At 37.4% G+C, this 144,179-nt stretch overlaps 2 protein-coding genes, 1 non-coding gene and 1 pseudogene across 10 annotated transcripts; 2 read left to right on the top strand and 2 right to left on the bottom strand.

Moving 5' to 3' along the window:
- Positions 1 to 1,960: 1,960 nt before the first annotated feature.
- On the bottom strand, positions 1,961 to 3,034 carry LOC133083013 (E3 ubiquitin-protein ligase rififylin-like; annotated as a pseudogene).
- A 28,874-nt stretch (positions 3,035 to 31,908) lies between these two features.
- LOC133082988 (eukaryotic translation initiation factor 2 subunit 3-like) lies at positions 31,909 to 63,869 on the top strand. Of its 2 annotated transcripts, none has more exons than XM_061179653.1 (12): positions 31,909 to 31,993; positions 32,589 to 32,652; positions 33,598 to 33,725; positions 33,816 to 33,937; positions 42,170 to 42,264; positions 44,368 to 44,526; positions 45,444 to 45,578; positions 47,359 to 47,453; positions 47,709 to 47,853; positions 48,832 to 49,001; positions 50,561 to 50,733; positions 63,583 to 63,869. In XM_061179653.1, the coding sequence occupies exons 1-12, from the start codon at positions 31,925 to 31,927 to the stop codon at positions 63,584 to 63,586; spliced, it is 1,359 nt and encodes a 452-aa protein (XP_061035636.1). In that variant the 5' UTR covers positions 31,909 to 31,924; the 3' UTR covers positions 63,587 to 63,869. The 2 variants fall into 2 exon arrangements, with proteins under 2 accessions (XP_061035636.1, XP_061035635.1); XM_061179652.1 differs by lacking the exon at positions 63,583 to 63,869 and adding an exon at positions 55,254 to 55,662.
- Positions 44,820 to 44,924, bottom strand: LOC133083021 (U6 spliceosomal RNA). The gene has a single exon (XR_009699107.1). It is a non-coding gene; the product is annotated as a U6 spliceosomal RNA (small nuclear RNA).
- A 13,899-nt stretch (positions 63,870 to 77,768) lies between the features above and the next one.
- Positions 77,769 to 138,276, top strand: LOC133083009 (zinc finger X-chromosomal protein-like). Of its 7 annotated transcripts, XM_061179672.1 has the most exons (9): positions 77,838 to 77,894; positions 80,576 to 80,711; positions 120,284 to 120,372; positions 124,856 to 125,425; positions 134,465 to 134,614; positions 134,831 to 134,971; positions 135,344 to 135,499; positions 135,980 to 136,120; positions 137,028 to 138,276. In XM_061179672.1, the coding sequence occupies exons 3-9, from the start codon at positions 120,312 to 120,314 to the stop codon at positions 138,209 to 138,211; spliced, it is 2,403 nt and encodes an 800-aa protein (XP_061035655.1). In that variant the 5' UTR covers positions 77,838 to 77,894; positions 80,576 to 80,711; positions 120,284 to 120,311; the 3' UTR covers positions 138,212 to 138,276. The 7 variants fall into 7 exon arrangements, with proteins under 7 accessions (XP_061035662.1, XP_061035656.1, XP_061035655.1 ...); XM_061179673.1 differs by lacking the exon at positions 80,576 to 80,711 and having other exon boundaries at positions 77,814 to 77,894; XM_061179675.1 differs by lacking the exon at positions 135,980 to 136,120.
- Positions 138,277 to 144,179: the final 5,903 nt, after the last annotated feature.

Here is a 144,179-nt window from a genome sequence, read left to right as displayed (position 1 = left end):
TCAGCCCAGATAAAAGTTTTTGTACTCTTTTAATGGTTTGAAAGAACCAACTTTTGAGTCATGGATTTTTTTTTCCCCCCCTGATTCCTAGTTTCATTCCATTGTAGTCATGGAATATGCTTTCTATGATTTCAAACTTTAAAACATCACTGGGTCTTTTGGGGAGACTTACATATGAGTTCGTCTATGATGTGAATGTTCCATGTGTACTAGAGTAGTATGTGTATTCTGCTGTTGTTACATACTGACGTATTGGTATGTGTGTGTATATATGATATATGTATACATAATTATCTGTTAAGTCTAGTTTGTGTGTTGTGTTGTTCAAGTCCCCTGTCTGCTTTTAGATATCTCTAGTTCTATCCATAATAGAAAATGGAGTATTGAAGCCCTCAACTATGATTATAGAACATCCCCCTTTTTGTCACTATTTGCATCATAGATTCAGGTGCATATATGTTTATCATTGTTAACTCCTGTTAATGGCTTGACTCTTTTATCAATACAAATATTCTTTTCTCTTGTAAGCATCTTTAACCAAATTCTATTTTCTCTGATATCAATAGAACAACCCCAGCTCACTTTTGCTTTCCATTTGCATTGTATCTTTGCATCATAATGGAGAATACCTTTTGCATTTAGAGTGAATTTCTTGATGACAATGCATAACTGAATCATGTTTTCTTTGTCTTTTCTTTTCTCTTTTAAAAATACATTCTGCCATTATCTGCCTTTTGATTGGTGCCAACTATAAATTGTCACTTGCCTTCTGGCACTACAAGGATTAGGTCACTGGCCACTGCAGTTGCTGACCTACAACACCCCCTGAAAGGAGTTCAGGGTAGAGATCAGGAATGAGGCACTCTGTGCTCTGGGAGAAACTGGCAGAACAGGCCTTCAGAGAGTTAAATATTTTCAGGAGAATATTTTTATGAACCCAAGTTCTTGCATCTCCTTATATCTAGAAAAGAACTAAAATTATTTTTATGTTGAAACTTTATTACAAAATTATAAAGCAGAGCTCTGAAACAAAACAAAACAAAAAAAGCAGATTTGAGTTTGCTCTAACACGCAAGAAAGTCTGAGAAATTCTTAATGTAAGTCACTTGAAATAACACATTCACATCCAAAGCCAAGCAGAAAACCACTGCTTCCACCCAAAACTTTCCCTTTGGTCATGAACTAAACTTAACGATGGCACAAAGTCAGGCCTCAAGAGAAGAAGCAGAGATGCTCCATGTACCATCTCTTGTGCAGAGGCTGGAATTTCCCAGCAGTTTGAAGGCCAGATGTTTTCTTGACTCTCAAGGTCAGGTCAGGAGACTGATAGCTTTCAACCCCTTCACTTAAAGAAGCAACTGTTAATGACTTCAGGTTTTTTCAACAGCATTTGTGTTTCATTTCTCACCAAAAATAAGTTTACCTGTTCAAATTCTGCCCTAAGGAGGATCACTATTGGTTTGGTAAGCTAGCAAATTTTTGGTCTGAAGAAACAATGAATTTTAGGTAATGTAGCAAGAGACTTTAGCAAAGGTCAGTTAAAGCACAGAAACGAATCCAGATGTGATGGGGAAGAAGAGAGCCATTTCTACCAGGGTAAAAATGGCTGATGGGTGAAACAGAGGCACACAGGGGGATTGACAGGCTACAGGAGGAAGCGTGAAACTGTCTAAGTTCTCAGAGGAAGGGAGGAAGATATGGTCCAAATTCTGGAAAGTCCTCTCTCCATCAGTTACCATCAGCACCCCAAGATCATTGAAACAGGGACTTGCTTGTGAGATCTGTACCAGTTCCCACGGGCCTCCAGCTCTGCCAGCCACAAAGTGTATCTCTGAAGCAAGACTGGTATGCCCAGAGGTGAAACAGCATCTTTGCTTGCCCTGGTCTTGGGAACACTGCAAATTTTCTTGTTAGTCTGCCCCTCTGCAAGCTGGCCAACTATGGACTCAGACACCTAGAGCTATGTCCCTATAAGGCACTCAAGAAGCTGGTACAAGCCCTCGGGATAGAAGACGTGTGCGGCTCAGATCGCATACTGCCAGCAGATGGGACACTTTTCACGTGCTTGCCACACTTGGTGCAGGTGACCATGTGGCTGCACTCCAGCAGAACACAGTTGATGGGTGAGTCCATGTAGATATGACACAGGTTGTCCTCCAGGCTGGATGGCACTGCTCCCCTGTTTTGGTCTTCAGCATCACACACCAGGTGCTGGAGTCCCTTCTGATCCTTGCCCAGCTGTATCACGCGCTCCATCAGCTCTCACTTCTCACAGCAGCCCTGTATGAGCCAGTACCTCTTTGAGCTGCCACACAGTTAGACCTTCAATGTCCTCCAGGTTAGTCAAGTGATACCGAGAGGTCTTCTGGCCTCGGATGAAGCTGTTCTCTGCATCAACAGTCTGGGTCTCATCCGCAGCAGGCGCTCTGGCTGTGCTCTCCAGGTTCCTCGTGGTCCTGGAGACACATGTCCATTCCCCTGCTGCCGATCCCCAGCCTGGGCTGGCGTGAAGAAGGGAGGCTGGGTAAGGTAGGAGGTACTGTGGTGGTGTGACTCTGGGTCAGGAAGTCCCACTGCTTGGGGAAGTCTGGGGACAAGGTCGGGGTGTGAGTCCAGACCTCCTGGGAGCTTACAGGCTGCTGGCCAAGAACACCAGTTCCTCCTTCTCCTGGCACATTTCAGTAGAGATGTCATGGAAGCTGAGGTAGTCCCTCAGCTCCTTTACCTTCATCTTCATGAGCTCCTCTCACTGAAAGGCTGTGGCTCAGAAGCATTGACAGGAGAAGGCAGGGCCGTTCCCCACTTGGCTGGAACAGGTCAAGCAGAAATTTTTCTTGCAGTCCAAACAGGTCTGCTTCTTGGCCATGCCTATGTAGTGGGCCCCACAGGCCTTGCAGCTTGGTTCTGAGCCCATGGGGGAAGGGAAGGAGCTGTACCCAGGGTTGGAATAGGCCTGTGTCATGGCTCTCTGGGGCGGTGGGTTTTCCTCAGGCTGTCCATTCAGGCAGAACCAGTTGCATCAGGTTTCCCACATGATAAAATCTGCCCCTGGCCGCCTGCCCAGCCCATACCTGGCAGAGGATGGCAGTGTCCTGATCCAGGCCATGGACGACTCAGGTAGGGGCGCTGCAGGCTCCACTGGGTCAGCATCTCCAAGGGTGAGGCGGTGGGGGGGATTGTCACGACATCCTCACAAGTGGGCCCAGGAAGTTGGCCAGCACTAAAATTATTAAGAGTGACGTCTGCTCCTTGGGAGTAGCAGCAAGCTTCTGCCAAAATCTGTACTTACTACACATACCCTCCTTCACTAAAATCAAAGAGAATACTGATCTTCCCCTCTATTTCTTTGAAGCAGTTTCTCAGAGGTTTCTCCTCATTTTGCGCCAAATAAAACTTAACTCACAACTCTCATGTGCATTTTTTTTAGTCAACATTGGAGAGTTCAGTTCATGTAAATTTAAAGTAAATACTGATAAGTAATTTACTGGTATGTCTTATACCTTTTTAGTTTCTCAATTCCTCCAAAACTAGTGTCTTGTCTTATGTGATTAAATGATGTTTTTCCTAGTATGCCTTTTTGATTTCCACTCTTACCTTCCTGCATATCTAATTTTTTCTTTGATAATTACCCGGGTGATTATAATCAACATCCTAAATTTATAACAATTGTACTTGAGTTAATACCATTTAGAAAGAAAAGTATTGCCTCCAGCAGCCAGGCACAGGGAACAATAGATGGGAAAACTAATCACAGCCCTCCAAACCTGGGAAGTAAGAGGTTGGAAAAGGAAAGTCAGGAATCCGGAGTGGGGGGAGGGAGAGGAGATTTTAAAGTTGGGGAATTGGAAGGCCATATGGGACTCATATGCATGAACACATGCTCAGAAAGTAACTAAGAGGACCCTAAGCTCTGACTTCTGGAATAGGAAATGGAATGACATACTTAAGATTATTTAAATATCAAAGTCATCTTGAAAAAATTAACAAACATTGTCAACCCAGAACTCTGTATTCAGGAATATATTTTTAAGAATGAAAGAAATTAAGACAATTAATTTAGACAAGACAAGAAATTAAAACTGAAGAAATCCATCAATAGTAGACCTGACCTACAGGAAATGCTGAGAGGGCGTAGTCCAGGCTGACATGAAAGAACATGAGATAGCAGTTGAAAGCATACAAAGAAATGAAGAGTCATTGTGAAGGTCACTACATAGGTTAAATATAAAAGCCAGTAATACTGCATTTTTTGTTAACACAAAAGATACACGCATAAAACGATTCTTGTAAATCTTTGCTAATTGGTAATGTATAAGCGTGTTATTTGTGCCAATCACAACTTAAGTGGCAGTACAGAACTATAAGGGAGCATAGTGTTGGTATAGTATTAAACTAAGGTTTTCTGTTTCTTCTGGTTCAGTCCTGGAAGGTTGTACCTTTCCAAGAATTTGTCCGTTCTTCCTGGTTATCCATTTTATTGGCATATAGTTCTTGTAGCAGTCCCTTATGATCCTTTGTGTTTCTGGGGTGTGAGTTGTAAATTATCCTTTTCATTTCTAACTTTATTGATTTGAGTCCTCTCCCTTTTTTTCTTGATAGGTCTGGCTGAAGTTTTATCAATTTTGTTTTTCTTGAAGAACCAGCTTTAATTTCATTGATCTTTTCTGTTGTTTTCTTTGTTTCTATTTCATTTATTTCTGCTCTGATATTTATGATTTCTTTCTTCCTACAAACTTTGGGTTTTGTTTGTTCTTTCTGTAGTTGCTTTAGGTGTAAGGTTAGGTTGTTTACTAGAGATTTTTCTTGTTTCTTGAGGTAAGATTTTATTGCTATAAACTTCCCTCTTAGAACTTCTTTTGCTGCATCCCTAGGTTTTGGGTCGTCGTGTTTTTGTTGCCATTTGCTTCTAGGTATTTTTTTATTTCCTCTTTGATTTCTTCAGTTATCTCTTGGTTATATAGTAGCATATTGTTTAGCCTCCATGTGTTTGTGTTTTTTACAGTTATTTTCCCTGTAACTGGTATCAAATCTCATAGCATTGTAGTCAGAAAAGATGCTTGATATGATTTCAATTTTCATACATTTACCAAGGCTTGATTTGTGATCAAAGATGTAACATATCCTGGAAGATGTTCCATGTGCACTTGACAAGAAAGTGTATTCTGCTGTTTTTGGATGGACTGTCCTATAAATATCAATTAAGTCTATCTGGTTTAATGTATCACTTAAGCTGTGTTTCCTTATTAATTTTCTGTCTGGATGATCTGTCCATTGGTGTAAGTGGGGTGTTAAAGTCCCCTGGTATTATTGTGTTACTGTCAATTTCCCTTTTTATGGCTGTTAGCATTTGCCTTATGTATTGAGGAGCTCATATGTCGAGTGCATAAATACTTATAATTGTTATATAGTCTTCTTGGATTGATCCCTTGATCATTATGTAGTGTCCTTCCTTATTTCTTATAACAGTCTTTATTTTAAAGTTTATTTTTTCTGATATGAGTATTGCTACTCCAGCTTTCTTTTGATTTGCATTTTCATGGAATATATTTTTCCATGCCCTCACTTTCAGTCTGTGTGTGTCCCTAGGTCTGAAGTTGGTCTCTTTTAGCCTGCATATCTATGGATCTCGTTTTTTGATCCATTCAGCCAGTCTGTGTCTTTTGGTTGGAGCATTTAATCCATTTACATTTAAGGTAGTTATTGATATATATATGTTCCTATTGCCATTTTCTTAATTGTTTTGGGTTTGTTTTTGAAGGTCTTTTTCTTCCCTTTTGTTTCCCACCTAGAGACATTCCTTTAGCATTGGTTGTAAACCCGGTTTGGTGGTGCTGAATTCTCTTATCTTTTGCTTGTCTGTAATGCTTTTGATTTCTCTGTCAAATCTGAATGAGATTCTTGCTGGGTAGAATAATCTTGGTTGTAGGTTTTTCCCTTTCATCACTTTAAATATATTCGGACACTCTCTTCTGGCCTGCAGAGTTTCTGCTGGAAAATTAGCTAATAAGTTGTGGGGATTCCCTTGTATTTTTTTTGTTGTTTTTCCCTTGCTGCTTTTAATATTTTTTCTTTGAATTTAATTTTTGTTAGTTTGATTATGAGTCTCAGAGTGTTTCTCCTTGGGTTTATCCTGTATGGGACTCTCTGCATTTCCTGGACTTGGGTGGCTATTTACTTTCCATATTAGAGAAATTTTCTACTATAATCTCTTCAAATATATTCTCAGACCCATTCTTTTCTTTTCTTCTGGGATCCCTGTAATTCAAATATGGTGCATTTAATGTTGTCTCTGAGGCCTCTGAGACTGTCCTCATTTCTTTACATTCTTTCTTCTTTATTCTGCTCTGCAGCAGTTATTTCCACCATTCTATCTTCCAGCTCACTTATCCGTTCTTCTGCCTCAGTTATTCTGCTATTGATTCCTTCTAGTGTGTTTTTCAATTCAGTTATTGCATTGTTTATCTCTGTTTGTTTGTTCTTTAGTTCTTCTAGGTCCTTGTTAAACATTTCTTGTACTTTCTCGATCCATGCCTCCATTCTCCTTCTGAGATTTTGCATCATCTTTACTATCATTACTCTGAATTCTTTTCAGGTGGATTGCCTATTTCCTCTTGATTTTTTTGGTCTTGTAGGTTTTTACCTTGCTCCTTTGTTTGTAACATATTTCTCTGTCACCTCATTTTTGTTGTTGTGTGGGGCTGTGTTCCTGTCTTGCTGGTTGTTTGGCCTGAGACATCCAGTACTGGAGTTTGCAGGCAGTTGGGTGCAGTTGGGTCTTAGTGCCAAGATGAGGATCTCTGGGAGAGCTCACACTGATAAATATTCCCTGGGGCCTGAAGTTCTCTGTTAGTCCAGTAGCTTGGACTCAGGGCTCCCACCACAGGAGATCAGGCCCGACCTCTGGCCTGAGGACCAAGACCCTGCAAGCCACATGGCATGGCAACAAAAAAAACAAAACAAAGAAACAAAACCAAAAAACAGACAGCAAACAAAAAGGAGCAGAATGATAGAAAAGAATAAAAAATAATATAAAACTAGAAAAATTAAAATATGACAAGAAAAGAAAACATAACAACAGCAAAAAATTACTTTTAATTAAAAAAAATAGAAATTTCTTGGTGCTTCTGCTATCAGTGTCCTTCTCCCCACAGTGAGTTACATCCAACCCCTGCCTGCCCCGGAGGGCCTCCAAGACCTCTAGGTAGGTCTCTGCACCCACTGTGTCAGCTTGAACTCTGTGCATGTTCCTCTCACCAGCATTTGCTCCTGAATCTGGCCCAGAACACACATGCCTGCACAAGCCCGGCTGGGGTGAACACGTCAGTGGGCATGTCTATCAGAACTGGTGCAACTGGAGGAGGCTTTGGAGGGGAGCAGTGCTCAGCCTGACTGGACCATCGTGGCCAGAGGAGGCCTTCATGGGGGTGGGGCTTAGGCCAGGACCTGTGTGGCTGCAGGAGGCTTTGTCAGGGGTGGCGGGTGGGCCACTGAGACCCTCGTGGCCCTCAGAGACCTTGGCAGGAGGGAGGCCCAGGCCCAGGACCTGCTCAGCTAGTGGAGATCCTGTTGGGGTGGTGTGCAGGTCACCGGGACCTGCGTATCCCATGGACGGGGGCGGTGCTTAGGCCTGCCAGGGCCCATGGGGCCAGAGGAGGCCTTATCAGGGGCAGCAGGTGGGCCACCAGGAGTCATGCAGCCCACGGAGGCCTGGGGGGTGGTACTCAGGTTCACTGAGACCCATGTGGCTGGAGGAGGCCCCGGCGGGGGTGGGACTCAAGTCCGGGACTCTCACAGACAGAGGAGTCTTTAGTGGGGACGGGGCTTAGACCTGGGACCCTAGCAGGCTCATGGGGCTTGAGGGGTGGGTGAGCCTTCTCATTGTGCACCCCCACCACTGCCAAAGGAGGCCTGACTGGTGGGCAGGGACTGGTGTTGCAATGGCAGCCCTGCCCTTTGCACACCACTCAACAATGGCACCCCACTTCCCTGGTGGTCTGGTCCTCATCCACCAAAATTCCTGGCCATGGAGCCCTCCCCGCCCACCGCCCACAGCTCTCCCCTCCCCGGGTCCACCTTCCAAACCCCACTGGCTGGCACCCAGTCCTCCTCCCCACCAAAAGACACACAACCCAGGCTGGGGTGCCCAGGGCTGCCACACGGACCATGTGCACAGGCCCTACTCCATCCTGCTCTGCCACAGAACAAACTAATGGTGACCCGTGGGGAGAGGAGAGGGGCAATTAAGGGTAGGGGCATTAAGAGGTACAAATTATTATGTATAAAATAAGCTACAAGGATATATTGTACAACATGGGGAATATATTTTATGATGACTATAAATGGAGTATAAACTTTAAAAATTATGAATCACTATACTGTACACCTGTAACCTACGTATTATTGCACACCAGCTATACCTCAATTAAAAAATAAAAAAATAAAGATTTCAAAGTAATGGCTTTCTTGAGAAAGATACTCTGGGTTGTAGAAAGTACAAGTACATCCCAAAGGGACAGAGGAATGCTTCAGAATTGTAAATAAACCCTTTCAATAAATACTCTAAGAAACAGAGGCTGAGGGCCAATCTCAGGTGTTGGCTAGAACAAATAGTAAGTTCTTTCGATAGCCTTGAGCTTTTCCAGATAGGAACTTAAAAAGGGGCTAAATTTTCCCAGGGATTAGCCTCAGACTAATAGAAGCCATATTAAAGATTGATCAAGTCTCTTAGTGCAGGGCTTTAAATAGAATGTTCATGAGGACAGATTTTACAGTTCTTATCTCTAAATAAATGTCTCCCCTCCCCTCTGTTCTCCAGACCTGCCTATGGTGTGCCATACTTTGCTTGTCCCAAATTGCAATTCTCTGCTATTCTGTTTATTCTGAATAAACCCATTTTGCTGGTAAAATAACTGGCTTTGTTTTTACGGTCAACATTGTATGATGATCAGAAGTGGGATCCCAAGAAGAAAAACCCTGAGGAATTAGAGGCCTCCAGTCCTTTGTGCTCTCTGCTTCCATGAGTCATCTTTTTCCTTTCAGTTCACTGTCTCCTCTTGGATTTGAGCTCCCTCCTCTTGCTTGAGCTTTCTGACTTTATCCAGGATCTATTTGAAGGCTTTTTCCTTTCTGGAGAGTACCCATTTCTTTCTTTGAAGCGCTTTTTGTATAATGGAATCCCAAACTGCTGAATTGGGTCTCTGTTGGGTCCTCCTTCTGGGAACCTGGTAGCTTTCTTTAAAAGCAAGGGTCTCTCCTCATGTACAATTTTAACTATTTGGATCAACTCAACCAAAAGGAATTTAGAACTCCAGTGACCATTAAGGAAACATTTTGATCTCCCCAAACTTGCTTTTCTTAGAACCAAATTAGAAGACTGCAGCTCTAAAATAAAACAAGCTGAACGGGATGGCTATTTCAATGGGTGTCTTGAGGCTTCCAAGCATATTCAGAAATCTAAAATTGCCTCTTTATAAAATATTATTTCTAAATCAACCAAGTTGAATAAAATACTGAAAGAAGACCAAAAAAAAAAAAAAAAAAAAAAAAAACCCTTCCGAGGCTGCTTTATATTCTCTCCTGTCCTCTTGGGCTCCATAACTTTCCTTTTTTTCCCAAGTCACTCCCTACCCATTATAAAACCTGCTCCTTTAAAATTAGACCCTCTAAGGATCCTAATGCTAAGTTCCTAATTTCCTATGTTCCCTACAGTAAGGGAACAAACTACAAACCATGGACAAAGATTTTCCTAGAGTTACTGAAGGTCCTCATAGATTTGCCAAGAAATTTAATATAGTGATCAAGATACACCAACCAGGTTTCTGGGATTTAGACCAGATAGGTCACATGCTTAGCGGCAAAGGCCAAGCCCAACACTGTTTGAAAACAGCTAATTTGGATAATCCTGAAAAGATCTCTAGAATTGCAAATGAAACTAACCCCCTGCTTTCTTAAATGACTAGCCTTGAGCAATCACTAATTGACTTCACCTCGCAATCCCAGGTCTTTCTCAAAAGCTATTAATTAAAGTAAATTCAAGCTTGTACTCAGGAACCCAGTGAGCTCTTTCGTGATGACTATAATGGCTCCAAATTTTTTTAAGGAAAATCCTGGCCTTCCTATGGATGTTGAATCGACACAGGTAGCATTCAACTCCATGTGGTCTGAACTGGGCTTTTTCTCTTCTAACTAAAAGAACAAGGATGGAATGGGAGACAATGTTCACTCCAGATTTAGCTAATATAGCAAATCAGCTCACCCTCAACCTAGAGGATTCAACCAAAAGGAAGACTACTAAAATCCTCAATTTTCAACTCCAACAAATGGAGGTCCCGAAACAAAATCAAACCCCTCCTTGTCTCTGATATTGCTGCAAAAAGCCAGGACACTGGAAGAAAAACTGTTACAAACTTAAGCGTCCAGGTGCTTTTACCCTTTTACTAGCCATTCCAAATGCCCCCCTAACTCTCAATTCCAGGACTCCAAGAAACTATAGGGACTTTTCAAATTATTATACAGCACCCTGCCTTGGCGTACTAAAATGGTTTAAAGAGTGGGATCTCTAATAAGCCTCAACAGGTTTTGCCTCTGAACCTATTCCCTTTTGTTTAGGCCCTTTGAGAGATACGCACCCTTTTCTCCTTAATTCCTCTACCTCTATCCATTTATTGTGACAAGATTTTTTTTTTAGAGAAATATCATGCTGGAATTTCTGTCTCCCTAAAAGGGCAAACAATTCTAGAATTTGAGAGCAGCAGCCAAAATAGCCAACAAGGTGAATCAAATGATCCTTCATCTTTTATTTGCTCCATCTTTAATGTCAGTACGGTTAATTTTAAGGATACTAACCGTTTGCCCTATTGGATCAGCTGCAAGTCATCAAGCCCATAACAAAAAACTTTAAGACTCAGGGCCTTATAATCCTCTGCATTGGTCCCTGCAAACTCCTATTTTGCCTATAAGTACCCACACTTGCTCAGTCTTGCATTTTAGTCAAGGGCAGACAGTAAGTATGCATTTGGAGTAGATCACCAAAGAGCGAGACTTCTTCACTTCCAACGGGGACACAATTTAAAAGGGTCTTTATGTCCAGGAATTATTTGGTGCCATACTTCTGCCAGCTGCTTTGGCTATTTTCAAGTTCCCTGGGCATTCCAAAATTGATTCCATGGACACTAAAGGAGACCACTTCACTGATATTTCTGAAAATCAATAACCAAAAGGTACAGAAAGATGTTCCCCCAATTGATAATCTAGAAAAACTGACTAGAGATGTCCAAAATTGGCCATAGGGGGAAAAAAAGTGATATTGGAAATCTAATAATTGTTGATTCAATAAAAGAAAGAACTCTGAGTTGGGCCAAAAAATAATCCAATCCTGTCAGAGACTCTAAAATTCCTATTACCAGCTATTGTACACACAATAGAATCACTGATCTACTGATAAAATGATAACATGAATGAACCAATACTAGTGGGGAAATATTAACAAGGCTGCAAAGAATGTCTACTTTGCTTGCCCCAGCTACACAAAATATAATTCAGGAAAACCTATCCACACTGCTCCTGGACATTTTAAATTGCCCAATGGACTACTGAGTTTTGGCAGATGGATTTTATTCAGCTTCCTCTGTCTCATGGATATAAATATACCTTGGTAATAGTTTGTACGTTTTCTCACTGCACTGAAGCCTTCCCTTGTAGACAAGGTACAGCTACTTCTGTGGCTAAAATCCTACTAGAAAAGATCATGCCTATCTGGGACCTCCCTGCCCCCTGCCAAAACTGCATTGTGGCCAAGGAATTTTCATCACCATCAAGGGCATTGATGAGACTGGCCAGTTTTACAACACTTTCACTGTGCTAACCATCCTTAATCCTCTATCTAAATAACTTAGTACCAACATCACTAAGACTCAACTGGCAAAATCTATAACGACCCTTCATGTACCCTGGCCAAAAACACTGCCATTACTCCTTCTCTACCCCTTTTGGAGCCCATAAACTGTCACCCTTTGGTCCACAACTAATAAAAGGAGATATACTTCAACATTGCAAAGGCCTAATTGCTTCCATTGAGAATAACCATGCTTTAGTAGAGCAATCTCTCTACAGCACACTCCTGGGAGATGAAGACCTTAAACACACCTTGCAGCCCATAGATTTCATCTATTAGGAAAGACACCTCCAGAAAAACTCCCTTTAACCCCATTGGAAAGACCCATATCAGGCACTTGTAACCAACCCATGTGCCACCAAACTCCAAAAAAATAGACTCTAGGATCCATGTATCACATGAAAAGAGAGCACCAAACCCTGACTGAACCTGCACACCAACTGATTACCTGAAAAAGATCTCCAGGAATTGAAGCAGATGACAGGCAAAGGAGACAGCTTCCCCAAGATGATTGGACCAGGCCGGTATTCCTTTTTCTTCCAGTTGCTTCTTACCTTATTTCCAAAAGGGAGAAACCTTTTTGACTGTTGCATCTGTTATGAGAAACTCTGATCTGTTCATGATGTTGCAGTTCCCTTGGTCCTACCTATAACCAATTTCTCTTTGACCCCAAATGCCACTGTCGATTATACCCACAAGCTTATTGTTATTACCCAGTGGGTCAGGCTGTTACAGCCAGGTGTCAACTTTTCTTCAACCATAACTGTATGAGTTCATCTAAAACACCTCCACCTTTGCCAGCTGTCACCTGCAATCAATGGTCCTTTGACCTCTTTAGCTGATTGCCTTCAGATTCGGGCTCCTGGCTTAAGACTATTATATAAATTGGGGTCATTATTCTGCTCCTCATATTATTCTGTATAATCATTTTTAAATGACTGCTGTTAACCCAATCCAAAAATGGGCAGAAGACCTAAATAGACATTTCTCCAAAGATGATATACAGATTACCAACAAACACATGAAAGAACGCTCAACATCATTAATCATTAGAGAAATGTAAATCAAAACTACAGTGAGATATCCTCTCACACCAGTCAGAATGGTCATCATCAAAAAATCTACAAACAATAAATGCTAGAGAGGGTGTGGAGAAAAGGGAACCCTCTTGCACTGTTGGTGGGAATATTAATTGATAGAGCCACTATGGAGAACAGTATGGAGGTTCCTTAAAAAACTAAAAATAGAACTACCATATGACCCAGCAATACTACTACTGGGCATATATCCTGAGAAAACCATAATTCAAAAAGAGTCATGTACCAAAATGTTCATTGCAGCTCTATTTACAATAGCCAGGACATGGAAGCAACCTAAGTGTCCATCAACAGATGAATGGATAAAGAAGATGTGGCACATATATACAATGGAATATTACTCAGCCATAAAAAGGAACGAAACTGAGTTATTTGTAGTGAGGTGGATGGACCTAGAGACTGGCATACAGAGTGAAGTAAGCCAGAAAGAGAAAAACAAATACCGTATGCTAACACATATATATGGGATATAAAAAAAAGAAAAGAAAAGAAAAGAAAAAAAAATGGTCAGAAAAACCTAGGGGCAAGACAGGAATAAAGATGCAGACCTACTAGAGAATGGACTTGAGGATACGGGGAGGGGGAAGGGTAAGCTGGGACAAAGTGCGAGAGTGGCATGGACGTATATACACTACCAAACGTAAAATAGATAGCTAGTGGGAAGCAGCCGCATAGCACAGGGAGATCAGCTCGGTGCTTTGTGGCCACCTAGAGGGGTGGGATAGGGAGGGTGGGAGGGAGGGAGATGCAAGAGGGAAGAGATATGGGGATATATGTATATGTATAACTGATACACTTTGTTATAAAGCAGAAACTAACATACCATTGTAAAGCAAATGTACTCTAATAAAGATGTTAAAAAAAAAAAAAGAATAAATGACTGTTGTTAAATCTCAGCAGAAGTGATGCACCTAATGGAGTGATTTTAGCTCAGTGCTTCGAGATGATCTTCAACACTCACAACCTTGATAAGGTATAGACCTAATAAGGGAAAGGCCTGAAACTTTTCCCTTTTTCCCATCCTTGTTACTCAAGTGTGACCTCAACAGTTTCCAACATGTGTGCTTTTCATCCATAGTGGGACATGACATCCTGGAAAAATCCTTCCTGGTGCTTAGGGACAAAACACAATTCCACTAAAATTGTATAACATGACTCTTGATTGGCAATGCTTTCAAGGAAAGATCCTGATCAAAAGGGGAAAATGAATAAAGGAAAATTCATTTTAAAATGGAGTCGGGAAGCCCAGAAGTGGAAGCTCTCATGCATATATTGCTCACTGCAGCTTACATACCCTAACAGGAAGAAGAAGGATTTCCTTCTGACTCATCAACAAGCTGCCCACTGGAGTGACAGCCGTGTCTTGATGGTGTGAGATGTTCCTTTTGTCTCTCCCCTTCAATCTACAACGAGAAAAACATCCACAACTCAACAAAGGTGCCTCTGCTCAACACATCAGGATGCTGGAGGATTCCACACATAGGTATATCTAAAGGAGAGTGGACTATAACACACAGAAGAGACAACACCAGGGGGAGGGTGCCAGAAATCCCAACCCCCCAACCACAGAGGCACCCACAATAATGGCAGAGCCTGAGAACCTGACAACAACAGATGCGGCAGAGGCACCCACAAACTTGGTGGCCCAGAACTACCATCCCCCAGCCCCATGCCCATCCCCCTACCAGTGGCAGAGCCTGTGACTCAGCAGAAGAGCTCACCATCCTGGTGCCTCAGCTGTAATGCCAGTGACACCAGAAGCAGCAAGGCACCAACAACCCTGGAGGTACAAGTGGTGATAATGAGGGTGCTAGGTGACACCTCTGATATTGTATTGGAGGATGGAGGGTGGAAAGTACCAAGGCAGCTCAGGTAAGAGGAACCAAAGACTTGTGCTATAGTGCCACACATTGGGAAACAAAAGAAAGGGCTCTAATATCTAACATATTGAATTGTTAGAATTCTTTTAAAAACTTTACCCAAAAAGAAATGAAGTGTTCACTACTTCAAATGTGCCAGCAGAGAAACAACTCATCAAGCACCCTGAAGAACCACAATAATGCTGTACCAGGAGAAGAAAATAACAATTCTCCAGATACTTAAAGTCATGGGATATTACAATCTAACTGAAGAGAATTCAAAATAGCTGTCATGAACTCCAGGAGCTACAAGAAAACTCAAAAAGGTAGTTCAATGAGCTCAAGAATAAAATTAATGAATAGAAGGAATACTTTATCAAAGAGACTGAAACTATAAAAAAGAACCAAACAGAAATTCTGGAGCTGCAGAACTCAATAAATGAGATAAAGAATGCTTAGAAAACATTGAAAACAGAGCAGACCATATGGAAGAGGGAATCAGCCTCAAAAATATAAGTCTAGAAATTACACAACTAGAAGAAAAAAGAGAAGATATTTTTAAAATGAGGAAACCTGGAGAGAACTATCTGACTCTTAACATTAGGCAACATTAGGGTAATCAGTGTCCCAGGAGAACAGAGGGAGAAGGGAGCAGAGAATTTATGTAATAAAGAAATAATAGCTGAGAACTTCCCAAACCTGCGGAAGGAACTAAATATACAAGTCCATGAAACTAAGAGGACACTGAATTACCTCAGAGCAAAACAGAAACAAACAAACAAAAAAACCTTCCCAAGACATGTTATATTAAAAGTCAAATGTCAAAAGTCAATGATAAAGAAATAGTTTTGAAGGCAGCCAGGGAAAACGATGGCAACCCACAAAGGAAAACCCATTGAAGTATCAGCAGATTTCTCAGCAGAAACTCTAAAGGCCAAGAAGAGAGAGGAATGACATTCTCAAAAGGCAGAAGGATAAAAACTGTCACTCAAGAATACTCTATCCAGCAAAGTTATCATTCAGATACGAAGGGGAAATAATGGCCTTCCCAGAAAAAACACACAAGCTGGAGGACTTCATCAACACTAGACTTGCCTTACAAGAGATGTTGAAATAAGCTCTTCTACCAGAAACAAAAAAGCAAATGTACACAAAATGTTGAGTGAGGTGATAAATACACAGAGTCAGAAAATTGTAATTCTGTGTGAGAAAACATTTTTAAACACTTTATAATATCATGAAAGTTAAAGGGGGGAAAGGCAGCAAAAAATAACTATAGTTACTTCAATTTGGTAACAAACTCGCAACATAAAAAGGGATAATTTGAGACAACAAAAACATGTAGGGATAAGAGGAGAAGGATGCAACCCCTTTAGGTAAATGGAGATAAGAGGCTATCAGCAGGAAAAAACTATCCTATCTCTGAGACATTTGTTTTTATAACAGACATCTTAGTTTACTTTTATTTTATAGTCTTTTCTGTGCACATTTTATTTAATATAATTAGTAAAATGCTGCAAATACAATTTTTATAGCACTTATTTGCTTAGTATTATATTGTAAGCATTTTTCCATGTCATTAAAACATCCTTGAATTTTTAATGGCTGAATAATATTTCACTGTTTTGATGTGTCATAATTTGTTTAACCATTCTAGCAAAGCATTTTATGTAGTTTGCAATTTAAAAAAATACTTTTAGGTAAAATTCACATAACATTATAAAATTAACCATTTTAAAGTGAACATTTCAGTGGCATGTAGTATATTCACAATGTTGTACCACCATCCCTCTATATAGTTCCAAAACATTCCTATCATCCCAAAAGGAAACATTGTACCCACTAAGCAGTTACTCCCATTCCTCCCTCCTCCCAGCCCTTGGCAACCACCAACCTGCTTTTTGCATCTATGGATTAATTTATTCTGGATATTTCATATAAATGGAATCACACACATGTGACCTTATGTGACTGGCTTCTTTCCCTCAATGTAATGTCTTCAAAGTTCATCCGCATTGTAGCATGTGTCAGTATTTAAACCCTTTTTATGGCTGAATAATATTTCATTGTTAACGTACACTACAAGTTGTTTATCCATTCATCTGTAGATGGAAATTCAGGTTTCCACCTTTTGACTATTTGTAAATAGTGCTGCTATGAGCATGTGCAGACATATATTTGAGCACTTGTTTTCTATTCCCTTGGGTATATACTTAGGAGTAAAAGTTCTGGGTCATATAGTAATTCCATGCTTACCTTTGAGGAATCACCAAATTTTGTTCCACTATTTTACATTCCTATCAGCAAGGTACAAGTGTTCCAATTCTTCCACATTGTTGCCAACACTTACTCTTTTCTTTAAAAAAAATAACTATTATTATAGCCATCCTAGTGGATGTAGGAAGCAAGAATTTTTTTTTTAAGGAATATAGTTGGTTTTATGAGACATTTTATACAAACTTCGTGGTAACCGCAAGACATAAACCTAGAACAAAACACAAAACATAAAAAAGAAAGCTGAGAACAACATCATAGAAAACCACCAGACCGAAATGGCAGACAGAAACACAAGGAAAAAGAAACAATGGAGATATACAACAAGTAGAAAACAAAAGATGTAACTGTGGTACTAAAAGTCCTCATCTATCAAAGAGTATTGAAGTCATTAATAAAAGATACAGAGTTGTTGAATGGATTAAAAATCAAGACCCAACTATATGCTGCCTCTAGGAGACTCACTAAGTCTAATGGCAAAGATAGGCTCGAAGTGAAGGAAAGGTAGATGATACTCCAAATATCAGACAAAATACATGTAAAGTCAAAAAAATAATAACAACAGGAGACAAAATGGGTGCTACGTAAAGACAAAGGAGACAATTCATCAAGAAGACATAACAACAACAACAAAAATACATAACAGTTACAAACACATATGCACTTGATATGGGAGCATCAAAATATATAAAGCAATTATTAACAGACCTAAAAGGAGAAACTGACAGCAACACAATAGTAGTAGGGAACTTTAACACCCCACTTACATAAATGGGTAGATCTAGATCATGCAGACAGAAAGTCAACAAAACAACAACAACAAAACCAGTGGTCCTAAATGAAACATTAGACAGGTGGATTTCAAAATTCATGCCAAACATTCTGTCCAAATACAGCAGAATACACATTATTCTCAGGTGAACATGGAACTTTCTCAAGGAGAGACTCCATGTTGGGAGAAAAAACAAGTCTCAGTAAAAAGTGTCGATAAAGACAAATCATATCAAGCATCTATTCCAGTCACAATGATATGAAACTAGAAATCAACCACAAGAACAAAAATGGAAATATATGGATAATAAACAACATGTTACTGAATAACTATTGGGTCAACAAAGTATTCAAGGGAGAAATCAAAAAATACTTAAAGACAAATCAAAATGAAAATATGCCATAGAAAAATGTGTGTGATACAGCAAAAATAGTACTAAGAGGAAAGTTTATAGCAATAGAGACCTACTTCAATAAACAAGAAAAATCTCAAATAAACAATCTAAACTTACATCTCAAGCAATTACTTAAACTCCTGGGAAAAACTGAAGAGGAGGGAACACTTCCTAACTCACTTTATGAGGTCAGCATCACCCTAACAACAAAACAAAGACAACACACACACACACAAAATTACAGGCCAATGTCTCTGATGAACATAGATACAAACCCTCAATAAAATATTTGTGAATCAATTACAAGAATACATTAGAAGGATTATACATCATGATCAAGTGGGATTTATTCCAGAGATGTAAGGATGGTTCAATATCCACAAATCAATCGAGATACACCTCATTTTAAAAAATGATTGATTGGGGCAGAGTCAAGATGGCAGAGTAGGAGGACGTGGAGTTCGTGTCTCCTTACAAGTACAGCAGGGGTGTACTGGAACAGTTTTCTCAGAGTGACATCTGGGTGCCAGTGGGGAACCTCAGATGCGTAATGGGACAGGAGGGGTCCCCACACAACTGGGTGGGGTTTGGTAAGGAAGCAGTGGGGGAAGATGGGTAGAAATGGGATGGGACCCATGCCCCTGGGTGGGGCTTGGGGAGAGAAGAGGTTCCCATTCTCAGGGGGCTCACTCATGGAGGGGGTATAAGTGGGGACAGAGGGGGGCCTTCAGGGGTTTGGGGGTCGGAGGGGAGCACGGTGACTGGTCTGTGGGGGGTGGGAAGGAAGTGGGGCACCATTATTGAGTGGCATGCAAGGGGTGGGGCCGCCATTGCGGCACCATTCCCCACCCTCCAGCCCGGCCTCTTTGGACAGTGATGGGGGTGTACACCTGAGAAGGCTCACCCACCCCTCAAGCCCTAGTGAGCCTGCTGGGGTCCTAGGCCTGAGCCCAGCCCCTGCCATGGCCTCCTCTAGCCACGCAGGTCCCGGCAGACCCGAGTACCGCTCCCCACAAAGCATCCGCAGGCTTCGTGGTCCCAGTGACTCACACGCCACCCCAACAGGGCTTCCTCTGGCAGAGCAGTTCTTAAGCCTGGGCCCCACCCCTGCCAAAGCCTCTGAGGGCCACCTAGGTACCGGGCCTGAGCCCTGCCCCCACTAAGGCTGCATGGATCCCAGGCCTGAGCCCTGCCCCTGCAAATGTGTCCTCTGGCTGCGTGGTCCCAGTGAACCCAAGCACCACCCTCCCAAGCCTCTGTGGGACACACGGGTCCTGGTGTCCTATGTACCACCCCAGACAAATCCTCCTCTGGCTGCATGGGTCCAGGTTGGCCGAGTGTTGAACCCCTTCAAACCCCCTCCAGCTGTGGGAAACACATGAGAAGAAAAAGACCTACAAAAACAAACTTGAAACAAATAAGGAAATGTTAATAGGAACACACTTATCAATAATAACCTGAACTGTAAATGGATTAAATGCTCCAACAAAAAGGCATAGACTGAAAGTGAGGGGATGGAAAAAGTCATTCCATGCAAATGGAAATCAAAACAAAGCTGGAGTAGCAATACTCATATCAGACAAAATAGACTTTAAAGACTGTTACAAGAGACGAGGAAGGACACTACATAATGATCGAGGGATCAATCCAAGAAGATATAACAATTATAAATATTTATGCACCCAACATAGGAGCACCTCAATACATAAGGCAAATGCTAACAGCCATAAAAGGGGAAATCAACAGTAACACAATAATAGTGGGGGACTTTAGCACCCCACTTACACCATTGGACATATCATCCAGACAGAAAATTAATAAAGAAACATAAGCTTTAAATGACACATTAGAGCAGACAGACTTAATTAATAGTTATAGGACATTCCATCTGAAAGCAACAGAATACACTTTCTTCTCAAGTACACATGAAACATTCTCCAGAATAGATCACATCTTGGGTCACAAATCAAGCCTATGTAAAATTAAGAAAATTGAAATCATATCAAGCATCTTTTCTGACCATAATGTTATCAGATTAGAAATCAATTACAGGAAAAATACTGTAAAAAACACAAACACATAGAGGCTAAACAATACACTACTAAAAAGCCAATGGATCACTGAAAAAATCAGAGGAAATCAAAAAATACACAGAAACAAATGACAACGAAAACACGACAAACTGAAACCTATGCGATGCAGCAAAAGAAGTTCTAAAAGGGTAATATATAGCAATACAATCTTACCTCAAGAAATAAGAAAAATCTCAAATAAAAAATCTATCCTTACACCTAGAGCATCTAGAGAAAGAACAAACAAAATCCAATGTTAGTAGAAAGAAAGAAATCATAAAAATCAGAGCAGAGGGCTTCCCTGGTGGCGCAGTGGTTGAGAATCTGCCTGCCAATGCAGGGGACACGGGTTCGAGCCCTGGTCTGGGAAGATCCCACATGCTGCGGAGCAGCTGGGCCCGTAAGCCACAATTACTGAGCCTGCGCGTCTGGAGCCTGTGCTCCGCAACAAGAGAGGCCGCGATAATGAGAGGCCTGTGCACCGCAATGAGGAGTGGCCCCCGCTTGCCACAACTAGAGAAAGCCCTTGCACAGAAACGAAGACCCAACACAGCCATAAATAAATAAATAAATTAATTAATTAATTTAAAAAAATTAGAGCAGAAATAAATGAAATACAAATGAAGAAAACAGTAGCAAAGATTAATGAAACTAAAAGCCGGTTCTTTGAGAAGATAAACAGAATTTATAAGACTTTAGCCAGACTCATTAAGGAAAAAAGGGAGAGCACTCAAATCAATAAATGAAAAGCAGAAATTACAACTGACACCACAGAAATACAAAGCATCATAAGAGACTACTACAAGCAACTGTATGCCAATAAATTGGATAACCTGGAACAAATGGACAAATTCTTGGAAAAGTACAACCTTCAAAGACTGAACCAGGAAGAAATAGAAAATATAAACAGAAAAAATTACAAATAATGAAATTGAAACTGTAATTAAAAAGCTTCCAACAAACAAATGTCAAGGACCAGATGGCTTCACAGGCAAATTCTATCAAACATTTAGAGAATAGTTAACACCTATCCTTCTCAAACTCTTCCAAAATATAGAAGAGGGGGGAACACTCCCAAACTCATTCTACGAAACCACAATCACCCTGATACCAAAACCAGACAAAGTTGTCTCAAAGAAAGAAAACTACAGGCCAATATCACTGATGAACATAGATGCAAAAATCCTCAACAAAATACTAGCAAACACAATCCAACAGTACATTAAAAGGATCATACACCATGATCAAGTGGGGTTTATCCCAGGAATTCAAGGATTCTTCAATATATGCAAATCAATCAATGTGATACACCATATTAACAAATTGAAGGAGAAAAACCATATGATCATCTCAATAGATGCAGAAAAACCTTTGACAAAATTGAACCCCAATTTATGACAAAAACCCTCCAGAAAGTAGGCATAGAGGGAACTTACCTCAACATAATTAAGGCCATATATGACAAACCCACAGTCAACATCGTTCTCAATGGTGAAAAGCTGATACCATTTCCTCTAAGATCAGGAACAAGACAAGGTTGTCCACTCTCACCACTATTATTCACATAGTTTTGGAAGTTTTAGCTAGAGCCATCAGAGAAGAAAAATAAATAAAAGGAATCCAAATCGGAAAAGAAGTAAAGCTATCACTATTTGCAGGTGACATGATACTATACATAGAGTAGAGAATCCTAAAGGTGCTACCAGAAAACTACTAGAGCTAATCAATGGATTTGGTAAAGTAGCAGGATACAAAATTAATGCACAGAAATCTCTTGCATTCCTATACACTAATGATGAAAAATCTGAAACAGAAATTAAGGAAACACTCCCATTTACCATTGCAACAAAAAGAATAAAATACCTAGGAATAAACCTATCTAAGGAGACAAAACCTGTAGGCAGAAAACTATAAGACACTGATGAAAGAAATTAAAGATGATACAAACAGATGGAGAGATATACCACGTTTTTGGACTGGAAGAATCAACATTGTGAAAATGACTATACTACCCAAAGCAATCTACAGATTCAATGCAATCCTTAGAAAACTACCAACGGCATTTTTCACAGAACTAGAACAAAAAAATTGTACAATTTGTATGCAAACACAAAAGACCCCGAATAGCCAAAGCAATCTTTTTTTTTTTTTTTTAATTTTTATTTATTTATTTATTTATTTTGGCTGTGTTGGGTCTTCGTTTCTGTGAGAGGGCTTTCTCTAGTTGCGGCGAGCGGGGGCCACTCTTCATCGCGGTGCGCGGGCCTCTCACTGTCACGGCCTCTCTTGTTGCGGAGCACAGGCTCCAGACGCGCAGGCTCTGTAGTTGTGGCTCACGGGCCTAGTTGCTCCTCGGCATGTGGGATCTTCCCAGACCACGGCTCGAACCCGTGTCTCCTGCATTGGCAGTCAGATTCTCAACCACTGCGCCACCAGGGAAGCCCCCAAAGCAATCTTGAGAAAGAAAAATGGAGCTAGAGGAAACAGGCGCTCAGACTTCAGACTATACTACGAAGCTACAGTCATCAAAACAGTATGGTACTGTCATAAAAACAGAAATATAGATCAATGGAACAGGATAGAAAGCCCAGAGATAAACCCACGCACATATGGTCACCTTATTTGTGATAAAGGAGGCAAGAATATACAATGAAGAAAGGACAGCCTCTTCAATAAGTGGTGCTGGGAAAACTGGACAGCTACATGTAAAAGAATGAAATTAGAACATTCCCTAACACCATATAGAAAAATAAACTCAAAATGGATTAAAGACCTAAACGTAAGGCCAGACACTATAAAAAAAACTCTTAGAGGAAAACAGGCAGAACACTCTATGACATAAATCACAGCAAGGTCCTTTTTGACCCACCTTCTAGAGAAATGGAAATAAAAACAAAAATAAACAAATGGGACTTAGTGAAACTTAAAAGCTTTTGCACAGCAAAGAAAAACATAAACAAGGCGAAAAGACAACCCTCAGAATGGGAGAAAATATTTGCAAATGAAGCAACTGACAAAGGATTAATCTCTCAAATTTACAAGTAGCTCAGTATCAAAAAAACAAACGACCCAATCCAAACATGGGCAGAAGACCTAGATAGACATTTCTCCAAAGAAGATATACAGATTGCCAACAAACACATGAAAGGATGCTCAACATCACTAATCATTAGAGAAATGCAAATCAAAACTACAATGAGATATCATCTCACACCAGTCAGAATGGCCATCATCAAAAAATCTAGAAACAGTAAATGCTGGAGAGGGTGTGGAGAAAAGGGAACCCTCTTGCAACCCTGTTGATGGGAATGTAAATTGATACAGCCACTATGGAGAACAGTATGGAGGTTCCTTAAAAAACTAAAAATAGAACTACCATACGACCCAGCAATCCCACTACTGGGCATATACCCTGAGAAAACTATAATTCAAAAAGAGTCATGCAACACAATGTTCACTGCAGCTCTATTTACAATAGCCACAATATGGAAGCAACCTAAGTGTCCATCGACAGATGAATGGATAAAGAAGATGTGACACATATATACAACGTAATATTACTCAGCCATAAAATGAAACGAAACTGAGTTATTTGTAGTGAGGTGGATGGACCTAGAATCTGTCATACAGAGTGAAGTAAGTTAGAAACAGAAAAACAAATATCATATGTTAACACATATATATGGAATATAAAAAAAAAAAAAATTGGTTCTGAAGAACCTAGGGGCGTGACAGGAATAAAGACGCAGACACAGAGAATGGACTTGAGGCCATGGGGAGGGGGAACAGTAAGCTGAGACGAAGTGAGAGAGTGGCATAGACATATATATACTACCAAATGTAAAACAAATAGCTAGTGGGAAGCAGCCACATAGCACAGGGAGATCAGGTTGGTGCTCTGTGACCACCTAGAGGGGTAGATTAGGGAGTGTGGGAGGGAGATGCAAGAGGGAGGAGATATGGGGATATATGTATATGTATAGCTGATTCACTTTGTTGTAAAGCAGAAACTAACACACCATTGTAAAGCAATTATACTCCAATAAAGATGTTAAGAAAATAAATGAAAAGTTAAATAAAAATTCCAGCACAGGGGGGCTTCCCTAGTGGTGCAGTGGTTAAGAATCTGCCTACCAATGCAGGGGACATGGGTTCGAGCCCTGGTCCAGGAAGATCCCACATGCCGTGGAGCAACTAATCCCATGTACCACAACTACTGAGACTGTGCTCTAGAGAGCCATAACTACTGAGCCCACGTGCCACAGCTACTGAATCTCACACACCTAGAGCCTGTGCTCCACACCAAGAGAAGTCACTGCAATGAGAAGCCTGCACACTGCAATGAAGAGTAGCCCCTGCTCGTCACAACTAGAGAAAGCCCACGTGCAGCAACGAAGACCCAATGCAGCCAAAAATAAATAAATAAATATATTTTTAAAAAGTTCCAGCACAGCCAGTTTAAAAGAGCCTGTATGATCGATTACAATTATAAATCATCAAGCCAAGTTTATTGAAACCAGACTCACTGTGCAAACAAATTAGTCTTAATCTGGCTATATTTGGTAAAAATGAGGATAATTTTAGAAAAAAAGATTATATTTTAAAGGATATTAAATTCTAGTTTTGTTAATTGAGGTCTGCATTTGCTAAGACTCACTTCTCAGCCACTTGCTGTTATATTATATTAATGTAAAGTTTAACTGAATTATTAAAAGGACATTCTAAATTTGTTTCTGAAGCTTATCTCAGTAATCTATCTTTGGATGAAGATTGGATGCCCCATGCAACAAGGAGATCATGCATACTGGAAAAGACATAATTTAAAGGACTATCTTCAGCCTAGATGGAAGGAACTTTATCAGGTACTCTTAACTAGCTCACGCACAGGGAAACTGAAGAGAACTGACTCTTGGATTAGTATTTCCACTTAGGGCCCCTGCACTGGACTGGCCTATAGTGAGAACTGCTGGCCTGAAAATCACCTTAAAACAATACTCAAGCAGAAGAGAAACTACCAGACAAGGATGAGAAGAAGACATTTGAAGTAGATATCTAACCCAAGATGCCAGATTAGGGCTATATACCAATTACTTTGATAATTGTTCACCCTTTTTTCTTATGAAACAAATGTATTTCACAATCTTATGCAGAGTTTCGAATTAATCCAGTTGTTGTGTTTACGGTCAATGACCTATATCCAGTACTTCTCTGTTACCTTCGTGGATTTCTCCAGTCCAAGGTTCTAACTGCATGGTCCTTAGAAAATTATTCCAGAAGAAAGAAATCGTAGTTCTTTTCAGGCCACTACTGATATTACTAGGTGGCCAATTAATAGTACCTGATTTGACCTCGACCATAAACATGAATTTTCTATTATGATAACTCAAGCTCAGTCAGAACAAGGAGCTGTATCTCAGTCAAAAACTGAAACTCCTGTTTATTAGAAGGAAACCTCTCACAATTAAGGGATGGATTTATATGGTTAACACCAGGCTATGGTCATTTAAGTTTAAAGGGTCCTTTATGTTGGGAAGAATTAAATCATACTAAGGATAATCAGCCTAGCAGCACTAGGAAATTAGGCTGGGTGCCTTATGAACAATGCCTACATATCATTATCTTAGTGACAGTGATTGGTCTGGAACAGACTGAGTCAGAAGACCAGAGATTCACTGGGTTGCACGTAATGGAACTGAATGGATTTGTGATACTAATTTATGGCCTTGGCTTCCCACAAGATGAATAGGAAGATGTGTCCTAGGATTCCCTTGGATTGAAGATCATTTATGTAATAATTTAGATATGGCCCTAGCAAATTTATAATTCATACAAGCCTAATGGGTCAAGAGATCTGTATTTCGCTGATATGACTATTTAGCAGTCATTTTTGTGCCTTCAGTAGAATTGGAAAATATAACTGATCAGACCAAAGCCTGAGTTCACTCACAGGTCTTAAATAATGGTAATTAGGCTATTAGCCTACTGAATTCTGAGGTCTCTGGTGAGAAAAGTGGTGCTACAAAACCACGTGGCCCTTGATATCCCTACAGCATCTCAGGGAGGCCCCTGTGCCATAATTCAAACAATGCTGTGTTTTCATACATGATTAATCCTCTAATATAACACACTTAATGAACCATATGAAAAATCAGACCGTAGCCTTGGTAACCTATTCAAAAGTTGTTTTGATGTAGCAAGCTCTTGGCTTAAATATTTACCTATAAGTCTATTAATGCTCTTAGCTATATTATTTATATTTTGCCTGTTTTACAAAATTGTTGTTTCTTTCATTACCAGATATGTCACCAAGCCTCTGATAAAATGATGACTAGGCAACTTGAAGCAGTTGACCAGATATGTAGTTCTGTATGTGATCACTGATGGTATCAGTGTAACTCTAAATATGGGAAGAAGCTATAAAAGGGGATCTTTTCCTGGAACATAACAAAATAGTAAAACAGGTGGTCCAGAGATTTTTGGCTACTGTTAATAGGGCCTAGTCCACTAATAGCACATCCAGTGGCCTAACAGTGGAATCCTTGCCGGACTTAGGAATGAGAATTCCTGGCACCCTCGGGACAAAATGGTCATGGAACGCCTCCTAAACCATAGTTGAATCTGTGATCATGAGGGGCCCTGCCAACTAAAAATTTCTGCTTTCCATCTGGTTCTACAAGGATTAGGTCACTGGCCACTGCAGTCTCTGACCTTTGCCACTACCGGAAAGTTCAGGGTACAGATCAGGAATGATGCACTCTGTGCTCTGGGAAAAACTGGCCAAACAAGCCTTCAGATAGTTAGATATTTTCAGGAGAAGATTTTATGAGCCCAATGCTTGCATCTCCTCATATCTAGAAAAGCACTAAAATCATTAACGGTGACATCTGCTCCTCAGGGCTAGCAGCAAGGCTCTGCCAAAATGTGTGCTTGACTCCACATACCTGCCCACTGCTTCACTAAAATCATAGATAATACTGACCTCTCCTCCTGTCTCTTCAGAGCAGGTACGTCACAGCTATCTGAGACTCTTCTCCCAGGCTATAGTCCTCATTTCCCTTCCCCACCCCAGAATAAAACTTAACTCACCACTCTCATCTTGTACTTTTTTTTTTTTTTCTGTCAACAAAGTCATTTGTTCAGATGACTAAGGCTTTACTACTTATAGAAAAGACTTCTAAGATTTCTATTTGTACTTGATTAGCCCTAAGGAAGCTGTGAATTAGATTTTGGGTGAGGGAGCCTTTCCAGTGGTTTGAGCTTCAAAAGGCCTTTTGTTTTTTTTTCCTTTTGGCTTCAAGTTTTACCAGGTTGAGCTAATTAGGCTCAGTCTCAGGTCATTGTGGGCTGTATTTACATTTCTAATTTGCAGAGATTTGCAACACAAGGCAGTTGCTTTTTTTTTTTTTTTAGAAATACTGTCCTAATTCCTTTTTTTTTTTTTAATAAACTTATTTATTTATTTATTTATTTATTTATTTATTTTTGGCTGTGTTGGGTCTTCGTTTCTGTGCAAGGGCTTTCTCTAGTTGTGGCGAGCGGGGGCCACTCTTCATCACGGTGCGCGGGCCTCTCACTGTCGTGGCCTCTCTTGTTGCGGAGAACAGGCTCCAGACGTGCAGGCTCAGTAGTTGTGGCTCATGGGCCTAGTTGCTCCGCGGCATGTGGGATCTTCCCAGACCAGGGCTCGAACCCGTGTCCCCTGCATTGGCAGGCAGATTCTCAACCACTGCGCCACCAGGGAAGCCCAAGGCAGTTGCTTTTAATTCTCCAAAGAACTGGTCTCCCACCTAACGATAATAAAAGATTGATTTGCCCAACTGCTTTTTCTTTAATTTGCTTTCATAAAATATCAGTAAGATTTCCAACTAAATTGAAAATTAAGAGTTGTATGTTCTAGAACTTACAGGGTTTCATTTATCATGCCTTCAAAAGTTTGCACAAACTACAGCGTAAAGCAACTATACGCCAATAAATAAATAAATAAGTAAATAAATAAATAATATATGTGATTCTACGGGGAAAAAAAAAAGTTTCCACAAGGCATTCAACAAAGGCCCTCTTTCTGAGTGCACAGTTTAGACCCAGAGCAAAATCACTTATTTTTATTAGCCCCTGAATGTTAGTTCCCAGTTTTTACTTATTTGTATGCCTCAGGTAATCTTATTGGTTTTCATCAGTATGTTTAATTAATATTGTCTGAGGGGCAGATTTATATGCCCTGTCTTATAATACCAGGCAGGGGAAGCATTCCCCAATGAAACATGTCTACCCCAGAATATAATTAGGCAAAAGAGATGTAACCATCTTACATAAATCCATTTAAACATACAAATTTTATACACCTTCATCTCAATTCTATAAATTTATTTACCTTTAACATTAGTTTCCATCAGGATCCCGTCAAGAAGCCTTGGTTTTACAAGTCCAGGAATCAACACTTTTTTCTTTTTTTAAATCCCCTGATCATTTAATCTATTTTTCTATAAAATGGTTGAGGTCCCTAGTGAGGGGTTCAGCCAAGGGACTCAAGCCCTTTTGTCAATCTTTAACTTGATTAATTGCCCTAACTATTGCCTCAAGCAATTGCTGGTAAGGTATCAGAATGTAATTTTTTCAGCCTTCTAAACATATATTTTTTTAACTGGGGTAAATAGAGCTGACTTATTTGGGGCCCTTTAATGTTGGGGACCAATAAGGGGTCCCCTTGGTCCACTCAACTTTAGATACAAGTCTGAAAAGATGTTTTTTCAAGTCTTTCTCTAACTTAACTGCATAACCCATCTTCATCACTTTCAGGGTGAGGTTTCCTTTAATTCCCAATTAAGCAAGTACAAACCTGGCTGGGCTGTTAGTTGGAGGGTGGCATTTTGTCATTCCTTTTCTTTTGTTTTGAAAGCTTTGTTCCTCAACTGGTTTGTCAAGACAAAAATCACTAGTGACAATCATGTTGAGGCAGAAGATAGATGGGCTCCAGGCTAGGCATTTACAACCAGCCACTTGTTTACATTTCCTCAGAAAGGAGGCAGGTGGGCTCTAGCCTAGATATTAACAACCAGCCTCCTGTTTGCACTGTGAGATGGAAATAACAACAGGGTCAGGAAAAAATAGCTGGACTTTGTTTCCTGTGGTCACTTTAAGATGACAGTTAAGACAGGGACAGAGAGGGGCTAAACCCTGTTTGAGTAATAGATCAAGAAGTCACACATTTCCCATCCTTGGGGCAAGGGAGACACTGAACATGCCCAGAAAGGCTCCTTGGAGGTGAAAAGGAGGGGCTGTATCTCTGCCTTGCTTCAGTCTTAAATAAACACAAACTGCTTCTCCGGGTGCTCTCCCACTTGTTGTGCTGTGCCCCTAATAATAAACTTTTTGCACCTGTCTTTAGAGTTTTTGTCTCCTTAAAACATTCTTGCTTTCAAATGCAGGCAAGAGCCAGGGAAAATTTGCTTCTAGCCTCTGGCCCTTGGTGTTCTAGTGGCTAGGATTCCTGGTTTTCATCAAAGATACACAGGTTCAAAATTTCTGGGCAGGGAACTAAGATCTCGCTTCAAGCCACCACTCTCTGCTGCCTCTCTGAGATCCACGCAGTGGGCCAATGTGTTGTTTTTGAGCTTAACTCCTTTAGGTTTTACCCTAGAGTCCTTTCAGCTCTATTAGGCATCTGGGTTTTTCCCCTCACATAGTATAAGACCACTGTGGGTGCTCAGATCACAGAGTAGGCAGCTCCTGTGTGTGTCTCCAGCAGAGCCAGTTTTTGATTAAAATGAGTGGGTTTCCCTTATAGGACAGCAGCATGGTAAGAAGACTTGCAGCCACCACTCTTGAAAGCTGCCTGAGAAAGCCAGGAGGAGGCATCCCTTCTTCAGAGCTGAAAGCTGTCATGAGATATCTTCACTTTTATTTCAACAAACCTGATTAAATTAGACAATTCAAGGGCAAATGACAGGCCATTCTCTCACCTAATTACCCAGTCCAACCTCTACTCAGTGTTTTTTAACTGAGCAAAGTCTTCCCAGTCTTTCAACTGAGGATAAACCACTCAGTGTCTAAACTGAGCAAAAATCTTCCCAGTTTCTTTCAACTGAGGATAACGCAGGTACCACTTCTAAAAGGTAAGTTTCAAGGGAACCGACTTCTCTAGGGAGTTTAGCACCACTGATAAAACTTAGTATCATTAGCCAAAAATGGCAAATCTGACAACCAGGAGACAATGACCTTAATTCATCTGGACTCTCCAAGGAGGTGGACAGACACAAGAGGACTCTGCTGCTACCAAGGCCCCAGATCCTCAGAGAGTTCAGTGAAGGAGAGAAGTTTGCTCTGTGTGCCTTCGTTGGTGGACAAAACCGTTAGACTGAAAAAAAAAAAAAAAGCACAACCTAAATGTTGACAATTATGATTTATTCAGCCGACTTTCTCAGGACTTACTGAGGACTACAGCCCAAGAGGGACAATTAGCTCTTAAGAGTGTTCCGAAGAAGTAAGGGGGAAGTTCTGCAAAAAAACAAGCACTGGTAGTCAGAACATGAAACAATTACCACTAATTTAAAAAAAGACATCTTGAGTTAAGGAACTTAGTGCTTTTCTCTGAATGGGAAAATGCAAACCTGGGCCCAGTGAAAACATTCCTAGATATGTATCTTAACCATCTTAAGCCAGTATCCTGTTTTTCTCCACCCTAAATCCCCTCACATGGCATATCTGCAGGTGGCTGCAGAGGCTCATGGTTCCATTTCCTCAGCATCCTTCCATTACTAAAACAGAAGATGACATTTTCTGACCACATTTTCTGCAAATAAATGGATTTCCTTATATCTGCTTTTTAAAAACTTTCTTTGCGCACTCTATATCCATCTGAGTGCACTCTAACTCCACCACACAAAAACGTCCCCTGCCATAGCACTCAGAGAACCAAGATACCGGCTTGCTTTCGCCATACCTAGGCAACTGAGCCCTCCGTCAACCTTTCCGCAGAAGGCGCCCTTCCTTCCGCCCCGTCACCCCAAAACGCCCAAAACGGAAGTGGCTTAGCCTTGAGCGTGGCCAGCAGGTTAGTACACGGCCTCCTCTGGGTCAAGTCAGGCTGGGATCCCAAGCGATCTCAGCTTATAAAATTAAATTACGGAAACTGGTAAAGACCATTCCCTTTACGCCACTCTTATACGCAAAATAAGATTCCCAGGCCCTGGGAAACCCTTCGGGCCATCGACACGTTAAACGGAAATGGCTGCTCCCTGGCCAGCAGGAGCCTGCGTTGCATCACCCACCCAACAAAGGTCCTTTTGTGGGGCTGCCCTTATCATTGCCTGCACAAATATCCAAAAGGTCTACTACGAATACATCCTAAACTTTGCCTCGCGTTTTATCGTCAGCCTTCCTGCAGGTAATGCGTAAAGTCAGGGGAAATAAGTTCACGCAGCGACCTCTCTGGAGCACCGGTCATCCTCCTCTCCCCGGCGTGAGACCTAGTCGGCCCTCCAGCCTCCGCAGCTCCGCCCCCGCACAAGAGGGCCTGCGAAAGGTCAGGCAGTCACCCGGACGACATACTTCTTTTCCCGGCAAGATGGCGGGGGGCGAGGCTGGTGTGACTTTGGGACAGCCACATCTTTCTCGCCAGGATCTCGCCACATTGGTAAGGCTTCCCTCTAGGAGGATTGGAGTGAGCGCAGGAGTGGGGATGACCTGGCCTCCGGGAGGCGCTGAGTCATGGCAATACCTGGCTGTCGGCAGCCTGGGTTAGGAAGGAGACGCGAGTCTGGGCTTTCTCAGGAGCGCTCCAGCAGGTCTGCGACTTGGGCATGGGGGTGTAAATGAGGTCGTGGGACTTGGAAACCCCGAAGGTTTCGGCTGGAAAGTCATGATTTTAAGTGCCATTAAGGTATTTTCCTCTGAAGATCTGGAAAAAGAGTGTGTTACCATCTTTAATTCTGGGAAGGAACTGTTTACACTGTCCTTGGTGTTAATTCTCCTCAAGTTTGGGGCTCCGGCCTTCCGAATCTTCTAGAGTTAGTGCAAATAATAGCCTCTTTTTTAAGTATAAAGGCCTTTTAGGACTTATCAGCCCCAAGATTATGACTCTGGAATAAAGAATGCCTTAACAAGAAAGATACTTTTCGGAAAGCAGTGGAGCGCTGAGTAGATGATGGCAAGCTGTAGATACAGAACGTGAAATCTGAGTTCTGGTTTGTCTTTTGTTAGGTAGTTTAAACTAAAATGTTTCATTGCAGGACGTTGCCAGGTTGACTCCACTCTCGCACGAAGTTATCAGCAGACAAGCCACAATTAATATAGGTAAGAATAAATTATTGCATAGAGTGTTACCTTTCTGGAGGACTGACTTGGTTGCTCTTCCATGATGATTTTTAATTTTTTCACTTTACGTTAACTGAATTATAGGAGGATTCGGTTATATAAGGAATAGATTTCGGCCCTTATGAGCAAACACATGCTCGATTTCTTGGGAAACACAGTACTCTCCATTAGGGTGGGAAGGCATAGATAAACGTAGAGGTATATGCATGTGTAGCAGAAAGTTAAAGAAGAGGTGAAAACGCTTTTTGTACAGGATTATTTTAAGAACAGTGTCCTTAACAGGGCTTGAAAAGTCTTATTTGATATCTAATCTATTATTAGAATAATCTTTTATTTATTTTGTTAGTTGACACTTTTGTAATTTAGAAGAGAACTTGATTGAGTATAAACCTCAGATATTTTAGCATCTGTATTGGCACTAAAACCTATTAAGTCTTATATACAGTTATGAAAAAATTGTAAAACGTTGTATCAGTCTTAACATGTATTTAATTCCTGTAATTAAACTGGTGTTGTTTTCTAATTTTCATGGATTCCTTCTTTTTTTTCCCCCCGCTATGGGATTTTCATGTATGTTTACCTCAATCAAAATACTGCCAAGTTTCTAATTGTACAAAATTTTGTGTGTTTTTCAATGAATGTTTATTTCAAGTAAACTACTCTTTTTGAGAGTAATAAGTTGAGTAGCTTATGTTACACTAAGTATGGTTTTTAAATAAAGTTTTCAGGTACATGGAAAGTTATTTTTGGTCATGTTTCAGAAAAAGTTTTGTGTTGAAAAGGATACATAGAGGGGGAAAATGAAATCACTGGTGGTTGTAGGTTGAAATATTTACAGTGAGTTATGCCTTTTGTTTTTCTAACTTTACTGAAATATTTGGTGTAATGGAATGCATGTAAATTAATTGTTTTTGGTCTTTGTAGGTACAATTGGTCATGTTGCCCATGGAAAATCTACTGTTGTAAAAGCTATTTCTGGAGTTCACACTGTCAGATTCAAAAATGAACTAGAAAGAAATATTACAATCAAGCTTGGATATGCTAATGCCAAGGTACATAGTATACTGTGGAAGGACAAATCATTTTACTTGAATTTTCAGATATGCAAGTGACAAATGCAGTTTTTTCATTGAAACTTTTAGATTTACAAACTTGATGATGCAAGTTGTTCTCGACCAGAATGTTATAGATCTTGTGGAAGTAGTACACCTGATGAGTTTCCTACAGACATTCCAGGGACCAAAGGGAACTTCAAACTAGTCAGGTGATCATTTTTGTGTTAAACACACTTTTTTGTCTTGTGCTTATTGAACAAATTAATCGAGAATGTAAACAATGATTTAAACCTAAGCTTGATACAGATGCATTTTTGCCAGAACATTTTCTAGCTAAGAAATTTACAGTTTACAGTAGTCGCTAATTACTTTTTTAAGGGTTTGTTGTTATGCACTTAAAGCTAGAAAAATAAATTGAGAGGCCAGTTATTTAAATCTAAGCTAAAATATGTACATTGTGGGTTCTATAAAGAATTATCAGAATAAAATAATTATATTTAGTGGGTTTTTTTTTTTCCAGGCTTCCTCTGTTTCTTTTTCTTCAGAGGAGACCAAAGACTTTCTTAATTATGTCTTTTTAATACTTTTGCCTGTCTCTATCTGTTTTTGGTATGTTGTTGTGTGTCTTGATTTCTCAGAACCCTGACGTCCACCAACTAACACATGTAAGTATTAGAATTACCCAAAGAAGTTTTAGATCGTAAGGACATGAATATTCAATTTTTGAAGATGGTAACAGTTCTGAAAGCGTAGTTATTTTTGTTCGTTGGACTACCCTGAGTTAGGCTGGCAATTTCACTTAGTTTTTCAAGACACTAGGAACCCTTGAGCAGATTTCTTTTTTGAATGACAGTTTCCATTCTCATAACACAGGTGTGGTTTATTTAATGTTTTATTGTTTGTTTAAACAATTCGTTTTACTTCACATAACTACAGTTTTACGCTTTCTATGAAAACATCAAAAATCTCTTAAGCTTATTTCATACAAGTTTTAAAAACTAAAATTACTCAAAATCTATATTCTTCTATGTTGCTCAATTTTTTTTTATTAAGAGCAGCCTAGACCTAAAATTATTAATCATTGCAAATGTAACACTTGCTTTCATTTTCCAACAGCTCTGCTTCATATGTTTTCATTTTTAATTTTGAAATAATTATAGAATAACAGGAAGTTGGAAAGATAACATAGAGGACCTATATGTCTTTAACTCATTTTGCCCTACTAGTTAACAGTAGTACATCAAACTACAGTATAATATCAAAACAAAGAAATAACTGTTAATATAAAATATGTATATGCATCTACCTTATTTTGTCACATTTGCATTCCTGTAACTACCACTACTTTCTGGATAACAGAGATATTACACAAAGATCGCTCCGTTCTCCCGCACTATTCTTAATGCCTGGGAAATACTAATTGTTATCTTAACTATAATTTTCTTATTTCAGAAATGTTGTATACATTAAATACAATATATTGCTTTTTTGAAACTGACTTTTCCACTTGTTACAATATCTTTGAGAGCCATCCAGGATTTTGAGCATGTCCGTAGTTCATTCTTTTTTTTTTTTTTAATAGACTTTAGTTTTTAGAGAGCTTTAGATTGAAATCAATATTGAGCAGAAGGTACAGAAGATTTCTCATCCTCAGTGTACAAACTTAGCCTCCCTCATTTTCAGCATTCCCTACCAGAGTGGTATATTTTTTACAATTGATTAACCTGTTTTGACAAATCATTATGATCTAGAGTCCATGGTCTACGTTATGGTTCACTCTTAATGTTTTACATGCTGTGCATTTGCAAAAGTTTTTAATGACATGTATTCATTGTTATATGTGATACAGAGTGGTTTTGCTGACCTAAAAATCCTCTGTATCCTGTGTATTCATCTTTTCCTCCTCCTTAACCCCTGGCAACTACTGATTTTTTAATTGTTTGCATAGTTTTGCCTTTTCCAGAATAGTAAATAGTTGGAATCGTGCAGTATTTAGCCTTTTTAGATTGGCTTCTTTTACTTAATAGTATGCCTTTACTTTCCATATCAGTTTGTAACTGGTAACTCATTTCTTCATACCACTGAACAATATTTTGTTCTCTGGGTATATCACAGCATATGTACCCATTCAGCTACAAAAGGACATCTTGGCTGCTTTTAAGTTTTGGCAATTATGAATAAAGCTGCTGTAAATCTGCATGCAGGTTTTTTTTGTATGTGGACATAGGTTTTCAACTGATTTGAGTAAATAAATACTAAGGAGTGTATTTGCTGGTGCAGATGGTAAAAGGATGTTTGATTTTGTGAGAAAGCACCAAACTTTCAAAATGGCTGTCCCATTTTTGCATTCCCTCTACTAATGAATGAGAGTTGCTGTTTTTCCACATTTTTCAGCATTTGGTGGTGTCAGTATTAGGAATTTTAGCCATTCAAACAGTTTTTTATGTGTTTATTTTTTTAATTTGCATTTCCCTGTTGACATGTGATGTGCAGTGTCTTTTCATGTGCTTAATTTCTGTCTGTATATCTTTCGTGGGGTTAGGTCTGTTCAGGTCTTGAACACATTTTTTAACCAGGTTGTTCCTTATTTTGAGTTTTAAGGGTTATTTGTGTATTTTAGGTACTAGTTCGTTGTCAGATATGTCTTTTGCAGATGTTTTCTCCCAGTTTGCTTGTCTTTTCATTCTCTTGACAGTGTCTTCACAGAGCAGAAATTTCCTTTCCTTTTCTTTAAAAAAAATTTTTTTTGGCCACACCTTGTGGCATACGGGATCTTAGTTCCCCTACCAGGAACTGAACCCACACTCTGCGTAGGAAGCGCAGAGTCTTAACCACTGGACTGCAAGGGAATTCCCAGAAATTTCTAATTTTGAGATGTCCAGTTTATCAGTTCTTTTCCTTTGTGGTTTTGGTATTGTGCCTGAAAAGTGATCACCTTATTCACGGCTATCTATGTTTTCTCATATGTTATTTTCTAGGAGTTTTATAGTTTTGTGATCGTTTTGAACTCATTTTTCTACCAAGCACAAGGTCTCTGCCTAGATGCATTTTTTTGCACGTAGATGTCCAGTTGGTAAAGCACCATTTGTTGAAAAGACTGTCTTTTCCCTTGCTCCTTTTTGAGAGATCAGTTAACTCTATTAATGTGGATCTGTTTATTGGGTCTCTGTTCTGTTGCATTAATATGTTTAACTGTTTTTCAAATACTGCAGTTTCTTGATTACTGTACCTTCATACTAAGGCTTGAAGTGGCCTAGTGTCCTCTAGCTTTGTTATTGTCATTCAGTACTGTGTTGGCTCTTCTAAGACTTTCACCTCTGCATATAAACTTTAGCATCAGTTTATTGATATCCACAAAATGACTGGGATTTTAATGGGGATTGATTGCATTGAATCTGTAGATCAGTTTGAAAAGAACTGACATCTTGACAATGTAGAGTCTTCCTACCCATTAACATGTGGTATCTGTCTGTTTATTTAGTTCTTTGGCTTCGTTCATCAGAATTTTGTAGTTTTCCTCATATAGATCTTATACATATTTTCTTAGAATTATACCTAAGTATTTTATTTTTGGGGGTGCTAATGTAAATGATTTGTGTTTTTAATTTCAAATTCCACTTGTTCATTGCTTCTATTTAGGAAAGTGATTAACTTCTCTATATTAATCTCAAATCTATAGTCTTACCATAATTACTTATTAGTTTCAGGAGTTTTTTTGTCGCCTTTAACAATTTTTCTACCTAGGCAGTCATGTCATCTGCAAACAAAGACAGTTGTATTTCTTCATTTCTAATCTGTATACCTTTTATTTTCTTTTGTTTTTATTATACAAGCTGGGACTTCCATTACTGTGTTCAAAAGCATTGGTAAAAAGGGACATTTTTGCTTTTTCCTAATCTTAGTGGAGAGCATTGAGTTTCTCACCATTAAGTATGACATTAGCTATAGAGTTTTTGTAGATACTCATTATCAGCTTGAGGAGGTTACCCTTTGTTCCTAATTTGGTGAGAGTTAATGAATGGGTGTTGGAGTTTGTCAGATGCTTTTTCTGCATTTGTTTATATGATTATGTGATTTTTCTTTAACCCGTTGATGTGATGGGTTACATTAATTGATTTTCAGGTATTGAATTAGCCTTCTATACCTGAGAAAACCCACTTGGTTGTGGCATGTAATTCTTTTATCCATTGTTGGATTAGATTTGCTAATATTTTGTTGAAGATTTTTACATATATGTTCATGAGAGATATTTTCCATTAGTTTTCCTTTCTTGTAATGTCTTTGTCTGGTTTAGGTATTGGGGTAAAGCTTGCCTCATAGAATGAGGAAGTATTTCATCTGCTTCTATCCTCTAAAGAGCAAGTAGGGTATTGGTGTAATAGCTTCCTTAAATGTTTGGTAGAATTCACCCAGTGAACCCATTTAGGCCTGATGTTTTCTGCTTGGGGAGGTTATTAATTGTTGATTGAACTTCTATAATTGATATAAACCTATTCAGATTGCTCAAGTTGATATACAGGTTTAATGCAATCCCTATCAAAATCCTAGCAAGGTTTTTGTTTGCATAGATAAAATTATTTTAAGAAAAGATAATTAAAGGTTACAGATTGGAATCTTGCTTCATAAGCAGGGTTACAGGATACCAGGTCAACACACAAAAGTTGATTGTATTTCTGTGTACCAGCAATGAACGTATACACAGCAAAATTTAAACTACTGTACTTAAGTCTCAAAAAGATGAAATACTTAGATGTAAGACACAATGTCTTTAGAGGATAGAAGCAGAGGAAGTCTATGAGGAAAGCTTTACCCTATACCAAAAGCAGAAAAAGACATTACAAGAAAGTAAAGCTGTGGGAAAATATCTCTCATGAACATATATGCAAAAATGTGTGAAAATTACACAGCTCTGAAAGAAGTCAAAGAAAATCTAAATAGATATACTCTGTTTGTACATTGGAAACTCCAGAGAATAAAATGCTAATTCTGTTTAAACTGATATACAGGTTAATGCAAGTTTTATCAAAGTGCCAGCAAGGGCTGGCTGATTAAAAGAACTGAACTGCATGAATCTTCTAATTCTCATTATTTTTCCTTAATATGTTACTTCTCCACGTTTTATTTCCTTTCACTCACTAAGTCATTTGAGAGTTATGGCTTTGCAGGTAGTTGTAGTGTGTGTGTAAGGGAATATACATGTGTAGAGTTTTGATTAGTTTAACAGTGCACTGATGAAAAGAACATGTTAGAGCAATGTAAAGTAATCTACTTGAAAATAATTGTATATATTACCTAACTCCTAGTGTAGGGCTGGTTCCAACAAGTAACAAGCAAGTTTTACAATTTTAATGTTTTGGCTTTCTTTAATTCATCTTAATTATAGCTTTGTATGTTACTCTTATTTAGTGTAACTTCTATTGTATTGATTTCTTCTGTATTTTTCTTTTGGATTTTGTAAAACAGAAGTTTAAGACCACAAGTTAGAAGGAAGGTCACATATTTCAAACACAAATAGAGGGGGCTTCAAAAGATTTGTATCCTGTGCTTGAACTTGAATGGCCTTAAATCTGTTTCAGCTTTAACAATAGAATTTTACTTGGGCAATAATTGCCCATTCTGGTGTAACTTATGTGACTCTGGTGCTTAACAGCTGCTGTTGAAGCTAGTATCCTTATTCAGTTCTGTAGTGTTAGAATACCTTTTGTTGTTGAAGATGTGAATGAAGTGTGCATGCGCATCGGCTGTTGAATTCACTTTTGTGCCATTTTTGTAAATACAGTGGTTTTGCACAAAAACAAATACAAAAAAAGTTCCAGCAAGTTTTCTTGTTGGTTTATATAAAATTATTTTAAAATTTATTTGGAGAGATGAAATTGAATAGCTACAACAATTTTGGTAAAGTGTAAAATAGAAAGTTAGTCTACCTGATTTCAAAGTGTATGTAACTGTAGTAATCAAGACTGTGTTTTGCTGGTGAAGGGAGACACAGATCAGTGGAACAGAGTTAGAAAACCCAGAAATGGACCAACTCCAATATGTCCCAACTGATTTTTGACAAAGGTGCAGAAGCAGTTCAGCAGAGGAGAATAGGCTTTTCAACAAACAGGTGGTGGAACAATTAAAAATAATTATAGTTTTAAACCTAATGCCTTGCATTCAAAATGTACATTTTCTTTTAATGTTTGTGTGTACTCAATACATTTTGAGTGCATGCTCGAAATATAGACACATTTGAGTATTAAATGGATCAGATAAAACCATAAAAACTTTTAGAAGAAAATGTAGGTAAAAGTTTTTGGACAAGGGACTTGGTCTGATGTTTTTAGATATTATGGCAAGGTACAGTCCATGAAAAAAATTAGTAAGTTGCTGTACATCAAAATTAAAAGTTATTGCTCTGCAAAAGATCTTTTGGAAGGGTCAAAAGGCATACTACTGACCCAGAGATAATATTTGTGAACATGTCCAGAAGGGACTATAACATACGGCTTTCAACTTAACAGATTAAAAAAATGGTCCAACTAGACAATGGTCTAAAGATTTGGATATTGTATTTGGTAGGCAAATAAACACATTTCTTATAATTCATTGTTTGGCTTTCAAATCAAGAATATTCCCAGTTTATTATTGTTATTAGTTTATTATTCCTATTTATACATTCTATAAAGTCAGTGTCTTTTTCACTTTGATTGGATTGGGAGCTATCCCAAGCTTATTACAGCCTTGTCTTTAGGGAAGTTATATCTGCATATAGTTAATTTTATCTGCTTTGGAATGGATCTTCAGTCATTTTAATTTCAAATGGGTAGTGTCATTTCAAAATTCTCGAAGCATCATATTTTGTAGCCACTTTGCAGCAAGGTTAATTTCTTTTAAAGTGATTCAACTTTTAGAAGTCTGCGACTTGGTTTAAATGCTAGTTGATCTTTTTTTTTTTTTAAACATCTTTATTGAAGTATAATTGCTTTACAATGGTGTGTTAGCTTCTGCTTTATAACAAAGTGAATCAGTTATACATATACATATGTTCGCATATCTCTTCCCTCTTGCATCTCCCTCCCTCCCACCCTCCCTATCCCACCCTTCTAGGTGGTCACAAAGCATCGAGCTGATCTCCCTGTGCTATGCGGCTGCTTCCCACTAGCTATCTATTTTACATTTGGTAGTGTATATATGTCCATGACACTTTCTCACCCTGTCACATCTCACCCCTCCCCCTCCCCATATCCTCAAGTCCATTCTCTAGTAGGTCTGTGTCTTTATTCCCATCTTGCCACTAGGTTCTTCATGACCTTTTTTTTTTTCCTTAGATTCCATATATATGTGTTAGCATACTGTATTTCTTTTTCTCTTTCTGACTTACTTCACTCTGTATGACAGACTCTAACTCCATCCACCTCATTACAAACACCTCCATTTCATTTCTTTTTATGGCTGAGTAATATTCCATTGTATATATGTGCCACATCTTCTTTATCCATTCATCCGATGATGGACACCTAGGTTGCTTCCATGTCCTGGCTATTGTAAACAGAGCTGCAATGAATATTTTGGTACATGACTCTTTCTGAATTATGGTTTTCTCAGGGTATATGCCCAGTAGTGGGATTGCTGGGTCGTATGGTAGTTCTATTTGTAGTTTTTTAAGGAACCTCCATACTGTTCTCCATAGTGGCTGTATCAATTTACATTCCCACCAACAGTGCAAGAGTGTTCCCTTTTCTCCACACCCTCTCCAGCATTTATTGTCTCTAGATTTTTTGATGATGGCCATTCTGACTGGTGTGAGATGATACCTCATTGTAGTTTTGATTTGCATTTCTCTAATGATTAATGATGTTGAGCATTCTTTCATGTGTCTGTTGGCAATCTGTATATCTTCTTTGGAGAAATGTCTATTTAGGTCCTCTGCCCACTTTTGGATTGGGTTGTTTGTTTTTTTGTTATTGAGCTGCATGAGCTGCTTGTAAATCTTGGAGATTAATCCTTTGTCAATTGCTTCATTTGCAAATATTTTCTCCCATTCTGAGGGTTGTCTTTTGGTCTTGTTTATGGTTTCCTTTGCTGTGCAAAAGCTTTTAAGTTTCATTATGTCCCATTTGTTTATTTGTGTTTTTATTTCCATTTCTCTAGGACCTGGGTCAAAAAGGATCTTGCTGTGATTTATGTCATAGAGTGTTCTGCCTATGTTTTCCTCTAAGAGTTTGATAGTGTCTGGCCTTACACTTAGGTCTTTAATCCATTTTGAGTTTATTTTTGTGCATGGTGTCAGGGAGTGTTCTAATTTCATACTTTTACATGTACCTATCCAATTTTCCCAGCACCACTTATTGAAGAGGCTGTCTTTTCTCCACTGTATATGCTTGCCTCCTTTATCAAAGATAAGGTGACCATATAATGCTAGTTGATCTTAAAGCTGATTGTTATTTCTTGATTATCAGACATGTTTCCTTTGTTGACTGTCCTGGCCATGACATTTTGATGGCTACTATGCTGAATGGTGCAGCAGTGATGGATGCAGCTCTTCTGTTAATAGGTAAATAACATCAGAATTGGTTTGACAGATAAGTGTGGAGCCGATCCAGCATGGAATATTTAAAGGGGAAGAAGGGTCTCTAGTGACCATAAATGAGAATAAACTGGTCATCCAAATTAGTATCCATGCCTGCTTGCCAGCAATCATGATATACTAAGCAAGTTAAACTGGGGCTTATATCTGGTGAAATTCTTAGAGTAGTGAGGGAAAAAAATATATTTGTAAGACAACAATGCATTTTCTTACTATCTTAGAATTTTTAATATAGTAATATGAGGGGAGTGGGGAGAAGGGTATTTTTCAAATATCTTTGATCTCTCCACTGCAATATTGACATAATGGTGTTTTTTAGATGCACATTCACGTGAAATGCTGAAATCAAGAGGTGTGTGAAGGTTTTCAAAGCTGGGAAGTTTTCTGTGCTTTCTCTGTGAGCTGTCAAGAGATTTTACTACTGGAGGCTACATGAATTTTAAGGCCAAATGTAGAGTTAGAGAGTACTGTCTCCACACAAGACCGCTTTTGTTTCTGACACCCAATTGCAAATTCAGGGAGTTCTGTAAATCATCCTTAAAATTTGGTAATTTATTAGACTTAAAAAACTCACTGAAAGATGTTTTACTCACAGTTACAGTTTATTATACGGAAAGGTGCAAAATTAAGGTCAGCCAAAGGAAGAGACACAAAGTGCAGAGGCCAGGAGGGTTCCAAACATGAAACTTCCATTGTCCTTGTGCAGAGGCAGAGATTACTCTCTTGGTATCATTATGTGACATTACACGTGAAATATTGCCAACAAGGAAGCTCACCTCAGTTTTGGTATTCAGAGTTTTTATTGAGGTTTCATTACATACGTATGAGTGATTGATTGCCCATGTGGTTGATTTTAATCTTCAAATCAGCAGAGACCTCGTCTCCAATCCCCATGGTTGGTGTTTTTGACATGGCCAGCCTGTTTAAGGCTATCAAGTATATACTCTTAAGATTTGATGTAGTCTGCTCCTGCCCTGAATAAGGACACTTCTATCAGGGATGACATGGCTTATCTTCAAGAAGCCCAAAGGCAAGAACTAGACCTCTTTTGGGGCAAGGCCAAATGCTTTATTATATAAGGCTATGCTTTTCAACAAGCATTCAGAATGGGTTTGGAACAAGGAGATGGGAGATGATCACTGGGGTACTAGACAAAACATAGTACTTTATAATACGTTGTTATTTTTTCAGGTAGTGTTTTTCCCTTTTGTTAAAATGAACAGCTGTGTTTATTATCTATTGCTATGTAACAGTGTACCTAAAAATGTAGTAAGTAGAAAAACAAACATTTAATCACTATTTCTGTGGCTCAGGAGTTTTGCTGTCTCGGCTCAAGGTCTCATGAAATTATAGCCATCTGTCAGCAGAATGCAGACTTGTTACCTCAAGACTTGTCTGGTGCTGGAGAGTCCACTTTTTAAAGTTCAGTCATGCCTTGGTTTCTCCTCACGTGGGCCTCCATAAGCTTCGCATCTGTCCTAGTGACGGGATAGTTGTTGTTTTGAGAGAAACAAAGAACTTCCAGGTTGGAAGCCAGGGTCTTTGTAACCTAATTTGAGGAGTGACGTTCCATCTCTTTTGCAGTGTTGTCTTCATTAGATGTAGGTCATTAGATACATCCCACATTTAAAGGGAAGGATTTCACAAGGGTGTGAATGCCAGACATGGAGATCATTGAGCCATCTTTGTGGTTGTCTACATTTGTGGTTGATTAATTATTGTTCATAGTCTACATTAAGCAATTTTTCTACTCTTAACTATTCTGGAGCCAGAATATCCCAAAGACTACATAGAACCGGAGGGGCATGTGTTATGCCTGAGTAAAAGCCTTGAGTGCAGTCTGAAAGAAGCCAAACTAGCTGATTCCAAGTATTGTGCATAGCGCCTCGAATAGGAGCCAAAAGAGTGGGGAATCCAGGGCAGTCTGTCATGGAATTTAAATGTGCACACAAAGACACTTGGCACTGGTGTCCAGGAATTTGCTTTAAGACATCCAGAAGTCTCTATTAGGTGAGAACTAATTCTTATTACTCATGTTTTTTGTGTTTTAATTCTTCATAATCAACTTAGCTGGTAATGAATCCTGTCCTCAACCTCAGACTTCTGAACACCTGGCTGCCATAGAAATTATGAAACTGAAGCATATTTTGATTCTACAAAATAAAATTGATTTGGTAAAAGAAAGTCAGGCTAAAGAACAGTATGAACAGATCCTTGCATTTGTACAAGGTAAGAAGCTGTAATTAATAAATGTTTGAATCAAGTTTTAAGAATTTAGTTATCAAAAACGAAGTGAATCTGTGGGTACTAAGCCCTTTTTCTCTGTACTACTTAACACTTGTGTTGCTTTTAGCCAGTTTATGGAAGCAGTGAAATTTGTTTCTGAGTTTGATGTGCTTAGAGTACATATTAGATAGAAAAGAAGTTATATTCCATGAATGTTACCAGGTGGGTTTTTTTCAAATGGAAACACATTGCTTTTTTTTTTTTTTTTAACTATATAACAAATTCATTATTATAATAAAAATATGGAATGCTTCACATTTCCACGTCATCCTTGCATTGGGGCCATGTTAATATTGTCTGTATTATTCTAGTTTAGGTATATGTGCTGTCAAAGTGAGCACCAGTCTGATGTTTCTAAAATTCTTTCCCAGTGATAGTAAAATGAATGAAAGTGGCTTTTTTATATATGTTGGTGTGTTTTCTAATTATTTAGACTCTCTTCTCATTGAGAATCTGTTTCCCAAACTGCAACTGACAATGATTTCTTTAATCTTTAGTGTCCCTTTCTGTAAAACATATTGTTTTCATTTGGGGCAAGACATGATGCAAATTATTTTTTACATTTGACTTCTCTTTTATTTGTTAGATAGGTTGGCTTTATTAGCCAGATTATGTGGTAAAGAAAAGGAAAAGCTATGTCTATAAAAACTCATTTGGTCCATTCTGTTGACTTCTTGATTGACATTTAATTAGAGAGAAAAACAAAACACTGTCATCTTTCTAAACAGGATGATAGCATTGCATATTTTGCTGACATCTGTATATCTACGTCTGGATATCCATTTAATAATCTTTAGTAATCTATGGGACAAATTCTGTAAAAATGACAAATTTGGATCTTTCTGAATTTTGTCATATAGGTACAGTAGCAGAAGGAGCTCCTATTATTCCAATTTCTGCTCAGCTGAAATATAATATTGAAGTTGTCTGTGAGTATATCGTTAATAAAATTCCAGTACCTCTAAGAGACTTTACTTCAGAGCCCCGACTTATTGGTAAGGACTTAACCTTTTGGCCTTTAACGGTTGACTCAGTTTATGCATTGTTGATTTGCTTTTAAGGGCACAGAGGCAATAGTAAATTAAAGTCTTTATGTGCTTTTTGAATTTTAAAATAGGGATTGAGTTTATGAAAACCAAGGACAACATTCCATTTTGAACTCAGTGGAGTGAATGAAAGTTTAGTATTAAGATAGATTGATTCTAAGATTGTATTGGCAATGCTAGATTGGTTGAGGAACAGACTCCTGAGTAAAATAGGAACATTAATTTTTTTATTATGTAATTGAGATTAGACTAATACAGTGTTCTTTATGTGATAATGTTTTAGGCAGGAACAGGACATTAGAATTTCTGTACAAATGATTTCACCATACTTCTGATGAAGATTTTCATGTTCCTTTTACCTTAAGCTTACAATACCAAAACTAATTACATTAAGTTTGTGGTTCTTGCACACAGTTTGTAGAAAACTTCAGCCTTTCTGGGCACTCTTCTGGACCTCCTGTGTGTTTTCTGGAGAGTGTTCTTTTGAGTGATTCTGAAGCACACTCTTCGTTAAGTGTCACTGTTCTTTTTGTAAGTTACATAGTCCTAGAATTATTTTGTAGTTTTAAAACTAAGTTTTTATTACATAAGTTGTAATGTAAAAGTATATAAAAGAAGAATTCAGTCCCACATCACTGATAACATGTATATTTCCAAACCTCTTTTTGTTCATAAAATCACATAAACATGTGTGTGTGTGTAGTCTTTTTTTTTTTAATATTTATTTATTTGGCTGCGTCGGGTTTTAGCTGTAGCACGTGGGATCTTCATTGCGGCATGCAGGATCTTTAGCTGTAGCATGTGGACTCTTAGTTGTGGCATGTGGGATCTAGTTCCCTGACCAGGGATCAAACCTGGGCCCCCTGCATTGGGAGCACAGAGTCTTAGCCACTGCGCCACCAGGGAAGTCCCTGTATAGTCTTTTTTAATGAGTGCAAGATTGTACTCTGGAGGTTAATTTCATAGCTAATTCTTTTTGTAATTTTATGTGAGGACCAATGTAATAGTTTGCTAGGGCTACCATAACAAAGTATCACATAATGGGTGCTTAAACAATAGAAATTTATTTCCTCACAGTTATGGAGGCCAGTAGTCAGACATTAAGGTGCTGGCAGATTTGGTTTCTCCAGAGGCCTCTCCTTTTTGGCTTGCAGAGGGCCACATGATGGTTTTTAATCACATGATTTTTCCTCTTTGTGTGTGCATCTCTGGTACCTCTTTGTCCAAATTTCCTATTTTTATAAGGACACCAGTCAGATTGGTTAGGGCCCCTCACTGATCTCACTTTACCTGAATTACCTCTTTAAACTCCCTGTCTGCCAATAGAGTCGGATTCTGAGGTACTGAGTCCAAGGGTTAGGGCTTCAGCATGAATTTTGGGGAAGGAGGCCATAATTCAGCCCAGAACAGTCATCCCTTCACTTAACTGTATACATAAAGAGTATTTATTTGTCTTTTGTTTTGTAACAGTCACATCATACTCCAAAAGATAGATAAAGCTTAAACGTGTCACTTAACTGATCAAGTTATTTTCATTTTTCCAATAGTTAAGACCATGGTAAGCATTGGAATAATGATATTTCCCCACAAACTCAACTCTAAAGTGTAGATCTTAATTGGCTACTTTTGTAAAAAAAAAAAAATTATTAAGTTAACTTGATAAACATCTAATTTAAATAACATGATGATCCTTATGGTTTCTTTCCTTTCTTCCTTATCCCCTTCCCAGTTATTAGGTCCTTTGATGTCAACAAACCTGGCTGTGAAGTTGATGACCTTAAAGGTGGTGTGGCTGGTGGTAGTATTTTAAAAGGAGTATTAAAGGTGAACTTGATTTTGAACTCTTGTTAACCAGGGGAAAAAAAAATGGTAAAAACAAAATCTCAAAATTAACTTTAAAAACACTTATTGTTTTGTTTACTGTTTTTATGTTTTAAGTATGTCTTTAAAGCATACATATTTTCTAGGTAATTGCTAGATAATTGAGTGGTTATCGTGTTTGGCAATCTACCAGTGAGGACTCTTAACCATGTAAATGGTAACTGTGTTGCCCCACATATTTTGATTACTCACTTACAGGTGGGCCAGGAGATAGAAGTCAGACCTGGTATTGTTTCCAAAGATAGTGAAGGAAAACTCATGTGCAAACCAATCTTTTCCAAAATTGTATCACTTTTCGCGGAACACAATGATCTTCAGTATGCTGCTCCAGGGGGTCTTATTGGTAAGGATTTCACTTACATTCTTTTGATAGTGGCTATTCATGTCACTTTGTGTGAAATGGATTATCTGAGAGTCTGTATCTCTGATTAGATATTTTAACTGAATATGAAGGAGTGGATGGGAGGTATACATGTAGTTGAATTGTTGATTATACATTATAAAATGATTTCTTATGTTTGTTAAAAAGAATACTTTTAGGGAATTCCCTGGCGGTCCAGTGGTTAGGACGCCGTGCTTTCACTGCTGTGGGCCTGGGTTCAGTCCCCGGTTGGGGAACTAAGTCCCACAAGTCGTGCAGTGCGAGGGGGTGGGGTGGGGAAAAGGGGGTTACTTTTATATATAAAGAATACATTTTAGTTTCATGACTAAGTTCAGTAACGAGGTTTTATGATTTAATATTGAATATATTATTATACTCTTTTATTTACACTGTCCTTGGTTGCTTTTTATGTAAATTTTTACAAATGGAAGGTTGCCTACAAATTGCCTGTTTTCTGTGTATGATGTGGGTGCAGTTTTTTGTTTGGTTGGTGTTTTTGTTTGTTTTAAGAATAAGGACATTCAGAGAACATTTTCTTGTAACTTTTTATTGCATTAATGTACAAACATATAATTTGAAGTAAACATTACAAACTTTGTACTTCTCAATCTTTATTAAAACAATATCTTATTAAATGAAATTTATTTTGAGGTAAGCAGGTATCTCATTTACCTTTATAATTTTTTTCTTTATAATTTAAATCAAGAAGATTTTTTTTAGTCTTGAATTTCTAGCAACACTTTTTCCCATTGTTCTTGTATTTTTAGATAAAGCAGGGATTTTAATTAGGAATTTATGGGATTTTGGTTATGTAGCTGTTACATGGTATGAGTTAACAGGGTTAGAATATGTAGAGACTTGTTGTACCGGTTTGACTAACTTTACAAACATTTTAAGAAAAAACAAGTTGGAATATGTAATGTTTATATCATGTATTAGGAGTTGGAACAAAAATTGACCCCACTCTGTGCCGGGCTGACAGAATGGTGGGGCAAGTGCTTGGTGCGGTTGGTGCTTTACCTGAGATCTTCACAGAATTGGAAATTTCCTATTTCCTACTTAGACGACTTCTTGGTGTACGCACAGAAGGAGACAAAAAAGCAGCAAAGGTAAATGAGACAAAGTATGATGTTTCAACCAGTTTTGTTTCATTGTCTTGCACAGTGGAATTACAAACAAAGAAAAGGTGAATAATCTGGAAGTTTCTTTGTAGCAACCAGCCATAAACCAAGCCAGAGTTTTGTTTTGTTTTTTAATGGAAAAAAGTGTTTGTGGCACATATTACAAAGACTTAATATTTCTAGTATACACTTGACTTTTTTTTAAAAAGTAAGATTTTGTTGGCAAAGATACACAGAAATAAGCACTTAACCTTTTTGAGAAAGTATAAATTTGTAATGTATTTAAGTGTGCAAACAGTGTCCCAGCAGTTTCATTTCAGAGTTATTTTAAACAGCAGTAGGAAAATGACATTTTAAAAGGAATGAGATCCATAATACATGTTTTGACATTAAAAGATCTGATGATATAATAAGCTTAGGGAGAGAAACAGGTGGCAAAAGAGTGATATAGAATTCTTATATTAACTTTTTAACACTGGGCTTTTTCTAGTAACTAAGTCTTCTTTGTATCTCATTCTCACTATCAGATTCTGTTCTCCAGTTTCTCTTTAAGCCTTAGGATTGGTTGATGTGTTGCTTAAAATTTTTACCTTTGTTTCATGAAAGATTGAATATCAATCCATAAAGTACTCAAAATTCTGTATGTATGATTGTAAAGTCCTTTTTATGTTAGGAAAAAACAATGGTCATGTAAAAGCAATAGGAAAGGAATTGTTCTGGATGTGAATTAAGTGCTTATAAAATTTACATGTCAATTTTTTGGAGTTCCTTTAATATTTGTATTTCTTACCCTCTGACTTAATGAAACTTGAAGCCCTTAAAAACACTGGTGTGAATTTTGACATGAGACTGTAAGTGTAGACAACAGCAGTAGGCAGTGTAACAGTTAATAATTATGGTAGTAAGTGTTACCCAGTTTTATAGAGGCCAGGAAGTTTAAGTACCTAGTTAACATTACATGAATGGAATTAGGCCTTCACATAAACTATGTGTTACATGTTATTCTTGTCTTGCTGCACTTTTCAGGAAATATTGAACTTCTTTTTTCTTTTTTTATTTAAATTAATTAATTAATTTGGTTGCACCAGGTCTTAGTTGTAGCAGCTAGGCTCCTTAGTTGCACCACTTGGGCTCCTTAGTTGTGACATGTGAACTCTTAGTTACGGCATGCATGTGAGATCTAGTTTCCTGACCAGGGATGAAACCTGGGCCTCCTGCATTGGGAGCGGGGAGTCTTATCCACTGTGCCACCAGGGAAGTCCCTGTACATTCTTTTTGCTGTAAGTCTCTTCAAAATTTTAAGAGTTTCATTGATCTATGCTACACTAAGTAGCTTAGAATTAGACCTTGTGTATATTCAGTAATTGCTAAATAACTTTTTGTTTTGTTTGGACACTTGTATGTAGTTCAAATCCCATTATAATGTAATTTGTGCAGAATTTTTTTTCCTTCATAGTTTATTTCTAGCAGTATTTGGTAAATTCTCACTTCATTTTGGAAAGCACTTCCTTTATTTAAGGATTTTTTTTCTTAATTTATTTCCCTAGGTGCAAAAGCTGTCTAAGAATGAAGTGCTTATGGTGAACATAGGATCCCTTTCAACAGGAGGAAGAGTTAGTGCAGTAAAGGCTGATTTGGGTAAAATAGTTCTCACTAATCCTGTGTGCACAGAAGTGGGAGAAAAAATAGCCATTAGCCGAAGAGTTGAGAAACACTGGCGGTAAGTTTGTCAACTTGTCCACCTTTCATTCAAGAGCAACGGCACATTTTCTTGTGGTATATTAGTTCTTAATGATGTATATACATGCACAAACACATTTGTCCTTGAATTCAGTGGTTCTCATGGCTTTAATTCTCAGGTGTGTATTTGGATCACTAAAATCTATATTTCCAGCACTGATCTGTAAAGTTGCAGTTCACTTTTTTACTCCAGGTATTGCAACTGGCTTTCCTTTAATCTCAGACAGAATCTATATAAAATCAAACAATTCCAAATCAATATTTCCATTTTCTTTGACTTTTTATATATGTACACCATTCATATTATTACATGTGCACATACATAAGCATACACCTTAGTTTTTTTGAACCGTTGAGTAGGTTACATAACCTGGAGTTCTTAATATTTCAGTGTGTATCTCCTAAGAATAAGGATATTCTCTTATACAGCTAGTTCAAGATTTTTTTTTTTTAAAGGAATTCCTTTATTTTTATTATTTTTATTATTATTTATTTATTTTTCGCTGTGTTGGGTCTTTGTTTCTGTGCAAGGGCTTTCTCTAGTTGTGGCAAGCGGGGGCCACTCTTCATCGCGGTGCACGGGCCTCTCACTATCGCGGCCTCTCTTGTTGTGGAGCACAGGCTCCAGACGCGCAGGCTCAGTAATTGTGGCTCATGGGCCTAGTTGCTCCGTGGCATGTGGGATCTTCCCGGACCAGGGCTTGAACCCGTGTCCCCTGCATTGGCAGGCAGATTCTCAACCACTGCACCACCAGGGAAGCCCCTCAAGATTTTTAATGTTGACAAAATACAAAAACCTGAACTCCTCATTCCAGTTTTGTCACCTGTCTCACCATTGTACTTTATAGAATTTTTCTTGCTTCACCCCAGGATCACATATTTCATTTCCTTTTCATGTTCCTGTAGTCTCTCTAATTTGGAACTTTTTTAAACGTTTTTGTCTGAACATGAATTGACATTTGAACAATACAAGCCAGTTAATTTATAGAATCTTCCTCAATTTGAATTTGATATTTTGTCTTATTAGATTTAGGTTATTTATTATAAGCCAAAATGCTATATAATTTGTGTTGTGTCCTTATCAGGAATCTCAAGGGCACAGAATATCTGGCTGCACCTAGATGTGAGGTTAATTTTGTTCATACAGTCAAGACGTCTGATTTTTCTGTTGTAAAGTTTCTCTTTTATGCTTGCACTAATGAAGTCTATGGCGAGAACCCTTAAGACTACAAATAGCCTGCTGCTCATCAAATTGCCTACCCCTTTGCCACTTGATTATTCTTGCTTGAATTGTGCTTCGTTCTGGGGATAGCATAACTCTGTGCTGCTTCTCTGCAGTTATCATTTGCCATTCCTCTTTTCCTATTTATTTACTTGTTTACAGTGGGTTATGATCCATTGCTGTTTGTTTTTATTTTGATGCTCATAACCCACATTGGCCAGTCGGATTCTGTTCTGCTTCATTCCTGTGTTCGCTTGTGGGATCTTAGTTCCCCAACCAGAGATTGTATCCAGGCCCAGAGCAGTGAAAGTGCTGAGTCTCAGCCACTGGACCATCAGGGATTCCCTGTTCCTATGTTCTTATGAATTCACCCCATCATTTTTCCTTTGTGTATATTCTATATATTTGTTGTTGTTGTTGTCGGATTACATATAAGAACTTGACATTAAAACATTTTGTTCAAAACTGCTAACAGCTTAACTTCAGTTGAATACAGTAGCTTACTCTTTTAAAATATTTATTCATGCACTTAATGCTATTGATGTGACAAATGAATTATATATTTGCATATTTATTTATCATTACTTCTTACATTTGTGTCATTTAGATTCTGTGCACCAGAATTAAATAATACAGGTTTTTATATTTGTGTATTTCCCTTTACCAACTGACCATTATATTTTCATAGGTCTTTGTGTTGCTGTGTATTATCTTTTCAATTCAACTTGAAGGACTTACTTTAGCATTTCTTTAAAAGCAGGTATAGTGATAATGAATCACTCAGCTTTTATCTGTGGAAATCTTCATTTCTTCATTTTGAAAGCAGTTTTTCAAGATAGTATCCTTGGTTGGTAGTTTTTTTCTTTTAACACTTTGAATATATCATCCCACTGTCCTTCGGCCTGCAAGTTATCTGCTAAGAAGTCCACTGATAATCTTAAGGAAGTTCCCTTATATGTACTGACTGTCTTTTCTCTTGCAGTTTTAAAAGTCTCTTGTTGTCTTTGACTTGGACAGTTAGATCACCCTGTGTCTTAATATACTTCTCTTTGGCTTATCCTAGTTGGAGGGTTTTGAGCTTCTTATATATATTCATGAACTATTACAGTCATTCTTTTTTTTAAAAAAAAATTAATTAATTAATTAATTTGTTTGGGCTGTGTTGGGTCTTAGTTTCTGTGCAAGGGCTTTCTCTAGTTGAGGCAAGTGGGGGCCACCCTTCATCGCGGTGCGCGGGCCTCTCACTATCGCAGCCTCTCCTGTTGTGGAGCACAGGCTCCAGACGCGCAGGCTCAGCAGTTGTGGCTCACGGGCCCAGTTGCTCTGCAGCATGTGGGATCCTCCCAGACCAGGGCCCGAACCTGCGTCCCCCGCATTAGCAGGCAGACTCCCAACCACTGCGCCACCAGGGAAGCCCCATTATTCTTCAAATAAACTCTCTGCCCCTCTCTTCTTTTTTTGGTACTCCCATAATGTGTGTGTTGATTCTCTGGATGTCCCATAAGTACTTCAGTTGGTGTTTACTTTTCTTTGTTTTTTCTTTTGCTTCTCAGACTCAATAATTTCAGATGACCTATCTTCAAAATTTGTTGTCTGTTTGCTGATCCTGTTCCAATCTGCTGTTTTATTAATCTATTGAGTTTTTCAATTGTCCTTGCATTTTTCAGTCTCGGAACTTCTGTTTAGTTTTTTTTCTCTTTATTTTTATAAACTCTCTTTGTTTAAATTCTGTTTTTGTTTGTGTATCATTTTCATTATTTTTTTAGGTGTCTGTTTCTCCTTTAGCTCTTTGGAAGTATTTAAGACAGTTGTTTTAAAGTCCTTCTCAAGTGGGTCCAAGGCCTGTGCATCTTTAGGTTTAGTATCTAGGGATTTATTTTGTTCTCTTGCATGGGCTGTGTTCATGTTTCCCTGTATCTCTGTATACCTTGTGATCTTTTATTTAAAATTGGGCATTTGAAAGGAAGAAAAAGAAGCCCTCTGTCATAGTTTTTGAAGACTGAAGGAAAAAACTTCACTAATCAACCGAGTGTGACTGTTTATTGTCTTCTCAGGCCTTTCTGTGTGTGCATCTTCCCTGGAGCTGTGTTCTTTTGTCCAATTTTTTCATGTACACAACTGCTTTATATGTCTTAGTTTCTCCAAGTCTCACCCTTGCTTCTTCTGTGACCTCACTTTACTGTATTTCTCTGCTCATAATCCTTTGTTCCCCAGGCACCCTTAGTCTGCAGTCCTTCTGAAGCTTTTACTCACCTCGTCTCACACTACTGCTTTCTGGAGTCTTCAACCTGATGATGCAACCATACCACAGTTCTCCCGGTACTCAGAGTCAGACAAGACAGAAACTAGTCCCTTGAGCAACCCCCAGACAAACTAGACCTTTGAAAACAAGTTCTATTCTTTCCATTCTGTCCCATGGGAGGAACTGGGAATTGGTTGGCTTCCTCTTGGCTATGCTGCACTGGGTGAGCAAAATTATGCAAAATTTTTTTCTATCTTGAGTGTGGCTTTTTTTTGTTGTTGGGCATATGCTTGGCTGCTGCAGATCCACAAAACTAGTTTTTCAGAGTGTTAATTACTTGGTGGTTCTATAGGAGAACAGGTATCTGGAACCTTCAAGTTCCCCATTTTTGCTAACTTTCTTCTTCCTTTATATTCTTTGGAATTGTATTTTTTACCCATATTTAGGTGGGTTTTGTTCTAGAAAGTAAAGTTGTGGTATCAGTCCAGTCTGGTTGTTGACTAGAGGGGCCTTTGGTCCCTCTGCTATTGAGAGTAATCTGTTTATAGACTACCTATTCTAGTTCTTCACTTCTTTCTCTTTACTTATTTCCCTTTAAAGCCATTATGATCTATTGAGATGCTGTGAAAGAGGCATTTTTCAAGGAAAAAAGAATTGATAATGAGTTGGGTTTCTTTTGTTGTTGTTTTTAATTTAAGTTGATGTGTTTTGTCTATTGGCATTGTTCCTTAGGGGGACGTGACATGCTCTTGTTTGCTGATTCTGAATGAATAGGTATATTTTTTTAGAGAAACATGAGCATATGTGTGACAGCAACTTCTTGTATGCTTTTCTTGTCATTCCTGATGGTGAAAATCCATGTATAAGGTTCTAGGAATCTAAGAAGGTAACATACAGACTTTTTTTAATAGAACATGTTATGGGAACAAGTTTGAATTTAGGGGAGAGTGTAGTAAAATAGGATATATCAACATTTTATAGTAATGCTAATGAAATGGATTTAAAATTCATGATTTCTTTTATTTTCATTTTTCAGTTTAATTGGTTGGGGTCAGATAAGAAGAGGAGTAACCATCAAGCCAACAGTAGATGATGATTGAAGATTATCAGTTAAATAATACATTTGGATGAAGTTAGAATTTCTCTTAGCAACCTAGTGGTATAATTTCAGAGCAATACTGGGGATACAGTTCATTACATTAGTAGAAACCGTAAGGTTGTTTTCATTTTCTTCTGATGAAAATTAGCTTCTACTACTAAAATAAATAATAGGGTCTATAACAGATGTCAGAATTAGCATGTTGATGGATTTAATCCACATTTTAGCAGTAATTGATCATTAAACAGTGTCACATTTGTGCATCAATTCAGGTTTGAAGTGAAAGTGCTGTTACAACCAGCCTTTGCTATTGCATACATACCACTGACCCTGTTTGAAATAAAGTTTTTCTCTTATTTTTTCATGATTTGTCTATGAGTATTTCTGGGCCTGAAGGGCTGTTGTACCAGTCAACACCTGAAGATACAAAGTCTCCTTCAAAACTAGGTTTTCTTTTTATGCCTATTTTATTTTGCCTTCTCTTTAAAATTTAGAACAAAAATTAACAGCTTCAAATTAAATTGTCCTTTTAGAGCATAGGTGCTCATTTACATGCACAGACCTTTCCCTCCCTTTACTGTGTTCCTAGACTGAAACATAAGAAGCTTAAACCAATTTTATGTTTTATCCTAACTGTTCAGTTTATATAATTATAACATGGATTCTAATACTAGTCTTTTTTTTTCTATCAAGTAGCAAGTATTTTTCTTTCTTAAAATACTCACTACAAGTTACTAATTATCAAAATTGGCATATTGATGATTTTAATCTGCATTTGAAAAAAATAAGAGCTTACAGAAGACAAGGTGCTGATACTGTAAGCAGTTTGCCAAAGGAAGTGTTTAACCTGTTTTTCTTAGCCCACATACATTGAATTGACTTGCTCACTAGCCAGTTATGTTTAAAAAGTAATAATTTGAGATATCATAGCCTGGGAGACTTAAATATTTTCCAATATTGAGTAAATTATTTTTAAAAAAGCATAAACACAGTATTAACATTTACGCTCTTGGGGCAGATATGTCATAAATTTAAGAGCAAAAACAGTTTTATCTCCCAGAAAAATGCATTCAAGTCTAAAGTTTTGCGTGTGATTTCAGTAGTCTCACAGAGCCACTGGAGTCCTTTCATAAATTCGTGTTAAGAATTCCTACAATCTAACCTGTGCCTGCAAAAAACCCCACTACTACACATTTATTGCATGCTTTGCTTGTGCTTTGCACTGTTCCATTTTATATATAGTAATTTGTCACAAAGTTCCATTGAGCTGGGTACAGTTATCCCCATTTTACCGTTGAAGAAATAGGCATAAGGAAGATAAGAAATTTGCCCAAGTCTCACAGCTAATAAGTAAAGGATTGGAAGTCAAACATGAATAATCTGGCTCCAGAGTTTATACCCTTAATCACGAAATTACTCACCTCTTTTGGAAGGTGTATTTTCCAGTTGTTGGGTGCCATGGTTTATATTTGCCAGTGAGATAAACCTTTGTAAATTTGTCATTCAAGAGCTTTTCATTTTTTAAGACTTTTTTTTTCCTCTGCTCCTTTTATTGTTCTCTTACTGTTTTTACCTGCTTATTATAATAATGCTTATTCTATTACTGTTAAGATCTCCCTCTATGAAGAAGGACTCAGTTTCCTTTTGTGGTCATCTGTCTTTGCTTTATACATATTGAGAGTAAGTACAGATAAAGTAGACTTAAGTGCATCTTTCAACTTAAGGAAATAAATGTCTGTAATACTGTTTTTGGCTAGTAAAATTTACTGGCTATTAGTATAGCTACACCAGCATAATTTTGTTTATTATCTACCTAGCGTATCATTTAATATTTGACCTTTGGTTTCAACAGTAATTTTAGCCAGAAGTAAAGCGTTTGGGAATTTTATTTTCATAGAAGATCAGAGAATATTTACATTTGTGTGAGTACGGGATACAATGAACAAAAGCACTTTTAAGTTTGGTTTCTACAGCATAACTAGGACATAACCTATGGTGTTTTATTCATTCATTACCAACAAATCACAAACATGCTACAGATCATAAGTATTTAAAGTAGTACTTAGCTCACAGTGAGATCATTAAGAGAATATGTAGAGCTGTTTTTTTAATAATCTTTCCTCAAAATATAATAATTCTTCTGAAGTTGGTATGAATTATTTTTGTGTGAAAAATTCATGTAGTTGAAGCATGGGAAGCAAAAGGTCCACTGCTCATTCTGTAATTATTTGTGGCCATGGAAGACCAGTCTTGAAAAATGAAATGGGTTGGAAGGAGATAGTGATGTCAAAGGATAATCATGAGGGGAGAAAAAAATAGTAGCTTTCCCTACCATTTCTCCTTTAATGTCTCTGAAAAGTCATGAATGGTGAAAAATGTTACTTTGGATGATGATTTCTTCTGTATTTGTTGTTTGCCTGTTTCTGATACAAGTACAGCAAACTTTTAGGGCTCATACAGGTAACAAGTGAGCAAAAGCCCCCAAAACAAAAAATTAAGTAAAAGAAAATAGTAACAGATGAAGGATATTTTTACTGGTGTTGGTAGCAGTGGTGATAATAATTTGAATTCTAAACATGCAAGATAAAATTTCACCAAGATGGGCTTCTTTATTACTTTGCTCTTAAATGATACAAACGTAAGTCTAAAACACTGTAGATTTTAGTACTAGGAGTGAAAAAAGTAGAGGTAAGAAGTTTATATACTCTTATCCACCTACCTCTCACTCTACACTCGAAGTGGCAGTTTTAAAAATGCTTATTCATATGTGTGCCTACTCTATACTTAATATTTCTGTTCTCTTAGAGAAAATGATCATATTAGCTAAAGAACTTTAGCCATCTGTTTATGCAGATGTATTAATTGAATGTCCTTTCATTGTTCAGAGAGCATAGTCTTCAAAATAATCTTCCTGGAAAAATGTGCTTTGTAGAATGGAAAACTGAATGTACTTCATGTAGAATTTTGAAGTATCGAGAGGAGGGAAGAGTTCAGGAGTAATGTTTGTAAATTAAATAATTATTTAGACGATTCAGGTTAAGTTTGCTCTTTTTTCTAGTTGAGAATTTTCATCTGTTAGGATGAATTTTGTTTTTTTTTTTTCAGTTAATTTTTTTTTTTTCAGTTAATTTTTTAAATTAGGTATACTGACTTAGAATGAACTGAAGAAGTATTCCCTCTTCAACATTTTGGATGAATTTGTGAACTGGTATTTTTGCTAAAGTCAGGAAGTCAGTCAAAGCCATAAAAGCCATGTGAGCTCTTTTTTTTTCTTTTTTTTTTTCGTATTTATGGAAATATTTTTACCTGCAATTTAAAATCCTTTCTTTATTGTAAGCTATTCATGAGTGAGTTATGGTAGTTTCTGTCTCAAAAATTTGTTCATTTCATGTAACTTCTGGATTTTTTGGTAGAAGTTATTCATAAGATTCCATTATCTTCTGGCTACATTTGAGTCTGTAGTGTTATAACTAGTTTCATCCCTGATATTGGTAATTTGGGCCTCTTTTTTTTTCCTACTCAGCTAGGCTATAGGTTTATGAATTTATTCATCTTATCAAAGAACCAGCTTTTGTTTTTTTCTTTATTGTTTTCCTTTTTCATGTTCATCTCTGCACGTAAAAAATATTCCATCCATTTCCTTTTTCTAAATCTGATTTACTCTTCTCTCTTCCTCAGTTGGAAGCTTAGTTTTCTCCCTAGCATACCGTTTAGTATTATACATTTCCCTCTATGTACTACTTAAGTTACATCCCACAAATGTGAAAAGTTCTATTTTCATATTTAATTTATATAAAATTTTTCCTTTGTAACTTTCTCTTTGATCCATGAGTATTTAGAAGTATTTGATTCGTTCTCAAATATTTGGGGTTTTTCCAGATATCTTTCTGTTACCAGTATCTAATTTAATTTCTTTGTAGCTCAAGAAAGTACATTTTGTTGTTTTTATTTTTAAACTTTGTTAAGGTTTGTTTTGTGGCCTAGAATATGGTATATTTTGAATATTTTATATGCACTTGAAAAGTACATGTTTAGTGCTGTTAGACAGGAATGCTTTTGATGGAGGGTGGAGGGAACAAAAAGTGCTCACTGAACTGAGAAGCCATCCTGAGAACTAAAAATGAGACAGACAGCTTCGTATAATTAATGGATCAGTTTATTACAGGGAAACCTAACGGGTGGGACCTGGATCAGACAGTGATCCATAAACATTTGCAGCTGCACTCTACACTATCGAGGGGCCATTAGGACAGTTTTATAGTTAATCTAGGGTATCAGAGTATGTGCTTAGAAACAAGATGTGCATCCCTAAGTCAAGGTTTACAGTTGGGTAACTAGTCTGGTGTGTGCTGGGAATATGTCAACAAAGCTGTTCATCATTGTATCAAAGCCATTGTAAACAATATCAATTAACTAAAGCCCCTGACAACAGAAGTGATTTACTGAACCGTACTGGGTAGGTTGAGCGAAAGACAGGGGTAATGGTACGGGCCTAAAACGGTATCACTTCTACTAACAACCTTAATACTGTCAGTTAGGTCAAAATGACAGTGCTTCATATGTCTATATCCTTACAGATATTTTATCCACTTGTTTATTAGTTTTTGAGAGGAATATTGAAGTCTCCACTTCTACTTGTATATTTCTCTCTCCTTTAATACCTATGAAGCTTTTTAAAGATAACTTTATTGAAATACAATTAACATACCATACAGTTCACCCATTTAAATTATACAAAACAGTGGTGTTTTAGTGTATTCACAACCTATGTGAACAGTCACCACCATCAATTTTAGAACATTTCAGTACCTCAAAAACACTGTATTCTTTAGGTATTACCCACCATTCCTCTCTCTGTATATCATGCACCCTTGACAAACCCTAAACACCATTAATTTACTTTCTGTCTCTCTAGATTTCCCTGCTTTGGACATTTCATGTGAATGGAATCATAATCTGGTCTTTTGTGCATCTTCACATAGCAAGTTTCCATCCTTGTTGCTATTATAGCATGGACCTTCATCTATACTATTTCATTCTTTTTATGGGCAAACATTCCATTGTATGACTGTACCACGTTGTGTTATCCATTTGCCAGTTGATAGACACTTGGTTTTCACTTTTTGACTAATAAATAATGATGCTATAAGCATTCATGTACATGTTTTTGAGTGGATATATGTTTTAATTTCTGTTGGGTATACACCTAGAAGTGGAATTGCTTGATCGTATAATTATGTTTAATCATTTGAGGAACTGTGAGACTTTTTTCCAAAGTACCTGTGCCATTTTACATTTCCACCAGTGATATATGAGAATTCTGATTTCCATATCCTCATCACACTTTTTCATACCTCACTGTTTTATTCTACTGATCCTAGTAAGTGTGAAGTGATAGCTTATTGTGGTCCTGACTTGAATCATACGACTATTACTTGCTCTTTTTTTTAATTGATTAATTCGTCTTGCTGAGTTGTAAGAGTTATTTATATACTCTGGATACAAGTGCTTTATCAGATGTCATTTGCAATATTTTCTCTTATGGGTTGATTTCATTGTCTTGATAGTGTCCTTAGAAGCATAAAAGTTTTTTTTCCTTTTTTTCTTCCAGTTTTATTGAGATATAATTGGTATACAGCACTGTGTAAGTTTAACATGTACAGCTTAATGACTTGACTTACACCATGTAATGTTTACCACAAGAAGTTCAGTGACTATTCATCATCTCTTATAGATACAAAATTAAAGAAATAGAAAAAACATTTTTCCTTGTGATGAAAACTCAACAACTTTCTTGTATAACATACAGCAATTTTAATTATTTTTATCATGTTGTGCATTTCATCCCTAGTACTTATTTATCTTAAAAAGGTTTGTTCCTTTTGACCACCTTCAGTGAGTTCTTGCTCCTCCCACCCCGTCTCTGGTAACCACAAATCTGCTGTCTTTTTCTGTGAATTTTTTTTTTGTTTTTGTTGGTTTATTTTTGAAATATAATTGACCTACAATATTGTGTTAGTTCCTGTTAGACAACATAGTGATTCGATACTTGTATACAAGTCTGTTCTTTGTCCATTGTATAGTCCTGGATTTTTTGTTCAGTAGAAATAAAAGAGTTTTATATATTGATCTTCTGCAATCTTGGTGAACTCATATATGAATTCTAATAGATTTTTTAGTGGATTCCTTAGGATTTTCTAACTATAAGATCATGTCATCTTCTAATAAAGTTTTACTTCTTTCCAATATGGATGCCTGTTTCTTGTCTAATTTCTAGAACTTTCTCTTGCCTAGCCACCTAGAAATTCCAGTTTTTGTTGTCTTTTGGTAGGTGTTCTTTATCAAGTTTAGGAAGTTCCTTTTTATTCTTTGCTGAGTGTTTCTATTGTGAAAGGGTTTGCATTTTATGTTTTTTCTGCATCTGTTCAGTTGATCATGTGATTTTTGCTGTTTATTCTGTTGATATTATATATTTTATTGATTGAATTAAGATTGTATAGTTGACCCTTGAACAACATGGGTTTGGACTGTGCAGATTCACTTACATGAAGATTTTTATCAATAAATATGTAGTCAGCCCTCCATATTCACAGGTTTTGAAACCCATGGATGCAGAAGGCTGATTGTATTACATCATTTCTGTAAGGGACTTAAGCACCCAAGATTTGGGGATATGCAGGGACTCCTGGAACCAGTCCCCCTTTGATACTGAGGTATCACTATTCATTTGCTGCAGCTATCATATAAAGTGCCACAGATGGGGTATCTTAACAGAAATTTATTCCCTCATAGGTATGGAGGCCAGAAGTCTGAAATCATGTGTTGGCAGATTTAGTTTCTTCTAAGGCCTCTGCTTGGCTTGCAGAGGGCCACATGATGCTTTGTCCTCAGATCTTTCCTCTGTGTGTGTGCCTCCCCGATATCTATTTTTGTAAATTTCCTCTTATAAGAACACTAGATTGGTTTAAGGCCCACCCAATGACCTCGTTTTGCTTTAATTACCTCCTTAAAGGCCGTGTCTCCAAATTCAGTACTATTCTGCGTTTGGGGCATGGGGACATAATTTACCCCAGAACAATGTGGTATGTTGTATTGATTAAATGTTATATTTTTATTCATATTTTGAGGGATATTGATTTGTCATTTTCTTGTGATATCTTTGGCTTTGTTGTTACAGTAATGCTGGTATTGTGGTATGAATTGTGAACTGTTTCCTACTCATTTTTTGGGAAAAGTTTAAGGAGGGTTTGTGTAATGTCCCCATTTCCATTTCTGTTGTAGTCGTGAGCTTTCTTTTTTTGTCAGTCTGCCTAAAGTTTTGTCAGTTTTATTGATCTTTCCAAGAACCAACTTTTGATTTCATTGCTTTTCTCTGTTGTTTCTGCTCTACTGTTATTTTCTTTGTGCTACCAGCTTTCGGTTTGGTTTCCTCTGCCTTTTTTAATTCCCTAAGGTGTAAAGTTAGATTACTGATTTGAGACTTTTTTTAAAATTTAGGCTTTTACAGCTGTAAATTTCCCTTGATCCCTAGCAACCAGTGATCTTCTCATTGTCTCCATACTTTTGCCTTTTCCAGTGTGTCTTAGAGTTGGAATCACACAGAATGTATCCTTTTCAGATTGACTTCTTTCACTTAGTGCTTCTGTTTAACTTTCCTCCATGTCTTTTCATGGCTTGGTAGTTCATTTCACTGTAGCACTGAATAATATTCCATTGTCTGGGTGTACCACAGTTTATTTACTAAAGTATGCTTATATAAAGATTATCCCTATTCTGTTGTCTGTTGCCTTCTGAAAGTGTACTTTTATAAATAAAAATTCTTTTTTTTTTTGAATAAAAATTCTTTTATGAAAATAAAAAGAAGAAATAAATTAGACAAGAGTCATTGGTTTTTCAAAAGATGTCATACCTTTTCAAGACCTCTTATGGCAAGAACTGATAACTTTTCATCATACAAGGTAAGTCTGTATTATATGATTTATATATTATATAGACCGATGCTACTGGAACTATGATTTTTGGAGGGATGTAATCTACAAACAGTTTTTCGGACCCATCTATGACAAGATAGTACAAAAATTGAGACTAAGAGCTTAGAAACTTTTATAGCCATTGACGAAGTATTTTTCTTCTCTGAATCTAATTCACCTCACTTTTCTATTAATTTATTTTTATAATATTTTACAAAAGCATCAGCGTACAGTAGGTTGGTAATTTAAAAATTAAAGGTTTTTTTTTTTTTTTCTTTTTTCTTTTTCTTTTGAAGGTAATTCTTTACTGCAGAAAACTTGAGCAGCACTGATAAAGAGTACATTCTCTGGCCTCAAGTGGTATCATTTGATACGAATAATTGGTAAAAACACAGCAATGTCCTGACCCTGGTATCAAAATTTAAGAATACACCAAAATACTTAACTAGTTAGAGAAGAAACAAAAATGAAAATAATAAACTAGTTAGAACCAACAGGTTAAAAAAAAAGTGAGATTTGTCAAAGTTTCTGTTTGAAAGCTGGGATTTATCAAAGTTTCTCTTTTAAAGCTGAAGTGCTTGGATAAAGAAGTAATAATTTAGTATGCAAGTGACGTACCTCTATTAAAAACACTGCCAAATATGTTAATAAATACACAGTTTAGATATGTAGAAATGAAGAACTCTGTTTTTCCCTCATAAATCGATTCGTGATTGGGGAATAGTTAAAGGTTGATAAGCAGCCATGCTAAACTTAATATCAGCTTTTTTATTTACATCTCCAGGACAGCTGTAAAAAAAGCTGTTATCACACATCAGCCATCAGAAAGTGTGAAAGAGCCCAAGGGTCTGTGCATGCAATTATTTTAAAGGCAAGACCCTGAAAAGACACGTAATAGCTCGTCCTGCATTCTATTAGAACTTTGTTTTGTGGTGACGAAACAGTAGCTTAGGGGACTGGGAAATGTGACTTTTAGTTGCAAAGCCATGTGTCCAACTACAATTCTGTTAAAGTTATAGATAAAATTGTGGAGAGAAAAGATGTTGGACAATTAGCAGTCTTCTATAAACGACAAAAGATAAACGCATAGAAAAGAGTGAAAAGAAGATATAAAACAAATTTATAAAAGACAGCCAAGAAAAATAATCAAGGAAACTAAACATTAATGTTTTAAAAGAATGTAAAAAATTGACTAATTGATTGCATCACTGACTGGTAAATATAGAATTCATAAAGAATGATAGTCATAAAAGAGAACATGATATATTTGATAAAGATTGAAAAACTTATGTATATTTTGAATCACTTTATAAATATACATTTTAAAATTCACAAATAGGCCATTTAAAAATAAAATGTATAGGGCTTCCCTGGTGACGCAGTGGTTATGAATCCACCTGCCAATGCAGAGGACATGAGTTCGAGCCCTGGTCTGGGAATATCCCACATGCCACGGAGCAACTAGGCCCATGTGCCACAACTACTGAGCCCACGTGCCACAACTACTGAACCCATGCTTCTGTGCTCCACAACAAGAGAAGCCACCGCAATGAGAAGCCAGCGCACCGCAACAGAGAGTAGCCCCTGCTCCCCGCAACTAAAGAAAGCCCGCGCACAGCAACGAAGACCTAATGCAGCCAAAACTAAATAAATTTATTTAAAAAAAAAATATATGGAGTTCCTAATGGAATCAAGAAATGAAAATGAAATAAAAATTGATGAATCCTCTACCACAAACACATGCACACAAAGTAGGCTTTATAGCAGAACTTTGCCCAGCTTATAAGAAAACAGTATCTTATCCTAAATGTTCAGATAGTAATTTAAAAGGGAATTATAACCAACTCATGTAAGGAGTTAACCTTGGAGATAACCTTGTTGTCAAAATGAGATCTTGTACATGAAAAGAAAATTAACCAACCATTACTTAAAAACACGAACATGAAAATAATAGGTGACTTCATTGGAGCAATCAAAGAGTTATGACTGAGTAGAATTCATCATGGCAAAAGGAATAGCTTAACTTTAGTAAAAACTTATAGCAGATCTATGTGAACAGAGTAAAGGAGGGAAAGTATGATAATTCAGCATTCATTCCTAATAAAAAATTCTTAGCAAGATAGGAATAGAGAGACATTTCTTTGTCGTGATGTTTAGCTGCCAAAAACTTGCGGAATGTTAGCTACCAGATACGTTGTGAAACGTTCACAATGGTGAAACTTTAGGAGTTTGCTCATTCTGTACAATTCTAATTTCATTTCTTTCATATAAAGTAATACTTGTTTTAAAATACAGCTTAAAAACCACCTCATTCCTAACAGTAACATAATAAGATAACTGAGCAGTAAGTGTAAATAAACATCTTGGTGATTTTTATGAAAAGAAATTAGAAAGTATCTTTGAAATATATGTAAGAAAGGCAATTTGGAATGATAGATCAAGTTCACTTGTGGAAAGGCTCAATTAAATCTATAAGTGTATTACTACAGTTTAAATTCCATTAGCATATCTTGTGATGTTTGAAATTTTTAATTTTAGATTTATGTTTCCATTTCTAGGACTAAGGAGAACCATTTTGAGAACAGGTTAAAACTGGGGGGGCGGAGGGATTGGGAAATGATTAACCTAACAAAATAAAGACTTATAATAAAGCTACAGTAATTTTTAAAGTATGGCTTTTATGTAGGGACAAATGAATATATCAGTATACCAGAGGAGAAGCATAGCAACATTTTCAGGCAAGTATAAATACACATTACTGTGATAAGCGTTGGCACCACAAATAGTGAAAGGGTATAGTATTCAACAAATGATGCTGAAACAAGTGGCTTTCCATATAGAAAGAAATGAAAAGTCTTCATATACACAAATGGATTAAAGAATTAAGTGACAATTAAATTTACTAGAAGATAAAGGAGTTACTATTTAGAGTCCTGGGAAAACTTTGGATTTCTTAAGCATGACTTAAAAAGAAACAATGTAAGTTGAAAGTGATTTGATTATATGATGGTTAAAGATTGCACAATCCACCAGAAGCCAGTTGGCTTTCAAAAGTTTGACCTCTGCATATAGTAAGAGAAATTTTATGTAGGCATATCTGGGAGATACCATGGGTTTAATTCCTGGCAACTGCAATAATGTATATATCACAATAAAGCAAATCACACAAATTTTTTTAGTTTCCCAGTGCATATAAATAAGTTATGTTTACGCTATACTGTTGTCTGTTAAGTGTGCAATAACATTATGTCTAAAAAACCCCAATATACATACCTTAATTTAAAAATTATAAGTAAAAAAATGCTAGCCATCGCCTGAGCCTTCAGTGAATTATCTTTTTTTGCAGTAGTAATATCAAAGATCAATGATCACAAAGTTTGAGATATTCAAGAATTACCAACATGTGACACAGAGACATGAAGTAAGCAAATGCTGTTGCAAAAATGGCACCAATATAGACTTCGTCAGTACAGAGATGCCACACACCTTCAATTTGTAAACATCTCAATGTGTGAAGAGAGCAAAATAATGAGATACGTATGCCTGTGTATGTTCTAACCTGTTAGATACCTTCAAAAGTATGAAATCAAACAAGAACTTCGTAAAATCACCTGCTACTTGCAATGTACTTTGATGCATTCTGTTACACTTAAAGAATGCAACACCCTAGATCTGTGGTTCTTTACCTTGCTACTCATTAATACAATCTGATGGAGCTTTTGGAAAATAAACATAGTCTGTAGTTCCACCCAGATGAAATTAGACTATCTGGAAATTGAATGTGGACAGGTGATTCTGATTTCAATTTGAAAAACTCTTGTTAGACCAAGTAGAAGACAAGTGGCTGTGGGATCTTCTGTCATGGTTTGCTTTGGGATTATGGGAATTCACAGGGAACAGAACTTTAGTGTTAAAACTGGAAAGTCCTGAAAAAAATGGAGGGACTTGGTTTCCATAAAAGGAAGAAGATATTTGTAACATACATAGCAACAAGGGTTTAACATTCATAATGTATAAAATATTACTACAAATAATAAAAGAGCAACACAAGAGAAAAAGTATAAAGTTTATACTAAAGTAATGCCTAGAAGAGTGAAACTAAGTAGCTAATGAAAATAAAAAGATTACCAAATTAAAACAACAGTGTTAGTATTTCATGCTTATCAGATTGACATTTAAAAATTTTTTTAAATATGAGCACATCAAGAATTGGCCAATAGTGTTTAGGATTCCAGGCTTTCACAAAAGGATTGGCTGAGGGGGGGGGGAATAAATTAGAAATTTGGGATTAATACATACACACTACTAAATATAAAACAGATAAACAACAAGGACCTACTGTATAGCACAGGGAACTCTACTCAATACTCTCTTAATAACCTATAATGGAAGAGAATCTGAAAAAGAATGTATAATGTGTATGTGTACATATGTATATGTATGTATATAAGCATATACATATGTATGTTTATGTATAACTGAACCACTTTGCTGGACACCTGAAACATTGTAAATAAACTGTACTTCAATTTAAAAAATCAAATTAAAAAAAAGAATTTGGGACTTCCCTGGCGGTTAGGACTACACGCTTCCACTGCAGGGGACATGGGTTTGGTCCCTGGTCAGGGAACTAAGATCCCACAAACCGTGCAGCGCAGCCAAAAAAAAAAAAAAAGAATTGGCTATTGGCCAAAGAGGCCACCAGTGAGACCAAGATAGCCATGACTATAACTCTGCTCAACCCCTTCATCTCCTACACCAGATGTACCATTCTGTCCAACCTGGCCACACCCTACAACTACCCACTGCCCCTCCAAGATGATTAGAACATGCCTAGTGTGCCCAGCTACTCCCAAGACCCCCAGGGCTCAAGCTTAGCATTGTTGAAGAAACTGTGAGCACCTTTATTGACAGAGGAGAGTCCCCCTTCTGCGTCCCCCTGTAAAAATGTGAACCCTCACCCCTACAAAAAAGAACTAAAAGAACTGGTGAAGAAGTAAAAAATTAGGAACCATCGATTCTACAAAAGAGAATGAAAATTAGTGTTGTCATTAGTATGGTATGAATGTGCCAAATCCAGCAATTTTACCTCTTTGTACTCCAAGAGAAGGTCTTATAAATGTGGTCAAAGAGGGTTTTAAAATATGTACTAATATTTTTCAGTGTCTTTGGTGTTTGGGCCATTTGTCTGTATTATCTGTGCTTGTTAAACTTGATTCTTGTCCGTAGAAGATAGGGCTCTGGAATATGCATCTTTACCAGCATGTTTCCCTTGACAGTTTGAGAACTATTGCTGTTCTCTTAAATATAAGTGGTCTGCTTTTGCTTATTTAGTTATGCTAGTTGTTTTGAAAATATATGTTGTGATGTGGGTCCACAGAAGAGTGAAGAAGGCAGCAACCAGTATTGGTAATATTTGCCTCTCTGCAAGAATTCTTTCAAATAAGAAGGTAAGAAAAAAATTGGTAAATAAAGCAGGTCATTTGTCCTGTCAAATTTCCTACCATCTGGATTTCGTGAATTAATCCCTATGAATCATCATACCCCCACGGTTTTGGCTTCTTTGAACCCCTGTATTTACTGGTAAATAGTTAAATCTACAGGGTTGGTCATATTGAGGTTTGATTTTAGGGTGAGGTGATGAAGGACATATTACTTCATAGGTGGTATTGTGTATAGTCATAATGAGGCAAATATCTAATTGTCCCTCTTTTTAGCAGCCATTGATAGTCATTGGTTAGATTAAGGTGATATATCTACTTCTATCCTTCTTAATGTATTAGTTGGAATACCTCTGTAAAGACAGAATTTCCTCTTTCATTGTAGGAACGGTTTATAATCATGCATTTTTCAAATAACATGTTCTCTAGCATTTTCCAAATGCGATCTTTTTTTGTTTTTTAACATCTTTATTGGAGTGTAATTGCTTTACCATAGTGTGTTAGTTTCTGCTTTATAACAAAGTGAATCAGGTATACATATACATATGTCCCCATATCTCTTCCCTCTTGCATCTCCCTCCCTCCCACCCTCCCTTCCCCACCCCTCTAGGTGGTCACAAAGCACTGAGCTGATCTCCCTGTGCTATGCGGTTGCTTCCCACTAGTTATCTATTTTACGTTTGGTAGTGTATATATGGCCATGCCACTCTCTCACTTCATCCCAGCTTACCCTTCCCACTCCCCATATCCTCAAGTCCATTCTCTAGTAGGTCTGAGTCTTTATTCCCATCCTGCCCCTAGGTTCTTCATGACCTTATTTGTTTTTTTTTAGATTCCATATATATGTGTTAGCATACTGTATTCGTTTTTCTCTTTCTGACTTACTTCACTCTGTATGACAGACTCTAGGTCCATCCACCTCACTACAAATAACTCAATTTCGTTTCTTTTTATGGCTGAGTAATATTCCATTGTATATATGTGCCACATCTTCTTTATCCATTCATCTGTCGATGGACACTTAGGTTGCTTCCATGTCCTGGCTGTTGTAAGTAGAGCTGCAGTGAACATTGTGGTACATGACTCTTTTTGAATTATGGTTTTCTCAGGGTATATGCCCAGTAGTGGGATTGCTGGGTCACATGGTATTTCTATTTTTAGTATTTTAAAAAGGAACCTCCATACTGTTCTCCATAGTGGCTGTATCAATTTACATTCCCACCAACAATGCAAGAGGGTTCCCTTTTCTCCACACCCTGTCCAGCATTTATTGTTTGTAGATGTTTGATAATGGCCATTCTGAGTGGTGTGAAATGATATCTCATTGTAGTTTTGATTTGCCTTTCTCTAATGATTAATGATGTTGAGCATTCTTTCATATGTTTGTTGGCAATCTGTATATCTTCTTTGGAGAAATGTCTATTTAGGTCTTCTGCCCATTTTTGGATTGGGTTGTTTGTTTTTTTGATACTGAGCTGCGTGAGCTGCTTGTGAATTTGGGAGATTAATCCTTTATCAGTTGCTTCATCTGCAAATATGTTCTCCCATTCTAAGGGTTGTCTTTTCGTCTTGTTTATGGTTTTCCTTTGCTGTGCAAAAGCTTTAAAGTTTCATTAGGTCCCATTTATTTTTGTTTTTATTTCCATTTCTCTAGGAGGTGGGTCAAAAAGGATCTTGCTGTGATTTATGTCATAGAGTGTTCTGCCTATGTTTTCCTCTAAGAGTTTGATAGTGTCTGGCCTTACATTTAGGTCTTTAATCCATTTTGAGCTTATTTTTGTATATAGTGTTAGGGAGTGTTCTAATTTCATTCTTTTACATGTAGCTGTCCAGTTTTCCCAGCACCACTTATTGAAGAGACTGTCTTTTCTCCATTGTATATTCTTGCCTACTTTATCAAAAGTGATCATTTTTTGAAATGTCACTATAAATTCATAAATGTGGACACCGTTGATATATTTGACTCTTTTGCAATTAATATAATTTTGATACAAATATTCTCATCTTTAGCAAATGGAAGCCTCTCTTTATTGGCTTTTGACATGTTTAGAAACACTACTAATTTTTAATACTTTATTTTCTTAATTTATGGTACAAGATGTCCTAGCCAGGGAATTGTCTTTTCTTTAAGGAAAGCTGTTTGCTTTTTGTGGGAAATGATATGTAAAAGCCCCAAACCATGTACGAGGGGTGCTTATTGCTGCTGATTATTTTTTCTAGGCTTCATATATTGATTTTTACCTATTTAGTAGTGCTAGTTTGTCATCCCTTGTGACTTATAACCATAAAGTATAATTCAGCTGGTGGTGATTTTCAGAAATTAAATAATACCTTATTCAACAAGTGTGAAAAATACTGCTTGAAAATCACCTCATTGACAGTCAAAATTTTAAATTAATTTTATTTGCAGAATATGTATGGATTAAATATGCAGGTCAAAATTTATACTTGATATTATTTCATAGATGCAGCAAATTACAACACAACATGCAACTTGCTCATTGTCCAAGGTAAATGATAAAGTTTTATAAGGCATGCTTAGGGTGATAGTTAATTTTATGGGTCAGGTTGGCTAGGACAGGTTACCCAGATACTTGGTCCAACATTATTTGACGTGTTTCTGTGAAGGTGTTTTTTAAAATGAGGTTAACATTTTTAGGAAAACCGATTATCCTCCATAATGTTGATGGGCTTCTATCAATCAGTTAAAGGCTTGAAGAAGAAAAGGCTGCCTTCAGACCATAACATCAACATTTTCCTTGGTCTTCAGCCTGCTGGCCTACACTGCAGATCTTTCTCGCTGTCTCTGTCTCTCTGTTCCTGTCTCTCTCTCTGTGTCTCTGTCTCTCATTCTTTCACTGTTTATCTTCTATTGCTTCTTTTTTTTAATATTTAAAAAATTTAAGAAGCAGAAGCCTCAATTAAATGGAGTCGGGAGGCCAGCAGGCAACTCGCACACTCCGTGAGGGTAGCAAGCCCAACAGGAAGAAGAAAGACTTGTCTTCTTCCCTGGCAAGGACTCAGCCAATGAAAACCCCTGAACTCTCTGTTTACTACAGCCCTCCTTTACTTCTTTCTCCTCTCTATAAAAGTATTCTCCTTCCTGTGCTACGTGGGACTTACACATGGCTTGCTCACAGTTGCAGACCCCAAACTAATTTTCTGCTAATTTTGAACAAACCCAAACTTACTTTTCTTAAAACTGAATTGGACTACAGTGGCTCTAAAATTTCCAGAACTGAACGGAATGCCTCTTCCAGTTTGTATTTGGAAGCTTCCAGAAGTTATCAGAAGTCTAAAATTTCCTCTCTGCAAAATGAGATTTTTAAGATTAACTGAGGCAAGCAAGTGATAAAGACAGATAAAATGGTTTCCAAAGCCTCACTGTCCTCTTCCTTGGCTTCTTTGTCTCAGGCTCTGCCTCCGTGCCATCTTCCTCCTTTTCTTGTACCTATGCCTCCCCTATACCCTCAAATCCTCTATACTAATTCTCTTACCAAACTTCCTTTCTCCCTGAAACTCTCCTCACCCCCTTTTCTTCTGTACCCATCGGAACTTGTCCCTTTAAAATTAAGCCTTCTAAGGATCCAGAAGCTAAACCCTTAATTTCTTGTTCTCCCTGGACGAAAGCTGAACTGCAAGCCATAGCCAAAGATTTTCCTAACGTAACCAAAGACTCTCATAGATTTGTTAATGAAATTAACATATTCATTCAAACTTATCAATCTGGTTTCTCTGACTTACATCAGCTGATCATATGCTGTGAAGGCCAGGCCCAGCATCAGACAAAAACCGCTAATTGGGAAAGTCCTCAAAGGTCTCTACAATTACAACTGGGAGATGAGCCCACTAACTTATTATATGATCAGGTGCAGGCAGTCACCAGGCAACTTCATGGAGAAATTCCTAGGGATTTTCCAAAGCCTGTTGGTTGGAACAAAATTCAGGCTTGCACACAAAATCTGATGAACCTGTTCATGACTATTAAAATTGACTTCAGATTGTTGTTGAATTCTTGTTCTTCCTTTAAATGTTGATTCCACCTGGGTAGCTTTTAACTCTTGTTTACTAATGGACTGAACAAGGATTGTTTTCCCCTTGTGGTAAAAAGGACCAGGATGGAATGGGAAACTACGTCCACGCAGATTTAGTTAATCTGGTAAACCAGCTCTCTCACCTTCTAGGTAAGTCACCTAAAAGCAACACTGCTGAAATTCTTCATCTTCAACTCCATCAAATGAAGTCTCCTAAATGAAAAAAAAAAATCCCTCTAGTTTCTACTATTTTTGCCAAGAGGTAGGAGATTGAAAAAGAGATTGTTACTTCAGGCATTTCAGACACCTTGACCCTGTAACCAGCCTTTCACATCCTCCCAATTCTCAATGATGGAGCTCTGAGGAACTACAGGGGCTCTTCCCACTCATTCCTGTTAAGCTGCTCGGGGAAGCAGTTCTCCGCACTCAGGATGAACCTGCTTCCAGCCCTGACACTGGAGCCACACTCTTGGTGCTCTACCCTTCTACTACCAAGAGCCCCTGCCTTGGAGTACTGAAATGTTTCAGAGTGGGATCTCTAATGAACCTCAAGAGGTTCCTGTCTCTGAACCCTTGCCCTTTTGTTCAGGCCCTTTGAGAAATACATACCTGTTTCTCACTGGTTCTTCTACCCCTTTTCATGACCTAGGCAGAGACTTCTTACAGGAGCATCATGCTGGAATTTCTCTTCCCCAAAATGGAAACTAATTCTAGAATTGACAGTAGTCATCAAAGTAATCAACCAGGTGAATTAAATGACACTTCGACATCTTTTATTTGTTCCATCTCTGTCAGTATGAGAGCACATTCTGGAAAAGCTGATCATTGGTCCCTATTGAATCAGCTACCACCGTCTTATGGGCAAAATCTCCAGCTGGTATTAGCAAAATTCACAGCACCCCTCCCATCAAGATTCTCATAGATCCCTCAAAACCTCTTCCCAGAATTACTCAATATCCTGTAAGGCCAATTGTTTCTATTACAAATAACCATGTTTTCACAGAGTGATATTTTCACAGTGCACTCGCTGAAGATGAAGACCTTAAGCATCACACCTTGCAACTTAGAGATTTTGTGTCTTGGAAAAGACACCTTCAGGAAGATTATTTTCAACTCAATGGAAAGACGTCTATCAGGTACAGCTAACCAACCCTGTGGCATCAATCTCCAGGGAAAGACTCTTGGAGTCACGTGGCACACCTAAAAAGCCACCATAAAAAGCACAGAACGCTGACTGGACCTGCACATTATCTGGTGACCTTAAACTAAAGATTTCCTGGAATAGAAGTAGAAAACACCTGACATCTGATGAGACAGCTTTCCGACGACATCCAGACCAGGACTGATGAAAATTTGTCACCAAACCTCTGATGATGACATAATGCTTTAGATGGTCTGCGATGTCTATGCTCTATGTAACATATGAGCTTTAGATAAAAGGTCCCTGAGAGTTCTCCTTCCTACCCCTGCCTGTTGCTTGAATATGACCTCAATAGGTTTCCAATCTGTACACATTCCAACTGATGTGAGAAACTACACCCAGGAAAGGTCCTTCCTGACACTGAGGGACAAAACTGCTGAAACTAGAAAAGCTGACTTTTGATCAGTGATGCTTTCAGAGAAAAATCTTGATCAAAAGGGGAAAATGAAAAATTTTAATAAACAGAAACCTCAATATAATGAAGTTGAGAGACTGGAATGGGGAGCTCTCATGCTCTGCAAAAATAGTAGACCCCAACAGGAAGAAGAAAGAGTCCTCTTCTTCGCTGTTAAGAACTCAGCCAATGAAAGCCCATGGGCTCTCTGTTTACTACAGCCCTCCCAACTTCCTTTTCCCCTCTATAGAAGTGTTCTCCTTTGCTTATTGTGCTGGAACTTGTGTGTGGCTCACCCATGGTTGCAGACTGTGAATAGCAATTCTCTGCTGATCTCAAAACCCCTCCCCTTTTTTCCTGAAGAAATAACTGGGAGTTTGTTATAGGTCAACACTGGAGAACACTGACTAATACAGATTCTGGGTACTGAGAAGTGGGGTGCTGCAATAACAAATACCTAAAAATGTGGAAGCTTCTTTTGAACTGGGTACTGATTAGAAGCTGAAAAAGGTTTACAGGTCTGTGTTTGAAAAAGCCTAGATTGCTTTGAAGGCACTGTTGGTAGAAATACGGGTATTAAAGTTGCTCTGGTGAGATGTTAGAGGCTGGTAACTGGAAGAAAGGTGATCCTTGTTATAAAGTGGTAAAGAAATTAGCTAAATTGCATTTTAGTGTTTTGTGGAAGATAGAATTTGTGAGTGGTGAACCTGGATATTTTGCTGAAGAGATTTCTAAGTAATAAATTGAAGTATGGCCTTGTTCTTTAGAAGAAGATTGAAAACTTTGTATTGTCTCTTATTCATGCCATTTTTGATACTTTATTAAAGTTCCAAAACCTTGATATTTATAGCTTGTAACCATCTGATACACACATCTCTGAAAAAAAATATATTTTAGTAGTAATAAAAATTCCTTTTCTTTGAAAGCAGGCGTTTTGTATTTACAGCATACACTTAAAATATTTTGCTTACAGTCTAACTTTTCCTTTTGTGTATTTCTATGTGAAAGTGAAAGCATTTCTGAATGTTTTTATTGTCAGGAGCAGTTGCTTATATGGAGTTCCCCAAGGGCAAGAACCAAGCACATCTTCCTTACTCTCTGTGTCTGGAATTCTGTAGGCCCCTCCCCTAATACTAAAACAATGATAAATAATTTTAATACAAGATAGAGTGTAGGAGATCCTTTAAAACTCATGGTGATGTTAGGTGTACTAAAGGTCTTACTGTAACTACTTTCATATTTTATAAGGTTAAACAATTTCACATCTCTTCATACTTCATTTTATCATAAATATCTTGTATTTTTACATGTATTTCTGGTAAAATGATTTGTCATATACTGGTATTTCTTTACTGCTATCCATAAATGTATTTGAAATACAAATGACTTTGCATTTTAAAAAAGCTAATGTAATATAGTTGACTTCCTATGTATAGTCATCTATGGAATGATCTTTCTTGAATTCTAATAATGGTTTATCAACAAATATAATTAGGCCATCACTTGTATCCTATCAAAGGTTAACAATCTTTTAACGTATGAAATGTAATATCAAAAGGCTATTATAAAAATAACACTGTCTAAACTACTTCTTAACTCTGAAATTAGGAAACATCTTTTTCTTTTTACTGTGGCCACTCTTAAGTGCTTTATACTGATGGTCCTACTAGTATTTTTTATAATCATGGGAGATCTAACAAGAATACTGACATTATCTTTTTGTGTTCTGATTATGGTACTACAGTTGAAAGGATGATGTCAGATCCCATTCTTAGCATACCATAACATTAAACAAGGCCTTCGGAAAATAAACACTGGTTGTCATTATTTTGAAATTATGTTAATTACATTTGAAGTTAAGCTAGTTCTTTTTCACCTGAAAAAATATTTTTCTTCACCTTTCTGTGAAAATATATTCTATCACAGCCTTTTGTAGTTTTCTATAAACAATAATGACATGTTGTCTTTTGTGATTTCTGAAACAAAATTTAGTCACTCAGAAAAAACAAAAACAAAACTAAGCTATGGACTTGAATGGAAAACTATCACCCAGAGACTTTCCCAGAGATTTCTAACTGTACCTCTGTTTTTCCTTTTACAAAGCATTTCATGATTTTAATGTGTATGAGGCAAGGACGAGTTGCATTCTGGGAGTTTTGACAATATGGATGATAGAAAACTTAAATATTTGGCCTCTACATTTAAAGAGATTTCTCCACCTTAATTCTATTGGCTCTGTTATTTTTGTATTCCTTGTTATTTAAAATGTCTTTATCATTTAGGTCCATACTGAGGAAATACAGCATGTCGGATTCCAGATTAATATAGAGAAAGACAACATTGTTTCACTTTTTACTAGCATCTTTCAAAGTTTGGACCCCAAGTTCAGTATGGAAAGATAGCATAGAAATTTAAAGTAATAAAAACAGAAAATACATGGTTTCGGAGCTGATAAATGTCTGTTTAATCAAATACATTTTACTCTTTCAGGCCTTTTTAACGTTTAAAGAGCTGTTTATGTAGTTTGCTTTAAAAAAAAAAATCCATAGTCAATTCTGCCACTATATATTTATTAAAGAATACTGAAATACAAAAAAAGCATTACTTATGAAACAAATACACAAAACTTACATTCCAATAGGCTCACAAATCCTCAAACACAAGGTACAAAGAAAATTCACGATACGTTAAAAATTGTTCATTGAAATGTGCAAAATCGCTTTCAAAGTTTAATCCTCTCCCACATTACATTCAAATCAGTTCGGTTCTCTGATTAACTTTTAAAAATGAAAATATTTGGTAGTTCTAGAATAAGCCGCCTGCTCCTCTTGCCCACAACCAGAGTGGCAAGCCTATTTTTATTTCAATTTTTTTTTTTTTTTTTTCTTTTTAAGCGAAGGAAGGGTACGGCGGGGGTTGCTAAATTTTCTAGCTACAAGGATGAAGAAAACACGTTTTCTGCAGGCATGGGTCCGACAGCTTGCGAACAACTCGAGCAGGTACCTGGGCCACGACCCGCGCCGAGACGCGGTACGCCTCTGGGCAGAACTCGGTCCAGCCAGGTGCGGACCTCCTGTCTTTTCCGCAGGGTCAGCGGACCGCGGCCCTGCGTGGGTTTTACGGCCGAGGCGGTGGCAGTGGCGCGTGTGCGGCGGCGGCGGCGGCGGCGGGCGGGAGCGCGGAGGAGGAGAAAGGAACGTTGTCAGTCAGGCCGCCGGAGACCCCGCCGCAGCACGGCAACTATGCTCTCGGGTCGAAGGGCCTGACTGGCTTCGACACGAGACGCCGAGGGACCAACCGGGCAGAAGAGGGGGCTTATCTACCCTTCCGCATTTTCTTGGGTTTCTGTCCCAGGCGGTGACGTGACGTGCTGACGGCGGGCCCGTGCCGGGGAGCTGGGCCGCTTTTTGTCAGCTCCGAGCTCGGCCCCTCCTCCCTCCCTCCGACCGCCCCACCAGCCGGAGCCCGGCCCAGTGCTCCAGAGAAAGGCCGGCCTGCGGCACCCGCCACCGTCGCCGACCGCCCGCACCTGGGTCTGGTGAGTCTGGGGCGCGGCCGCGGGGCCTAGAGCGAGTGGGGCGGCCTGGTCCCGGCCTGGTCGGCGGCCCGCGTGGCGCTCTTCTGCGCTAGGCGGGGCAGTGTGGCGTGCGGCGCCGAGCAGGCCCCAAGGAGGCCGCTGTTAGGCCCGGGAAGGAGCCCGGCTGCCCCATGCGGCGGTGGAGGCGCGGTCTGTTACGGGGCGGGATGTGGGGGAGGGTCTCCCTGTGGCCCGGGAGGCGGCCGAGGGGCGTCGGGTTGGCGCCGCGGCCCGCCCGGGCACCGCGCGGGAGTGAGGCCTGGCAAGGAGGCGAGGGCTGCAGGCGTGAGGTGAAGGCCGCTGGCCTGCCTGCCAGATTTTCGCTACGTAAATATCGGCGGGGAGGGGGTAGCGAGGGGGGACAAGATGGCGGCGGATTTACGCCTGCTGCAGGGAATGGTTGGGAGGGATTGCTGGGAGGGGGAGCCGCCATCTTGAAGGTGGCTTCTGAAGGGGAAATTCCGCTACAGCCCGTGAGGGGGGGTCGGAGAGCGGGCGGGCGGCGGCTCGGCCGGCGGGTACCGGAGGCCCGGCACGGCAGCGTGTACGCGCGGAGGGGGCGTGCTAGCTCCCTACAGCGGCCGTGGTCCTCGCAGTCGTGATGGCCCCTCGGGCTCCAGGTGCTCGGCTGCAGCGCCACTTTCGTGCCGTGCTTACCGCAGCTCGCTGGCTGGCTGCTGCTTCCGCTGCATTTTAGCCGAGCTGCCGGCAATCACGACCTCGCCCCTTACCCCCGCGCTTGAAGCCACCCTAGGGCCGTTAGGGCCGATGACCGCCTAGGCACCTGGGCTCACGACGGCAAATGAGAATTTAGGAAATTTTATTTTTACTTAAGTCATACATGCCCCCCGACGTGCCTTCCTTGGGGTTTTCCAACAGTTGCCTCCCTGAGTATCTCAGTAATAAAAATTGAATTTGATGGGAAAAAAGTGCTCGCAACTCTTTTTTGTGCCGCAGGATACAAATACTTCGAAAGCGATTAAAAGTCTGAAGTCTTCTTTCCTTAGCTGGAAAAATTTTGTTGGAAACTTCCGTTTAAGCGACTAGTGATAATTTTACACTGTATATAGTAAGAGTTGGAAATGGGGTTTTCTTATTGAAGTATGATAAAGTGATGCATTATTTTCGTGTTTTTGTACCGTGCTGCTGTTTAGATTTTGTCTTATTTGAAAACTCTTGAGGTACAGTCCCATTCCTTACAGTACTTTACATTGTATATTATTCAGGTTTACTGGTGAACTCTTAAGCCTGTGTGAGCTTTGCGCTGTACTAGTAAAGATTGAAAAAGTTCCTAAAATCGGATGATGCCTGCTAGAAGTTCACTGCTAAGGTTTCATAGGAATGCGAGGTCTTCATTTGGAGCATTAGGAAAGCGTCCCTGAAGTAGGAGGAATTTTAGGAAAGTACTGACTGAAAATTTGTGGGACTTAATTAGGTGGAGATAGAAGTAGGGAAAGGGCATATTTTAAGTTTGAAGCTTCTTCAGAAGACAGCGCATATTTACAGTTTAACTAGAGTGGATGGTATAGGTAGGGGCATACTGGAAATTGAGACTAGAAAAGGTAGATTCTAAGGTAGACTGATGGAACACCTAAGCTGTGCTTCATATTCATTTAGCAGTTCTGGTTCCAGCCATTGGGGAGAACTTTTATAGTTGAGAAATAATGAAAACTAGTTAGTAAGTTGATCAGTGTTTTCTTTACTAGAAAAATTATCGAGTATTGCTGGTTCTTGAATGACTCGTGTGTTCTTGACAGCTGCTCCTTTTTTCTTTTCTTTTTTAAAATAAATTTATTTAATACAGACTGCGTTGGATCTTTGTTGGTGCGCCCAGGCTTTCTCTAGTTGCAGTGAGCTCCCCACTCCCTTCTCTTCCTTGCGGTGCACGGGCTTCTCACTGTGGAGGCTTCTCTTGTTGCAGAGCACGGGCTCTAGGCACGCGGGTTTCAGTAGTTGAGGCACGTGGGATTCAGTAGCTGTGTGGCTCCTGGGCTCTAGAGCACAGGCTCAGTAGTTGTGGCGCACAGGCTTAGTTGCTCCATGGCATGTGGGATCTTCCCGGACCGGGGCTCAAACCTGTGTCCTCTGCACTGGCAGGCGGATTCTTAACCACTGCGCCACCAGGGTAGCCCGACAGCTGCTCCTTTTTTCTATCCTGAGTTCTAACATCAAGTAACGTTTTGCTCAAAAGTATTATATTTCCTATAGTGAACAAAATTTTAGTTAACCATGGTTCAAAATTACAGGAATAATTTAGGAAGTAGGTTTGAAAAAACAGAAGAGTAATTCCTAAAAACACAATAAGTAACCTTCACATGGCCTTGTGCAAACCTCCTTCCCCCTGGTGAAGGCAACCGCATCGTGAAAATAATTTTATTACTCTTCTCTAAACCAAGCTTTAAACTTCATTTTTTCATTTATGAATGTCCTAGATGCAGGTTTCAGAAAGTAGGTGTTTCCTAATCTTTCAACAGTGATGCTCCATGAGAAAGATTTTTACATTTATCATGAATGGCCATGTTAGAAAACTTAGAAACTGGACTGAAAGAGACAGATGGGAAGCAAGTTGCTAATGCAGCCTAGTTGTTGAGGTGTGAAGGATGAACATAAACTGTAGAAATAGTTGCTTTATATCTTGACAGCTGGGAAACACAAAGAACTCTGAGAAGATAGAATTGTATGCTGCATAGTACAGCAGCAGCAGATGTTCCAGTACAGCAACAAAGGATGTTCAAGATAATGATTATACCAAACTCAAATGTATAATTAAGAAGACAGGTAAGTGTATGACTTTAAAGCATTTCTATCAGAAACGGTTAAATATATGATGTTTTTTGCTTGAAGGGGTAGATTCTGATGACAGGTATTAGCCAGCTGTTTTAATTTATGTGTATTTTTCAAATAGAGGCAGTTTTTCTTTTTTTAAAAAAAGCATACAGCACTTTTTGTAAATGGTTTCTCTGATCCTATTTGTATTGTCACAAAATAATCTTCTTTGTGTTATTTGTATTTTGAGCACATTGGCAATTACAAACTTTTAAAAAAAATTCTCTTCTTAACTCCAGTCTTTCAAATTTTTGAAGTCTTTTTATTCTTTTACTTAACTGAGAAAGGTAGATGGTCATTTGATGTAAATGATTGTTCTCTTTAACTTCATGCTTTTCCTCTATTTCTACCTAGGCTTTCTCCCATTTCTTTTGCTACAGTGCTCTCCTTCCAAGCCCAGGTGCTCTGCTTAAGCTCTTCCCAGACACTCTGCTGGCTCATTTCTCTCTCCTTAAAATTTTTTTAGGTTCTCTAATCTTCTAAAAATCATCAGTCCTTTTATTTCTTTTTATCCCACTTATTTCTAAATTCATTATTTCCCAAATAACGAGACTATTCCACAGTACAATTGGTATGTCACATAAAAGTGTTTTGTGTTTCAGAAACTCTGTGCCTTCTGTCTGTGCTGTGGTTCTTTTTATAACCTCATGTGGACTCTCCCTTGAGGTCAGTCCTCTATCCTTTTTTCTCCAATCTTATCTGGCTTCACTGTCTTCTCTTGTCTAAGATTCTCATCTAGCATTTCTCGTTGCCTACTGAACAACTCATTTGCCTTCCTGACATTCCATACTCAATATGGCTAAAATAAAATGTATCTGATACATATTAGATACATAATATGAGCTGAAAAAACAGTTTCTTCATAGAATCCCTAAAACAACAACTGCTTGTTGATTTCTTTCTGTTTGTGACTTTATTTTCCCAGGCTTTTTTTTCTTTTGTGTCCCATAGAACAATACAGACATCTTTAACTTACCATTGAATCTATTGTATTCTATTAGTTTATATTTTGTTTTCTTGAGGTCCTAACTGTAGAGACAGTTTCTCATCCTGCCTTGTCCCCTTAGCAAAATGATCTGGCGCATGGACATCATTTTCAGTAAATATTATTTGAATGATTGAATGCAGAGATTTATATGGAGTTGACTAATTTTCCAATTGAAATTAGCTTAAACAGATACTGTGTTGTGGACAAAGGTATAAATATTAAGGCATACTGTGTCCACATTATAAAGGCACAAAGTCCAAATGGGAGCTCAGGAATAACCTTCCCTCCCTGCTTTATTCTCCTCCCCCATATTCTTCACCTGATAGGAATATGGACAGTCCATTATTCTTATAACATTATTTTTCAGTACAACATTTTATAAAATTATGCAGGAGTCCTGAGGTGGAAAAGTTTGAGAAATTCCTAGTCTAATTTAATAATAGACTTGTATTTTAGTAAATAAATAAGCCCTGGCTTATTTATTCATTAATAGCTACAGTTAAGTTTTAAGTTGTTTGAATTTTCAAAACAGTGCTGCTCTCTTTGCACATAACTCTTCTCTCTTGGGTTTATGATACACATGGAATTGGTACACTGAAGTGTATATATATGCATTGTCAGCTTTACTGGGAATTGCCAAGTTCTTTCCACAGTGGTTGTATTTAGTTGATACTAAATTGTGAGTCTCTCTTTCTTCATAGCACTGCCAAAGATTTAACAGTTTAATTTCTTCCAGTCTTCAGGGATTAGATGTTTTCTGATTGTCACTTTAACTTTGCGTCAGTCAGAATACTGGTGAGGTGGAGCCTTTTTTTTTTTTTTTATACCATATGTTTATTGGCTGTTTGTCCTCTTCAGTGAATTGCTCATTCCTATTCTTGACCCATTTTTCTTTTTTTTCTCCAGTTTTACTGAGCACTGTATAAGTTTAAGGCATACAGTGTAATGATTTTCATATGCTATGAAAAGATTATCACAGTAAGTTTAGTGAACATCAGTCATAGATATAAAATCAAATAAGTGTAAAAAATATATTTTTCATTGTGATGAGAACTCTTAGAATTTACTCTCAACAAACTTTTATATGTAACATACAGCTGTGTTAATTACACTTATTATTTTGTACATACATCCTTAGTACTTATTTATAACTGGAAGTTTAATACCTTTTGACTACTTTCACCCACTTACCCCTCTCCCCAAGCCCCGCCTCTGGTAACCACAAATCTGATCTCTTTTTCTGTGAGTTTGTTTGTTGTAATTGACCTACAACACTATGTTAGATTCTGTTACACAGCTTAGTGATTCGACTTACCTATACATTTCAACGGGATCATCCCAGTAAGTCTGGTTACGATATGTGGCCATACAAAGATATTGCACAGTTATTGGCTCTGTTCCCCACCATGTATATTCATACCCATGATTCATTTATTTTGCAACCGGAAGTTTGTATATCTTAATCTCCGTTACCTATTTCTTTCCTCTTATCACCTGTCTCTCCTCTGACAACCACCTGTTTGTTCTCTGTATCTGTCCCTCTGTTTCTGTTTTGTTATGTTCATTTGTTTTTTTAGATTCCACATGTAAGTGAAATCATACAGTATTCGTCTTTCTTTGTCTGACTAATTTTACTTAGTCTAATATCCTCTAGGTTCATGCATGTTGTCACAAATGGCAATATTTCATTCTTTTTTATGGCTAACATTCCACATCTTTATTCATCTGCATGGTGCAGTTAGGTTGCTTTCATACCTTGGCGATTGTAAACAGTCCTGCAGTAATGAACATTGGGGTGCATGTATTTTCTCTAATTAGTGTTCTTATTTTGATAAATACCTAGGAGTGTAATTGCTGGATCATATGGTAGTTCTATTTTTAATTTTTTGAGGAATCTTCATACTGTTTTTCATAGTGGCTGCACCAATTTACATTCCCACCGACAGTGCATAAGGGTTCCCTTTTCTCCACACCCTTGCCAATACTTGTGATTTGCTGTCTTTTGGATACTAGTCATTCTGACGGATGTGATGTGATGTGATCCCTCATTGTGGTTTTGATTTGCATTTCCTTAATAATTAGTGATGTTGAACATCTTTTCATGTGTCTCTTGGCCATCTGTATGTGTTTTTTGGAAAAATGTCTTCAGATTCTCTGCCTGTTTTTAATTGGGTAGTTTGTGGGGTTTTGTTTTCTTTTGTTTGTTTGATGTTGTGTGACTTCTTTTTACATTTGTATATTAACGCTCTATTGGATATATCCTTTGCAAATATCTTCTCCCATTCAATTGGGAGCCTTTTCGTTTTGTTGATATTTTCCTTCCCTGTGCAAAAGCTTTTTAGTTTGAAGTAGTCCCACATCTGTTTATTTTTATTTCCCTTGTGAGAAATAAACTTTCCCTTTTTTACGTGTGTAAAAAAAATACTACTAATACTAATGTCAAAGGGTTTGCTGCCTGTGTTTTCTTCTAGAATTTTTATGGTTTCAGGTCTTACATTTAAGTCTTTAATATGTATTGAGTTTATTTTTGTGCATGGTGCAAGAGAGTAGTCCAGTTTGATTCTTTTGCATGTAGCTATCCACTTTTCTCAACAGCTTTTATTAAAGAGGCTCTCTTTTCCACATTGTATTATTTTTGCATCCCTTGTTACAGATTAATTACATGCAAATATGGGCAGTTCCTTTGTACATAACTTGTTTTTAATATTATGTCTTTGTTTTTAACTTTTACCATTTTTTAAATTAATTTATTTATTTGCTTATGGCTGTGTTGGGTCTTCGTTTCTGTGAGAAGGCTTTCTCTAGTTGTGGCAAGCGGGGGGCCACTCCTCATCGCGGTGCGCGGGCCTCTCACTATCGCGGCCTCTCTTGTTGCGGAGCACAGGCTCCAGACGCGCAGGCTCAGCAATTGTGGCTAACGGGCCCAGTTGCTCCGCGGCATGTGGGATCCTCCCAGACCAGGGCTCGAACTGGTGTCCCCTGCATCGGCAGGCAGACTCCCAACCACTGCGCCACCAGGGAAGCCCTAACTTTTACCATTTTAATTACACCGTATCTTGATGTGTTCTTTGGGTTAATCCTGTATGGGACTCTCTGTGCTTCCTGGACTTGGATGTCTGTGTCCCATTTTAGGGAAGTTTTTGGCTATGATGTCTTCAGATATTATCTCTGCCTCTTTTCTTAATATCTTCTCCTTCTGGGACTCCTGTAATGTGAATATCAGTACACTTGAAGTTGTCCCAGAGGTCTCTTAAACGATCCTCATTTCTGTTCATGCTTTTTCTTTTTTCTGTTCAGCCTCAGCAGTTTCCACTAGTCTGTCTAGTCACTGATATGTTCTTCTGTATCATCTGATCTAGTGTTGATTCTTTTTAGTGTGTTTTTCATTTCAGTTATTGTATTATTCCTCTCTATTTGGTTGTTTTTTGTCTTCTAACTCTGTTAAAAACTTCTAACTTCTCACTCTGTGCATCCATTCTCCTCCCAAATTCTTTGATTATCTTTATGATCATTGCCTTTAACTCTTTATTGAGTAGATTGCCTATCTCTACTTCATTTAGTTCCTCTGAGGTTTTATTTCTGTACATAGGGCAGCTGGCTGTGGAGTATTAGTGGGTCTTGGGGCTAGTGCTGGCCCACTAGTGGGCAGAGCTGAGTGCTGGGGTCTCTAACTGCAGGGCTGAAGGTGTCTTGGAGTTGGTGTTAGCCAGCTGGTGGGCAGGGCCTGGTTCCGATGGCCAGATGTGAAGTCCCATGAGGTTCCCAGGCTGGGTGGTCCCGTGCTAGTGCCAGTGCACTTGTGTGTGTGGTTGATTCCCAGGGCAGCTATGGGCTGAAGGGCCTTAAGGTTAGCTGGCCTCCTGGTGGGTGGGGCTGGGTCCCTTCCTGGCTAGTTGCTTGGCCTGGACTTCCTGGTACTGGTGCTGACAGACTGGTGGCTGGACCAGGTCGCAGTGCTAATAAGCTAGAGGGAGGGTTCCAGAGTGGTGCTTGCCAGCACCAGTGTCCACATGGTAGAACAAGGCTCCCCAGAATGGCTGCCTCCAGTGACTGTGTCCCCAGGGTGAGCTCCATTTGCCCCTTCTTTTCCAGGAGACTCTCCAAGATCAGATATCAGCATATGGATCTAACCTGGGTGTCTTTCAAATTACAGCTTCTGTATGTGCCCTTTAAGAATGGAGTCTATTTCCCGCATTCTTCTGGGTCTCCTCAGAGTAAGCCCCACTGGCTTTCAAAGTCAGACATACGGGGAACTTGTCCTCCCAGTGCAAGACCCCTAGGCTGTGGAGCCTACTGTGGTGCTCCAATTCTTTACTCCTTGGGAAGAATCTCTACAATTATGATTATCCTCCCATTTGTGGGTCACCTACCCAGGGATATGCATAGGCCTTGACTGTACTGTATATCCACCCCTTCTATCTGTCTCTTTGTGGTTCCTTCTTTGTATCTTTAGTTGTGGAAGATATTTTCTACTAGTCTTCTGGTTTTTCTCAACAATACTTGCTCTGTAGATACAATTTTGGTGTGTCTGTGAGAGGAGGTGAGCTCAGGGTCTTCCAACTCCTCCATCTTGGCCACTTTCCATTGACACATTTTTCTTATTCATTTTTAGGTGTTACTTTTGTGTTCTGTGTAAAAGTGATTTGCACTGTAAATACCTTCTCAGTCTGTGACTTGTCTTTTATCTTTGTTTCTGCCATATTTTGTTGAGTGGAACTTCATGTGAGATAATTTTTTTTTAATCTTCAAGAATGGCTTGTGTTTTTTGTATCTTCGACAAATTCTTCCCTTACCACAAACTCTTACAGTTTGCTTTTTTATATATAGATGATTAGTCTGTCTGGAATTTTTTTTTCTGTATTTTTTGATGTAGGATTCTAATTCTGTTTTATACATGTAGATTTATTGACAGGTTTAGCCTTTCTCACTGATTTGTAATTCAGTTTATGAGGTATATTGAATTCCTATACAAGGATATTGAAAGTTTTCCTATTTTGGTTCCATTGGTCTGTTGCATATCTGTATACCCTGTTTTTAAAACTGTGATTATAATAAAATCTTAGTAAGTATTCTCTTATTCTTTGTAGAATTGTTTTAGTTATCTTTTTCTTTTAACTTTTTTTAGACTCTTTATTTCAATTGGAAAAATTATTAAATTTTTGTATTTGCATCAAGTTTATACAGTATATGGACATATATATGCCTTTGATGAACATGGTTTGTCTGTTTATTTATATAGGCTTTTTAAAGTCCTTTTATAACATTTTCTCCATCATCGTTATCATCTTTGCCATTGTCATCAAACACTTATAGTGTGCCAGCACTGTTCTTCAGACAGTACTAATATAATAACTTTTTAAATCTCCCTGCGATAATTACACATTTCATTTATTTATTTTTTTTGGCCGTGCTGCATGACTAGTGGGATCTTAGTTTCCCAACCAGGAATTGAACGCTGACCCTTGGCAGTGAGAGCTCTGAGCCCTAACCACTGGACAACCAGGGAATTCCCAATACGCATTTTCTTGTATCCTAAGTTTGCTATGAAACTTCTAAACCCCAGGGATTGAAACCCATAATCTTAGTGGAGGTAGAATTTTAATTTTACCATCTGGCTCGAGTCTACACCTATACCATACTATATATTGCTTTTCATAGATGCGTTGTTAACTGTATCCTGTTACGTTGTGTAACTTTTGTGGCCATAGTGAATAGCAGTTTTTTAAAAGTAACAATTTCAGGTTATAATTTATAACAGACTCTGTTGACATGCAGAAATCGATTATGCAAACTTGCATTATTAAATGCATGACCATATTGCATAGATTCTGAGGTGTACTTTCCCCCTTATAGGTCAATATCTCTGAAACTGGAATGTATTTATCACAGCTTGCAGTATTCAGGAACTACTCATTTTGTATCCCTCCACATGAGTTACAGTAATTATTGGTTACTACATACATTGCTAATACTTGTCAGACAGTATTCCTGAAAGTAAAATAAATTGCTCTTGGAAGAGTTGAAAGAAATTAAACAGAAGTCAGAGCCTGGGTTGTTTGATTCATAGTTCAGTCGTAGGATACGTGGTCATACATTGAGAGCCTTTTTAACGCAAAATTTCCAACTTTGAACAGAAGCTGCTTAACTTACTTTAGCAAAAATGAAATAATGACTTTAGTCAAAAAATAAAGTGCTGGCATCAAAGTTTGAGAAGTAAGTGTCATTGACTTGAAAGAAGATTCTACAGTTGATAATTAAGGGGTACTTCATCAACACGTTGTTGGGAGAAAACTATAGTTAGACATGGACATTGAACAGCTTTGAGCAGAAAAGTGAGCCACAGTAGCACCCTGAATGTGATGTGAAGAAGTTTTAATATTCTAAATGCATTTCTTTTGGTTATTTTTCACACACATGCCAACTCCAATATGTATTTTACAGTTCTAAATGATGACAAATTATATCATTTTACTGAGCAGTAGTTTTTCTTAGTGGTATGTAAAATAATGGTTCATTTAATAATTAAGAGCATCTTCAGAGTCCATGAAATCCAGTAGTGATACTAGTTAGTGGTCTTTTTGCATTTTCTCTGTGATTGTGTTTTCTGTTAATAATGATGTTAGATTCATTTTTTAATGGTCTAGGTACTTGAAAGAGTGTTTCTAGTGTTTTTTTCTTTAAATACTGATACTGCAGTGTTCTCTTGGGTAAATATTCTTTAAATTCTCTTCCTTTAGAGTTTAAAAGTTTTTATCATAAAGAGGAGTTGAATTTGGGGGATGCTTTGGCCTGCATCTGTTGTTTTTTTTTTTCCTTTAATCCATTAATGTGCTGAATTTTATTAATGGATTTTCTAACTTTAAATTATCTTTGAATTTTCTGTATAGTTGGTATTTACATTTCCATATCATTGTGCTATAATTTGTCCCTGATTTCTCAAGATATTTTTAAACACTAGCTTACAAACTAATTCTTTCTACTTCTGTTCTTCCAGTTATTCAACTTAGATGTTAAATATTGCTTAACTTGATTTCAGGTAATGAACGTTAATCATTATGTTTACCTTCTTTTTAAACTTCCATTCGAAGATAGGGTTTGCTGACTAGAAAAAAAAAAAAAAGGAAGTTTAAAATTCACTGTCCCAGGTAATAAAAAGATTAGCTGAGGGATGGATAAGGGGGGAAAAAAAAAGATGGTTAGGACTTTACTTAAGATAGAGAGAATGAAAGTTAACTTTAAAATATTAGAGGAAAACTAGATAGATTTAAAAGGATAACAGTGAGAGGTTTTTTAAAAATGTAATTTAAAAAATATTAATTAAATTTTTTTTTTGAGAATTTTTATATGGAAGAAGGCTAGACTATGGAAAACTAAAATAAGTTTTTTGTTGTTGTTTTTTGGCCACCCTTTGTGGCATGTGGGATCTTAATTCCCCAACCAGGCATCGAACCTGTGCCCCCTGCAGTGGAAGCATGGAGAGTCTTAACCATTGGACCACCAGGATAAGTCCCCAGAATGAAGAATTTTTAATACATAGTGATGAAACAGATTGATATTTTATCTCTGTGAATGAAATTTAAAAATTGAAATTATATTTGTTTCATCTTTTAAAAACTAGATTTAGTTCTAATTTTAACAGTGCACTAATTCTCCAAATGAAGAGAATAAAGAGGTGGATTGTATTTTGGCATGATTTTCTGACATAATTGTGAGCTAGCATTATATGGTATTTTCACTTCATACTGGAATTGCAATATGAGAATTGTATGTCAGTTTTCTAAGTCCTTTGCTAGGCTTACTCTTGTGGATATTTTTCTTTCTCTAGCTGTTAAATTAAAATGTATAGGAAGACTAAGTCAGTGGCCATGACTGTGACTGATCATTTCTTTTTCATTTTCACCAACTTTTTTACATCTTTTGTGCTTTATGTTTTCACTTTAAAATATAATTACTTTGTGTTTACTTTGTATTATCATTATGTTTAAAGATTTGATCAGTCATACTAATTAACAAAGATAATGTGTTTTAAGTGGAAAGCAGAGTTTACAGTTTATGTGGAAGAAATGTTTTGAGTTCATTAGTTGAGCGAACTCCAAGCAGTTTTCTTGTTCACCCGTATTGTTAAACTATTATATATATTTAAACATGTGCAATATAGTCATTTTAATGAACAGCATTTAAAAAAATTATATATAAACAACAGTTCTGTGGGGTGTGCACATATCACTTCAATGACCAGTGGCACATTAAATACATTCATTCTTAAGACTTTTGCTTTCTCCTACAATCATTAGATCTGCTGAGATTCAGGTAATGAACATTCAAACAACTTAAATAGGCTTCAGAAGATACTGTGAAATAATTGAAACTAGAGAATAAGAGTCTTAAAAGGATTAAAAAAGTAAAATAGTTAACATGTTTATGAGAAATGAATAAAGTCCCTTTGTGTCCTTGAGCACATTTCTTAGCTTTCAAAACTTCAATGTCATTAATTGGAAAATGGGGCTGGTAATATCTGCCACTAGTTCAGGTAAAGATAAAATGAGATAATTTATGCAAAGACCTTAGTACAGATTTTGAGATCTAGCAAATTATCTACAAATGACAGCTTTTTTAAGGATGGAAACAGAATAGATTAAAATAAGCATGAATACAAATTAAAAGGTGTGAACACTGGGCTTTCCTGATTTTGTTAGCTAACAAAGTGGAAATAATGGTGGACTAACATCTAGTACTTTAATAAAACAATCTAAGACCTTTTTCACAAACATATTAAATTTAAGGATTGATAAATTAAATAAGAGTAATAGATTAGAAAAAGTTAATATTTTAAGGATGTCAGTTTTTCCCAAATTGATCAGTATAAATTAACAGAATCCCAGTCAATCCCAGTGGTGTTAAAAAAGAGAAGTTTAAATATGTGGCAGTAAGGACGACTATACCACGCACATAGACTGATAGGTCTTTAAAAAGTCAGTGAGATAAAACTCAGCTGAGAGATGTATAAAACTCATAAGCAACATATTAACAAAAAAACCCAAATGCTCGTTTTTCAGTAAAATTACAAATTTTAAAAATATTAATTTCCAGTGTTCATTAGGTTTTAGGGAAGTAGGTATGTTTACATTACTGGTAAAAGCATATAAATTGTTAGGAGCGTTTTGTGGAGAGCATCTTAACAATATCTATCGGGGTTTTTTTGGTTTTGTTTTTTGTTTTTGCTGCGCCATGTGGCTTGTGGGATCTTAGTTCCCTGACAAGAGATCAAACCTGGCCCTGGCAGTGAAAGCTCCAAATCCTAACCACCGGACCGTGAGGATATTCCCTCAAATTTTTACATGTACAAAACAGTCTGACTCACGTGACCTTCTTTGCAGTTTTCCTATAGAATATCCACCAAAATGTAAACGACAACAGCAAAAAACAAAATGTGCTGTCTGTCGCAGTGTTGCATACTAAAGTACTGAGATAGATGCAAGCAGTATTCATGTCTCATTTTGAACTTGGCTAAATTAAGTAAGAGCATACTCATAACCAACTGAATCTGCTTAAAGGGCAAATTATAGAATTTACCATACTTTTAAAAAATTTAGAAGGAAATGGAGCATCTCTTAATAATTCTTACCTGCTGAGGAAAAGTAGCCCTCTTGAGGAACATTAATCATAATGGTGGTAAGATGTAGAGGTAGTTTATTTAAAATGCATTATTACCTTATCTGATATTGATTGTGTTGGCCTCAACTATTAAACACATTCACTCATGTGACTAACCATTACCCTGATTTTTTAAATGACTTTACGAGTAACACAGAAGCCTCACTCCTGTCCCCTTCCCAGTCAATTATTCCTCCCTTTGCAAGAAAGAACCACTATTCTGACTTCTGTTACCATTGATTTGGTTTGTATTTTTGTGTGTCGGGCTTTCCAGAGCAACATTATGCCTGGAAAAGTTATCCATGAAATTGCATATAGCAGTTATTTCATTCTTATTGTGTATAATAATGAGTTGTATAAATATTCCATCATTATCCATTCTGATATTGATTAACATCTGGATTCTTTATGTTGGCAGTTTCAAAGAGTACTGTTGGAGAATGTACATTTATTGGATTGGCCAAAAAGATCATTTGGGTTTTTCTGTAAAATGTTACAGAAAAATCGGCACAAACTTTTTAGCCTACCCAGTACATGCTTTGGTGCTGGTAGTAAACATTCTGGTTAGATAAGTATGTAAGAGTAATTTGCTAGGATTTTAATTGAATACAGAGGTTAATTTAGGGGAAATTGACATTACAGATGCAATGTTTTCAAGAGCAAGAGAATTCTCCATTTGTCTTTTAAGAAGAATCTCACTAGAGTTTTCAATTAATATAGCCAATCATGTATTTAATTAAGTGGTAAAAAATCTGTTGTCTTTAATAGTACTAATTTTGTACTATTTTGCTTTTCTGAACTGGTTATGTTGATAGTATTTCTGTTGGTTTTTTTGGATTTCTTGGATGTATAAGGTATAAATCAGAAATTTGACTATAATCATTCATTTACTTATCTTACCTAACTGCATTGGTTAGCAATTTCCAGTATTATAATACAGTATGTTAAAAGGCTTCTTAACTTTCTGACCTTTGTGAGAATGTAGTGTTTCATCCCTAAGTTCAAGGTATGCAGTTCTACTTTAAAGTAATGCAAATATTATTCTTCTGTATTATGTGAGCTAATTTTATTTGTGTTATAGAAACCCTTTGGTAGCAGATTAGACTGATTTTCAGATTCTGAAGTGCATAATTATACACTTGTGCACACATTTTTATTGTGTTAAGACATACCTTTTTTTCCACTGGAGTGAATATTTTTAAGTAAAGAATCAATATTGAATATCAACTTTTTGACATCTTTAAGAGTATCATAGTTTTTTACTTGCAGCCCATTGATATGGACTAATTGGCTCCATCCTGATTTCTTACTTTGTCAAGGGATGTGTTTGTGTGTTTCTCTTTCAGACTATGTATCATATTTGCAAATACTTGAACTGGTGTCATAAATAATAAGAGTTTGGGAGTGGTTTGAATTATTTTATCAGGTTTTGGTTTTGGAGATTTGTTGACTTTGCCAAAGGAATTGTAAAATGCTCTAAAATAATTCATAAAGCTTTAGAATTATTTGTTCTTGGAACTTGTGAAAAAATTCACCTATGAAAGCATTTGAGTTTCAAGCTGTTTGAAATGTTAACATTAGACAAGTTATTATGTATTTATTTTTATGATTGCTTGAGTTTTCTATCTCCAGTTAATACTGGTAAATTTTTAAAAATTAATCATTTTTGGCTGTATTGGGTCTTTGTTGCTGCACACGGTCTTTCTCTAGTTGCGGTGAGCTGGGGCTACTCTTGCTTGCGGTGCATGGGCTTCTGTTGTGGTGGCTTCTCTTGTTGTGGAACACGGGCTCTAGGTGGGTGGGCTTCAGTAGTTGTGGTGCACGGGCTCAGTAGTTGTGGCTCGCAGGCTTGTGGGATCCAACTTGCAGGCAAGTTGCTCCATGACATGTGGCATCTTCCCAGACCAGGGCTCAAACCTGTGTCCCCTATATTGGCAGGTGAATTCTTAACCACTGAACCTTAACCACAGGGAAGTCCCGAGAGGCTATTTTCATCTCCTAGGATCAGGAAATACGGGGCTGAGAGTGAATGATGATCATGGGAATAAGAGAAAGGAACAGATAATTGAGTAGTTGGGAGGGAAGGAATGGGCAAGATCAGACATCCCAACTGACAGGGAAGGAAGAAAAGGTCATAGTGATCATGTCTGGAGGAAGCTGGGTTTTATCCAAATGAAATATTCAGTAGATAGTCTGGTGGAAGAATTAGGTCCTAGCCTAGTGTGAGTATGTGGATTTGGGAAATTATCTTTCTGCATATGGTAGATGAAACCATAGGAATAAAGAGAAAGTAGAAGAAGACATGGCTGATTGCACAACCTTGGGCAAGACAGTAAAGGCTGAGGAGTGACACAGTAACCAGAACTTGGGAAAGTGGGAAGAAAACTAGGGTGTCACTTAAAGACTGAGAAACAAGAGAATTTCAAAACTGAGGAAATTCTCTCTCAAACGTTAATGGGGTGAATGAGAAAAAGGGTTATTCTTTAACCTACGGTTAACCCTACCATTCATTGAAATATCATTGACATATAACATTACGTAAGTTTAAGGTGTACAGTGCAATGATTTGATGCCAGTATGCATTGTGAATTGGTTGTAAACATCTCTGCCTCATAACGTATTTACATTTTCTGTGTGTGGTGAGAATATTAAGTTTTGACATCTTAGCTACTTTGAAGTATGTAATACAGTATTGATAACTGAAGTTATTATTTGGTATATTAGATCCCCAGAACTTATACCTGAAGTTTGTACTCTTAGACCAACATGTTCTCATTTCCCCAAACTCTCCTGCCCCTGATCCTACTCTTTATTTCATTGAATTTATAGATGGGCCTACCTGCTCTTACTGTATTTTGCTTATTGCACTTCACAGATACTGAGGTTTTTAGAAAATGAAGGTTTCTGGCAACGATGTGTCAAGTCTGTTGGAATCATTTTTTCAACAGCATTTTGTCACTTCATGTCTCTGTGCCACATTTTGGTAGTTCTCTCAATATTTTAAACTTTTTTGTTATTATTATATTTGTTATGGTGACCTGATCTTTGATGTTACTATTGTAATTGTTTGGGGGCACCAGGAACTGTACCCATAGAAGACAGTGAACTTAATAAATGTTGTGTGTGTTTTGACTGCTTCAGCTCTGGGCCATTCCCCATTCTGTACCTTTTCTCAGGTCTCCCTATTTCCTGGGACACAACAATATGTAATAAAAGTAGGCCTGCATGAAAAGATGCTCAACATTGCTAATTACTAGAGAAAGACAAATTAAAACTACAATGAAGTGTTACCTCACACCGGTCAGAATGACTGTTGCCAAAAAGTCTACAAACAATAAATGCTGAAGACAGTGTGGAGAAAAGGGAACCCTACTACATGGTTGGTGGGAATGTAAATTGGTGCAGCCACTGTGAAGAACAGTATGGAGATTCCTTAAAAAACTACAAATAGAGTTACCATATGATCCAGCAGTCCCACTCCTAGGCGTATATCCAAAGGAAACTCTTAATTCCAAAAGATACATGCACCCCACTGTTCATAGGAACACTGTTTACAGTAGTCAACACATGGAGGCAACCTAAATGTCCATCAACACATGAATGGATAAAGAAGATGCGCTGTATATACACCAATGGAATATTATTCAGCCATAAAAAAGAATGAAATAATGCCATTTGCAGCAACATGGAGAGACCTATATACATCATCATACTAAGTGAATTCAGAGAAAAACAAATATTGTATGATACCACTTACGTGTGGAATCTAAAAAATAATACAAATGAGTTTATTTACAAACCAAAACAGACATAGAAAACAAACATGGTTACCAAATCGGGGGTGGGGAGTGGTAAATTAGGAGAATGGGATTAACACATACATACCACTATATGTAAAATAGATAAAAAGGATTTACTGTATAGCACAGGAAATTATACTCAATATCTTATAATAACATAATGGAAAAGAATATGATAAAGAATATGTATACATATTCAGTTATGTATATCGGAAAGTAACACAGAATTGTAAATCAACTATAATTCAATTTAAAAAAAAAAGGAAAGGAAAAAAATTAGGCCGGTTAAAGTGGCCTTTAAGTATTCCAAGTGAGAAGAAGAGTCATTTGATGAAGTGAACTTTATTGTTTTATTTAAAGAAATTGCCACAGCCCTTTTGCAACCACCACACTGATCAGTCAGCAGCTATCCAAGATCAAAGCGCAAGACCCTCCATGAGCAAAGATTAGTACTAGCTGAAACCTCAGATGATGGTTATTGTTTTTCAACAATGAAGTATTTTTAAATTAAGGTATGTATTTTTTTAAAAGATATAATGCTGTTACATACTTAATAGACTACCGTACAGCGTAAATGTAACTTTTGTACGCAGTGGGAAGCCAAAAAATTCATGTGACTTCCTTTATTGTGGGGCTCAGGACCTGAACCCAAAATATCTCCATGGTATGCCTATAACACATTTTCTTTACCCATTCATCACTAAGCTTGTTTCTGTATCTGGGCTATTGCAAATAATATAGCAGTCTCTGCCTTATCTGAAGTTTCACTTTCTAGGGGTTTTAGTTACCCTGGTCAACTGTGGTTGGAAAATACTAAATGGAAAATTCTGGAAATGAACAACTCTTAAGTTTTAAATTGCATGCCATTCTGAATACCGTGTTGAAAACTCTTGCCATCTGGCTCTTTCTCAGCTGGGACGTGAATTATCCCTTTGATGCGTGTATCCTGCCCCTTAGTCATTTAGTAGCTTCCTTGGTTTTCAGATCTACTGTCATGGTTTCACAGTGCTTGTTCTCAAGTAACATTTGTTTTACCTAACAATGACCCCAAAGCACAAGAGTAGTGATGCTGGCAATTCGGAAGTGCCAAAGACAAGCATAAAGTGCTTACTTTAAGGGAAAAGGTAGCAATTTGGGAATGTGGAAAAGAAGCCATAAAATGCTTCAGAGGAGAAGGTGAAAGTTCTGGACATAATGAGGAAAGAAAAAAATTGCTTAGGTTGCTAAGATTTACATTAAGAATGAATATTCTATCCATGTATAAAATATCCTATCCAGGAAAAAAAAGTTCGTCATGGTTTTACTGTCACACCTCAGACTGCAAAAGTTACAGCCACAATGCATAATAAACGCTTAAAAAGGTATTGAATTTGTACAATAAAATGTTTTGAGAGACCACATTCACGTAACTTTGTTTTAAAATACATTGTAATCATTCTACTTTATTAATACTTAACTGTTGTTAACCTCTCACTGTGTCTGAAAGTTACACTTTATCATAGGTATGTACTTACAGGAAAAAACATAGAATGTATAGCTTTTGTACTGTCTACAGTTTCAGGTATCCAATGGGGGCTTGAAACCTGTCCTGGTGGCTAAGGGTAACTACTGTTTTTTAGTGAACATGGCAATGCAGATTTTTTTTGACATAGTTATTTTATTTCCTTTGGATATATACCCAGAACTGGAATTGCTGGATCTTATGGTAGTTCAATTCTATTAAGTTTTTAAAATTTATATTACATTGCAGTATAGTTGATTTACAGTGCTGTCTTAGTTTCAGGTGTACAGCAAAGTGATTCAGTTATACATATATCTATTCTTTTCAGATTCTTTTCCCATTTAGGTTATTAAAGAATATTGAGTAGAGTTCTCTGTGCTATACAGTAGGTCTTGTTCATTATCTGTTTTATATATAACAGTAGTGTGTGTATGTTAATCCCAAGCTCCTAATTTATCCCTCACCCCACTTTTCCCCTTTTGTAATCATAAGTTTGTTTTCTAAGTCTGTGAGTCTGTTTCTCTTTTGTAAATAAGTTCATTTGTATCATTTTTTTTTTAGCATGTAAATCAGCGGTCCCCAACCTTTTTGCTACCAGGGACCGGTTTCGTGGAAGACAGCTTTTCCACAGATGGTGGAAGGGGGGGGGGTGGTTTCGGGATGATTCAACCACATTACATTTGTTGTGCACTTTATTTCTATTATTATTACATCATAATATATAATGAAATAATTATACCACTCACCATAATGCAGAATCACTGGGAGCCCTGAGCTTGTTTTCACTTGCTACTCACTGATAGGGGTTTGATACGAGTCTGAAAGCAATTGATTTATTATGGTCTCTGTGCAGTCAGACCTCTCTGCTAATGATAAACTGTATTTGCAGCCGCTCCTCTGCCTGCGTCACTGCCTCAGCTCCACCTCAGATGATCAGGCATTAGAGTCTCATAAGGAGCATGCAGCCTAGATCCCTCGCATGTGCAGTTCACAGTAGGGTTCACACTCCTATGATAATCTGATGCTGCCGCTGATCTGACAGGAGGTGGAGTTCAGGCGGTAATCTAAGCAGCGGGGGGTGGCTGCAAATACAGATGGAGCTTTGCTCGCTCGCTTGCCACTCACTCACCTGTATGTGGACCGGTAATGGTCTGTTCCCCGGGGGTTGGGGATCCCTGATATAAGTGGTTTCATACGATATTTGTCTTTCTCTGACTTACTTCACTTAGTATGATGATTTCTAGGTCCATCCATGTTGCTGCAGATGGCATTATTTCATTCTTTTTCATGGCTGGTAATACTCCATTGTACATGTGTACCATATCTTTATCCATTCCTCTGTTGATGGACATTGAGGTTGCTTCCTTGTCTTGGTTATTGTAAATAGTGATGTAGTGAACATTGGGGTGCGTCTACCTTTTCGAATTATGGTTTTCTCCGAATACATGCCCAGAAGTGGAATTGCTGGATCATATGGTAGCTCTGTTTTTAATTTTTTAATTAATCTCCATACAGTGGCTGTACCAATTTACATTCCCACCAACAGTGTAGGGGGGTTCCCTTTTCTCCACACACTCTCTAGTGATTTATTGTTGATAAATTTATTGTTGATCCTTTGTGATGATGACCGTTCTTCTCACTGGTGTGAGGGGAAACCTCATTGTAGTTTTTTTTTTTTTTTTTAAGAAACTTTATTATGTTGTTTGGTCCGTTGAATGGAAATTATTTTCTTTTTTTTTAATTAATTAATTTATTTATGGCTGTGTTGGATCTTCGTTTCTGTGCAAGGGCTTTCGCTAGTTGTGGCAAGCGGGGGCCACTCTTCATCGCGGTGCGCGGGCCTCTCACTATCGCGGCCTCTCTTGTTGCGGAGCACAGGCTCCAGACGCGCAGGCTCAGCAATTGTGGTTCACGGGCCCAGTTGCTCTGCGGCATGTGGGATCTTCCCAGACCAGGGCTTGAACCCATGTCCTCTGCATTGGCAGGCAAATTCTCAACCACTGCGCCACCAGGGAAGCCCCCTCATTGTAGTTTTGATTTGCATTTTTCTAATAACTAGTGATGTTGAGTATCTTTTTATGTGCTTTAAGGTCATCTGTGTGTCTTCTTGGGAGAAATGTCTATTTAGATTTTTCTGCCCATTTTTTGATTGGGTTGTTTGTTTTTTTGATATTGAGCTCCATGAGTTGTTTGTATATTTTGGAGATTAATCCCTTGTAGATCACATCATTTATAAATATTTTCTCCCATTTTGTGGGTTGTCTTTTGATTTTGTTTATGGTTTCCTTTAAGTTTATGGTTTCCTTTATGGTTTCCTTTAAGCTGCGCAAAGCTTTTAAGTTTAATTAGGTCCTAGTTTTTTATTTTTGTTATTATTCTTATTACTCTAGGAGGTGAAGCCAAAAAGATTGCTGTGATTTATGTCAGAGTGTTCTGCCTATATTTTCCTCTAAGCGTTTAATAGTATGTAGTCTTACATTTAGGTCTTTAATCCATTTTGAGTTTATTTTTGTGTACGGTGTTAGGGAATGTTCTAGTTTCATTCTTTTATTTATTTTTTTTCATTTCTTTTTTCATTCAGTTTTCCCAACACCACTTATAGAAGAGACTTTTTTCTCCATTGTATATGCTTGCCTCCTCTGTTGTAGATTAATTCACCATAGGTATATGAGTTTATTTCTGGGCTTTCTAGCCTGATCTGTTGATCTATATTTCTGTTTTTGTGCCAGTACCATATTGTTTTGTTGACTGTAGCTCTGTAGCAGTCTGAAGTCAGGGAACCTGACTGTTGGGGTGTTATGTGTTTCCATACAAATTTAAAGTTTTTTTGTTCTAGTTCTGTGAAAAAATGCCATTGCTAATGTGATAGGAATTGCATTGAATCTTTGATTGCCTTGGGTAGTATAGTCATTTAGACAATATTGATTCTTCCAATCTGAGAACATGGTATATCTTTCCATCTGTTCGTGCCATCATTGATTTCTTTCATCAGTGTCATACAGTTTTTGGAGTACAGGTCTTTTGCCTCCTTAGATAGGTTTGTTCCTAGGTATTTTATTCTTTTTCATGTGATGGTAAATGATATTGTTTCCCTCATTTCTTTCTGAACTTCCGTTGTTAATGTATAGAAAGGCAAGAGATTTTTTGCGTATTAATTGTGTACCCTGCAAATTTACCAAAGTCATTGATGAGCTCTAGTAGCATCTTCAGGATTTTTATGTATAGTATCATGTCATCTGCGAACAGTGACAGTTTTACTACCACTTGTCCAGTTTGGATTTCTTTTATTTCTTTTTTTTTCTCTGATTGCTGTGGCTAGAACTTCCAAAACTATGTTGCATCACAGTGGTGAGAGTCGATATTCTTGTCTTGTTCCTGGTCTTAGAGGAAATGCTTTCTGCTTTTCAGTTGAGTATGATGTTAGCTGTGGCTTTGTCATATGTTGTCTTAAGTATTTTGAGGTATGTTCCTTCTGTGCCCACTTTCTGGAGAGTTTTTCTCATAAACAGATGTTGAATTTTGTCAAAAGGTTTTTTCCCATATATGTTAGGATGATCACGTGGTTTTTATTCTTCAATTTGTTAATGTGGTGTGTCACACTGATTGACTTGCAGATATTGAAAAATCCTTGCATACCTGGGATAAATCCACTTGCTCATGATGTATCATCCTTTTAATGTATTGTTGGATTCAGTTTGCTAGTATTTTGTTGACGATTGTTGTGTCTATGTTCATCAGTGATACTGGCCTGTAGTTTTTTTTTTTTTTCTTGGTGTCTTTGTCTAGTTTTGGTATCAAGGTGATGGTGGCCTCATCGAATGAGCTTGGGAGTGTTCCTTCCTCTGCAATTTATGGGAATTTTTTCAGAAGGATAGGTGTTAAGTCTTCTTTAAATGTTTTATAGAATTCACCTCTGAAACTATCTGGTCCTGGACTTTTCTCTGGACTTCTGTTTGTTGGTGGTTTTTTTTTTTTTTTTTTAACATCTTTATTGGAGTATAATTGATTTACAATAATAGTGTGTTAGTTTCTGCTTTATAACAAAGTGAACCAGTTGTACATATGCATATGTTCCCATGTCTCTTCCATCTTGCATCTCCCTCCCTCCCACCCTCCCTATCCCACCCCTCTAGGTGGCCACAAAGCACTGAACTGATCTCCCTGTGCTATGCGGCTGCTTCCCACTAGCTATCTATTTTACATTTGATAGTGTATATATGTCTATGCCACTCTCTCACCCTGTCACATCTTACCCCTCCCCCTCCCCATATCCTCAGGTCCATTGTTTACTAGGTCTGTGTCTTTATTCCCGTCTTGCCACTAGGTTCTTTATGACCTTTTTTTTTTTTTTTCCTTAGATTCCATATATATTTGTTAGCATACTGTATTGGTTTTTCTCTTTCTGGCTTACTTCACTCTGTATGACAGATTCTAGGTCCATCCACCTCACTACAAATACCTCCATTTCGTTTCTTTTTATGGCTGAGTAATATTCCATTGTATGTATGTGCCACATCTTCTTTATCCATTCATCCGATGATGGACACTTAGGTTGCTTCCATGTCCTGGCTATTGTAAATAGACCTGCAATGAACATTTTGGTACATGACTCTTTTTGAATTGTGGTTTTCTCAGGGTATATGCCCAGTAGTGGGATTGCTGGGTCGTATGGTAGTTCTATTTTTAGTTTTTTAAGGAACCTCCATACTGTTCTCCATAGTGGCTGTATCAATTTACATTCCCACCAACGGTGCAAGAGGGTTCCCTTTTCTCCACACCCTCTCCAGCATTTATTGTTTCCTGATTTTTTGATGATGGCCATTCTGAGTGGTGTGAAATGATATCTCATTGTAGTTTTGATTTGCATTTCTCTAATGATTAATGATGTTGAGCATTCTTTCATGTGTCTGTTGGCAATCTGTATATCTTCTTTGGAGAAATGTCTATTTAGGTATTCTGCCCATTTTTGGATTGGGTTGTTTGTTTTTTTGATATTGAGCTGCATGAGCTGCTTGTAAATCTTGGAGATGAATCCTTTGTCAGTTGCTTCATTTGCAAATATTTTCTCCCATTCTGAGGGTTGTCTTTTGGTCTTGTTTATGGTTTCCTTTGCTGTGCAAAAGCTTTTAAGTTTCATTAGGTCCCATTTGTTTATTTGTGTTTTTATTTCCATTTCTCTAGGAGCTGGGTCAAAAAGAATCTTGCTGTGATTTATGTCATAGAGTGTTCTGCCTATGTTTTCCTCTAAGAGTTTGATAGTGTCTGGCCTTACACTTAGGTCTTTAATCCATTTTGAGTTTATTTTTGTGTATGGTGTTAGGGAGTGTTCTAATTTAATACTTTTACATGCACCTGTCCAGTTTTCCCAGCACCACTTATTGAAGAGGCTGTCTTTTCTCCACTGTATATGCTTGCCTCCTTTGTCAAAGATAAGGTGACCATATGTGTGTGGGTTTATCTCTGGGCTTTCTATCCTGTTCCACTGATCTATATTTCTGTTTTTGTGCCAGTACCAAACTGTCTTGATTACTGTAGCTTTGTAATATAGTCTGAAGTCAGGGAGCCTGATTCCTCCAGCTCCATTTTTCGTTCTCAAGATTGCTTTGGCTATTCGGGGTCTTTTGTGTTTCCATACAAATTGTGAATTTTTTGTTCTAGTTCTGTGAAAAATGCCAGTGGTAGTTTGATAGGGATTGCATTGAATCTGTAGATTGCTTTGAGTAGTAGAGTCATTTTCACAATGTTGATTCTTCCAATCCAAGAACATGGTATATTTCTCCATCTATTTGTATCATCTTTAATTTCTTCCATCAGTGTCTTATAATTTTCTGCATACAGGTCTTTTGTCTCCTTAGGTAGGTTTATTCCTAGATATTTTATTCTTTTTGTTGCAGTGGTAAACGGAAGTGTTTTCTTAATTTCACTTTCAGATTTTTCATCATTAGTGTATAGGAATGCAAGAGATTTCTGTGCGTTAATTTTGTATCCTGCTATTTTACCAAATTCATTGATTAGCTCTAGTAGTTTTCTAGTAGCCTCTTTAGGATTCTCTTTGTATAGTATCATGTCATTTGCAAACAGTGACAGCTTTACTTCTTTTCCGATTTGGATTCCTTTTATTTCTTTTTCTTCTCTGATTGCTGTGGCTAACACTTCCAAAACTATGTTGAATAATAGTGGTGAGAGTGGACAACCTTGTCTTGTTCTTGATCTTAGTGGAAATGGTTTCAGTTTTTCACCATTGAGGACTATGTTGGCTGTGGGTTTGTCATATATGGCCTTTATTATGTTGAGGAAAGTTCCCTCTATGCCTATTTTCTGCAGGGCTTTTATCATAAATGGGTGTTGAATTTTGTCAAAAGCTTTCTCTGCATCTATTGAGATGATCATATGGTTTTTCTCCTTCAATTTGTTAATATGATGTATCACGTTGATTGATTTGCATATATTGAAGAATCCCTGCATTCCTGGAATAAACCCCACTTGATCATGGTGTATGATCCTTTTAATGTGCTGTTGGATTCTGTTTGCTAGTATTTTGTTGAGGATTTTTGCATCTATGTTCATCAGTGATATTGGCCTGTAGTTTTCTTTCTTTGTGACATCTTTGTCTGGTTTTGGTGTCAGGGTGATGGTGGCCTCATAGAATGAGTTTGGGAGTGTTTCTCTCTCTGCAATATTTTGGAAGAGTTTGAGAAGGATAGGTGTTAGCTCTTCTCTAAATGTTTGATAGAATTCGCCTGTGAAGCCATCTGGTCCTGGGCTTTTGTGTGTTGGAAGATTTTTAATCACGGTTTCAATTTCAGTGCTTGTGATTGGTCTGTTCATATTTTCTATTTCTTCCTGGTTCAGTCTCGGCAGGTTGTGCATTTCTAAGAATCTGTCCATTTCTTCCAGGTTGTCCATTTTATTGGCATAGAGTTGCTTGTAGTAATCTCTCATGATCGTTTGTATTTCTGCAGTGTCAGTGGTTACTTCTCCTTTTTCATTTCTAATTCTATTGATTTGAGTCTTCTCCCTTTTTCTCTTGATGAGTCTGGCTAATGGTTTATCAATTTTCTTTATTTTCTCAAAGAACCAGCTTTTAGTTTTATTGATCTTTGCTATTGCCTCCTTCATTTCTTTTTCATGTATTTCTGATCTGATCTTTATGATTTCTTTCCTTCTGCTAGCTTTGGGGTTTTTTTGTTCTTCTTTCTCTAATTGCTTTAGGTGCAAGGTTAGGTTGTTTATTTGAGATGTTTTCTGTTTCTTGATGTAGGCTTGTATTGCTATAAACTTCCCTCTTAGTACTGCTTTTGCTGCATCCCATAGTTTTTGGGTCATCGTGTCTCCATTGTCATTTGTTTCTAGGTATTTTTTGATTTCCCCTTTGATTTTTTCAGTGATCACTTCGTTATCAAGTAGTGTATTGTGTAGCCTCCATGTGTTGTATTTTTTACAGATCTTTTCCTGTAATTGATATGTAGTCTCATAGCGTTGTGGTCGGAAAAGATACTTGATACGATTTCAATTTTCTTAAATTTACCAAGGCTTGATTTGTGGCCCAAGATACGATCTATCCTGGAGAATGTTCCATGAGCACTTGAGAAAAATGTGTAGTCTGTTGTTTTTGGGTGGAATGTCCTATAAATATCAATTAAGTCCATCTTGTTTAATGTATCATTTAAAGCTTGTGTTTCCTTACTTATTTTCATTTTGGAGATCTGTCCGTTGGTGAAAGTGGGGTGTTCAAGTCCCCTACTATGATTGTGTTGCTGTCGATTTCCCCTTTTATGGCTCTTAATATTTGCCTTATGTATTGAGATGCTCCTATGTTGGGTGCATAAATATTTACAATTGTTATACCTTCTTCTTGGATCAATCCCTTGATTATTATATAGTGTCCTTCTTTGTCTCTTGTAAATAGTCTTTATTTTAAAGTCTATTTTGTCTGATATGAGAATTGCTACTCCAGCTTTCTTTTGATATCCATTTGCATGGAATATCTGTTTCCATCCCCTCACTTTCAGTCTGTACGTGTCCCTAGGTCTGAAGTGGGTCTCTTGTAGACAGCATATATATGGGTCTTGTTTTTGTATTCATTCAGCCAGTCTGTGTCTTTTGGTGGGCGCGTTTAATCCATTTACATTTAAGGTAATTATCGATATGTATGTTCCTAGTCTCATTTTCTTAAATGTTTTGGGTTCGTTATTGCAGGTTTTTTCCTTCTCTTGTGTTTCTTGCCTAGAGAAGTTCCTTTAGCATTTGTTTTAAAGCTGGTTTGGTTGTGCTGAACTCTCTCAGCTTTTGCTTGTCTGTAAAGGTTTTAATTTCTCCATCAAATCTGAATGAGACCCTTGCTGGGTAGAGTAATCTTGGTTGTAGGTTTTTCTCCTTCATCACTTTAAGTATATCCTGCCACTCCCTTCTGGCTTGCAGAGTTTCTGCTGAAAGATCAGCTGTTAACCTGATGGGGATTCCCTTGTGTGTTATTTGTTGTTTTTCCCTTGCTGCTTTTAATATGTTTTCTTTATATTTAATTTTTGATAGTTTGATTAATATGTGTCTTGGCGTGTTTCTCCTTGGATTTATCCTGTATGGGACTCTCTGTGCTTCCAGAACTTGATTAACTATTTCCTTTCCCATATTAGGGAAGTTTTCAACTATAATCTCTTCAAATATTTTCTCAGTCCCTTTCTTTTTCTCTTCTTCTTCTGGGACCCCTATAATTCGAATGTTGGTGTGTTTAATGTTGTCCCAGAGGTCTCTGAGACTGTCCTCAGTTCTTTTCATTCTTTTTTCTTTATTCTGCTCTGCAGTAGTTATTTCCACCATTTTATCTTCCAGGTCACTTACCCGTTCTTCTGCCTCAGTTATTCTGCTATTGATCCCTTCTAGAGTGTTTTTAATTTCATTTATTGTGTTTTTCATCATTGCTTGGTTCCTGTTTAGTTCTTCTACGTCCTTGTTAAATGTTTCTTGGATTTTGTCTATTCTATTTGCAAGATTTTGGATCATCTTTACTATCATTATTCTGAATTCTTTTTCAGGTAGACTGCCTATTTCCTCTTCATTTGTTAGGTCTGGTGTGTTTTGACCCTGCTCCTTCATCTGCTGTGTGTTTTTCTGTCTTCTCATTTTGCTTATCTTAATGTGTTTGGCGTCTCCTTTTCGCAGGCTGCAGGTTCATATTTCCTGTTGTTTTTTGGTATCTGTCCCCAGTGGCTAAAGTTGGTTTAGTGGGTTGTGTAGGCTTCCTGGTGGAGGGGATTAGTGCCTGTGTTCTGGTGGATGAGGCTGGATGTTGTCTTTCTGGTGGGCACGTCCACGTCTGGTGGTGTGTTTTGGGGTGTCTGTGGCCTTATTATGGTTTTAGGCAGCCTCTCTGGTAATGGATGGGGCTGTGTTCCTGTCTTGCTAGTTGTTTGGCATAGGGTGTCCAGCACTGTAGCTTGCTGGTCGTTGAGTGAAGCTGGGTCTTGATGTTGACATGGAGATCTCTGAGAGATTTTCGCCGTTTGGTATTACATGGAGCTGGGAGGTCTCTTGTGGACTAGTGTCCTGAAGTTGGCTCTCCCACTTCAGAGGCACAGCCCTGATGCCTGGCTGGAGCACCAAGAGCCTTTCATCCACTCGGCTCAGATTAAAAGGGAGAAAAAATAGAAAGAAAACAAGAGGGTAAGATAAAATAAAGTAAATCTTTTATACTAAAAAATAAGAGAATTATTAAGAAAAAATTTAGTAAGAAAATTTTTTTTAAATTTTTTAAAGTAAGTTTATTAACTTTTTATAATAAAAAATAAGAGAAAAAGATTAAGAAAAAAATTTATTAAGAAAAAAATTTTTTAATTTTTTTGAAAGAAAAAAAAATTTTTTTTAATTTTCTAAAGTAAAAAATAAGGAAAAAATTATTAAGAAAAAATTTATTAAAAAAAGGATTTTTTAAGTAAAAAAAAAAAAAAACAGATGGACCAAACCCTAGGACAAATGGTGGAAGCAAAGCTATACAAATTCTCATCCAGAAACATACACATATACACTCACAAAAAAAGAAAAGGGGAAAAATTAATATATCCTGCTCCCGAAGTCCACCTCCTAAATTTGGGATGATTCGTTGTCTATTCTGGTATTCAACAGATGCAGGTACCTCAAGTTGTTTGTGGAGCTTTAATCAGCTGCTTCTGAGGCTGCTGGGAGAAATTTCCCTTTCTCGTCTTTGTTCGTACAGCTCCCGGGGTTCAGCATTGGATTTGGACCCGCCTCTGCATGTAGGTCACCTGAGGACGTCTGTTCTTCGCTCACACAGGATGGGGTTAAAGGAGCAGCTGCTTTGGGGGCTCTGGCTCACTCAGGCCGGGGGGAGGGAGGGTACGGATGCGGGGCAAGCCTGAGGCGGCAGAGGCTGGCGTGACATTGCAGCAGCCTGAGGCGCGCCGTGCATTCTCCCGGGGAAGTTGTCCCTGGATCACGGGACCCTGGCAGTGACGGGCTGCACAGGCTCCCGGGAGGGGCGGTGTGGATAGTGACCTGTGCTCATACACAGGCTTCTTGGTGGCGGCCGCAGCAGCCTTAGAGTCTCATGCCCCTCTCTGGGGTCCGCGCTGATAGCCGCGGCTCGCGCCCGTCTCTGGAGCTCGTTTAGACAGAGCTCTGAATCCCCTCTGCTTGCGCACCGGGAAACAAAGAAGCAAGAAAAAGGCTCTTGCCTTTTCGGCAGCTGCAGACTTTTTCCCGGACTCCCTCCCGGCTAGCTGTGGTGCGCTAACCCCTTCAGGCTGTGTTCATGCCGCCAATCCCAGTCCTCTCCCTGCGATCCGATCGAAGCCGGAGCCTCAGCTCCCAGCCCCCGCCCGCCCCGGCGGGGGAGCAGACAAGCCTCTCGGGCTGGTGAGTGCTGCTCGGCACCGATCCTCCGTGTGGGAATCTCTCCGCTTTGCCCTCCGCACTCATGTGGCTGTGCCCTCCTCCGTGGCTCCGAAGCTTCCCCCCTCTGCCACTCGCAGTCTGCGCCCACGAAGGGGCTTCCTAGTGTGTGGACACCTTTTCTCCTTCACAGCTCCCTCCCACTGGTTTAGGTCCCATCCCTATTCTTTTGTCTCTGTTATTTTTTTTTTTCTTTTGCCCTACCCAAGTACGTGGGGAGTGTCTTGCCTTTTGGGAGGTCTGACGTCTTCTGCCAGCATTCAGTGGGTGTTCTGTAGGAGCAGTTCCACATGTAGATGTATTTCTAATGTATCTGTGGGAAGGAAGGTGATGTCCGCGTCTTACTCTTTAGCCATCTTGCCCAGCACCCCTGTTGGTAGTTTTTTAATCACAATTTCAATTTCAGTACTTGTGATTGGTTTGCTTATATTTTCTATTTCTTCTTTGTTCAGTCTTGGGAGATTGTACCTTTCTGAGAATTTGTTCATTTCTTCTAGGTTGTCTATTTTATCAGCATAGAGTTGCTTATAGTAGTCACTTGAGTCTTTGTATTTCTGTGGTGTCCGTTGTAACTTCTTTTTCATTTCTAATTTTATTGATTTGTGCTTTCTTCTTTTTTTTCTTGAGAAATCTAGCTAATGGTTTATCAGTTTTATCTTTTCAAAGAACCAGCTTTTAGTTTCATTCATCTTTTCTATTGTTTTCTTCATCATTTTTTCATTTATTTCTGCTCTGATATTTATGATTTCTTTCCTTCTAGTAACTTTGGGTTTTGTTTGCATCTTTTTCTAGTTGCTTTAGGTGTAAGGTTAGGTTGTTTATTGGAGATTTTTCTTGTTTCCTGAGGTAGGATTGTATTGGTGTAAAATTCCCCTTTAGAACTGCTTGTGCTTTGTCCCATAGGTTTCCGATCTTCCTGTTTTTGCTGTCATTTGTCTCTAGGTATCTTTTGATTTCCTTTTGACTTCTTCAGTGATCCTTTGGTTGTTTAGTAGCATATTGTTTAACCTCCACGTATTTGTGTTTTTTACAGCCTTTTTCTTGTAGTTGATTTCTAATCTCATAATGTAGTGGTCAAAAAAGATGCTTGATGTGATTTCAGTTCTCTTAAATTTACCAAGGCTTACTTTGTGTGGCCTAGCATGTGCTCTATGCTGGAGAATGTTCCATGTGTGCTTGGGAAGAATGTGTATTCTCCTTATTCATGGAATGTTCTGTAAACATCCATTAAATCCATCTAGTTTAGTATGCCATTTAAGGCTTGTGTTTCCTTATTGATTTTGTGTTTGGATGATCTGTTCATTGATGTAAGTAAGGTGTTAAATTACTGCACCATTATTGTGTTACTGCTGATTTCTTCTTTTTTGACAGCATTTACCTTATATACTGAGGTACTCTTATTTGGGTGCATATGTATTTTCAGTTGTTATATCATTTTCTTGGGTTGATGGGTTTATCATTAAGTAATATCTTTTTTTTTTGTAACAGTATTTAGTTTTAAAGTCTGTTTTGTCTGATATGAATATTGCTATTCCAGCTTTCTTTTGATTTCTGTTCGTGTGGAATACCTGATTCCATCCCTTCACTCTCAGTATGTGTCCCTAAATCTGAAGTGGGTTTCTCATAGACAGCATTTATAGCAGTCTTGTTTTCACATCCATTCAGCCAGTCTGTGTCTTTTGCTTGGAGCATTTAATCCACTTACATTTAAGGTAATTATCGATATGTATGTTCTTATTGCCGTTTTGTTAATGTTTTGGATTTGTTTATGTAGGTCTTTTTTTTCTGTTCCTCTTTTGTGATTTGATTACTAATTTCAGTGTTGTGTTTGGATTCCTTTTTCTGTTTTGTGCTTTGTATGTATTGTAGATTTTTGGTTTGTGGTTACCATGAGGTTTTGCTGTAGCAGTATATATGTATACAAGATTGTTTTAAATTGCTGTCTCTTAATTTCAGATGTATTTCCTATATCTTGCATTTGTACTGTCCTCACAGTTGCTGGTTTTGGTATCGTATTTGTGTGTGGATGATTTCCTATTTTTACTGTATGGTTTCCTTTACCAGAGAGCTTTCCCGTTTGTAATTTTCTTGTTTTTGATTGTGGCCTTTTCTTTTCCACCTAGAGAAGTTCCTTTAGCATTCGTTGTGAAGCTGGTTTGGTGGTGCTGAAGTCTCATAGCTTTTGTTTGTAAAGGTTTTGATTTCTCTGTCAAATCTAAACTAGAGCCTTGCTGGGTTGAGTATCCTTTGTTGTAGGTTTTTTCCTTTTGTCACTTTAAATATATTGTGCCACTCTCATCTGGTTTGCAGAGTTTCTTCTGAAAAATCAGCTGTTGTTTTTGCCTTATTGCTTTTAATATTTTCTCATTGTCTTTAATTTTTCTTAATTTGATTAATATGTGTCTCAGCATATTCATCCTTGGGTTTAACCTGTATGGGACTCTGCACTTCCTGGACTTGGGTGACTGTTTTCTTTCCCATGTTAGGGAAGTTTTCAGCGATTAGCTCCTTAAATATTTTCTCAGGCTCTTTCTCTCTTCTCCTTCTGGGACCCCTGTAATGCGAATGTTGATGCATTTAACGTTGTTACAGAGGTCTCTTAAACCGCCCTCATTTTTTTTCATTCTTTTTTCTTATTTTGTTTTGCAGCAGTGATTTTGACGGTTTTGTCTTCCAGCTCATTTATCCATTCTTCTCATTTATTCTGCTATTGATTTCTTCTAGTGGACTTTTCGTTTAACTTATTGTATTTTTAAAAAATTTATTTATTTTACTTATTTATTTTTGGCCGTGTTGGGTCTTTGTTGCTGTGCGTGGGCTTTCTCTAGTTGCAGCAAGGGGGGGGCTACTCTTCGTTGTGGTGCACGGGCTTCTCATTGTGGTGGCTTCTCTTGTTGCAGAGCATGGGCTCTAGGCGCGCAGGCTTCAGTAGTAGTGGCGCATGGGCTTAGTTGCTCTGCGGCATGTGGGGTCTTCCCGGACCAGGACTCGAACCTGTGTCCCCTGCATTGGCAGGAGGATTCTGAACCACTGCGCCACCAGGGAAGCGCTTATTGTATTGTTTATCTCTGTTTGTTTGTCTTCTATATATTGTAACTGATTGTACAGCATTTTTTGTATCTTCTTGGTCTCTGTCTCCATTCTTTTTCTGAGATCTTGGATCATCTTTATCTCATTACTCTGAATGCTTTTTCAGGTAGCTTGCCTATCTCCACTTCACCTAGGTATTTTTCTGGAGTTTAAACTTTTTCCTTCACCTGGAACATATTCCTCTGCTGTCTCATTTTATAACTTTATGTGTTTGTGGTTTCTGTTCCTCAGGCTGCAGGATTGTAGTTTCTCTTGCTTCCAGTGTCTGCCCCCTGGTGGGTGAAGTTGGTCTAAGAGGCTTTTGCAGGCCTCCTGTTGGGGGTACTGGTGCCTGCTCTCTGGTGTGTGGCATTGGATCTTGTCCCTCTGGTAGGCAAGGCCATGTCAAGGGGTGTGTTTAGAAGTGGCTGTGGACTCAGGAAGATTTTAGGCAGCTTGTCTGCTGATGGGTGGTGCTGTATTCCCACCCTGTTTGTTGTTTGGCCTGCGGCATCCCAACACTGGAGCCTACAGGCTGTTGGGTGGGGCCAGGTCTTGTGTCAAAATGGCAGCTCACACCAATGAGTACTTTCTGGTACCTCCGCCACCAGTGTCCTTGTCTCCACAGTGAGTCACAGTTGCTCTCACCTCCCCAGGAGACTCTCCAAGATCAGCAGCTTAGTCTGACCCAGGCTCCTATGAAGTCACTGTCTTTTTCCTGGGTCCTGGTGCACATGAGACCTTGTGTACATCCTCCCAGAGTGGAGTTTCTGTTTCCCCCAGTCCTGTGGAGCTCCTGCAATCAAGCTCCACTGGCCTTCAAAGCCAAATACTCTGGGGGGGTCCTCCTTCCAATGTCAGACCCCTGGGCTGGGGAGCCTGACGTGGGGGTCATTACTCTCCTGTAGGAGAACCTCTGTGATATAATTTTGCAGTTTGTGGGTTGCCCACCTAGCGGGTATTGGATTTGATTTTATCGTGAATGCACCCCTCTTCCCACGTCATTATGGCTTCTTTTTTATGTCTTTGGATGTAGATTTTTTTTTTGGTAGGTTCCAGCCTTTTTTATTGATGATTGTTCAGCAGTTAGTTCTGATTTTGGTGTTTTTGTGAGAGGGGGTGAGTTCAAGTCTTTCTACTCTGCCATCTTGTCTCCAGCTTTCTGTTTTCTGAAAATGTGGTTCCTTTTTTATCCATATAATTGACATAATGTGGTGCTCAAGTTCGCACTCCCAGTAGAGTAGAGTAGTACATTGGTCCATTAAGGTTACTCCTTGTTTTTGAGTTGTAGGACACTCAATTTCAAGGTAAAATAGTAACTTTGGCTAAGTGAGGCCTCTTTGGTTTAATGTCAGAGTGTTAAAGGCTTCTCTCCCCTCCCCTTCTCCCAGATGGCTATGCGGAGCTCAGCTGGGGTGCACACCCTCTCTAGCCTGCAGACAGAGTTGCACATGCTATCTCCAGGCCTGGGTCTCTGTCCTTGGGCACCCTCTGGGCACATGCTGAGCTCACTGGGCATTTGGACCCCACTGGGGTCCCCATGGGGCTGTCCTGTTAATTTTTTGAGGAACCTCCATACTGTTTTCCTTAGTGGCCACACCGGTTTACATTCCCACCAACAGTGTAGGAGCGTTCCCTTTTCTTCACGTCCTCACCAACACTTAATCATCTCTTTTTCATACTAGTCATTTAACAGCTACTAAGTGATGACTCTAACAGATAGATTGCTTTTTGTGTCATATTCAAAAAATTGTTGCAAAGACCAGTGTCAAGGAACTTTTCTTCTCTATCTTTTCCTAGGAGTTTTATGGTTTCAGGTCTTAAGTCTTAGTCCATTTGAAGTTAATTTTTGTGAATGGTGTATAAGATAGAAGTCTAGTTTCATAATTTGCGTGTGATTATCCAACTTTCTCAACACTGTTGAAGAGATCATTCTTTCCCTATTGACTGTTTCTAACGTCCTTATAAGTTATTGAGTGTATTTACATAGGTTTATTTCTAGACTCTTGATTCTTTTGTGATTTCACACGAATTTTAGGATTGTTTTTCCTATTGCTGTGAAAAATACCATTGGAATTTTAATGCATTGAGACTATGGATAGCTTTGGGTAGTGTTGACATTTTACAATATTAATTTTTCTTATGTGTGAACACAGCATATCATTCCATTTATTTGTGTCTTCAATTTCATTCATCCAACTCTTGTACTTACAGTGTACTGATCAATTTTTCACTTCCTTGGTTAAATTTATTCCTGAGTATTTTGTAGTGTTTGATGTTTTTGTGGATGGGATTGTGTTCTTTATTTTTCAGATAGTACATTGTTAGTGTATAGAAACTCAACAGATTTTTGTATGTTATTTTGTATTCCTGAAACTTTACTGAATTTGTGTTTTGATGGAGTCTTTAGGATATTCTGTATGTAAAATGTGTCATCTGCAGGTAGAGGCAGCTTTACTTTTGCCTTTCTAGTTCCAGTGCCTTTTCTTTTTCCTGCCTGATTGGTCTAGATAGGACTTGCAGTACTGTGTTGATGGGAGTGGTGATTGTGAGCACTCTTGTGTCTGAACATAGAGGAGATGCTTATATTAGTTGTGGACTTGTTACGTAGGATTTTTATTCTTCATTTTGTTAATGTGGTAATCCTTCTAATGTGCTGTTGAATTCAGTTTACTACAATTTTATTGTGAAGTTTTGCGTTTATATTCGTCAGGGACAGTAGTTTTCCTTTTTTGGACTGTTCTTGTATAGCTTTAATATCATAAAATGAGCTTGGTATTGTTTCCTTTTCTTCAGCTTCTTGAAGTGTTTGAAAGGGATTGGCTTAGTGTTAATCCTTCTTTAAATGTTACCAAACCATTTGGTCCTTGGCTTTTCTGTGTTGGGAGGTTTTATTTACTGATTCAGTCTCCTTCCTTATTATTGATCTGTTAGATTTTCTATTTTTTTTCCTGATTCAGTCTTGTTAGGAAATACGTTTCTAGGACTGTATCCATTTTTTGTAGGTTATCCAGTTTGTTGACTTGTCATTTTTCTTAAAGATTGTATTTTTCTAGTGTCAGTGGTAATGTCTCCTTTCATTTCAGATATTATTTATTTGATTTTTTTTTTTTAGTCTAGCTAAAGGTTTGTCAGTTTTGTTTACCTCATTAAAAAAACAGCTCTTCAGTTTATCATTTCTGTTGTTTTCTGGTCTCTATTTCATTTATTTCTGCTCTGTTCTTTGTTTCTTTTTGCCAACTTTGGGCTTAGTTTGTTCTTTTTATAGTTCCTTGAGGGGTAATGTTAGGTTGTTTATTTGAGATCTTTTTTCTTCATGTCGGTGTTTATCATCATTTTGCCGCATCTAAGTTTTGGTATGTTTGCATTTTGTTTCCATTTTTGCTTCAGAATATTTTTTAAATTTTTGTATGATTTCTTCTTGGACAAATTAATTCAGAGTTTTTTGTTCAGTTAGTTTCCAGCTTTCTTCCTGGTACCGATTTCTCATTTCATACCATTGTTGCAGGGAAAGATACTTGATAATTCATTCTTCTTAAGTTTAAGATTTATGGCCTATATAATAATCTATCTTGAAGGATATTCTGAGTGCGTGCGAGAAGAATGGGTATTCTGTCGCTGTTGGATGAAATGTTCTGTATATGTCTTTTAGGTTCATTTGGTCTAATGTGTAGTTCAATTCTAATGTTTCCTTTTAGATTTTCTGTCTGGATGATCTGTCTGTTGTTAAAAGTTGCTCTGTTGAAGCTTCCTCCTATTGTTGTAATATTATTTCTCCCTTCAGATTCGTCAGCATTAGGTTACTATACTTAAGTGGGCCAATGTAGGGTCCAGTGTTGGTTGCATACATGTTTTTGATTTGATATATCTTTTGATGAATTGATCCTTTATCATTATATAACTTTCTGTACCCTTTTTAATGTACAGTTGATTTTGTGTGATACTTGTAGCTACCGCTGCTCTCTTTTCATTTCCACTTGAAAGGATTATCTTTATCCATGCCTTCACTTTGAGCCTGTGTTTGTCCTTACTGCTGCAGTGAGTGTCCTTTAGGCAACATATAGTTGGTAGTTGAGTCTTGTCTTTTTTTTTCTTTTAAATCCATCTAGCCACACTCTGTCTTTTGATTAGAAAATTCTGTGCATTTATGTTTAGGGTGGTTAATGATACTTAGAGACTTACTAATTCTCTCTTACTGTTTCCTGAATGACTAGTAGTTCCTTTTTTCCTTCCTTCTTCTTTTGCTGCTTTCCTTTGGGAACTGACTAGTTTTCATAGTGGTAAGCTTTGCTTCTCTTCTTTTATCTTTTGTGTATCTACTGTAGGTTTTTGCTTTGGTTTCCATAAATTATCTTATGCACATAAGGATCAGTTTTAAGCTGATAACAACTTAAAATGTTGATTTCATACAAAAACGCTATCTTTTTACTCTTCACACTTTGTTTCTGTTGTCACAATTTACCTTTCTCATATTATATATCTAGCAACAAATGGTAGCTAACATTGTTTCTAATACTTTTTGTCTTTTAATTTATAGAACAATTTATTATTGTCCTATATGTCCTTCAGAAATGAAGGAAAGGGGCTTCCCTGGTGGCACAGTGGTTGAGAATCTGCCTGCCAGTTCAGGGGACACTGGTTTGAGCCCTGATCCAGGAAGATCCCATATGCCGCAGAGCAACTAAGCCTGCGTGCCACAATTACTGAGCCTGTGCTCCAGAGCCTGCGAGCCACAACTATTGAGCCCGCATGCTGCAACTACTGAAGCCCGCGTGCCTAGAGTCCCTGCTCCACAACAAGAGAAGCCACTGCAATGAGAAGCCCACACACTGCAGCAAAGAGTAGCCCCTGCTCGCCTCAACTAGAGAAAGCCGGCGTGCAGCAATGAAGACCCAACACAACCAAAAATAAATTATTAAAAAAAAAACTGTCTAAAATGAAAAAGAAATAGAGAATTTTAAAAGCAGCAAGAGAAAAAAGTTCTTTCATAAGGGAACCACCATCAAGCTATAGGTGGATTTCCTATGGGGGAAAATGCCACCTGTTTGGCATGTGGGATCTTCCCAGACAAGGGATTGCACCTGTGTCTGCTGCATTGGCAGGTGGATTCTTAACCACTTCGCCAGTTAAGAAGTCCCTAGACAGTTTAATTATGTGTCTTAGAGAAGATTCTTTTAGGTTGAAATTCAGGGGATATATCCAAATCCTCTACAGTTTGGGGAAGACATTCTTTCCTTAAAGCCATTGTTTCCCCTTGTCTCTGTCCTCATTTTCTGGGACGTCAGTAATATGTAGGTTGTTTTCTTTAATGGTATCCCACAGTTAAGATATGCTCTCTCTCCTTTTTCATTCTTTTTTCTTTTTTTTTAACCTCTAACTGGTTTGTATCAAAGGACTTGTTATCAGATTTTTTTCTTCTGCTTTATCCAGTTTGTTGTTGATGCTCTCTATTTCATTTTTTTTCATTTCATTTCACTGTATGCTTTCAGAGTTTCTGTTTGGTTCTCTTTTATGATCTCTCTCTTGCTTTTAAACTTATTTTGTTTATGTATTTCTTTCATTGTTTTCTTGAATTGTTTCTCTGGGTTTTCTTTTAGTTTTCTGAGCTTTCATATAATAACTTGAATTCTTTATGGCACATTGCACATCTCCCTGTCTTTGGAGTTGGTTACTGGAAAGTTACTGTGTTCCATTGGTGGTGGTGTGTGTCCTTCATTTTTCAAATTCCTTGAAGTCTTGTGTCATTTTCTTTGCATTAAAAGAAGCAGTCACTTCTCCAGTCTTTACTTAACTGTCCTCAGCAAAGAAATACCTTCTTTCATCCCTATGAGGGATTCTGAGGCTTTCTAATACCTTTTCTATGGACATGCCTGTTCCATCCTTTTTGCTCCCTCTTTTGAGGGAATCCTTAGATTGTATGCCTTATTCCCATTCTGCAAAGCCAGCATGGGTGCTGAGAGCCTCGCGTTTCCTTTACCCAGGGTGGTGCTGAATATCCTAATTTGCGTGGTTTCTCACAATCCCATTGAGTCAGGCCTGCTCTTGGTACTGTTGGCAAGACACACAGAGAGCCAGCCATAGGATGAGAGTGTGTATGGGTAAGGCAGGTGTGTGGGTGGAACAAGCAGGGGGTCCCCAGCAGCTCGTGGGTGGGTTTTCTGATAGAGTTGTGAAGCAGGAGGATCATGTTCCTTTGATGCCCCGCAAGAACCCTGGCTACTGTTCTCATAGCTGCTCTCCAGCCCCTAGTCCTATAGCCACACCTCAGTATTCTGGATGTGGCAAACCAAGTGGATCTCTTTGACAATATTCTGCACCATTGGGGTAGCTGGGTCCTCATTCACAGGCCAAGAAGGACTCTCTTGGCACTGAGCTGTGCTGCCTAGTGGGATGTGAGTAAAGTGAAACCATTCTTCTTACCTGCCTCAGTGCATCCAATTTCAGATTTTTTGCTGAAGGGAGTCCTGGAATTTTTCCACTGACTCTTGAACTTCCACAAAAGCTCACTCATCCATGGATGATTGTCTCAGTCAGTGTTCTTTGGAGTAAGGATAGTAGAAAAGTCTTATTGCACCATAATGAATACAAGTTCAACTTTTATTAGAGATAATGAGATTGATTTCTATAAGGAGACTTTAAGATACCTTAAATAAGACATCATTTTATTTTTTATTATTCTTATAAGATATCTTCTCATTTATCCTTTTATAGTCACATATTGAAAAAGGGAAAAGAAGTACAAGCTAGAAAGTTTTGGGAAGAGGAAGCAGTGACAACTTATTTAGAGGAACTATCTTTTCCATTTTTTTATAGTTGAAAAAATATTACTGTACCTATCATAGCCTTCTTATTTGAAGCATTTTGAATAAATGTCATAAAATACAGTATATTTTGAAAATGAATTGGATGTCTTAGGGCTGGCATGTTGGAAATTAATTTTTTTATAGTATAAATTACAACTGAGTTTTTTACTTGCATAGTTCTTTAGAGACTATGTAAATATCAAACAATAATAAGAGATATATAGGGACTTCCCTGGTGTGGCAGTGGTTAAGAATCCACCTGCCAATGCAGGGGACACGGGTTCAAGCCCTGGTCGGGGAAGATCCCACATGCTGCGGAGCAGCTAAGCCCGTGCACCACAACTACTGAGCCTGCGCTCTAGAGCCCGTGAGCCACAACTACTGAGCCCACGCGCTGCAGCTACTGAAGGCTGTGCACCTAGAGCCTGTGCTCCACAACAGAAGCCTGCGCACTGCAACAAAGGGTACCCCCTGCTCACTGCAACTAGAGAAAGCCTGCATGCAGCAACAAAGACCCAATGCAGCCAAAAATTAAATAAATTAATTAATTAATATTTTTTAAAAAAGAGATATAAATTACCATGACGTATGCTTAAAAAAAAAAAGAAGAAAGGGATAAAGTGGTATGGAAATTCAGCAGCAGAGGAAGTAGTTGTTTTTAGTATTTTCTTCGTGAAGAAGGACATGTAGGGGATAAATTAGTGCAGGGATGACACATAAAGGTCATTCACATAGAAGAAATCTGAAACCAAGGATTTGGCTGATGAGAGAGACGGAAACAGAGATTGGGGTCGTGGTAGAAAGGAAGGGAAGATGAATTGAAGGGAAATTATGAGAATAATGGAAAGGTGGTCAGAACCAGATCTTGGAGGCTTGTAGGCCAAGGAGATCAGATTTTATTTGGAGAATCAGTAGGGAGTCATTAACATGTTTTGAATTGAGGTCTAACATCATTTAAAGTATGCTTTAGAAAAGGGAGAAGTTTATACTCACATGTATAAGAGGAGAGAGGCATGCCGTTCCATGACGGACCACATAGGGTAAGAAAGCAGAGGAGAAGAGGAGTTGCCATAGTCCAGAGTCATTGGGATTCTATAGGGAAGGAATGGGCAAGGAAGAATAGGTATACTAAGTTTAGGATTGGATAATTTGAACAATTTTAGTGGTCTCTGGGCTATAAGAACTGTCCCTAGTTGTTTGGAATGTGGCCCTGGGTTATTTTAGAGTAAGGAGAATCTTGGCTTAGTAAATTTGGTGGTTAGGGGTGTGGGCTCTGATTGGTTGGTTTGTATATCAAAGGTGCACTCACGGGGAGACTATTGCTGTCAGTAGGCAGTCCCTCCAGGATCAAGGCCGCAAAAGAGAGAGAAATATAGTCGGTGTACTACATTACTTGCAGTCTTAATAGTAACAATTTATATGTTGTCAGCAAAAATGATAGAGATTAAAGAAACTGTACGTGATAGCACTGTTGAAGGTGAATTAGAAAGTGAGAAAGTGGCGATAGGAAAACCAATTAGGAAGTTTGTGTGGTACTTGCAACATAAGTAAGTCATGGCCCCGAATAAACCTCCCCTTTCTGCTCCCTCTATCTCCTCACTTGCTTTTTAGGCATGTACTAGGTTCTTTGTATTCTTGTATTTTAACTTTTTTTTTTTTTTTAAACTGGCTATTTTTTCTACTCTAGGCCGTATTTCGTCGATGACCTTCAGCTTTCATGTTTGTATGTTATTGTTTTGGTCACCAGGAGAGACAGACACAAACTCTTGCTTGTGGTTTCAGACATCCTATAGATGGGACTTTGATTTTATTGTGTAAAGATGAATTTATTTTTTAACCTTTCAGCTGGTACCAAGTTATTTGTGGCCTGGAGAATATACGTATACTTTGAGAATTATTTCTGCAACCAGAAGGTCAGTTAAGGGAGGTCACTGTAAGTTATATAGAAATCTCAAGAAGGTTTACCATTGTAATGAATTTTGAATTTTTACCATTTTGTAATTTATTGGTAAGAAATTGTAGACTATATTAAATTTAAAGATGTAATAAAAATCTTTCTGGAATTCCCTCAGTATTCCACAAAATGTGTTAAAGTTGAACCTTAAAGAGTCATGACTGTTTATGGAAAGGAGGCTAGAGGGAGTTTTCTGGGGTACAAAAAATGTTTTATGTCTTATTCTGAGTAATGCTAATACAGATTTACACAAATATAAATTTATTAAGCTAAACACTTAAGATTTATGCACTTTAATAAAAGAAACTAATGAAATATAGCAGAAGAGAAACAGACTCACAGATACAGAGAACAAACTAGTGGTTACCAGAGGGGAGAGGGAAGGAGCAAAATAAGGTAGGGAATCAAGAGGTTAAAAAGTAGTTTGTATAAAATAAATAAGCTACAAGGATATATTGTACACAGGAAACATAGCCAGTGTTTTATAATAACTATAAATAGAATGTAACCTTCAAAAATTGTGAATCACTGGAACTTATATAACAATTGCACATCAACTATTTCTCAGTTTAAAAAAGGAAAAAAATTTGTTCACTTTATGTAGAGTATACTCTAAATAAAACAAAGAGAAAAACCCCAAAACACTGTCAACCTGCTTGATTTAACTTCTCTTTTTTATGATACAGCCACCCAAATATAATTGGAAATCATTATGTTCACTTTATTTTACATTGATAGGTTTTGATAAATCAAGAAATGTGACCATTTCAGAAGTGTAAATATCATGATGACGTTTTAAGTATGTGATATGAAAAAATTAATGTTTGATATACTTTATTTCCTGGTTTAGGAGCTGTGACTAATGAGAATCAAAGGCCATGGATGAAGATGAACTTGAATTACAGCCACAAGAGCCAAACTCATTTTTTGATGGAATAGGTATATCTATTTCTTGGGTTGTTCCACTTTCCATCTGCCAAATTTGGAGTTATCAAGAGGATGTATTGCTAGATCTGTACTGATTTATACTTAGGTATCTTGTTTTCCTCTCAAAAATCTCGTTGCCAACTCAGTCTTGTCAGTAATACCATCAGTATCAAAATCTTGTTATCTTTATTCCAATTTTTCTCAGTTTACTAAGTCCTATTAGTTCTGTCTTTGAAAGTGTTTTTTGTTTATTTCTGCTGTTACTGGTTTTCTTTTGTTGCTGTAAGGCAGTTCCACAAATTGAGTGACCTAAAATACATCAGTTTGCTACCTCACAGATTTGTAGGTCAGAAGTTCAGCTACAGTGTGGCTTAACTTGGTCCTTGTGTTGAGTTTCAGAGTGTTGGCAGGGCTTCATTCTTTTCTGGAGGTAGCAATCCAAACTAGTATTGATTCTGATGGTATAAATTTTTAAAGAATTTTGTGAATCTCCTCTCTGTGTCATGGGCATTTACCTTATTAGAAAAGAGATCCATCTACATATCCTTCTAAGATAATCCCAGTTCTTTTTGACTTCTGCTGAGATGGTTGCAGGACAACGCCCTAAGCTCTTTACACGCATCCTACTTTGATTAAGGTATCTGTGAGGCACACTGTTTACAGCCTTAGAAAGACATTATATGACTGAATTCTCAGACTTTTTGCTTTGTCTGAGATTATAGGGAAGAGTTGTAGAGTCACAAACTGCTTTTCCTCTAAAAGGTTCTTTACTGACAGCGAATCACCCCAATTTTAACTACTTTTTTCCCTTTGTCATCTGTTGAAGCTGAGCATTTCCCCAGTTGTTAAGTTCTGTTACCTTTTTATTTATTGGTTCTTCCACAATTTATCTTTCTTTTCTTGAATTTACCATAAGCAGCAAGAACAAACCAGGTGACATCATTAACACTCTGCTAAAATCTCCTGAGCTAAATATCTGAGTTACCTGTTACAAGTTACATTTTCCATATAACCGCAGGATACAATTTTGCTAAGCTACTTGTCGCAATGTAACAGGTTATTCCTTCCTTCAGTTTTGAATAACATGTTTCTCACTATCTTTTGAGCCTTTACTAGCAGTGTCCTTAAAGTCTAGATTTGAATTAACTGTCTGTACATGGTGACGTAGGTATTCTGTAAATCCATGTAAAATTTTTCTGCTTTGGTTGTTTCTTCCTTCTGAGTTCTCACTAGCATGAGTTGTTAACATCCATATTTCCATTACTGGACTATTCAAGGGAGTATCAAAACCATTTCACACTTGTAGGTATTTGTACAGCAGCACTCCACTCTCTGGTACCAAAAATCTGTATTCATTTCTGTTACTATTGCTCTGCCAAACATTAAACAAACGTAGCTGTATAACATAGTAAAATTCTTCGTCTCATGGTTTCCATACGTCAGAAGTCTATCATGGCATAGCTGTGCTATTTGGTTTGGATTTCATGTGGCTGAAATCAAGGTGTCAGCAGGGTGTTGTTCCTTTCTGGAGCTTCTGGGGTGAAACCAATTCCAAGCTAATTCAGGTGGTTGGCTAAATTCACTTCCTTACAGTTGTAGGGCTGAGGTGCCCGTTTCCTTGCTGGCTGGCCTTTGCTGCTCACAGCTACTTGTGTTCCTTCACTTGCTTTTCATGTGCTCCCCACCCTGCCCCACCCAAAGCAATAAGGCATTGAATCTGTCTCATACTTAACGTTCTGCTTCAACTCTCTAATGCCAGCCTAAGAAATTTCTTTGCTTTAAGGGTTTATGTTTATCTAGTAAAATCACCCTATTTAAGGTTCATAACTTTAATTATATCTGAAAAGTATTTATGGCATTAGCCATAATGTGATGTATTCACAATTCCAGCCATTGTGGCATGGACATTTTGCAAGAAGGGTAGGGTGGAGTAAATGGGCTGAGGAGGCTGTATACCACACTGCTCTTCATGCCAGTTCTCCCACTTAGCCCAAGCACAATTATCTCATTCTTAACTTATAATATTAAATTATTTTCCTCAAAGTTAGTTTCTTTCTTTCACTACCTGTACCAGCAGAGTACTCATTCTAAAATAACACATGGATGATGTCATTTCTCTGTTCTTCGATGCCCAGGAGGTAAAGTATAAACCTGAAGTCCTGTGTTTTGATAGTGTCCTACTTATACAGCCCTGTTTCTCAAAAGGCTTTCTGAAAGGAGCCTTCTGCATCAGGCAGATGGAATCTTGCTTCATTCCTCCAACTGCTCAAGGAAAATTATATTCATGAAGTTTTAACAGTGAGAAAAAAAGTATTGACATTTACAGATGGTTCTAAGTACATAATATTGTAAAGTGATTTACACAGCTATTCTTATAAGTTAAAATTTTAAGAATTTTACTCATTGAATTTTATATGATCATATGGCCATATATTAAAGCAACAGTAATTAATTTTACCAAGAAACGTGAGGATTTTTAATATGCTTTCTAAATCCTGTGTGTGTGTGTGTGTGTGTGTGTGTGTGTGTTTCTTAAACAATTTGGGATAGTCTTGACTCGTGGTAATTTCTCTTTGATAATGGTAAATACATCTTTGGACACTTGAACATATTGAAGTATAATTAATGTTCTTGAAAGAGAGACTGTAAGTTCCTTGGAGAAAAACACATAGGATTTACTAGCTTAAAGCCACAAGCAAGGCTGGGCATGGGTCAAGGGGTAGAATGAAGGGCTTTTGCATTTTAGCCCTATTTATTAACACTATGTTGTTCGTCTATGAACAAGTCACTTAATTTACCAGGTCCTCCATTTTTATATGTCCTAATAATAATGAAACCTCTCATTACAGTTTTTCAGAACACTTCCCTTACATTGCCATTTGATCATCACAACAGTCCTGTGAGGTATGCATGACAGATATTACTGTCCTCATTTTACTGATGAGGCAACCAAAATTCAGAGGTTAAATGACTTGCCCAAGGTTACAAAATGAATGTGTCTAAACTGTGCTCTGTGATTTAGACCTTTTAATCAGTGCTGTTGCCACTAAGTGCTTTCACAGGTATGTTCTTAAGATGCAGCTTAAAGTCATGTATTGCTTGATGTCAATTATTAGAGACATTGAAGACAAATTATTACTAAGCCTTTTGTTGAAGTTCTATAGAAATTAAAGGAGGCATTTTCTCGTTATTGTTTCTATATATAAGGAAAGTGGGTATTAACTGGTTTAAAGACTCCCTGCAGCTTTTATTATTCTTTGGCCCTTGTTGATCATTTTTGTTTGTTGAAGAATCTGTTTGTTTCTCGGAGGGCCTGCTCATTGACACATAGTCATTGGGTTAGGCATCTGCTTAAATTCAGCTTCTCTGAGTCACGACCAGGGACACTAATCAGCCAAGTAGCATTGTAGTTAAGACTTCCATGATTGCTTTTTACTGGACCAAGAGCCAAGATACCAGATTTGTTTTATTTTATTTTATCTTACGTTTTTGTTAAGAATATTTTACTTCTTTTCCCATTCATGGCATTCATTCGGTACATGTGCTGTGCAAGCAACTGTGTGATCTTGGTGAAGTCATTTAATCTCAAGGGGCTGCAGCTGATTCACCCCTCTACCTTAATTGCAGAATGGAGTGAGTAGGGTTTCTTATATTCTGAGGAACTGCCTTGGAGATGGAGTGTACGGGCTCGGGAAGAGGCTAGGTGGAGGCAAAATACCCTGGTGAACTTGGTCAGGCTGCACAGCAACTAACCTCAACCTCCACTGCTCCAGGGCAGCTGCACTATTTTTCATCTTCTCTATCCACAGAGATTCTTAACAAGTTGTCTTTCTTTCTCCTTAACTGTGTAGCATTCTATCTCGCTTTTCACTGATGCCCAAATCCTTTTATACGCCAAATTCAGAGGATAAATTTAGAGGATAATTTCTAAATTTCCAGTCATTAGATAAAGAATAATGGTGGAGTATTATACCAGAATAGGGTGAGACAATGAAATTTTTTAAAGGAAGGGAAGAAAAAAAATACATATGAATGATTAAAAGTAGAAAACTGTGTTGATTGAGTTGGGGGGGAAAAGAAAAGAAATGGAACAGACAGGAGGGAAAATGGTTCATTAGTTTTCTGAACTTGTGTTACTTGCTTAATTTCATAATTATGGCTTAAAATTTTATTTTGGTTGCCTGGGAACATTAATGTTTTGTGTGTTTTTTTAATGAATATTTTTCTTTTGTGACTGCCCTGCATTTTTTGTTTTTCTAGTATTTCTTTACATGTTAATTGGTTAGGGTTGAATAAAACCGTACTTGTGTTAAAATCTTTTGTTTCTTATATGAATAAAATAGATTCCCTCTATATTTCTTAAAGCTATTTTAATGTTTGAGAAAGCCAAAGATATAGTCTGTTCTTCTGGTGGAAATTAAAGAACATTTACATCATTTAAGATAGCCATTCATGCCTACCTGAAATTTGTTGTTTTAATTTTTGTTTTTTTAAGGAACTGATGCTACACACATGGATGGTGATCAAATTGTTGTGGAAGTTCAAGAAACGGTTTTTGTTTCAGATGTTGTGGATTCAGATATAACTGTACATAACTTTGTTCCTGATGACCCAGACTCAGTTGTAATCCAAGATGTTATTGAGGATGTTGTTATTGAGGATGTTCAGTGCTCAGATATCTTAGAAGAAGCAGATGTGTCTGAAAATGTCATCATTCCAGAGCAAGTGCTTATTACCTCAGATGTAACCGAAGAAGTTTCTTTAGCACATTGCACAGTCCCAGATGATGTTTTAGCTTCTGATATTACTTCAGCCTCAATGTCTATGCCAGAACACGTCTTGACAAGTGAATCCATACACGTGTCTGACATTGGACACGTTGAACACATTCATGATAGTGTAGTTGAAGCAGAAATCATCACTGATCCTCTGACAACTGATGTAGTTTCAGAAGAAGTATTGGTAGCAGATTGTGCCTCTGAAGCAGTCATAGATGCCAACGGGATCCCTGTGGACCAGCAAGATGATGACAAAGGCAACTGTGAGGACTACCTAATGATTTCCTGTAAGTCTTGGGGTACAGTGATTGTCCAAGGTGTTTTTGAAGGCTGTCTTTCCTAACTTACATTAGGGTGATGTTTTCTTGACTTAAATTTATATAATGTTAAGATAAATCTCATAAGCCTATTTGCAATATTGTTTTAGTGTGGTTCCTATAAGATAAGCTGTAATTAAGGAAAGTGAAATGATACAAAAGTAAAGATTTATTTCTACATAAGGTTGTAATAGAAAGATAAAGGCTGCAAAGAATAGTACTGAACTATATGAAATCGTGAAGGATGTAATTAGGCTGTTACTTCCCTTATTAGAATTACCACCAAAACTTGAAAGGGTTTCAGTTTGGAAAAAAATCTTCTGTCTTTATAATGCAGTCACTTTTGCACTTACTTTTTCCCACACCAATGTCTCTTTTCCCTTTGGAGTAATAATTGTATTTTTAAAAATAAATTCACTTTTGCGTTTGGAATTATATTAGTGTAACACCTTGAAATAAAGTAGTCATGTACAAGAGCGTAAACAACTGATTTATGTAGATTTTAGATTGATTAGAAATTTAATATCATTGTTTTACATTCTGCTCACTACTCCTTATGGAATGCTGGTTTTCTTCATTGAGCTTACTTTTTTTAATCACCCAGGACATAATTAGACATAGTTTTGCTTATAGCACACGTCATAGTCATAATACTTGTTAGTAGAATGCCTGGATAGGTGTCTGATCTTTCTGACTTCAGCTTTTAGATATATTCCTTACATTAATGAGGTTTCACTTTGTTGGCTAGTTCCATTATCTAGCTGCTGATTTAAATAACTTGGTTATCTTAAATCAGCAGGTCATAGAGATAACCAGGGTCTTTGGAATCAAGTTTTAGTGTAAATGTGGAGTTCAGACTGTTTCCATTAACTCTGAATATAAGTCTTTTTCCCTTGTGTCTTTGAGCATAGCACAGTAAAATTTACTGCACACATTTTGGGGGCAGAGATAGTAGGCATTCATATGTCTCCAGTGTGATCAGGTATATCATCATCATGGCCCAGCTTTATGACAATGATAATTTTCTACATTCTACAGCCTCCACTGCTCCAGTGCAACTGCACTTTTTTTCATCTTCTCTATCCACAGAGATTCTTAACAAGTTGTCTTTCTTTCTCCTTAACTGTGTGGCATTCTGTCTCACTTTTCACGGATGTACTGTTTGAATTTTATACCGCGTACATGGATTACTCTTTTAATAAAAGTAAACTAATTGGCAAAAAAAAAAAAGCCACTGTGAAAGCAACAATAAGAATAAAAATAAATAATATATTCAGGAATCTTTTGATCAGGCTTTAGAAAATTGCAAAAATGAAATGGCTAAAAAAAATAGAATTAAACATGATTATGGAGAAAATTGATAGACACAGGAGACAGAAACTAGGAGATAAAACCCAAATACAGAAAAATTCAGTGAACTTTTTAAATAGTTAAAAGACAGTAAACCTTGAAAGCTAGACAGAATTGGCTCATCACATACAAATGATCTTTCCTCAAAAAGAGTAATGGTGGTTTTCTCATTAGGAAACATGGAGGCTAGAAGGCAATGGGATAATATAGTCAATATGTTGAAGGAACAAAGACGGTCACCCAAGAATTCTATATCTAGCTAAAGTTTTAAAAATGAAGGAGAAATTGACCTTCCCATATAAACAAAAAACCTGCAGTAATCAAGACTGAGCAGTATTGGTAAAAGGATAGACATATAAATCAATGGAAGAGAATTGACAGTGCAGACATAAACCCGTACATTTCTGGTCATTGATTGATACTCTGATTTTTCACATAGGTTTCAAGATAGTTCAATGGGGGGACTTCCCTGGGGGTCCATTGGTTAGGACTCTGCACTCTCACTGCCAAGGGCCGGGGTTTGATCCCTAGTCGGGGAACTTAAGATCCCGCAAGCTGCGTGGCGAGGCCGGAAAAAAAATAAAAGATAGTTCAATGGGGAGAAAAAAATAGTCTCTTCAACAAATGATACTGGGATAACTAGATGTCCACATGTTGTAAATAATGAAGTTGGGCCACTATCTCAAAACATACAAAAATTAACTCAAGACTTAAATGTAAGAGCTAAAATTCTGAGAAGAAAACATAGAGAATGGCCCCAAATTTGAAATGTTTTTGTTTCAAAGACAGTGTCAAGAAAGTGAAAAGATAACTCAGAATTGGAGAAAATATTTGTAAAGCCTGTATGTAAGGGCCTAGGAATCAAGGATATTAACATTTAACAACTCAGTAATAAAAAGACAAATAACCTAATTTTAAAAATGGGCAGAGAACTTGAGTAGACATTTCTCCAAAGGAAAAAACGTAAGCATATAAAGGATGTTCAACATTGTTAGTCATTAGGGGAATACAAATCAAAACCAGGGTGAGATACCACTACAGACATTCAGATTGGTATTTTAAGAAATGGGAGGTAAGAAGTGTTGGCGTGAATGGGGAGATTTTGCATCTCATAAATTGCTGGTGGGAAAGAAAATGGTGTAGCCACTTCAGAAAAATTTGGCAATTCCTCAGAAAGTTAAACATGGAATTACCGTATGACCCAGCTATTCTACTGCTAAGCATATACCCAGGAAATGTTAAAACGTGGCCACACAATAGTTTTTATACAGATGATTATAGCAGCATTTTTAATACTAGTAGCCAAAACATGTAAACAACCCTAATGTTCATTAGTATGTGAATTGACTTTAAAAATGTGGTATCACCATACATTGGAATTTTATTTGGCCATAAAAATAAGAGAAGCATTGATACAGTCCACATCATGGATGAACTTAGAAAGTTCAAGAAATAAGTATATGGAGTGTCTAGAATAGGTATATCTATAAGGACAAAAAGTAAATTAGTGATTGCCTAATCTAATTGTGAGATAGTTGAAGATGGGTTGTTAAAAGAGTACAAAGGGGGGCTTCCCTGGTGGCGCAGTGGTTGAGAATCTGCCTGCCAATGCAGGGGACACGGGTTCGAGCCCTGGTCTGGGAAGATCCCACATGCCACGGAGCAACTAGGCCCATGAACCACAACTACTGAGCCTGCATGTCTGGAGCCTGTGCTCCGCAACAAGAGAGGCTGTGATAGAGGCCCGCGCACCGCAATGAAGAGTGGCCCCCGCTTGCCAAAACTAGAGAAAGCCCTCGTACAGAAATGAAGACCCAACACAGCCATAAATAAATAAATAAATTTATTTAAAAAAAAAAAAAGTACAAAGGTATCTTTTAAGGGTGATAGAAATATTCTGGAATTAGATGGTGAAGATAATTGCACGACTGAATTTACTAAAAACCACTGAATTGTGCACTCACTATAAAAGGGTGACTGTCATGGTATATAAATTTTATCTCAATATTAAAAAAGAATCATTGAAATCATGAGGCAATACATTGTAAAAAGAAAAAAACCATCAAGTCATAATGGTAGTTATGTTAGTGAACTTTTAGAGGATAAACCACAAAATGCTCAATGCCATATGATAATGCAACAGCATCTAAAAATTCTGAGGAAACTATAGTTTAAGAATTTTATACCCAACCAACTTGTTCTTCAAAATAAAATAACAGATAAGTCATTCTCAGGTTCCCAAGATTTCACAGACATTAGGACTCATGAGTGGTGGAGGTTTGCTATTCAGTAATTACTAGAACAATTAAATGAAATACATCAGTAGAAATATCTCAGGAATGGAGGGAAAAAGTGGTGTTAATTTAAAGCTAGAGTTAGGGGTTAGCAGATGCAAACCGTTATATACAGAATGGATAAACAACAAGGTCCTACTGTGTATTTAGAACAAGGAACTATATTCAATATCCTATAATAAACCATAAAAGAAAAAAATATAAAAATTATGTATATAACTGAATCACTTTGCTGAACAGCAGAAATTGACACAACATTGTAAAATCAACTGTACTTCAATAAAGTAAAAAGTAAAACTAGACCAAACAAATGTATATTTTAAGATCATACAACAAAGTAATTATGTACAAAGTATTAACTATAAAGTATTTCGGATGGCATGATGTATAAGTGTGTTAATTTCTCTCATTACAGATGACAGTAGATACTTAAAATATGATAACAATCTAACTATGATACTTTTTTCCAAGAGGGGTGTTTTAAAATCTACATTTATTGGGCTAATAGACATTTACTTGAAGACCATCACTTACACGTTTAGCAAATGGATGTTGAATAGTTACTATGTGCCAGACAATGTTGTAGGCTCTTGGGATCAGTGAATAAAATGAATGGAAGTTCCTTCCCCTCACAGGGAATGCCTTCTAGCAGAAGTGTGCAGGCATAAAATTAATAAGTGAATTATGTGTGTATTAGAAAGTGCTTTGAATAAGTTAAAATAGGCCAATAAAGAAGATACTGAGTTGTTATGCTCAGGATGCCTAGAGAAGATGACATTTTATGAAAGACTTCATTTGAGTTTTCTGGTACACATCAAAAAGGAAATGGATGTGCTAAACTGAGTTCAGGAGATAGTTCTGGGTTGATGATATAGATTGAGAATTCTTAGTGTGTAGATGAAATTTAAACCATAAGAGTGAGATCACCAAAAGAGGGATTGGTTATGTATAAAGGAAAGAAGGCCAAGAAAGAAAAGGTGTGAGGTTTTTAAGAGGCAGGGGGAAAGGAGCAGCTATGGTAGAAGAATCAAGAGTTTAGGTCAAAGAAGTCAAGAAGGAAAGTCAGTCACAGAGGAGAGTGAACATCTGTGTCAAATGCTGGTGCAAGTCAAATGAATGCTGAGAATTGGTCATGAGTGACTTTAGTGAAGAGTTTTGGTGAAGTTTGGCAAAAGCCTAAGTGAAGTGAGTTCAGAGAATGTGGAATGAGAGTTGGAGAAATGAAACTTACAGAAGTGGGATCAAGATAAGGTGGTTTTATCATTGTTGCTGTTTTACAAAGAGAGAGAAAGCTTAGTTGTTTGCTGAAAGGAATGTTCCTGTAGAAAATGATGGATAAATTGATGATGTAAAAGATAATTGTTGAACAGTACAGAGAAAGTACAAATTAGTGCTCAGTCAGAGGGATTGCTTTTAAATAGGAGGAGTACAAATAGTTTATGGTAACATACAGTAAAGGTAGAATTTATGGATTTAGTTTTTGGCAAGTGGGTAGAGCCAAATTCAGTGGATTTTTTTTTAATGTTTCACTTGTTCTTAGGGAAATAGGCAGTAAAATCAATTGGTAGGTAGTGTTGGAGTTTTGAGGAAAAAATGTGAAATATAATCCATTCAAAGTTTATGGTCAGGTATTTTAAAATGAGACCATAAGAATTAGGTGATTTTTAAAAATCTCGATGTAGCTGCATAGATAATAGGTGCAAAGACAAAATTACATTTGGAAGGGGTGTGATTCTGCAAATCAAATGGTCAGATGAAGTGAGAGAGGGCCATAGGAATTGGGAGAATATTCAAGGGATTAGATTGGCGAACCGTGAAATTAAACTGGTTTTATTGTTGAATTTGTTGTTTAAAAATAACGTTATAATTTTCATTTAAAACAGTTGTGTTCATTCTTTCATTCTTTTACATGTATACATGCATAGAGAAATATCTGAATAGTATTCTTGTAACTATTGATAGTTTTGGGTGATGGGGTTAGAGCCTAGAATTTTAACCACTAAGTCCCCAGGGAACTCCCTTTATTGCATATTTTTAAAAACGTAGAAGCAACTAGAAGGATCTTTTACAAGCTACAGGTAAATATGTGACATTTTGCAATTCCAAAATTATTAGATTTTACAGTTCTCAAGAGTTTTATGGTTACCTACAAATTAACATTTATAAGAACATCTAGTGTGAATTTGTAAACACAGGACAGTAGGTTTTTCAGTACCTGTTTGTAATGACTTTTTATAAACTTGCCAAAAGAGGCCAACTTCATCTACAGAGTTCTTAGAGGTTAGTTCTCCAAAGAATTATAAATTTATTTTGGATTCTTCTGCCTGGTTTGCTGAGATCTCCACCCCCATCTCAGTTTGACATTCCAAAGTCACCTTTAAGAACATAATTTTAATTAGGTCAGTCAGCTGGATATGTCATTAAAAAAACCGCTATACACATCAGACCAGAATTAAGGATATAATGCCTATTTTTTCCTCACAAACTGTATTTATTAAATATTGTCAAGATATTTTAGTTAGTTAAATTCAGGGTTTAGGGAAGGGGTGTGTGTGTGTTATCTGTTTATAATTGTCAAGAGTTTAACAAGCTGGGATTTTTGAACCTTGATATCATTAAGTTCATCCTGTACCAGCTCATTCTCCCTCACTTCTCAAGTTCTTAACCCAGTCTACCATTCTCTTACTTTCAAACCAGAGTCCTTTGCCTCCTCTTGTGTATATCTGGTTGAAACCACCAGTCAGGACTTTTTTTCTTGTTTTCTGCATTTCTAGCTCCTGTCCAACCCTCTCCCCCAAAACAAGCTAGCTACATTGCTATTGCTGTTTGCTTCTGGGTCTCAAAATGAATAGTGTTTACTCTTCTGTATAAGGAAACTGCCTTCATCTTTGCTCCTAGTTTCGTCTTTTCCCTTTCCTTCTGAGATCTTGATCCAGCAGAGTCACTATGCCCTCTTAATTCCAGCCTCTCACTTTCTTTATTACCTACAGACTTTGAGCAGGCCTAAGTATTTTTATCAGTTAAACAGTGATCTCCTTGATCCTGCAACCCATTCTGATTACTGCTTCTTTATTCTCCTTTCTTAAACTAAACTTAAAGAAATTTACGTCCTATATAGAATTCTCCACCCACTTTAGTCTGACCCCATATAGCATTCACTAAAACACTTTTCATCGAGAATATCAGTGACCTCTGGGTTACTATAAACCAGTGTAGATGTTCCTCCTTGACTTTGTATGTGTGTTGTGTTATTCTATACGCCATAGTAGGGTTTGCACGTTGGTAAAAATATTTCAGGCTGCTGTTTGAAAGCAGTTTTATGTTAAGTAATTTATTGGGGATGGGGATGGTCTTGATTTGTAATAAGTAAGAAACTAAAGTGTTGTATTTTCACTTGGGAGATACTTAATTTATCTGAATAGTCTACGTAAGAATGTTCTATAATTATATGTAAGAATTTGATTAGACAAATGAAATTTTTAGATCTTTTAAAGAACATGATGGGGAATTTGGAGAAGTTGTTTTAAAGATATCAAAAGCTGAATTCTGTCTTTCTAAGCCAGTGTTAAGAATTTAAGACATACAATTACATAATGGTCAAAACTATCACCATGGCCTTATTTTGAGTTGTGCTTGAGTCATGAACTTACTCATCTGATCGCTACTCATGGAAACCACCTTTTGTTAATTATACCGTTTTTGGATTTTTCCAAAAAATCACCTTAAATCTCATAGAATACATTCTTAAAATACTAAAAGTTGATGAATGTTAGTTGTGAGTCACATGGATTAGGTTTTGTATTCTGGTTTAGGTCATTAGCTGTGTGATCTCAGATAAGTCATTCAACTTTCGTTAACATAGGTTTGCTGTCCTTTAAAATTTTGGCAGTACTTTAAAACCTACCTCCTTAAGTAGTTAGTTACTAGGTAGGTAATCACTTAAATGGTAGTTATATTATTAGTATTATCACATTTTAAAATAATCAAATCATCTGTTCATCATCTGTTTTCCTACTAGAATTCAAACTTATTGAGTCCATGACTTTTTCATATTTTATTTGTATCTCTGATACCTAGCTCAAAGTCTCACTTACAGTTGTGATTCATTGTTGAATTGAATAAAATATAATCGTTCAACGAAAAGGATAATGAAATACGTCTAGCAGAGGAGCACCAGAAGCAAAAAGGAAATGAAAAGGCTTGATGGCAGTATTGAAGACAAGCTAAATCGACCTTCTTCTCTGGGCTTTGGTTCTGCTTCTCTCTGCTTGGTCTTCAGCTCTGCCAAATAGACCACTTGTTGTGTCTAGAGCAGAGAGAACATTCCTTCAGTCTTTCTCTAATGCACACAGCATCAGTGATGAGTTGACTAGTACTAAGTTTTTATCAGTCTTTGCCAGACGTTCTTTTGTGCCAGAGATAGCAGTGCATGAAAGGATACATTATTTGGGAATTATATTTTTGGTATTATTACAGTTCAGAATATGTTTCTTTGAGACATTATTTATTTTACTTTTGTTAATTTTCCAAATCCTAAACATAATACTGTACTAATTTTTTTTCTTCTGTTACGAAGTTTAAAATATGAAATGTTTGTTCTGTATTCCCTGAATCTCTACTGTTGGGAACCATGTGAGCCTCTATTGTTAAATAATAATCTTGGTTTTTTTTTTCCAAAAATGTAAAACACCCTACCTTCATTAAGGTCTATAAGAGTATGTTTAAGTATAGATTTGCTGCATTTGCAAGCAATGACCCAGAATGATTACTTTTATGAACTCAAGTATGTGTGTGTTTGTGTGTGTTATGTGCACGTATATATACCATGTCTGTATGTGGTTTTACATGAAACAGTTTGATGTTTACATTGACCATTGTAATATACTTTTATGAAAATCATACTTGGTTTTTTTAAAAAAAAAATGCAATTCTAATAGAAACATAAGATCAAATAATATTCAGGAGTAGTGAACATGAGATAACACTGATAAAACATTTATATTAAATTTAGTGTTTGCTGATTTTACTACTAGGACATTTTCCACAAGATCTTGGAAAATGTAATACTGCTTTTACCTTATGCATATAACTATATCCAAAGGTAAAGTATATCATTTCATTACTTTTGTTAGTTTTCTAGGTTACTAGCAGTTTACTTTAAATAAAATAATTTTTACCTTTATATCTCATCTGCTTTTAGAAAATTTTCAAAATGTATTCATTGAATCTTCTGCTTTCTAGGTAGAATCATCCAGTTTTCATGAGTCAAGTTAGAGATTATGTTTGTAAAAAAGGACTTTTGAAAATGATAATATTTTATTTAAGTATCTGCTATTGCTATGTAATGCTTTTCCTGCCTTTTTAGTGGATGATGCTGGCAAAATAGAACATGAAGGTTCCTCTGGAATGACCGTGGATGCAGAGTCGGAAGTGGATCCTTGTAAAGTGGATGGCACTTGCCCTGAAGTCATCAAGGTGTACATTTTTAAAGCTGACCCTGGAGAGGATGACTTAGGTAAGAGGAAACCTTCAGCGTATTATACATCCTGATCAAACACTGAAACCTAATTACTTTTGGTGGTTTAGACTGAGAATGTTTGTAATCTTTTCTGAAGATAACTTTTAGGAGGGTTCCAATATAGCAGTAGAAAAGTATGTAAAATGTAGTAAGTGAAACAGGTGGAAATGAAGTCTTCACATAAATTCTTGGAGCTGTCATCTTCTCTGATAGGTGGCACTGTAGACATTGTGGAGAGTGAGCCTGAGAATGATCGTGGAGTTGAACTACTTGATCAGAATAGCAGTATTCGTGTGCCAAGGGAAAAGATGGTTTACATGACTGTCAATGACTCTCAGCAAGATGAAGATTTAAGTAAGTAGGTGGCCTTTTTGTGGGAGAGAATTTTATGTTCCTATAGGCTTTTAATTTTTTAAAGCAGCAGTATTTGAAGAAAATAAGCAGCACTAAGAAGACATTATTGTACTGCCATATTCCAAAGAAGAGTATCAGTGACTCTTGATGTATGCTCAGGGTGTCATTTTGTAAGCAAATTATGGTGAAAGCCAAGAAAGTGATGATTCATTGAGTAAATGTTTATAGTGTATTTACTATGGGAAAGTAATATTCTAGGTATGTAACATTTGAACCTCCTTTCTGTTTAATAACAAAATTGAAATAAAAATATCTTCCCTGTCTGATCTGTAAACTTGGTCACAAAAGTGGTTCTGTTGATTTTCTACTCAGATGTTGCAGAAATTGCAGACGAAGTTTATATGGAAGTGATTGTAGGAGAGGAGGATGCTGCTGTTGCAGCAGCAGCTGCTGCTGCCGTGCATGAACAACAAATGGATAACAATGAAATGAAAACATTCATGCCAATAGCATGGGCAGCAGCTTATGGTATGTCATGTTGCAGCTTGAAGGACTGCATGGTTCTTGAACATGAATTTATTATTGAAAAACATGTTTCTAGGGTCTTAAGTTTCAGCAATATGAAGTACCAGTGTAGTGATTTAAGTAAAAACAGGAAGATGATATAGTCTACCTTTTGCCTTTGCCTCTACATTTAACAGGAATTTTTTTCGTGCCTGTGTTATTTAAGAATTATGTAAACTTTCAAGCTCAAATATTTTAATCTTCAGTATATGTGGCTCATGACCTTTGAGTGAGAACGAGAGAATTCATGGGGGAAAATGATGCTATATTTGGAAGCTAGGCATTTCCTGCAGTCTTGTATATAAGTAGCCAAGTAAAGCCTAGTACCTAGATAGGGAATTTCTGTCATTCATGAGTATCATGGCTTTTCATTGTTGTAGTTTATAAAGAATCCTTAATTCTTTATAATACTGTATAATTTTGTTTTTTAATGCATATTGTTAGGTAATAATTCTGATGGAATTGAAAGCCGGAATGGCACTGCAAGTGCCCTCTTGCACATAGATGAGTCTGCTGGACTTGGCAGACTGGCTAAACAAAAACCAAAGAAAAGGAGAAGACCTGATTCCAGGCAGTACCAAACAGGTGAGGGCACATGAGTTCCACAGTGCAGCGTGCTCTGCAAGCTCTCAGTTGAAACTAGTATGTATCCCCAGAGGTGTTATGATGGCATTTTAGCTGCTAGAATACAGTAGCTTTTGTGTATTGAATTTGAAAATATAATTTTAAGAATTCACTGATATTCATGAATGATTTCCTTGGATAAAAAGAAGTAGATTTTGGATCAGAACCTATTTCAGGAAAAATAAAAATATCAGGTTATTTTAGTGGAAATGAAAAAAAAGATCACAAAAATATTATGTCAGTTAACTTTAAATGAAAAAACTCAAAAAAATCTAGGGACTTCCCTGGCGGTCCAGTGGTTAAGACTGCTCGCTCCCAGTGCAGGGCACACGGGTTTGATCCCTGGTCGGGGAACTAAGATTCCACATGCTGCATGGCTTGGCCAAAAAAAGAGGATCTATTTCTGTCAGCATGAGGCAGGCATCATTCACAGAGGAGCAGGACAAATACTTCAGTTGTTCATTGAATATATTCCTTTTTTTGTATATCTTGTATAATGATTTACATATTAAATTTTTTTATAGGTGTGGTTGAACTTTAAATTAATATCAATTTGGCTTGACATAATAAAAGCTGAAATGTTGAACTTTATGAATGATTTTCTGTAGATATCAATATTTATATGGCTTTAAATTGCTACTTTATATATTTTAAACTGGGAATAAGATTGGTACAGTCATAATGAGGTTTCTGGACCAGATTCTCTTTATTACTAGGTTGCTATATCTTTTGTTGAAAAACAATAAAAGGTATGTTAACTTAATATAGGTACTTATAAACAGTGTTCAGAACACACACTTTAAATGCTTGAAGAGACCAAAACAGAACTTGGATTGATCACTCGTGCTTCTTTCTTTTCCTTTCTTAGCAATAATTATTGGCCCTGATGGACATCCCTTGACTGTCTATCCTTGTATGATTTGTGGGAAAAAGTTTAAGTCGAGAGGGTTTTTGAAAAGGCACATGAAAAACCACCCTGAACACCTCACCAAGAAGAAGTACCGCTGTACTGACTGTGATTACACTACCAACAAGAAGATAAGTTTACACAACCACCTGGAGAGCCACAAGCTGACCAGCAAGGCGGAGAAGGCCATTGAATGCGATGAGTGTGGGAAGCATTTCTCTCATGCTGGGGCTTTGTTTACTCACAAAATGGTGCATAAGGAAAAAGGAGCTAACAAAATGCACAAGTGTAAATTCTGTGAATACGAGACAGCTGAACAAGGGTTATTGAATCGCCACCTTTTGGCGGTCCACAGCAAGAACTTTCCTCATATATGTGTGGAGTGCGGTAAAGGTTTTCGTCACCCGTCAGAGCTCAAAAAGCACATGCGAATCCATACTGGGGAGAAGCCGTACCAATGCCAGTACTGTGAATATAGGTCTGCAGACTCTTCTAATTTGAAAACTCATGTAAAAACTAAGCATAGTAAAGAGATGCCATTCAAGTGTGACATTTGTCTTCTGACTTTCTCAGATACCAAAGAGGTGCAGCAACATGCTCTTATCCACCAAGAAAGCAAAACTCACCAGTGTTTGCATTGCGACCACAAGAGTTCGAACTCAAGTGATTTGAAACGACATGTAATTTCAGTTCACACGAAGGACTACCCCCATAAGTGTGATATGTGTGATAAAGGCTTTCATAGGCCTTCAGAACTCAAGAAACATGTGGCTGCCCACAAGGGTAAAAAAATGCACCAGTGTAGACATTGTGACTTTAAGATTGCAGATCCATTTGTTCTGAGTCGCCATATTCTCTCAGTTCACACAAAAGATCTTCCGTTTAGGTGTAAGAGATGTAGAAAGGGATTTAGACAACAGAATGAGCTTAAAAAGCATATGAAGACACACAGTGGCAGGAAAGTGTATCAGTGTGAGTACTGTGAGTATAGCACTACAGATGCCTCAGGCTTTAAACGACACGTTATCTCCATTCATACGAAAGACTATCCTCACCGTTGTGAGTACTGCAAGAAAGGGTTCCGAAGACCTTCAGAAAAGAATCAGCACATAATGCGACATCATAAAGAAGTTGGCCTGCCGTAACAATACTTCTACAGACTTTTGTAGAGATGTTGGCCTTTAAAAGCCAATTTTAAAGCCAATCAGTCTTGTTCACATACAACACTGTACATTGATTTATGCTGTGTACAGGTAGGATTGTTCCTTCTTGTTACCTTTACGTTTTATTCAGTAGAGTGTTCTGAATCCTATTCAGTTTGTTTAATGAGGAAAGTAGCAACAAACAAGTTGCTTTCAATAAAATAATCCCTGATTCTGTATTGAATTTTTCAGTCTTAGAAGTTTTACTATATAAGTATTTACTTTATTCACCTTGATGATACTCTTCTAAGACCACTTAAAGATAAACATGATTTGGTAACTCTGAAAGTAATCATTTTGACTCATTTTTTCCCCACAAATTCTTTGCATTAAATAGAAACATCTGGAATATCAATGGGAGATTTTACTGTCAGTTCTAATTATAACATGAGTCATTTACTTTTCTAGCTTAACATTTTCAAATCACGTGACCGTGAAACTTTGCATTTGAGCCTCAACATTGAATATAGCATATTGGCTAAGTTTGTGCTTAGTTTTCATTCTGTTTAACAGGCAAAATGTGCTTCTTTTTACTTTGTTTGTAGTGTTTACATTTTTTGCCAGCACAGCACACTTTTAGAAGTCTTATTGAAAGGTTTTGCTTTTTCCTGTTTTTCATTCTTCTGTCTATACTCCTTTGTTTTGGAATAGTTATGTTCTGCAAATGAGACTTATTGTGAACTAAGTTTTGGAATGTTTTAGAGATAAATGTGGGTCATATGATTTTGCAAGGTACCCTAAATTTTATATGTGCCTGTATGTTGCTTATTTTACATACTTAAACACACAATCCCAAAGTCTAAGTCTACAATGAAAAGTATTAAATGTACAATAAACTGAAAGATCCACAGATGTATGAAGGAGCATTTTTGCCAACTTCTTATTCAGAGATTAAAATTTAGCTGAAGAATTAGGAAAAAAATAAGGACACTAGTATTTTTATAGAGTGAAGTATTGTAAAAATCTTTGGTAATTGGAAAAGAGAAGTTAACGGTATTTCTAGATAGAATGCTTTCGTACAGGTTTATCTTCATACCTTAAAAATTTCTGAGAAGCTAATGAGTACCAATAGATTAATCTCTCTGTTCAGACCGAGAAGCCTGTAAAGAAACTGTCTTCTCACAAAATAAGGCGGAGAGTAAGGAAGCGGTGGCTCTATATGCTAGAGAATGGGTGCAAATTAAACTTGACAAGCTCAGCCTGCTTTTTTATTTCTTAGGCAGTTAGCAAACTTGAAAAGGATTTAATACTCAAGTTGACTTTTATTAGAAGACAGAAGTTGTATTTAAAGTACATAATAAAATGTAAGGCTTTATTTGAAATATCAATTCTTTCACAGTTTTGTTTTTTATTTGAGAGTTGAAATATTTTAAGCAGTTAGTGAGTCATAAATATAGATATAAAATGAATTCAGTTAATTAGAATTTGGTTGTGTTAATACAAATTTTGGAGAAAAGGAAACACTTTTTAGGTTGCTCAAATTAACTATTGGCACATATGTACTGGCACATTGTGGGAAATTAGAAATTTTTCTTCCCTTTTGGTGGGTACCTTACAACTTCATTATGGTGCTTGCTTCTACTCCTGTAGAGGTTTTACCTTTTACCTTTCTCTGTGCCATTAATATTCATATTCAGAAGTTATATTAATACGGTTAGAAATCTAAGCATTTGGGGATTTTCACAGCCACTCAAGACTAGATTAATTTAGTCTCATTGTAAATCAAGTGCTTTAGGTACATAGGAGTTTAAACCTAATGCCAGCCACAGCCACAAGATGGATTTTGGAACCTCTGCCTTCTTGGCCCTCATATATGTCCCCAACTGTTTTATTGTCCATCTGTTGTCCTGTTCTGGAAAACTCTTATTTTTGTATGTGAGTATCTTTTAAATCTCCCTCAAATTTGTTATTCCCTGAAGTAACATAAAAGGAAATGTTTAATGAAAGTTTACATTTAAGAATTTTAAAACATTCTGTAAAATTAATATAGATAATTAACTAATTATATTTTAAAAATACACTGAAAGATAAAGAACACAACACTTTACATCATATTTCTCACATATTCTGGAGTCAAACAGTTGTTTTGTTTTTAAGCGCAATATTGAGACCTTTAAAAGGTATTTAAGGATTTGGTCAAGTTAATATGATGAAACATTTGCCTTTATAAAGAAAAAATGAAATTGTACTTACTGTTATGTACTGATATTAGTTGAGGTTGTTTTAATTCTTAAAACAATTTGATTAGCAAAGCTAAAAAAGTGTATGTTTCAGTTTAATGTTTTAAAGAGGTACCAATTTTTAGAAGAACGTAAGTTATTATTTTGTTGAAATAACCTGTCAAATATTGTATGTTCCTTCCTTTGTACACATTGTAAAATACTTAAAGTAAAATACTTAATAAGAAATTCATATAGAAGAATGTGACACTATTGTAAATGTGTACTTGAGAGTAACATGCAAAAATAAAAATCAGACTATTTTCCTGATAATGAGTGTTTAGTCTATTTGATACTAGTACAAAGTTAACACTTTTCTGAGAAAAAAAAGTGCAGTTTTCTTAAATCTAATAAACATAATACAGTGGACCATTTTTTTCCCCCCATTTCTTAATTCATTCTGTATAGAAGTGGAATGAAGGCAAAATGTTTAATTGCTCTTCATTTTTTGACTTGGATGGAAATATTCATCCTGTGAGTTTGCACGTAATATTTTAGAGTAGTTGAGAGCTAATTGGTAAGTCCTTTTGATTAGCATGTCTTTGAAATACATTTTTTTCTTTTTTCTTTACAAAACATTTGTCGTTTTTCATCTGCAACTTCTTCTGAGTTAAACATCCCATGTATAAAGTGGTTGTTTTAGACCACATAAAGTTCATTTCAGTATAAGACCACAGCAATCAGTGATGGTTATTACTGTTTTCATAGCAAAGGACCCTGTCCTTGAGTTACCCTTTTGTGCCCAGTTTGGAGGTCTGTTACAGACACTAACATACTGTAGAACAGGTTATCGTCATAGTAAAAATTAGAAGTTAGGTAAAAGTTATCAGGAGTTGTCTTAACCATTCAGAATACTGTAGCAGAATACGATAGACTGGGTAGCTCATGAACTACAGACATGTATTTCTCACAGTTCCAGAGGCTGGGTAGTCCAAGGTCAAGGCACTAACAGATTCAGTGGGTGGTAAGTGCCACTTTTCTAGTTCATAGACTGCCAGCTTCTGGTTGTGTCTTCACATGGTGGAATGAGTGAGGGGGGGAATAGTGAGGCACTATTCCCACTTCTGAGGGCTCTACCGCCATGACCTAATTACCTCCTAAAGGCTCCACCTCGTAAAACCATGACCTTGGGATTCAGTGGCACATAAAAACATCAGAATTTTAGGGAGTCAAAAACATTCAGTCAATAGGAGTTAAAAAGATTGGGACATTCATATTTGTATTGAGATAAAATTGATGTAACATAAAAGTCATTGTCTAAAAGGGTAAAATTAGTGACCCTTAATACATTGACAGTGTTGTGTTACAATCACCTCTATTTAGTTCCAAAAATCTTAGATTTTTAAAGATAAAGATTCTGCAGTTCTTCAACTGTATAGGAATATGTGTTTGCCTAATAGTTCAAACAGTAAATAATAAAAATATGAGTTAAGTATTAAGAGAATATGCTGAATGTCACTCTGACAAGTCATAAGTCAGACAAGACCACTGCAGCTCAACTGAATAACTCATTTATAATAGACTGCCGTATAAATAACACCTAACCAAGTCTGTGATCCCCACTACTCAGATCATTTATAGCCCTGTTCTCTGGAATCTCCCGTTTCACTGATTTCCTTTATTTCCCACAAATGGTAGGTTTTATATAAGGAAAAGCATGACCAGTCAGTATGTTAAGGATGTGGTATTTCAGGATAGTGGTTTTTGAACTTTGGGCCTAGGATGTCTAGTATCAGCATTACTTGGAAACATGTTTGAAATACAGATTTTTGGGTGTGCTATATATGCACTACATCAAAAACTGCATAGGACCCAGCAACCTATTTTGTTCTTGTGGTAAAAATACACGTAACAAAATTTAACATCTGTAAGTATACACTTCAGTAATGCTTAAGGTTTACTCATATTTTGTTGAGGATTTTTCCATCAATATTCATCAGGAATATTGGTCTGTAGTTTTTCTTATAATGCCTTTTTCTGGCTATGGTATCAGATAATGTCATTTCATAGAATGAGTTGGGAAGTATTCTATTCTGTATTTGGGGAATATTTTGACTATTATTTGTGTTAATTCTTACAGGTGTACAATATAAGCAATTCACAATTTTTAAACGTTATACTCCATTTATAGTTAATAAAATATTGGCTGTATTCCTTGTGTTATACAATATATCCTTCTAGCTTATTTTATACATAATAGTTTATACCTTCTAAACCCCTACCCCTATCATGCCCTTCCCCCCTTCCCTCTCCCCACTGGTAACCACTAGTTTTTTCTCTGTATCTGTGAGAGTGCTTGTTTGTTGTATTTATTTCATTTCTTCTTGATTAAGTTCTGGTAATTTATGCATTTCTAGGAATTTCTCCGTTTCATCTAGGTTGTTTAAATTGCTGGTGTTGAATTTTTGACAATATTAATGTATTTTAACTTCTTTTTTTTCTGTGTAAGGGTCAGTAGTAATGTCCCTACCTTCATTACTGATTTAGGTAACTTAACATTTTTTTCTAGCTTTCTTAGTCTACCTAATGTTTCATCAATTTTTTTCAAAGCATTGGCTTTTGGTTTTGTTAATTCTATTATTTTTCTATTTCATTCATTTCTGCACTAACCTTCGTTGTTGTTTTCCTTCTTGCATTGTGTTTAGTTTTGCTATACTAAAACACAGTACTTTAAGGTTTAAACAGTTTATTTATGAAAGATTCTTATTTTTAATGTAGGTGTTTATAGCTATAGATTTCCCTCTGGGAACTGTTTTCTCTGCATCTGTTAAGTTTTGGTTTATTGTATTCATTTTCATTTGACTTAAGGTTTTTTCCCTAATTTCATTAGTGATTTTTTTTCTTTGACCCATTGCTTGTTTAATACTATGTCATTTAATTTCCATGTTTTTGTAAATTTTCCAGTTTTTCTTGTGTTACTGATTTCTGGCTTCATTCCATTGTGGTTGAAAAAGATACTTTATATGATTTCAACTTTAAAAAAAATTACTTAGGCTTGTTTTATGGCCTAATGTATAGTCTACACTGGAGAATTTTCCATGTGCAGTTGAGGGAAAGGTGTAGTTTGCTCTTGGAATGAGTATTTTGTTTATAGAGTGTTCAGTTCCTCTGTTCCTTGTTTCATCTTTTTTTCTGGTGTTTTTATCCATTTTTGAATGTGAGGCTGAAGTCTTTATTGGAGAGCTGTTTCTCATTCAGTTCTGTCTATATGTCTTTCATATAAATTGGTGTTCTTTTTTTTTTTTTTTTTTGGTGTGTATCTGATTGTCATATCTTCATATCTGATTATTGATTAACCCTTTTGTCAATATATAATGTCCTTTGTATCTTGTAGCAGGTTTTGACTGGTTAAAAACAAGACAATAGGTCCAAAATGCAGTGGCTTATGCTAAGCCCCAAATGGAGGTTTAACTTAATTACAGCTTCAGCTCTCCCAGAAGTGGAGTCTTAAACCAGTCAATTAGGAATCTCCTGATCAGCACTGGTTAGATAATCTGCTACATATATCCCCTGCCAGCTCCTAAAGGAAAGTAACTTTGCAATAACCAACTCATTTTTTTTTGCAGAGTGTAACTTCTTTTTTCCTTCGGCCTATGAAAGCCTTTCATTTTGTACAGCTACTTCGAGCTCATTTCTGTCTGGTGGATGATATGTTACCTGATTCACATATCATTGACTGAATCCAGTAAGAT

Source organism: Eubalaena glacialis, unplaced genomic scaffold, assembly GCF_028564815.1.
Source record: "Eubalaena glacialis isolate mEubGla1 unplaced genomic scaffold, mEubGla1.1.hap2.+ XY H_3, whole genome shotgun sequence".
NCBI lineage: Eukaryota > Metazoa > Chordata > Mammalia > Artiodactyla > Balaenidae > Eubalaena > Eubalaena glacialis.
This window is presented reverse-complemented; position numbering and strand designations above follow the sequence as displayed.

Coding starts and splice junctions, on each gene's coding strand:
- LOC133082988 (XM_061179652.1), top strand. CDS start 31,925: ATGGCGGGGGGCGAGGCTGGTGTGACTTTGGGACAGCCACATCTTTCT. Junction 33,726..33,815: donor TTGGATATGCTAATGCCAAG/GTACATAGTATA, acceptor TGAAACTTTTAG/ATTTACAAACTTGATGATGC. Junction 47,454..47,708: donor TTTTAAAAGGAGTATTAAAG/GTGAACTTGATT, acceptor ACTCACTTACAG/GTGGGCCAGGAGATAGAAGT.
- LOC133083009 (XM_061179673.1), top strand. CDS start 120,312: ATGGATGAAGATGAACTTGAATTACAGCCACAAGAGCCAAACTCATTT. Junction 120,373..124,855: donor CTCATTTTTTGATGGAATAG/GTATATCTATTT, acceptor TGTTTTTTTAAG/GAACTGATGCTACACACATG. Junction 134,615..134,830: donor CCCTGGAGAGGATGACTTAG/GTAAGAGGAAAC, acceptor CTTCTCTGATAG/GTGGCACTGTAGACATTGTG.